Source organism: Astatotilapia calliptera, chromosome 3 (assembly GCF_900246225.1).
Source record: "Astatotilapia calliptera chromosome 3, fAstCal1.2, whole genome shotgun sequence".
Taxonomy (NCBI): domain Eukaryota; kingdom Metazoa; phylum Chordata; class Actinopteri; order Cichliformes; family Cichlidae; genus Astatotilapia; species Astatotilapia calliptera.
In genome coordinates this window covers 25924052-26068230 of record NC_039304.1, presented here as the reverse complement: position 1 = coordinate 26068230, position 144179 = coordinate 25924052, and the positions used below count along the sequence as shown (strand labels likewise).

Sequence of the window (144179 nt, the reverse complement as noted above, 5' to 3'; positions counted from 1 at the left end):
TAACATGGACGAGGTCCCGCTCACTTTTGACATCCCGGTGAGTCACACTGTGGAGAAGAAGGGGACCAGCACGGTAGCGATACGCACAACGGGGTATGAAAAGTCTTCTTTTACTGTTGTGCTTGGCTGCCATGCTAATGGACAGAAACTGCCGCCTATGGTGATTTTTAAGCGAAAGACTTTGCCTAAAGAGAAGTTTCCAGCAGGAATCATCATTAAGGCAAATGAAAAGGGCTGGATGGATGAGGAAATGATGAAAGAGTGGCTGAGGGAGGTGTATGTAAGGAGACCAGGTGGTTTTTTCCACGCATCACCATCGCTGTTGATCTGTGACTCTATGCATCTCACAGCCGATGTGAAAAAACTAGTGCAACAAATGCACTGTGAGCTTGCTGTCATTCCGGGAGGCCTGACAAAGGAACTCCAACCGCTGGACATCGGTGTGAACCGCCCGTTCAAAGTAAGGCTGCGAGCGGCCTGGGAGCGATGGATGACCGGTGGAGACCACAGTTTCACTAAGAGTGGAAGGCAGCGCCGGGCGAGTTACGCCACAATTTGCCAATGGATTGTAGATGCTTGGGCTAACATGTCTGCTGGCACTGTTGTTCGAGCTTTCGCAAAAGCCGGCATCGTTTCCGAGGAGCCGCACGGCACGGAAAGTGACTCTGACGGTGAAGACAGTGAACCTGGAATGTTTGATGGAGATTTAGCGCAGCTGTTCAATTCAGACACAGAGGATGAGGACTTCCATGGGTTTGATTGATGATAAAAATGTGAGTACCAAACTCAGTTTTGCTCCTGCTTTATTTTTAAATATGCACACTTGTATGCTTGTGTGTTGTTGATGATGACGATTACCGGCAATAGAAATGTGAGTAAGGTACCGAATTCAGGTTTGCTCCCGCTTTATTTTTAAATACGCATACGGTACTTGTATGCGCCCTATGATCCAGTGTGCCTTATGTGTGTGTTAAATACAGTAATGGCACACATAACTGAGACTGCGCCTTTTAGCACAGTGCGCCTTATGGTCGTGAAAATACGGTAAGTTACTTTTGGAAGGAGTAATCAGTAGTCCGTAATATATTACTTTTTCAAAGTAACTGTGGCAACACTGCAGATGACACACAAATATATATCACAATGTCACCAGGAGACCGAGGCCCTGTACAGGCTCTTGGTAAATGCATTGAGGAAATCAATGACTGGTTGTGCCACAATTTTCTCCAGCTAAACAAAAACAAAACTGAGGTAATAGTCTTTGGCGCTGGTGAAACTACGTCGGCGAGGATTCCGCATGGCACTCCCCTCCATTCACCTCGCGAATCTCCGCTCTCTTCCAAACAAAGTCGATGAATTACTGCTCTTAAACCGGACTAACAAGGACTTTGCACGCTCTGCTGCCCTCTGCTTCACTGAAACCTGGCTCAGTGAGCGAGTCCCAGACGCTGTCTTAAATCTGCCGGGCTTCCAACTTCACCGGGCGGACCGCGAAACAGAGCTCTCAGGGAAAACAAAGGGTGGTGGAGTCTGCTTCTACATTAATGAAGGTTGGTGTACTGATGTCACAGTGTTACAGAAACACTGCAGCCCACACTTGGAAAGTTTTTTCATCAACTGTAAACCTTTTTATTCACCGCGGGAGTTTTCTTCCTTCATGCTGGTCGGAGTTTACATCCCTCCACAGGCCAACGCGAACAACGCACTGTGCGAGCTGGCTGACCAGATTACTACCCTGGAGAGGAAATTCCCGGATTCCTTTACAATTATTCTTGGGGATTTTAACAGAGCAAACCTAAACTACGAACTCCCTAAATACAGACAGCATATAGACTGCCCCACCAGGGACAACATCATACTGGATCACTGCTACACCACTCTAAAAGATTCCTATCGCTCTGTGCCCCGGGCAGCTTTGGGACATTCTGATCACTGCATGGTCCATCTTATTCCAGTTTATAGGCAAAAACTCAAACGTGCCAAGCCTGTAGTCAAAACTGTGAAGTTTTGAACTAACGCAGCAAAGCAGGACTGTTTTGACTCCACTGATTGGACTGTTTTTGAAGCTGCATCTGAGAACCTAGATGAGCTCACGGACACTGTGACATCATACATCAGTTTCTGTGAAGACGGGTGTGTGCCAACAAAGACCTTTTGCAGATACAACAACAATAAACCATGGTTCACTCCTAAACTCCAACATCTTCGTAAGGCCAAGGAGGACGCCTACAGAAGTGGTGACAGGGTCCTGTACAAGCAAGCCAGGAACACACTGACCAAGGAGATCAAAGCAGCTAAAAGGATCTACTCCCAGAAGCTGGAAGAACAGCTCTCAGCCAACGACCCAGCGACAGTGTGGAGGGGCCTGCAGGAAATCACCAGCTACAGACGCCCCCCACCCACTATTGAAGCAAACAAAGACCTGGCCAACGAGTTAAACACTTTCTATTGCAGGTTTGAGACGGACAGACTCCCACGCCCCACCCTCCCCTCCCCAGGGACATTGCTTCAGACATTGACCCCCAACACACCTTCCACCTCTCCCCCCTTCACCCTGCCCCTCCCCAATCAAGACTCAACGACCACCCCCACCCTCCCCAATCCAGACTCAACGACCACCACCACCCTCTCCAATCCAGACTCAACGACCTCCACCACACCTCTCACCCCCCTTTCCTCCTCCCTGAAACTAAGAATACACACTCAGGATGTGAGCCGACTATTCCAGAAACAGAAGCCCAGGAAAGCCCCCGGACCAGATGGCATCTCACCCTCCTGCCTCAAAACCTGTGCTGAACAGCTGGCTCCCATCTTTACTCGCATCTTCAACAGATCCCTGGAGCTGTGTGAAGTTCCCTCCTGCTTCAAACGCTCCACCATCATCCCTGTTCCCAAGAAACCCACCATCACAGGACTGAATGACTACAGACAGGAAGCAGCAAGTGAGGCTGGGGGAGATCACCTCTGAAATCCGGTCCCTCAGTATTGGTGCCCCTCAAGGATGTGTCCTCTCACCACTACTGTTCTCCCTCTACACTAACGACTGCACCTCCAATAACTCGGCTGTCAAACTCCTAAAGTTTGCAGATGACACCACTGTCATTGGCCTCATTCAAGATGGTGATGAGTCTGCATACCGGCAGGAAGTTGAGCGGCTGGTACTCTGGTGCAGTCAGCACAATCTGGAGCTGAACACTCTTAAGACTGTAGAGATGACAGTGGACTTCAGGAGACATCCCTCAACTCTGCTCCCCCTCACCATATCAGACAGCCCTGTGTCGACTGTGAAGATCTTCAAGTTCCTGGGTACAACCATCTCCCAGGACCTGAAGTGGGAGACCAACATCAACTCCATCCTCAAAAAGACCCAGCAGAGGATGTACTTCCTGAGACAACTGGGGAAGTACAGTCTTCCACAGGAGCTGCTGATCCAGTTCTACACTGCGGTCATTGAGTCTGTCCTGTGCTCCTCCATCACAGTCTAGTATGGAGCAGCCACTAAACAGGACAGGAGCAGACTGCAGCGGACTGTACGGGCAGCAGAAAGGATCATCGGCACCCCCCTGCCCTCCATCCAGGATCTGTACCTCTCAAGAACCAGGAAACGGGCAGGGAAAATCATCGCAGACCCCTCACACCCTGCACACAGACTTTTTGATCTGCTGCCCTCTGGCAGACGGTACAGAAGCCTGCAGACCAGGACCACCCGACACAGGAACAGTTTCTTTCCCCTCGCCATCTCCCTTCTTAACAGTTGACCTGTCACACTGCTCCCACTGCCAGACTGCAGCTGCACCTTATGTACATTTTGTAGTATTCATTCCACCTCATTCATTTCTGTATTTTATGTATATAAGTTTAGATTCGTTATTTATAGTTGGTTTACATAGCTTTGTGTATGTATGTGTAATGTGTATATATAGACACTTGTGTGTGTGTGTGTGTGTGTGTGTGTGAGATTTACATTGCTGTGCTTGAGAGCCACCATCTACCGGAACCAAATTCCCTGTATGTGTCTGCACATATACTTGGCCAATAAACACGATTCTGAACAGCATCTTTACAGGTCTACCTAAAAAATCAGTCAGACAACTACAGCTCATTCAGAACTCTGCTGCTCGAGTCCTCACTAAGACCAAAAAAGTGGACCACATCAGTCCAGCTCTGAGGTCCTTACACTGGCTGCCTGTCCGTCAGAGGATAGACTTTAAAGTTCTGATGCTGGCCTATAAAGCTCTGAATGGTTTAGGACCAAAATACATCAATGACCTCCTGACCCAGTATGAACCTTCCAGATCCCTCAGGTCATCTGGATCCTGTTTTTTATCAGTTCCCAGAGTCAGAACCAGACACGGAGAAGCTGCATTCAGCTTTTATGCTCCTTATATCTGGAACAAACTCCCAGAAAGCCTCAGATCAGCTGAAACACTCAGTTTATTTAAATCCAGGTTGAAGACTCACCTGTTCTCAGCTGCGTTTGAATAAAACACCAAATCCACACTTTTAAGCTTAAATTTCAAAACTTACATTTTAACTACTGATTTTATCTACTGTTCTGATTTTATCTGTTTTGATTTTATATACTGTTTTGTTTGTTTGTTAATTAGTTAGTTTGTTTGTTTGCTTGTTTTAATCAATTTTAAATCATGCATTTTATTTGTTTTTGTTTCTAATGTCTCTGTAAAGCACTTTGAATAACCTTGTGGTTGAATTGTGCTATACAAATAAACTTGCCTTGCCTTGCTTTGTATACAGTTAAATGGATTCCTTGCTAAGTTGCCTGTTATGTGTAGTTCCCACCCTGGTTGATCCCTTGGACTTAAGTTTTTAGATGGAAATATAGTGGCTAGTCACCTTCTCAGCCCCTCTTTAGCATTCAAAGTCCTGATACATTTTGTGCTTGAAAGGCTTTCAGAATCATTCAGAATCAGCATACTTTATTAATCCCTGAGGAAATTATGTGGGTTACAGTCTGTTGCTGTTACAGTAAAATAACATAAACAAACTAGACTATTTAACAATACAATATGTTACAGATTTACAGATTTAAGAAATAGCACAATGTGTACAAATCACTCAATAATAAATATCAAGGATTGACAGAGGTGATAATAAATAAATATCAAGTATATTGACAGCAACATTATTGAGTAGAAAAGCGCGTGTGCAAAAAGGGTGTATTTATGAAACTCATTACATTGAAAAAAAATTGTTCTCAGTCTGCAGCCCCCCCTCCCTGGACACAAGCATTTCACTGTATGCTGTACTTATATGACTGTGTATGTGACGAATAAAATGTCAATTTGAATTTGAACTTGATGAACATGCTATCGTATAAACAGTGTGTTTTGAATGAAGAGATGAGAAAATCCAGAGGAAAAATGAACTGTTTAAAAGTGTCCAGAGTTTGAAATGTAAAACATTTATTCTGTAAAAAAATAATTTTCACTTTCTATTGAGCTTCTCTGAAACATTACTTTTCCTGGAGATATCAGGTCAGTATCAGGTTAAAAAAACAGGTCTAACAACAATTGCAACATTCCTCCTACTGTTTGTTTTCAGTTTCACCACAGTTTGTTTGGAACATTCACACAAAAAACACAGATACATTTTTCTACTAGGAAAAATGAAGGTTAACAAGAAATGTCAAGAAGTCCTTCTAGCTACCTCTGACTGGTATCAACAATGAAAAAAGAGCTTCTGGACCTGCTGCTGCACTACAACAAAGCATTGCAATGAAACATTGTGCCATAATAGATTACATAAAATTACCTAATGTCTAAATGACTGTTGTTTTTAAGATTCACTGTAGGCCTATAGCTTTCACAATAATATAATGAGCAAGTTAACAAGAATAACATCGTATATCAGTTTTAAAATAGCATTTGTCACACCCAAGAGAGTTATCTTCTTCACAGTTTGAAGATTTTATTTTTAATGTTTTACTTTTTACTGTCAATTCAATCAAGATTTTTGGATTCAGTCTTACATTTTTTGCAGAGGTCACACACACACACACACGATTAAGTTTAACAGGAAGAACAACGTTTCCACTATAAAACACTAACTTCATATTTTGAGTTGGCACTACTGCCTCACAGCAAGAAGGTCTCGAGTTAAAAACCACTCACTGGCAGTGGTCTTTCTGTGGAGTTTGTGTGGGTGCTCCAGGTTCTCCAGCTTCCTCCCACAGTCTAAACACCAGTGTAGTTGTTATGCCAAAATCAGGAACGCGTTAATCGTTACTGGGATTTAGATAGGGTCATTATTCGTTACTTCTGGCTATTGCGGAGCTTCCACAGATTCAGTAAGATTAGCAAGTGGTGGAGGCCAGCAGGTGGATGATGGAAAGTGGAGGCAGGAGGAGAGACCTGAGGCGGCCGCCGGACCGAGTGTCAGGTGAACTGAACTTCAGGTAAGAAGTTATGACCTGCAGTCTATCTGGGTCAGATATGAACCAAGTTTAGGTGGAGTTTATTTTTGTTATGCTGACTTTTTTGTACTGCGTGCTAGCTAGCATGACGGGGTTTCTATACACCTGGGTGGGTGCTATGTTACTGATGTTGAACTTTATTTTGTTCATAAGGTTAGTTAGTAGAGTTGCCAACCATCCTGTAAAAAACGGAATCGCCTCGTATTCAGAGAAAATATTACGCGTTTCGTATTGAGGTGAAAAGGAACAGTTTGTCCCGTACTTCAGCTACAATGAAAAAGACACAAAGCTGGAGTTATTCTGCGTCTTTGCTAAACAGCTGCCTCTTCTTCTCTCATTCTCTCCCTCCCTCTCCTGTTGCTACTTCAATCATGAAACTGATCAATGATCAGCTGATCGGCTTATCTGTCGCAAGTCCGGTCTCTCTTGTTTGTTTATCGCCCACATTGCACCAGAAAGAAGAAACCAGCCGAGGTCGCGTTAAACAACAGCAGCATGATTAAGCTTGGTCAGCTGGTGTTAGAATTTATTTAATATTAATTTCTAGTATCAGCTGATGTTTCCTGAAACCACAGCCATAAAAGCTGCGGGTCATGATTAGAGATGGACCGATCTGATATTACGTATCAGTATCGGTCCGATACTGATGTAAATTACTGGATCGGATATCGGAGAGAAATAAAAAAATTTAATCCGATCCATTAAATATCAAAAAAGCACCTCACAAAACTTGCGACATGGTGTAACTCGACTCATAACCGTAGCACGTCGGAGCAGTGTGGTCACGTGATAGAGCGGCTGTGTGTATTTGTAGCCTCGCTACCAAACCAGCATTTCATCTCTGAGGAAGTTATCCCAGAGAGAAGTAAAGCAAGTGTGTAAGTTCATCTCTGAATGTTTGTAAAGCATTCCCACGTTAAGCTTAACAACCAATATATGGAGCGACTGCCTCTCTCCCTCCCTCTCCTGCTGCTACTTCAATCATGAAACTGATTAATGATCAGCTGATCAGCTTTTCTGTCGTGAGTCCGTCTCTCTTGTTTGTTTTTCGCCCACTTTGCACCAAAAAGAGGAAACCAGCGGCTGAACAACAGCAGCACGTTTAATCTTGATGAGCTGTTGTTAGAATTTATTTAATATTAATTTCTACACCAGGATCTTTTTCTACGTAGCTGACGGCTGGTAACTGTGCAGGGGCGGATCTAGCAAAGTTTAGCCAGGGGGGCCGATAGGGCATTAACAGGGAAAAGGGGACACAAAGACATACTTTTCTTTCTTATTCTCATTTAAAATGTCTGGCTGTTATTAAATAATTATCTGAATCTTACACCCAAAGTTTTAATCTTATGTAAAATATATAGAAGTCCATTACTGTATATATTAACTGTTAAGTCTAATATACCCTAGTAAGTAGAGCAGGGAGATATGGCCAAAAATATTTATCATGATATATATTTGAAAATTTGCGATAACGATATAACTGACGATATAATTGATGCGAGACAAAATACAACTCCACAACATTACTAGCGCAAAAAGACAACCTTCCATTTATTTTCACTTAAAGAAGAAGCTGGTTTTTATGTACATTAAAGCTTTATAAAAATGCAAATTCCTTTAGTTTAACCAAAAGGCATTTCCAGTAGAAATGGGCTGACATATCCTGAGCATAACCATGTATAATATCCACTGAAGTTAAAAAGAGGTGCTTTGCAACATTAAACTGCAGTGTGCAGTACGTATTTTTCGGACCATAAGGTGCACGGGATTATAAGGCACATTAAGCGAAACAAAGCAGTCAGATAAATCAAACTTTATTAAACTCATTCTTCTTGCTTCCTCCACTTCTGTACCATTGATTCATTAATGAATGAATTCTGCTCTATTCCCATGTTGTTGCAGTATATTAATGACTAACCTCGTATTGTGGATGGATTATCTCAGTTGTTCTCCTGACTGAAGTTTGGTCCGTTTACAGCATCCTGCTGTGCGATTGCATTTGTCTCTAACCACGAGGAACCTTCACGTTAACTTTTATTAGTGGAAAAGTGTTAGTGTTCGTCCTCCAGCTTCACTGTTTATATTATGCTAACATAGCTGTGTCGCTAGCGATCAGGTAGCACATCATTATATACCAGCTAGCCCAACTTCAGTAACCCTACAAACGTCACTGCTGTTTAGTTTCCTGTCTTCATTTATGTTGGAAGTGATAACAGAGCTGTACGTTTGAATTTTTTCAGAAATCTCTCAGTCAGAACATGCTATATCATGCTTAGGTAACTAGCGAAACTAGTGAGCTAACTTCTGCTAGCTTCCCCATATGGAAAAGATATATATAAATCTTGTAAGGTTTTTATCTGTCTTGTGTGAAACTTGTATGAAAAATATACAAGAGTGAAAATACATATAAGATCCCTTAAAAAATTATATAAATGAAACTTGCATGTTTTGGATACTTCTTAAAAAAATATATGACATTAACCCGACATATATTATCCTAAGAAGAAAAATGTAATATCATACTTATATGAGTTAGACAATCATGAGTGAAACTAAACTATTGTAAGTTTTTCATAGAGAACAAAAGATTTACTTGTGTTATCACAAACAGGAAACAACTAACAATTAACATTGAATGACAAAAAGATGTGGGGGAAAGCCACAAATTTACGAGAAGTTTGCTTTGAACATGTGATTAAATAAAACCCTACATTAGAATTTCCCTCTGGGATTGATAAAAATGCTTTTCATTCATTTGTGTAAAGTTTATTTATTTCTTTGTTTAGCATTTTTGCAAAACTAGGCATCCTATTCCTGACTTTCAAATAATGTTTTTTCCCGTTATTGCATTGACATTTAAAGAACAAACTTTTACAATAAGTTTGACAAATGATTAAATCAACACAGTAAATATTCAAAATACATCTCAAATGTATTCTATATAGATGGAAAAGATATTAGACAATATTCATATTGTAGAAATATTTTTAATTTTGCACAGAATCAGCAGATTACACAAAGATGTAGATAAAATACATTTTATATATAATATATTTCTGTCTTTTTACATGACCCAGATTCATTATGACAGTGCTTTAAGGACCATTTAAACACCACACCACTAGCTTAATGGAATTACATTGAAATACATAAATGTTGTTGAACATGCATTGCAAAATGTTTTGACAGAATTATTTTTTTCCCCCAAGTCAGAAACCCATATTTCAATAAGAAATATGTTCAGAAATGACAGCGTGAATGCGCCACCTTTATGAACTGCTATGGCTTTAGACCTTGTTAGCTGCACATTTCACTCTTAATTAGAATGACATTTGACACAATTGAAAGCCTTTGAATCTCTCCCATAATCAACCCCATAATCAGTAGCTCCACCTTCACATTTGGATTAAATCATTTACAATAAGATTTAAGATTAAATTATTTACAATAGTACGTATTCAGTAGCTGACATACAATTGAGGTAGAGTCTGGACACTGTATGTACATACGTGGCCTAACTATCTGAGTAGCATTTATGGCTTTGTAAAAGCCTGTGGGAAAGTGAACAGTTGACATATAGCTCAGCTGAGTTCTTATAAGAGAACCTCTGGCTAACTTTTGCACTGTGCAATTACCATATTTTCCTATAGCATATAAACAATGACTATCCATTTCAACAAAGTGTGAGACAGCAAAAATACTTCCATTTTTTAAAAGCACCACATAATTGTTTCTTTGTTTTGTTTTGCTGTACGTGTAACCGTGAACAATGTCTCCATTCATAGAAATTCTCTTGTAGTAACTCACCACAGAGTTTGTGGGAACCTCTCTAACTGGGTGGAGAGCAGCTTGATCTCTCAGAGATATTTGTCTTACATTTGGTGAACCAAGGGCAGTCACCTGAGTAAACTTTTCATGCTTCTTGACATGCTGGGTTCCTTGTCCCATTTCATTGCAGAACTGTTTAACTTCTGCAGCTGCATTTGTTAAGAACTGCTTAGCTAAACGAGGAAAGGCACGGGAGACTGCCACTCGTTTGCATATTTGTTGTGGTACAGCTTGACTACTTTTTATTTGTTTCAAGAGGTACCCATTGAAACTTTCAAACATAAAGGCTGAGTGAGCCCATAAAGGACCCCATTGCACAACACTTTTACTCAAATGCAACAATGAATGAACATTGAATGTCATGTGCTGTTTTCCATACAGAGATTGTACACCTCCAACAAAGTACACTAATGCGTCGTGTGCGTGGCTTATCAGTTCAGTATTTAATTCGGACCCCAAGAGAATGCTTATCCCTTCTACCAGTAATGCCCAATGACAGTGATACTTCTGTGGAAGTATGCCTTTCAGAACTGGCAAGCTACAGTACAAAAGCCAATGCTACCACTCATGAGCTTTCCAGAATTTGCGTTCAATTAAAGATCTTGGAACTCGAGCGACGATACCTGGAGGTTTAATAGCCAAGAGGTGTTTGTCTATGCTTGCTGTTTGTACACCAATGTACCATGGCTCAGAAGTGTTTTTAGAATCCATCCATAAAGATGCCATGTATCTGCACACACCAAGCAGTACACAGTGCATGTAGTCAGGGACCATTCCATTGATAAGATCAAACAATGGCAAATCTGGAAGAGGAGATGAGCCCTTTATCCCCAAAATAGTCTTCCCTTGTCTTTCAGCTATTTGTCCTATTTCTACTGTGGTTTTATGATTTCTGTCACTTGGCTTTTCATCAGGACATGCGTAAACCCTTGTTTTTCCATTCCCTTTCCTTGTTTGCATCCCAGGATGAAGGCAAACTCCACAGCCATATTCACCATTAAATTGCTTGAAATTCTGTAACAATGGTCTTGCTACAGCATCACACACACAGCACAATGTCTGTACTTTCATGTGTCTCCGTGCCTGATTGTTAGGATCTTGCCACTCAAAACCAACTTGAGAAAGATTTGCACACTCCTCGACAAATGGTTTAAAGAAGCAGGACATGTCTGGCTTTTTGGATCCAAACCATAAAGCACATAGAAGTACATGTTTGTCTCTACTCTCCGGTGGTATCTCATTAATGCAACACAATATTGGCCAAATACTAAATTTGGAAGACTGAAAAACTGGTACACCATCACAATTAAAAGTGAGGGACAGAAAATCATCTTTACTGGTAGACTTTAAGGTCTGATACAAGCTGCCATCACAGATGTCCTTTATTACATGGCTACCACATGGGATCACCTCTGAAACATAGATCATGCACATTGTAGTTCTCAAGAATGTCTTTTAGCTGATCTTTTAATAGTATACTAATAAAAAAGTTACCTTCCTCTAAACTGGCTTTCACTGTTGTGAATGAAGAACATGACACACAATTAAGTGTTTCCTCCAAAGATTGTGAAGACCCAATGTACTTAGTACAAACTCTACAGTAATGATGTCGTTTAAACTGGTTTGTAATATCAGCGAAGGGTTTCTCCAGAAAATACCTGCTTGATGGAACTACAGTAGTCCCAGCAGAATGTAACTTGAGCAGTTTCAGCAAGTCTTCCATTAATACACCTGTAGTGTTGTGTCTCAAAGCAAAGGAGAGGATTGACATGATGCTTTGATTTTCTGTTAGTCCACTGGAGCAGTTCACATCAACTCCTGCTTCAGGGACGTTCTCCTGAATGGTTGAAAAAGAATTGTGTTATATTTGAGCAGGTTTCACTTGTTTTCATATGTAGCCTTGTTTTTTTTTTTTGCAAAACTGCATTTACAACATAAACAGCAGTCATAGCGACGTTTGTCATAGTTAAAAATGACATAAGATGATAGCAGCACTAAAGACATAAGAATGAAAGTAATGCTTTATTGTGGCCTTTTTTCTGTATGTTGCTTTTAAAAGGAGAGAGAAAGAGAGAGAGAAAGAGAGGGAGAGAGAGACTATAATAATGTATTTTTATTTACCATTGGAACTGTGAAAGTTCCTTCTCTCTGGCTGTCATCTTCACCATTGTCCTTGAAATGATACAAATGAACAACTTGTTTAAGATACATTTTTCACAGCTCCGCTGAAAACAGTCGGGATGAAATTTCCATGTTGTTATTATTGTGATTGTTATTATTCTTAATGTTTTTATTGACCTTTAAATAAACACAATGAAAGAGGTTGTCTTCTAAGTAAAAAACTACATTTTTTTTATTATATTTATCATCTCACAATTACTTAAGTAGCACTTCAGATTACTTTCAATGCAGAAACATTATGAATATAGTCTAGATTCTCAAATACTTTGCATTTTCTTATCATAACTAACCTAAACAGAATTTATCAGTCATTTGGCAAACACAATAAATTATGTTGCATAACTTATCATTGAAAATAAATATCTATGTAAGTGTATGGAATTATTCGTTTGTTAACCTACTTAGTACACACAAGACAAAAATATAAGCCAAGTTATGGGTGTCAAATTAGAACTGAAATGTTCCACTTAACCAAAGTATTAAAACCCAAACACTTTGTATCAAGTGCTACTATGGTAGCTGATAAGACATTAACGATATACATTCACTTACTTGTTGTTGTGTGTTGTGCTGTCCGATGTCAGTCAAAGCTCTGTCGCTTTTTCTAAAAAAGTAAATAAATTCTTGTAGCTTTCATAACAATGACAGAAACTGACAACTGTATTAACTTATTGGCAAAGGTGCACATACCGTTTTTTCCATCTGGTCAAAGTACGTGAAGGAACGTTTTTCCGCATCCAGTCTATTTCACTTGTGTCAGATCTATAATGTTTTCTTTTCGGCATCACTGTCTCTTAAGTTACAAAACTCAGTTGGAATGTCAGTATAGTCTATAATCTGTGAAAAACATATTCTACCGCCAAATAGAGAAAATACTGACGTAGAGCATGAACTCAAAAATTTGTTTTCAGCTGTGAGTGCCATGATTGGTTAAGTGTACGGTCAAATATGAGGATACACCAATCAAAGGCAAAGTAGGGCGGGCCATGCTGCAGCGTACAGGTGGCCAGCTTTCACCGCGAGACCTCACACGGTCCTCATCAGGTAACGGCTTCCTTACGTAATTTAACAACAAGCGGGAAATCGGTCTAATAAAGTGTGTCTTGCAAAGATGGAGACTACGGAGACGAATAAAACTAATATCAGAGGTAAGTCGCCTAAATGTTTTCGAATTTCAATGACTTAGCTTAAGCTAATAGCTTGCTAAAAGTGGTTTGATGTTTTACGGGTCACATAGAAACAAGTGACCAACGTGGAAATGCTCTTTTCAGAGAATTATGCATGCGACATAGCACTTGGCGGCATTAAAATGGTTCAAACGGTAAAAGTATGCCTATAGAAACCATGTCAAATAGAATATTTTTTGATAAGAAAAAGCCTTTATTAGCATATAGCCCGTAGCATTCTAGCTAGGAAATAGCAACTTTTTTTCCTCCCCCTTCATTTACTACAGAACACGAGGAGAGGAAGTTTGCAGTGGTGCTGTGGAGTGAAGGGGAGGACTATGGAAAGCTTAGTGAAGTAAAAACTGTTAACATATGGGGGTATGATGACTCCAAGATGGACCAGCATGGGAATCCCATTTCCACTTACTCGGCAGTTATTGAATGGCGCCATGGGAAGAAACAGCGAGGAGGGTGGCCACACTACAGGGGCACTGTTGTTTTTGTCTCTGGTAAGTAATTGTTAATGATTTGAAATGTAGAATGTCCTTCTCTACTTGAAAGTAGTTCTGTAAAGAAAAACTGAATTCACTCTTTTTTTTTTTTTTTTTTTTTTTTTTTTTTTTTTGTGTCCCGTTTGGATCTTTAGCCATCAGAATTGTTGTCTTAAGGCCAAGAAAGATGCCAAGCGGATTTATTTTACCAAGTGGATCATCATGGCCTTGCCATATTGGTCCATTTGATTGACCTTTATTATAATTATGAATTTATTTTATTTTCAGTTGCTACAAACGGGACAGACATAACTGGGGGATAGGACAGGGAGAAAGAATGAAAGAAAGAGAGGGAGAGAAAGAAAACCAAAGGGGAGAAGAGACGGTGAGAAGGGGGGGGGGGGGGGGGGGGGAAGAAAGAAAAAAAACAAAAAAAAAAAAAAAAAAAACACCTGGGTCACCTGTATGGAGAAAAAAAAACAGAAGAGAAAGCAAACAACAAAGAGCAACATAATAAAAAAACACGGCACCATCACAATAAACTAGCTAGCAGTAGATATCAGTAGATACTAAATAATAAATGATATTGTGCAGCACGCAAGATAGACAGCGCACAATGTGCTTTGAGGCAGCAGCCAAGAAAGCTGTAGTCCGCGTCTGTGAATACCCGTGTGTACACCTGTGTGCACACCTGTGTGGATCAGCATGCTTGTATTCCAAAGGTTTCTCCATGTAACGATCTGCTAGGGAGTGTGGGGAGCCACAGCCCCGTCCTCCAGGGTATGAAGCAGGTATGGAGGAGATCAAAACTCCAGACATCCAGAGGCCCCCAGAACACAAGAGACCAAGGAAGACCAACAGAGGGGCAGCCGCGCCACTGTCCCAGTAAGAGCTGAGGAGAGTCCCAGATGAGGGCTCACTCAGCAGCCGCGGAGCAGAAGTCAGGGGGAGTTGCAGTGACGCGCCCGTGAGCTCCGCCGGCAGCCAGCTGCGCCTGAGTGACCGAGCCCCAGGCCGAGAGGCCGGGGGCACCCCACCTCCGAAGTGGCCCGAGCGAGCCCCAGGCTCCAGGCCCCGATAAGCGGCCGCCAAGGAGTGAGCCGGTGTGTACCCGGACGCCCACCCCCAGACACAAAGAACCACCAACGCACCGACACTTGAGGGAGTCGGCCACTGGCAGGGGAAGTGTTACATTCCACTTCCCATAAACACATGGAGCAACACAACAAGAACAGAGAGAGAGGTGAAGTAGATCAGATTTTCACCATTGCTATGTGTGGTTGGAATAACAGGGAAACTAGTAGGGACAGTAGTGTTAAAAAGGGTAGGAACAGTGGGAGTAATAATGGTAGGGACAGTGGTAAATTTAAGGGGAGAGATGGTTGTAGGCAGTGGCGGAGCGGGGGGGTGGCTTACTGGGCTTAAGCCCGGGTTGTTTTTTCAGAAGTCCGGGGTCTTTTGGAGTGTAATTTTTTCATAGTTATAACTATAACCTCTGCAGAGAGGGAGAGAGAGGAACAGAGTGGGAGATGGAGAATGAGGACAGAACAGAGATGGAACAAGAGCAGGTGAGACACACGTGTTAGTCAAATGGTTGTTTACCAAAAGTATCACCATATCATAGGTACTCATGTATCTCGTACCTAGTGTTTCTTTTTAGGTTTGTTATTTTTCAAATTCTGTATTTATTAAGTTATGCAGGCTAAATAATTATATAAACTTTTCTGAATCTAAATAGGGGTGGCACGGTGGTTAGCACTGTTGCCGCACAGCAAGAAGGTCCTGAGTTCAATTCCACCATCAGGCCGGGGTCTTTCTGTGTGGAGTTTGCATGTTCTCCCCGTGTTTGCGTGGGTTCTCTCCGGGTACTCCGGCTTCCTCCCACCGTCCAAAGACATGCAACTTGTGGGGATAGGTTAATTGGATAATCCAAATTGCCACTAGGTGTGAATGTGCGAGTGAATGTGAATGTGAGTGTGAATGGTTGTCTGTCTGTGTGTTAGCCCTGCGACAGACTGGCGACCTGTCCAGGGTGTACCCTGCCTCTCGCCCTATGACAGCTGGGATAGGCTCCAGCGCCCCCCGCGACCCTGAAAAGGATAAGCGGAAGCGAATGGATGGATGAATCTAAATAGTGGACTTTGGTAGAATTAAAAAAATAAGTGTAGTGCAGGTCTATGATGATTTTTAGTGCTACTATCATCTAGTTCTGATTCTGGTTCTGTCTTGGTTAAATCCTAAGTAGTCCTGATTTTGAACTGTTGTAGTCCTGTTTTAATTCCGGATCAATTCTGGGTCTGGTTGAATTGGGGTTTAGTCCGCGTGTCTTGATACAGCCCCGACTTTGTTCTGCCTTGCTGCTTAATTAAAAAACTACTTTAAGGTGTCCTGCAGATGTGATATATATTTTTTTCCTATATGAAGTCATTCTTTTTTAAACAAAACTCAAAACAGAGCCTAATAATCTTTCATTCATTTCTACCCCTTCCAATCCCACATGCATACTACCCTTTAGGGCTAAGCCCTGGGTGTATCAAATGTCTGCCTCCACCTCTGGTTGTAGGTGGTGATGTTGGGCAGATAAAGTTTGAGTCACTGTCAGTTCCTGAGGAGGAGAATGTAACAAAGCCTAGTGGTGTCTCTGTGATGGTGTCACTGATCCATTTCTGGTATTGGGACAAACAAGTGTAGATTGAAGGTCCCCAACAAGTACTATAACTCGTAATTTCAAACTGGACCCAGACTGATTCTGCCTTTATCATGAGTGGTTCTCCTTGATCTACCTGTGAAAAGATATTCATAAAAACTGTGTAGACAGGTCAGTAACTTTTAGAAGAGGATGTGTCTAAGTAATATCTATCTTGCCGAAGCACTAGTCTTATCAACTTTAAACTAACTTGTTATTTTTATTTTCTGAATAGCAGGCGTGAGAAAATTTCTAAAAGTTTCATTTGACATCTGAGCTATTATTCTATTACTGGGTCTATTGTGTAACTGCAAGCAAGCTACTGACAAATGTATTAAAGAGTCATTTTACTAACAAGCTGCTTCCAGTGCTGAAAGTTTAAGCCAATCACTTAGCATTCCACCCTCTCATCCAATTATCCAATTATCAGAACTGGCACTAGTGTTAACTGAACTGGAGTTTTTTTCAGTTTCTTATTTTATCCAATGCTGGATATAAGCTACTGGCTTCATTCATCCCCCGCTGTCTTGTGCTAACATTGAGGTCATGAAATGTCCTTTGCAGTCAACTGTTTAGACAATCTTTAAATCTGGGACTCTCCACCATTGGACCCTAGAACTGAAGAAGCTTCTCGGATGAGAGGTGAAACGTCTTCAAGCAACTTAAAGAAATCCAGACGCTTTTCTCTCGAAGCTCCTTAGACTACGATGACCTGGATGACTGAGAACCTTCACAGACATATCTTTAATACAATTTCTACCAGAGGGCTGTGGACAAGGCCTTAAAAAGTCCAAATGGACATCTGGACTTGTTTCTTCGCTTCCTCCTTGGTCTTTCACTGCAGACCAATCACGATCTCCTACAAGGCCTGCTGACACAAACAGGAATCAGCTCACAGATAAATAAGAAGACAGTCCATTACAGTACATTAAAGAAAGGATGAATGGCACTCTCTCCAGAGAAGAGCATCAATCTGCTCCACTGTTTGATTGAACTGAACAATGACACTATAGTGAAGGAGGTCCAGCATCACCTGAGTTCAGGACAACTGTCTAAAGTTGATCTTTCTCCTGCTCAGTGGTCAGCTCTGGTCTTCATCATACTGTCATCAGAAACAGAACTGGATGACTTTGACTTGAGGAAATACTTAGCTTCAGAAGAGGCTCTTCTGCAGCTGCTGCCAGTGGTCAAAGCCTGTAAGAAAGCCCAGTAAGCATCCAGTTTGATCCTGGCAAGAGATTGCTTTAAAGCGTTTCTTTGAAGACTTTGGAGAGTTTACTAAAATGTATGTTTCTAGGCTGAGTGGCTGTAACCTCACAGAGAGAAGCTGTGAAGCTCTTTCCTCAATTCTAAGTTCCCAGTCCTCCAGACTGAGAGAGTTGGACATGAGTCAAAAGAACCTCTGCTTGATTACTTGACCAATGCAGGATGCCTGAGGCCTATGCGTTCACTAAGAGACAGGGATCTGCTGGTACATGACATTGTCATGTTTCAGGTCATCCACAGGGTTCAACGTCCATTTCAAAGGTATTTGGGTATTCTGTGTTTTTCAGATTAATTAAAATGGTGATAAAAATCTTACCTATTAATCAAAATGGCCAGTTAATAACCTAGTATAATTGATTGTGCCAAATTGATAATATACAATTAACTTAGAAGCATGAAATTGCAGAATTATTGAATAAAATTTCTTTGTGCTGTTTATCCAGATTTTGTGAAGGTCTGAAAACTCTTGGGGTTCTCGAGAAAATGAGGAGGCATCCAGACAGTTTTCACCCTCTGTTCTGCTATGAGCCACATATGCTGACTGCTGACCAGGTGGATGATCTTTTTAACATTCATCTATCTCCAGAAGGAAGCAACAGAAGAGCTGCTGAGGAGATGGTTGTTACCTTCTGGAGAGACTATCTCCAAGATGCAGAAGGTAATTGTCACTTTAATGCACAATAAATAGATGTAACGATTTATAGGTTAGCATTTCTGAAATCTTTATTTTAAATAACATACTCATATAACAATAACACCACATTACCCTCTTGGTTGTAGTAACATTTTTACATAGTTCTTTGAGACTATTGAAAGATGAAAAGCATGCTCTATAGTCATTGCAATAACAGTCATTAAAATTCTTGCTTTAGATTAGTACTCACTGACAATTTATGTTGGCCAAATGAAATAACCTTTTAACACTTTTTTCCTTCTCTGTTTTATGCAGAAGAAGAAGAACCTTCCAAATTACAGAAGATATTGGCCTTTGCAACTGGAGCAACTGCGGTGCCACCTATTGGCTTTTCCCCAGCACCCTCGATTGAGTTCATTCATAGAGGAGACGATGACTTCTCTTCTACACCAATTTTCCCTCTTGCCAACACGTGTGTTAACTGCATTAGGCTGCCACTGCATGTTTCATACCAGCTGTTCAAGGAGAAGTTTGATTTTGCATTAGGTAACACTTACGGCTTTGGCAGGGTATGAACACATTATGCTGGAGGAGTTTGCGTGTTTCTCTTTTGTATTGGTCTCTCTATTGATTCAAAGTGAGTATTGAGTATTAACTTGTTAAGGTTTTAATATTTCCAAATTTACCTGCCTCAGTCAAATTGATGTTTTAAGACATCAATTTGACAAGAAGTGATTGTTCTTCAGGATTCATACAGGTAGATACCAATTGTTTAACAGCACGTCAGAAGTTAATTTAGATTGTTGAGTTTGAATATATAAAATTTGTGTCACTTTACTCATTTCATGTGTATGTCCATCGGTTTTTGATTTGGTTGTCTTTGTGTTTGTTTATTCTTCTGCAGTTTCTGTTTGACAACAGAGCTGTCATTTTATCAGTTTAAAGAAAATGGTTTCAATATGTTAGTTTCGATCACATATGTTTTCTGAAATGTTTGTTGTATATTTTTATTTTTTATTTTTTGCAAAATATTTTATTTAATTCAGAAGGTGTAAAAGTGAAGAAAACACATCTATTCCATGATTTCCATCATTTTCTAATGGATTCACTTGTTGAATTATGTTCATTGCAGTCTCATTTATGTTGATGTCAATATCTGGAATATTGACATTATTGTTTGTTTGAAGTTCTGGTAATGGCCCTTCTTTATCAACGCCATAATAGTTATCAACATGAAAAATGTCATTTATAAACGACAGGATTCCCACATTGTTTGTGACACCTGTATGCCACAGCTGAAGAGGGGTCTGTCCTCCTTGTGTAGAGAGACCATGGTTGTTCCACTGATTGACAAATTCTGTTAATGCTCTTTCAATCCTTGGCAAATAAACATAATGCAGACAAAAAAGATGTAGCTCATTCAGTGAATCCAACATACCCTGTTCTTCCATAAAGTTAAAGATATTTATAAAGTGTCTTGATACAACTCTGTTGAGTTCTGCCCACAGTCTTTCAATTCTTTGGTTATGTACTGAAACACCTGTAATAACACTGCCTACTCCTATTCTCTGTAACATAAAACGAGCAACCTGTATATTTTCCATACCATGATCACACCTGACCCTTAAGGGCAAACCAAAGTTTTGTATTCCTTCCAAAAATAATGATAAGACACTTGAGGCTCTGTTATTGGATAAGCAACGTAAGTATATGATAGTTCGGCTGAAGCCATCAACACAGCCATGCAGGACCAAGCGCCACCTAATCAACTTGTGGTTGCCGTCAAAATGCCTGTTGAGAGATCAGAAAGCATTACTACAGTTCCACATGTTTGTTCATATTATTTAGTAGTGAATTCCTGACCCTGTACTTAAACAAAAACTAGAGGTTTCATTTTGTACATTTACTTCAACAACAGCACACCTCTCTCTCTCTCTCTCTCACACACACACACACACACGTGCTTACATGTGCACACACATACACACAGTGGCATAAAATGTCTTTTTCCACACTACGTTTACCTGGCACAATTGATGTTAGAGATTAAAATTGTGATGTAAAATAAAGGATTAAACAACTCAACAGTATATACATTAGACAACATCTAAATTGATGTACTATGAATCTCCCAAATATTTAACATACTTATATCAATTTCAGTTTTTTTGGTTATTGTTATTTTTTATTATTATTATCTTATGCTGATCATATAGATTAACTTCAGTAATGTTTTGAATGAAGGACCTTTAATTTTGATGTATTGTGTTAATACTTTTAAACAGAAGGCCTGGCCATTTGTTTCAAACCAGTGAACTTACCATAAGTGGTTGGGGGCATGAACACTATAGATCCTTCGCCTTATCGCATGACGACGTCTAAATGCACGTCCAATACGATCCACTTCCTGTAGACTTTGTCTGACCCTCCAACGTTGAACTCTTAAGCCACGAGATCTCAGACGTCCAAGAATGTATACTTCCCCTGCATTTGGAGTGTTCTGTAGGATATCCGTCACAAGGCCATTCAGTTCTTGATTTGAAATATCCACATAGCTTAATGGCTCAACTCCCAAAGTTTGTCTGTGTCTGTACAGGGTTGTTCGACTTATTCCAAAGCATGATGCAATTCTCTGCCATGTCATACCAATGGAAACAAAGTGAGAAATCTGTTCAGCAGATATAGTGTATCGTGGCCGACCTGGATGACCACTCAAGGTGGTTGGGGGTAACAATCTGTGGGTCACATAAGCAGATCTCTGTCTAGCATCATATTCATGTAGCAATCTGCAAAAGCATCTATACAAGGATCCTAGTAGGTTGGTGGCAACCCTATTATTGGGATCATATCGAGATACAGCAGCAAGAAATTCTGATAGAGTTCGTGTATGATCATCTAGCTCTCTATAAAGCTGCTCTTGTCTGATATTGTCCGAATTTTCATTTTGGAGCGCCCCTACATTGCAGAGCACAAGTAAAAAAATCTTTCAACATCTTCTTCATTGGTTCTCACTTCAAACAACAAAGAATGTATGTAAAAAATGACAAAGATCCGATGTAATTTCATTGTAGATGAGGTACTGTCAGACACAGTCTTTCCAGATTATACGGGCAGCTAGCATAGCCAGGATGCCCCGACTTGTTGCAATAGGCTGCTACCCTACAACAATGTTTGGATAGTCACTGATGAAAGCAAAAGATTTTTCAATTATACCTCTAACAGACTGTTGTAGACGCCACCGCGGTGTTAGCTGTGCATTAATGTGTTGTTTGTTTTTCCTTACCTTCCTGTGCTGCTAAAATACCTTCCTTTTCAATTGAAATCTTCTTGGTTTTCAGTAGCGTGTGTGAGAGCGTTTCAGTTGTGTGTGTGAGAGCATTTCAGTAGTGTGTGTGAGAGCGTTTCAGTAGTGTGTGTGAGAGCATTTCAGTAATGTGTGTGAGAGCGTTTCAGTAGTGTGTGTGAGAGCATTTCAGTAATGTGTGTGAGAGCGTTTCACTTGTGTGTGTGAGAGCGTTTCAGTAGTGTGTGTGAGAGCGTTTCAGTAATAATGTCCCTTACGGCACCTCATAATTAAGAGTCTCTGCTGGTCCCTGGTTGGATTGGGTGAGCTGTTTTGGACTTGTTTTGATATGACAGCTACTGATTTTAAATTTAAAAAAACTGCCTCCAGCAGCCATTCCTCTTGCAGCAACTGGCAGCAGCAGCAAACCCTTTGTTGTTTAACCCTGTGTGTGTGTGTGTGTGTGTGTGTGTCTGACGCACAAGGGGTAAACTGCCTATTCATCTTAGTATGAGGGTAGCGCTTGCCTTTTGTTTGGCTTTTGTTTCTCGTAGGGTTTAGGTAGCACTACTGTGGAATAACTTGTTTTGCTTGTTGTTTTGACCTTGTTTAACTCTGGAGGTTATGCTTTCAGTTTTGGTATGATTAGTGTATTCAACCTTCAACCCTATCACCCTTTTTTAACCCTTGCTCTCCTGTACCCCCAGTCTAGGGTGCAACATGAGGTGGGGGCTTGTATGCGTTTTTTCTGGGGGAGGTGGGGGTATTGCCATGCAGGGTTTTCTGGCGTATCAACCATTGGCCAATGGATTACTATAATTTCCTTATGTGTATTATCTTTGCTTATAGTGGTAAATAAACTGTAGTGAACAGGATTTATGAAGAGCTCATATATAAAATAGAGCAATTATGCATTTGCAAGTGTCTTTTATGACTCCACCCAGTCATTTTTGGCCATATAAAGTATCTTTGCAAAACTGTTATAATTGTTGCTTATATTTCTGCTGCCCTCATGACCAGAGTGCTCTTAAAAGACATTTTAATGTCATGTTTTAATGTCAGTGACACTCTTTCATCCTCTTTTCATCATCCAGTCCTTAAGTGGCTGGAAAAACTAGAAGCTCTAGCAGCAGGCGGGTGCATGCAGCAAGAACAGTCGTCTGCCAGAAAGTAATTGCAAAAACACCGGTCCATCACAGGGAACGGTGGTTTGAGTCCACCGTTGATAATCACGTCTGCACAATACAGTGTGTGGAGTGATGGTATTTTAGCACTTTTCTGCCGAGAAGGGAAGAAGGCCATTGCAGGGGACGCTCTGAATGTAAATATGGGATCTAGATCCAGTAGCAGCGGACGTTTCACCCAGCGGCCAGATATAAAACTCAATATCTGACTGTATGGTAAAAACTGAGTAAATGTGTGGTGTGTAAGATTGCAGAGAATGGTTGTGTGGGAAAAGTTGATGTGTGTGTAAAAACAGAAAAAATGGGGTTAAAAAATGTTGAAAATGGGGAACAAAAAGAAGAGAGAAGTGTAGAAATGTGTGTAAAAGTTGTTTCCAACTAGAGGGAGAGGGTGGTACTGCAGGCCACCAGCTCCCCTAGGAGCTCCCCTACACACATGAAAAGGTCTTTTTTAGCAGACTTGTTGATGAAAATAAGCAAAAAAGAAAAAAAATAGGAAGAGGGTTTGGTGTTTTTCAATGTAGAACAACTACAATCTCTCTGGGTTTTTAAGAAAGGGGAGTTCAGAATCAGAGAGAGGAGATGTGTTGTTTTAAGCAGTGATAAGAATGATCAAAATGTCTCAGTGTGTCACAGGTGAAGAGCAGACCCGGATCAATTTTCCACGTGCCGCAGTCAGAAGAAAATTATAGCTTAACTTCCATGTGTTTGTCACCTTGAGAACACAAGCTCCAAGAATCTCTCCCTGAAGACAAGAAATGCAGTTCCAGAACAACGAGATGGATATCAAGAGCTTACAGCAGCATCCTGAGTAGTGAAGAAAAGGTCCAGCAGCAACTGTGCAAGACAGCGGCAGCAAGGAGAAAAATGGCATCATCATGACTGGATGGATGGATGTGCATTTCCAACGAGCTGCAACTTCACTGTGTGTGAATGGACTTTGAAAGGACTGCCTGAGTTGCACATTTGCCACTTTTGGAGCAAAATGGCAAGATGAGACAGTGGAAAACAGGACAAAGCTGAAAGACAACTGACTCTCACTGGACCGCCTTAAGGGGGGGGGAGATGAGATGAGACCACAGTGGAAGGAGCAGGGCAGGACATGGAGGAAGGCTGTTTTAGTGTGGGAATGAAATTTGAGTTTAGGAAACTGGGAAGAAAAAATGACTGCCTTGTGTGGAGAATTGAAAAGTGTCTGGAGCACCGCAAAGAGGAGAGGTACACAAAAATTACACAAACAGAAAAATGCATTAATCCTACTAACACAAACACACATGCAATGAAGCTCATGAAGATCAAACAGTATTAAGCATGCATTTCTGTTACCATCATTTTGTCCGGTTCACTTAGCAGGTTAAGAAGTGATACATAGACTAGTGAACTAGTATTATTTTTTAGGAAGGATGATTGAATCATAGCAGGGGTGAACAGAATGCTGCAGGGGGTCAGATGAGTGGAGACTAATAGTTTCTTGTTTCTGATGTGTGGGGGAGGTTTTATCATGACACACATCTGGGTACATGGGGGAAAACAAAAACTCTGATAGAAAATCTGATAGAATATTGTCGTTGTGTGAGGTGTGTGACTGGTGGATGAAAGTTTTGGAGATTTACTGATGCATTTTCCTTTGGTACCACTTTGAACCTGCCAGTTTTGATCTATCATTCTAAGAGAGTATGCTTAGACAACTTCTAAAAAGAGGCCTTCATATTTTTTGATTTTTAACAGTGCACTGAGATTTTTTGTTTGGCAATTTTCTCTTTTTCAAGCAGGCTGCAAGATCGGAATCGAAAGCGCTACACAACATGTAGCAAGTGAGCTTCTCCAAAATGAAAATGGGCTCGGGAGAAAGCCACTTATTTGGGACAATCAGAAAACAAGTCCCTGTCAAAAAGGATTCAGCGAGGTAATCCAGTCTAAATTCTTTTTTTGTTTTTTGAAATGACGTCATTGCTGGCAGTAGAAACTTATTGCGTCACGAGAGGTTCTACTGTCAGCAAATAAAAAATGGGGACTGACTGGACTGACAAAAAGCTTGACTGACTGCACCTCCACCCAGAGTGACAAAAGGGTGGATGTATGTATGTATGTTTCTTTTTATAGGAGCAGAAAGGTGACAGCAACAGGTTGCATGAGCTTTTGGGCCGTGCTGACTTAACCTTTTAATTGCCACTTTCAGTGTCTTTGTGAATTTACCAGCAGTGTGTTATTCATGACCTTGTATTGTTTACAGTGCAGAGTTCACTGTGAGAAAGTGTGCATACAGATGCGCTGCGCTAACATCTATATCACTTTTTCCACAGCAGAGGGTTAATCGTCGGATCTAATCACATGATTTACAGCAGGACACACTGCTGGCTAATGTTTCACCCCCAACTTCCTAATAAGCTGACATAGGGCAAAAGAGGGTTTTCCGGGGAGCTTTCATTTTTAAATTGCAGGGACCGTGACATGAGGGATACGGAAGGATTGACTGAGGTGCAAATGCAGACCATGACTGGGAGAGAAGGCTTCAAGAGGACCAGTGAGAAGCAGGAACCATCTCCAGGACAACTGACAAACGACAGTGGGCTGCACCACTGGGCTTCCAAAAGATTGTCATGAGGAGAACAGCAAAATCTTAAAATAAAATGAAAGAGTTTCTACGTTGATGTTGAGGAAGACTACAGGAGTGTACAAAATGCTCTGCTCCTCATCTACAGCCGCGTTGGAATAGAAATGTGAAGAGAGCGTGCCAAGCTCCAAAGGTGACAGCACAGAGGGAGACCAGCATTGGAATTATGACTCTGTAGATGGCACAGACACCAGGAGCCATGACTGTGACTGAGAATGACCACCTAATGCTGTTTCACTTTGCCATGCAAAGTATTTTGACACTCTGGAGAAGGCCTTTCCTCTGTGTCATTGTTGTTTCCATTTGCATGTGACAGCTTAGATTGTGGGGGTGATTAAAGATGAACAAAGGGTGGTGAGAGAACAGTGAAGTGAGGATACACAGTGTGAAACTCCTTTAAGTGAACAATAATGTTGATGTGATATACAGAATGTCAGGAAAGAAATTCTGGTATTAATGTGATTCTTGATTTAAGAATCAAAGGGTGGGATTGTATAGGAATGTGAGGACTCAGGGCTGTGTGTCGGACAGGGTCGTCTGCAGTACGGGGGCCCCACAGGGAACGGTTCTGGCTCCGTTCCTCTTCACCATCTACACTGCAGACTTCTCCCACAATTCCACCCAGTGCTTCCTGCAGAAGTTCTCTGATGACTCTGCAATAGTCGGCCTCATCACTGATGGGGACGACAAGGAGTACAGAGGTCTGACCCAAGACTTTGTGGACTGGTGCCAGCTGAACTACCTCCAGATCAACGCCAGTAAAACCAAGGAACTGGTGGTAGACTTCCGCAGGCACAAGCATTCTCCACTGCAACTACTGAACATCCAAGGTATGGACATTGAGGCTGTGGACAGCTACAGGTACCTTGGTGTTCATCTGAACAATAGACTGGACTGGACTCATAACTCAGACGCCCTCTACAGGAAAGGGCAGAGCAGGCTGTACTTGCTGCGGAGACTCAGGTCGTTTGGAGTGGAGGGCCCACTCCTGAAGACCTTCTATGACTCTGTTGTGGCTTCTGCTATCTTTTATGGTGTGGTCTGCTGGGGCGGCAGCATCTCTGCTGGGGACAGGAAGAGACTGAACAGGGTGATCCGAAGGGCCAGCTCTGTTCTAGGATGCCCTCTGGACCCAGTGGAGGTGGTGAGTGACAGGAGAACGGCGGCTAAGCTGTCATCCCTGATGGACAACATCTCCCACCCCATGCAGCAGACTGTGACAGCACTGAGCAGCTCCTTCAGTGGGAGACTGCGGCACCCACGGTGTGGGACGGAGAGATTTCGCAGGTCTTTCCTCCCCACTGCTGTCAGACTCCATAATAAAGACTTTAACTGATCAAGCACACACATCCATACATATGCAATAATACTAAGTGCAATAATCCTTCTGTCATCGTTGTATTTTTACTCAGTTGTGTATAGTATTTGTATTTGTATTCTATTTTTATCTTATTGTATATTTATTTTATTCTACTGTATATAGTATTTTATTCTATTCTGTACAGTTGTGTACTGTATTTATTCTTATTGTATTCTAATTTTTGCCTCATAACTTTTGCACTGTCCACTTCCTGCTGTGACAAAACAAATTTCCCACGTGTGGGACTAATAAAGGTTATCTTATCTTATCTTAATTTATTTTACTTATGTATTAATCACATTATTTTATTGTATGATACCTTGGTGCCACTGGATTTTAACAAGTCTCACACTCATACAGTAAGATAAATGGTGGGGGTGTAGTAAGGAAGTTGGGGGAAGCAGACAACTCCACAGGAAGAAACTTTTGTCTCTTCGAGGACTCTGGGAGGAAGCAAGGGAGTGTGAACCTTAAGGTGTGAAACAGCTGTGTACTGCCTTTTGTTCCTGAAGAAGGTATTTAACTGAGAGCCATGCTAGGCTCAGGGAGACTCTGTTGACCGTCTGCCCCACGGTCATGTAGGCTCTCCACAAGCTTGGTTGTCTGTTGTTTGTGTGTTTTGATTAAAAAATGTTAGCTACCGCTCACCGTTCGTCTGCAGGCTTTATTTAAATGGAAAACTTCCACAACAATCTCATGAAGCTACAAATGGTTTACGAGTCATGCACATGGAGTGCCTTCAGTCACGAAGTGTACATTATCAATATCACATGAACGTTTATGAGTATCTGCTGATCCAGTCCTTAATTAGCTGGAAAAACTAGAAGCTCTAGCAGCAGGCGGGTGCATGCAGCAAGAACAGCCAGCTCACAAGTACCTGGGAAGAGAGAGAGCAATACACAAAACTAAGATTGGGGAGTGGACCCCAGGAAGTGCTGGGACCATGACTATCCAATACAAGTTGCCAATACTACTAACAATAAAACAAAAACAAACCTGCATAAAAAACAACAGCAACAATAGTAAAAACAATCATTGCTGAATCGTAGCTTTAAACACTACAGTTCGTTGAGGAACTTTGTGTAGAAATGTGGTCCAACTGGCTACACAACATCACAGTGAATGCATTCTTTCAGCAGACCAAGTGATAGTATCAAGACCATTATGTTTGATCTTTATCTCATGAAGCTACAAATGGTTTACGAGTCATGCACATGATGTGCCTTCAATCACAAAGTGTACATTATCAATATCACATGAACGTTTATGAGTATCTGCTTTGAACTACGATATTAAGCAACATTTTTTTTTAATTTAGTAACCTGACCTGGGCTGCTACAGCGGGTCAAATATAAGCTCTAACAAAGTGTCTCAGACAGTGGAAGATTTAATCTGGCATCCTGCATTCAACAACATCACGTACGAGAATGACATTTGTCTTGTGAAGCTGTCAGCTCCTGTGACTTTCACAGACTACTTTCAGCCAATCTGCTTAGCCTGAGAAAGCAGCACTTTCCACAGTGGGACAAGCAGCTGGGTCACTGATTTTGGTGAAACTTGTAACTTACAAAATATTAATTTTATTTAATAGGAATATGCAGGATTTTTTAAAGCTGCTGACTATTTTTTATTTTTTACAATTAGGTAATGGTCCGTTCCCAAACATGTGAAAATGTGAGAATTCTGTATTACTTTATATATTACTTTCACACTGAATTGTTGGGGTGTGTTATTGTTTCAGTTTCACTGATATTATACACTGTTAGCTTTCATGACTTGCCCAAGATGATTTATTACTCATTCATTTGAGTTTCAGCAGAGTTGGATACATCTGTAGCATGTAAAATACCTTCCAATAACTTCCGGGGAAAATGAGCTCCTTAGTTCAACATGTCAATCAGATAAAGTGGCTTTAAAAGTATGTCTCTATTGAGACTGTTCAGTGTCTGCTTAGTTTTTCAGCACTGGAAGCAGCCTCTTGGTCAAAAGTAACCAAATCTTCAATATATCTTCAATATATTTATGATTAGCGTGCTAGCTATTAAGGTACAGCTCTGCCCTGTGAGCTCACTGCACCACCCCTCCTCTGCAGCAGGCCAAAGACCACACCTCCACCACACCAAAGCCCCCCAAAAAGGTAGGAAAAGCCCTGTAACTTACTTTCAAATGAAATATGTTCCCTAAAACAGTGGACAGAGCTACAGTGGCATGAGGCAGTTACTTACCCAGTTAGTTAGCAGCTACGACCCAGCACTACTTGTGCAGTTAAAAGAACAGGTAACGTTTTGTCGCGCTGTTGCACACACAGCATGCTAATTTCTTTCATTTCATCAGCTGCAACAGGACAACTCACCAATGTGTAAGTAATAACCTAATACTCCTTTGTGCTATAGACTACAGTATATGCTTATATAGATACCTTGTCACGGTACTGGGTCTCCGAACCAGTATATGTGTTTCAGCCCTTGTAATTATATTTCTTGACTATTGTTGTCCGTAGTTTTTGGTTTTCATTAGTTCTTAGTGATTTCTTCCTCCCTTAGTATTTATCTTAGCCTGTGTTTAGTCTCTGTTCCCATGTGTACTCTGTACTTTTCCTGTGTCACTCTTGTCTCTATCTTCCCTGCTTCCAAGTCAGCCATGTGTCTGTGTGAAGCCCGTGTCTCTGAGTCTGTGTCTGTGAGTTCAGTTGGTGTGTTTCCTGTCTTACTCTGAACGTCCGTGTCTTACGTCAGTGTAATCGGTTTTGCTTCTCCTGCCCAATTACTCCCAGCTGTGCTCTTCTCCTGTGCCTGATTTCCCTTGTTATCCCTCAGCGTATTTAAGCCCGCACGCACAAACACATCCTCCAACCACACACACCCATATTTTGCTCCATTGCGGGTTTTTTTTAACACCTCAAACATTTAGTAAACAATTAAGCAAATACAAGTAATCTGCAATAAATTACAGGTAGTAATAAAATAAACTACTAACTCTTATACGCTATGTCCACACCTACACGGGTATTTTTGAAAACGCAGCTGTTTCGTCCACACGTAAACGGCGTTTCGAATCACCAAAAACTGAGATTTTTAAAACTCATTTTTCGCGTTTACGTGTGCACGAGGAATACAGAGTTCGTCATGCAACGTCAAAAGTATGTGCCTTTTTTCACGTCACGCTGTGCTTTGTTTTTTTACTTTTACTACGTGCTGAATTGCAGAATGGCAGATAGAGATGAAATACTGTTAATCTGACTATCTGCAGGTTTTACACGCTTATATAGACACGCAGTTAATGTCCCTCCATTTACAAATGCAGAGGCGTCACAGTGTGATTATTTTACGTGTAGTTGTTTTTTGTCCTGTGTAATAATATTCAACATTGCTGTCAATAAATTTTTCAAAAAATGCCTCTCTGTGCAAAATGGGTTTAAAAACATAAACAACTGTGGGATCCTGTTTGTCCGTGATTTGAACCGAGGGAACAAATCGTGGCAGAATCCGCCTGATGTTATTTGTATCCAGCTGTAACTTTACTGTATAAAGAGCTAACATCTCCAAAATGTCAGGAGTAGTTAGTTATTATAACAAGCGTTTGTGAACTAAAAATCAAGAATGTGGGATACTGTTTGTCCGTGATTTAAACAGCCCAGCGGTGTTCCCAACGAAGGGAAAACCAATTCTGCAGGGGAGACCGACCTTGACACTTGTGCAGGTGAAACCAAAGGGCAGATATGCTTCACCATATTTTTTAGTCTTCGGCTTAGAATGAATTTGGTTTGGAAACATGTTCAGCGATGCTTCATCTCCTGCTTTGCGTTTCTGTGGGCGCCCCGTGCTAGCAGTGTCCAAGCGTTTTGTTTTTTTCCCTTTTCATACCGCACCCCCCCTGCCATGGCTCTGCGCTCCCCCTAGGGGGCGGGCCCCACACTTTGGGAAGGTCCACTCTAGCAGATCATTACATGAAGGAACCTTTTAAATACAAGCGCGCTCATGCTCACAGGTGTACACACGGGTGCTCACACATACAAACTACATCCTTTTTGGCTCCTACCTCAAAGCACACTGTGCGCTGTCGATCTTACAATAATATTCAATATTTAGTATTTACTGTTATATTCACATAGATTCAATTCAATTTTATTTATATGACGCCAAATCACAACAAAAGTCATCTCAAGGCGCTTTATATTGTACAGTAGATACAGAGAAAAACCCAACAATCATATGACCCCCTATGAGCAAGCACTTTGGCGACAGTGGGAAGGAAAAACTCCCTTTTAACAGGAAGAAAGCTCCGGTAGAACCAGGCTCAGGGAGGGGCGGCCATCTGCTGCGACCGGTTGGGGTGAGAGAAGGAAGACAGGATAAAAGACATGCTGTGGAAGAGAGACAGAGGTTAATAACAGATATGATTCAATGCAGAGAGGTCTGTTAATACATAGTGAGTGAGAAAGGTGACTGGAAAGGAAAAACTCAATGCATCATGGAAATCCCCCGGCAGCCTATGTCTATTGCAGCATAACTAAGGGAGGATTCAGGGTCACCTGGTCCAGCCCTAACTATATGCTTTAGCAAAAAGGAAAGTTTTAAGCCTAATCTTGAAAGTAGAGATAGTGTCTGTCTCCCGAATCCAAACTGGAAGCTGGTTTCACAAAAGAGGGGCCTGAAAACTGAAGGATCTCCCTCCCATTCTACTTTTAAATACTCTAAGAACAACAAGTAGGCCTGCAGAGCGAGAGCGAAGTGCTCTAATAGGGTGATATGGTACTACAAGCTCATTAAGATAAGATGGGGCCTGATTAGTGAAGACCTTGAATGTGAGGAATCAGGATTTTGAATTCAATTCTGGATTTAACAGGAAGCCAATGAAGGGAGGCCAAAACAGGAGAAATATGCTCTCTCTTTCTAGTCCCTGTCAGGACTCTTGCTGCAGCATTTTGGATTAGCTGAAGGCTTTACAGCGAGTTTTTAGGACATCCTGATAATAATGAATTGCAGTAGTCCAGCCTGGAAGTAATAAATGCATGAACTAGTTTTTCAGCGTCACTCTGAGACAGGATATTTCTAATTTTAGAGATGTTGCGTAAATGGAGGAAAGCAGTCTTAGATATTTGTTTAATATGTGCGTTGAAGGACATGTCCTGGTCAAAAATGACTCCAATGTTCCTCACAGCATTACTGGAGGCCAAGGTAATGCCATCCAGAGTAAGAATCTGGTTAGATACCATATTTCTAAGATTTTCAGGGCCGAGTACAATAACCTCAGTTTGATCTGAATTAAGAAGCAGTAAGTTAGCGGCCATCCAGGTCTTTATGTCTTTAAGACATTCCTGCAGTTTAACTAATTGGTGTGTGTTATCTGGCTTCATGGATAGATAGAGCTGGGTGTCATCTGCATAGCAGTGAAAATGTATGCTATGTCTTCTAATGATGCTGCCTAAGGGAAGCATGTATAATGTAAACAGAATTGGTCCTAGCACTGAACCCTGTGGAACTCCATAATTAACCTCAGTGTGTGAAGAGGACTCTCCATTTACATGCACAAACTGGAGTCTATTAGATAGATATGATACAAGCCACTGCAGTGCAGTACCTGTAATACCTACAGCATGTTCTAATCGCTCTAATAGGATATTATGGTCGACAGTATCGAACGCTGCACTAAGGTCTAGCAGGACAAGCACAGAGATGAGTCCACTGTCAGAGGCCATAAGAAGATTATTTGTAACCATAGATCATCGCGATGATGTTGTTTATTATATTGCTCTCTATTTTTTGTTTGTTTTCTCTTTTTTCTTTCTCAACAGGTGATCCAGGTGATTGATGTATGTATTTTTTGTCTGTTTGTTTTGTTGGTTTTTGTTTTTTGCCCTTTATCACTGTTCCTCTTCCACCCTGTTTTTCTTTCCCTCTTTCTTTCTCTCTTTTCTTTTCCCCGGTCAAGTCTGTCCCGTGTTTAGCAAGTGAAAATAAAATAAAATAAACATTAACAGCAAAGGTGAATCAAATAGACCAATACGGAAAGGCTGACGGTCCGTTTGGTAAAGCAAATCCATTGGGCATCTTTCTTTGCCTTTAGACAATAATTCTGATGGCAAAAGAACCAAACAGGACAGGTGAAAAAAAATGGTGGTAGTCCGACGTAATGTTCCTCGCACAGCGTAATCCCAAACTCAGAAGGTCCTGACGTAAGTGGACTCTACTCAATGTATAATAATAAAAGACACATACTGTCACGGTTCTGGGTTATTTTGACCCAGCATTTTCAGTTCTTATATTACTTTGTATTATGGTTTGTATCCTGATGCTTTTGTTATGCTTTGTTTATTAGTATTCTATGTTTCTGTTATTCTTAGTGAGGGATTAGTTCTTAGGTTGTGTCTCGTGTTTAGTATAGGTTCAGTGTCAAGTCTGCATCTGTTTCTTGTTTCCTGTTTTATTGTGAAGGGTTGTCTCATGTCAGTGTGTCTAGCTTTGCTCCCAGTGTCTCGTTAGCCCTAACTCTCCCAGCTGTGTCTCCCTCCTGTTTCTCATTCCCTGTTCACTTCCCTGTGCCCTGCGTTTTCCTGTGCTCTCTGTCGCGTCGTACCCTCAACAGGCTATGTGTTTTGCCTACATGGTCCCAGTCTTATGTCTTCCGGTTCCAAGTGTTTGTTAGTAGCTTTGTATTTTCAGTTTAGGGTTGTTATTTGGTGGTCACGTCGTTCTGTCATGGTGTGCTCTGTGAGGGCAGGAGAAGAAGACCCAAACCAGGAGACATAAGACTGGGAACACGCAGACTTGACGCTGTAATCTTGACAAAGTAATATAAGAACTGAAAATGCTGGGTCAAAATGACCCAGAACCGTGGCACATGCAGCCACACATATGCACGTAGAAAAAGTAAAAAACAAAGTACACTATATGCAGAGCAGTGAGCCGCTGCATCTGTGCACGCTGCCATCTTGCTTGGTTACCGAACACTTACTTACTTACTTACTACCAAGTAAGAAAGGAGTGTGCGCAAAAGGATGTAACTATTGCAGCGTTTACAATGTATTAGATGGATGAGTTGTACAGAGAGATGCCACAGCCAGGAATGATTTCCTGTGTATGGGGATAGTGCTTGTCTTTTGCTTGTCTTTGTTTTGACATAGGGTTTAGGTAGCACTTCTTTTGAATAGCTTTTTTTGTTTGTTGTTTTGACTTTGGTTCACCCTGGAGATTATGCTTTCAGTTTTGGTATAAATAGTGTACTAATCAACATCACCTCTATCTGTGAATGGGCTTTTAAGTTTCTGGCTTTGGGGACCGAAGTGGAGGCACTTTTTTAAACTCTTATGTTGCTCTCCTGTCTCCCTAGACTGGGCATAACATAAAGTGGGGGCTGGTATGTTTGTCTTTTTTGTGGTTTTTTTTGTTTTTTTTACATGCAGGGTTTTCTGGCGTATCAAACTTTGGCCAATAAGTTACTATAATTTCCTTATGTGTCATATCTTTCCTTATATTGGTAAGTAGACTGTAGTGAACAGAATTTTTGAAGAGTTTATATATAAAATAAAGGAATAATGCATTTGCAAGTGTCTTTTTGCTTCTGCCTTTTGTATGACTCCACCCAGTCGTTTTTGGCCACTGAAAATATCTTTATATAACTGTTATAATTGTTGCTTATTTCTGCTGCTCTCATGACCAGGGCGCTCTTAAAAGACATTTTAATCATATAATGAGAGATATGTTTGGTATATGTTTCACAGATCATAGTCCAATAAGTCACAATAGTTTTATATACCGGAAAAACAACACCTGCTGTTGCTGGTCTGTCTTGGTTTCTGTCAAAAATATGTATAGACTATGTTCTATGGACTTTTTAAACCGTGTCTCATATTTTTATTTAGAAAAAGTTCTTTCTGGAATATTATCTTTATTGTTTTATCATCCAGTCCTAAGGAGGCAAGAAACAGGTATAACAGCTATAGGCTGGAAAAACTAGAATCTCTAGCAGCAGGCAGCTCCATGCAGCGAGAACAGCCAGCCCATAACTACCCCAGAAAAGAGAGAGCAATACACGAAATTAAGATTGGGGAGTGGACCCCAGGAAGTGCTGGGACCATGACTATCAAATACAAGTTGGCAATACTACTGACAATAAAACAAAAGCAAACCTGCTTTAAAAAACAAAACAACATCAACAATAGTAAAAACAATCATTTCTGAATCATAGTTTTAAAGACTAAAGTCCGTTGAGGAGCTTTGTGTAGAAATGTGGTCCAACTGGCTACACAACATCACAGTGAAAGCATTTTTTCACCAGACTATACAGGTACCAAGACCATTGTGTTTGACCTTTTTCTCATGACGCTAATAATGGTTTAGGAGTAAAGAATGTCGCCATGGGCGGAGCAAGTTTTCTAGGGATTTAAAGTCTAAGACAATGTGAAAGAGATGTAGTCGGCAATGGCTCTGCAACAGCTTGTGTGCTGGTTTAATTTGATGATCATACTCTTTTGCAAAGGTGAGGATTTTTCTTCACTTATTTTTTTCTCATTAACTAGTTTAATTAGAATTAATTAAAAGCATAAATGTTAACTATTCTAAACTATTCTAACTATTCTAATACCGTCATAATAATAATAATAATAATCATCATCATCATCGTCTAACATTATAATGTTATAAAAGTAAATTAGTTAAACTCATTGACTGTTTAAAATCTGAAACCATACGCAAATGTTCACACTGAGAAGACATCTGAGAATATAATATGTGTTTGACTCAGTTTAGCCAGTTTCTTCTTTACTAGTTTAGGATTTCAGGTTAGTATGTTTTGTTAGCTGTGCAGGTTATATTTTGCAGTGTTCATACTGACAAGTGATCACTAGCAGTGCAGATTTAATGAATTCAAAATCGAAATAACTTTTTCTCTTTGTAAAGGCTGCTGTAAATATCTCCATGAGATATGTTAGTGATCAGACAAGTCTCACCTTTGGAGTGTCACAGTACCAAGGACAAAGCACACTTTGTCTGTGAAACACTTTGACAAGAGAGTGAAAATGAGCTCACTGTAAATCTGTCACAATTACAAGTTTTTATTAACAAATGCATAATATATAAAATAAAATAACTGTCGACCTGAGGCCATCAGAATATTATTAAGATAATTATTATTACAATACTGGACAGACTGACCTAAAACAACCATAAATTATAACTTAAGTGATAATTATTATTGAATTATTAAAATGTTTGTACATATATACACAAATGTCACGTGAGCGATGTCAAACGTTTTCTTCACTGTAGCATTTGGCATCTCCCAACAATACAATTTGATACCCAAATCAAAACACAGCCAATAAAACACAGTTCTCTTCATGTAAAAATCAGTAACTCAAAATTAGCAGCCAAAGGGTTAAGTCTGCAGTTCCACACACTCACGAGAAGCTACAGTTATCCCCTGGTCTCTCGTCCTCCTGCTCCTACTGAAAACACACCTAAATACACTCTTTTTACCACTAGGGTGAATTAGGCATTGGAAATTACTAATCCTAAAATAAGTCCAGTCTTTAATCTCAATTTTCAAGTCTGTCAAAACTTTAGTTCACATCTTCAGACTAGTCACACGTATTCATTGACACGCATCCATACCAGGTATTGCTGATAATGGAGTCTCACGCACAAAATATTCGCGTATCCATTAACAGCAAGATGATGTCATCAGTTTTAAAAGAAAAAAACAATTCTTTATGATTTTGGACTGGACTGACTCGCTGCAATCCTTTTAGGCAGGGACTTACCATCTAATCGTGTCCCACATAGATAAGCTCACCTTATATTTGCTCTCAAGAAAATGTTTTACAGCACTGTTAATTCCAATCTTGCAAGCCTGCTTAAAAGAGAAAGAGAGAGAGAAAGAGAAAGAGAGATGATTATTCAATTATCAACAAGACATCACCACCGGAGAATGATGCCTGACAGGTCCTTCTAAGTGCACTGTTATATATAAACTATTAAGCCTATTTCAGGACACGCCCAAACGTAAACTATTTTCCTCTCACCAAATGAACCATAAAACCTTCCACTCCTAATAAGACAATATGATGTAGGGTCTAGAACTCTCGCTACCATAACAGGCAGTGCTATTGTCACTGCTCCTTGCTTTATTTAAATGCTGATGCTTAACTGGTCTGAACTGAGACTTGAGAGTCACTACCTCTGTTCATTTTCCCCACATCATATTTACTGGTTGCCCACAAGTGCTCCACAATTCTGGAGAGTATGGGGTCAGCTGGCATAGTTCCACCCAGGGCTGGACTGGGACAAAAAACCGGGCATTTTGACTAGAGACCGGCCCACCATGTATTATAGGAAAAGCCATAAAGCCTTTGAATGAAAACAAACGCTGTTGTGACAGTGATGTACAGTCTTGTTGGTATATGTATGATTTCTATACATTTTATATCAGATAAAAATCAGCCAGAGTTTCGGGTGTGTTCATTGTGAAACCTGGCCCCACCTTAGAGGAGTGAAAGAAGCCATCTATGTCCACTGTGAGCGACCATCTTTGAACAGAGGCGGGGGTTTACGACACCAGCTGTCTGCCATCTATAATCCAGTTTTGAGATCCCTTCCCAGACGCCTTAACGCCCACTCACATCCTGGACCATCTGACCTCAGGAATTCGCATGATAAGGTGGGGCCAGGTTTCACAATGAACACACCCAAAACTCTGGCTGATTGGGACCCACACCCAGTTTCACACCTTGGCTCAGGCGATTAGAGGATCATCAGGGGGTCCTTTTGTCCCTCTGTGGGGGGTTACTCCCACTAGGTTTAAATCTGGGACTCTCCACCATTTGACCTTAGAACTGAAGAAGCTTCTCGGATGAGAGGTGAAACGTCTTCAAGCAACTTAAAGAAGTCCAGACGCTTTTCTTTGCAAGCTCCTTTGACTACGATGACCTGGATGACTGAGAACCTTCACAGACATCCAGCTTTGTGTCTTTTTCCATTCTAGCTGAAGTACGGGACAATATTTGTTCGTTTTCACCTCAATAAGAAATACGTAATATTTTCTCTGAATACAGGACAATTTCGTTTTTTACGGGACGGTTGGCAACTCTACTAACTAACCTTATGAATAAAATAAAGTTCACTATCAGTAACATCATAGCACCCACCCAGCTGTATAGAAACTCTGTCATGCTAGCTAGTACGCAGTACATGTTACTGTAACTGACTGTAAAAAGTCAGCACAACGAAAATAAACTCCACCTAAACTTGGTGTCTAGCCGTACCTCTTCAGCTTTGTCTTATGTCTTTCACTATTTTCTTCCTTAGCCATTTCAAATGTGAGACTCAGAGCGCACACTCAGACTCATCATTCACACACAATGATGTTGCAGGTGATCCTCTCAGCCTGTGATCAAGAACGCATGCTTCCATCTGCAATAGTATTTGTACATTCTGCTGAACCCTTTGAAATTTATGGCTCCGATAATGGATAACATACATTTTCAAATGAAAAGATCAAAAGAAACTATTTTATAATGTAGTATTGTGTAAATAAAGGCGTAAACAAATACTCTCTTTTTCAACCCTGTTCCACAGTGAGTAATAAAACCTATGTGTCACCATAATTGAATCCTGCAATGACTTTCTTCATAATAGATTATGTAAGAAATAGATTACGTGAGAAATAACCATTTATTAATGCAGCATCAGCCACCAACTATGAAACCAATTTATCTAGATTTTTCTGGAATTTAGCATTTGAGAATGTACTGGTTATAGTGACAAACTAATGATGTACCATAATATGGCTATGCATTTTTAGAGCCACGCTGAAGGATGGCAATGCCAATTGGTCATATTTGTGCATTTTGAGCTACTATCATTGCATGAATATTAGTACTTTGTACATCTAGGTAAACAGCTGGTGGTATGAATTCTCCACTCAAGTGTCATTAAGCTATTGCAGAGGAGGAGGTCACAATGAGGTAATGAATGTACTCAGGGAAAAAGAAGAGAAAAAAAAAAAAAAAAAGAAATTTAGGGCAGCGTTGTTATCTGTTCACTTGGTGTTGACTCTTGACGTTGATGCTTTTGCTCTGAAGCTCCCCTTTGTTTTCAGGGCAGCTTCAGATTGACCGTCCTTGAAGCTTCTTTTCAGAATAACATATACATGAAGGTGAAGCTGTGAATTTTCAGCCAAAACATGGCCTCGTTGTGGTTCCAATTATTATATCTATCATTATGTTCTGGCCGATGTGCTCGTGGAGGGGGTTGATCCAGGTCCGTAGTCACCTGTATTAACACACTAAGAGATTTATTTAATATTTCATCCCTCGTTATTTGACACTCTTGAAACACATTTCTCTTTGTTGCTAATTTAAATATTTTTCCAATTCATCCTGTTCTGCTTCAGCTTTTGTGCATAATTCATAATAATCCCCCCCCCCCCCCTTTTTTTGCTCTTGACTCTCTGTTTTAGGCACTTTTCCCCCGCTGTCACACAGACTGCTTCTCCTAGCTCCTCCTTGGTTCCACCTCACACTCAGCTCCTCCCCTCTGAGTTGGGCCGTTTGCTCTTCCTCCTTCTGTCAGTCTGGCTCACTCCACTCTGAGAAACACTTCTCCTCTCCTAGAATGTGACATGATACCTGTCACATTCTATTCCACACACACACACACAGCTGCGGAGATCTACTATGCCAATCCAACCCGCCTCTTTTTTCAGCTGCTATTTAACAACACAAAATAACTCACTTTCCTGTGAGACAGGTCACAACATATGAGACTCTTAAAGTCCTTTTAATCTAAACAGTCACAGTCAATTTTACACTTTATGGCCAGCAGACATCAACCTGCAGTTGTTAACAAAATTCTCTTGCTCCGCACTATTGTAGTGCTCACACACTATTGTAGAGCGCGTCTCACTCTGCACACACCCAAACACACGGTTTTAGACGCAAGGTTCAACTTTAAGCCTAATTTACTAACCCAAAATTGACCCACACAGTCTCTAGGCACTACAATGAGCTATCTCAGCTCGGAATCCAACTAGCAAAAGAACTCGGGCCCACTCTCATACAGGCTGATTTCAATCGAGAATCTACCCCCTAAGGACACGTAGTCTAATGCCTTTATTTTTCAGGGCTGTGTCCACTTAATACTACACTATATGGTTATATGGAATTTTAGTTAATCCAAAGTATAGAATTGAGGTACTTCAAATAATTTAATCTCAACAGTATTCAAGAGTTTAATCAGTTATTAAATAATATATTATTAAGTACAATTCTTTTGTGCTGGGTGGTGAGAAAAACTATGGGTGCCAAATTCCTATCAGATATGACAGGGTAGCAGTTTAAAATTAAATGGAGTTTGTCGGATTTTGATTTTTTGTGAAAAATATTTTAATTTAAGAATTATGAAGAAAAGACTTTAATGTTAAGTTTCACCTATTTTCTTTCTCACAAGTGCAAAACATCTTCTGCTCTAAACTGGGTTTGTCTTTTTCCACTTTTCAGGTTGTCACGCACAGCTGCCAGGTGAGCAAAAAAAAAGCATTTTGTTACAATTTACAAAATCATCAAGTTTCATGTTTGATTGTTTTTTTTTTTTACATATTTGATAACAAGACAGAAATGCCACCATCAGTTACATTTTCTAATACAGCCCGTGACTTAGTGTGCAATCTTCTAAATTTAACCTTTTTTGGTGCTACGGTGTAATTTTAGTTTCCTTAAAAAATAATGAGTTCAGAAAGTTAAAAAAAACTCGATGAACAGAAAGACACAGAGGGAAACTCAAACATGCAGACACAGACTTACACAGAACAGAGGGGACACAGAGAGACATGAAGGGCAAGGGATCAAAACTAGAAACCCTAGAATAAATCACACACAAGTACAATAATACAAAAATCACAAAGAACTAAAAACGCTGGGTCAGGAGACCCAGGACTCTGACACTGACAAAACATGATGACTGAGGAACGACAGCGGGCAGGGAAAAACACAGGGCTGGTGTAATCAGAGTATCAGAGATAGGAGGGAATCATAGCTGGGATAACAGAACTGCAGAACTGAAACCATAAACATGGGACAAGGACTACCAAAGTAAAAAAGGAAACTCAGACAAAGTACTAAGTTGCAGACTAGACACTAAGATGTGGAAACATAGGAACCTGAAGCACAGAGATGATAAAAAACAGAAACCACAATCCAGGGACTGGATGTACCATAACCAGAGAACCATAAATCCTAATAATAATCTGAACTGTCAGTTCACCAATGAACACAAAGCACGGGTTCCGCGACCCAGTACCATGACACATCTGCTGTGATGTTTACACCTCTGACGAAGTTTCATGCGTGTCAGCTTTATTTTTATACATAGATATAAAAATATGGTTGTGTACTGATAAATGATCATGATAATTATAATATTTCTGACTATATGAGTCAAAATTGAATCGAATCGGTATCGAATGAATTGTAGAAATCAATTGTAATACCAAGCCCTAATACTGCATGTCACTGTGTTTTTGACTGTTATGCATCTATATTTTCTTTAAGGGATGTATATTGAAATATAGTTTGTGTTATATCTTTTACATACAAGGTGTGATCAGATTAATTGCAAGTAAGCCTTTTTTGTTTGTGTACTGCATTTTTGAAGAATACATTAATGTATTTTTCATGTTCTTTGCCTTTTAGATCTGATCAGGTTGGCCGGTTCTGGATCGAGCCGATGTTCTGGCAGAGTTGAAATCTTTCACAATAACATCTGGGGAACAGTCTCTGATTATAACTGGGACCTAAATGATGCTGAGGTGGTTTGCAGACAGTTAAACTGTGGGTCTGCACTACAAGCTCCTCGAACAGCTTATTTTGGTGCAGGAACTGGACAGATTTGGCTCAGTGGTGTGAGCTGTTCAGGAAATGAAAGTTCTCTAACTGAATGTCAACACTCTGGATGGGGAAACTCCTACTACTACAACAACTACTACAACTACTACTACAACATTGGACATTATTATGATGCTGGTGTCATCTGTTCAGGTGAAATCACTTTTTGACATGGAACATACTGCATGTTAATGTATTTTTGTGTGATATGTATCTTTGTTTTCTTTAAGGGACATATATTAAAACATATTTTGTGTCACGTGTTTTTCATTAAAAGGTCCGATCGGATTAACTGGATCTGGATCAAGTCAATGTTCTGGGAGAGTTGAAGTTTATCACAATAACAGCTGGGGAACAGTCTGTAATGATGGCTGGGACTTAAATGATGCTGAGGTGGTTTGCAGACAGATAAACTGTGGGTCGGCACTGGAAGTTCCTCAATCAGCTCACTTTGGTGCAGGAACTGGACAGATCTGGCTTGACAATGTGACCTGTTCAGGAAGTGAAAGTTCTCTAACTGAGTGTCAACACAGTGGATTTGGTTCAAACACATGTGAACATGGTCAGGATGCTGCTGTCATCTGTTCAGGTGAAATATTCTTTTGATCATCAGATGAATGTTAATCACTGTAAAAATAACTTTTTTTAGACTTCCGTCTTCCACTTATTAGTGTGTTTTCTAATGAAATTCAGTGTGAACAGTTAAAGTCATCTGTGCAAGAACCACACTGTTGAGTATTTGAGTGGTAAAACGTTTGCATCTTTCTCTATAAACGCAGCTCAGATCCAGAGAGCTATACATTACTCTTTAAATAACTTACAAGATGACAGATTTCATTTTAAATATCTTAAAGGAACATTTTAATAGTTTTAAATGAACATTTATGAGCGGGACATGGACGATATTTTCAGAGGGAAAGTCAACCTGACATCTGCGTGTGTGTGTGTTTAAGGGAGACCATACCCCTGAAAGATTTGATAAAGTCTGCAACTTGAAGTTTTCTTAGTTCTTTTCAGGTCTTGTAATTGAAACAATTCAAACAAAGTCTCCTGCTTCAACTTTCTTAATGTGGATGTTCTGCAGTCCTCACAAACTTTGTCATAATACAAATTTGGGAGCTGAATGTCTTTGTAGGTCAGGAGTGAATCCATTGGACTTTTTATAGACTGTTTTATTAGGGTTCAAGCTGTGTGGACTGACAGAATTACACCTTTCAGTTTACTGTTCTGCTATAACTTGGAATCTATGGCTGGAAACAGAATGTATTCTTGGTTTGGTCCCCTTCATATCATCTCTGTGTTTTGTTTTCAGCTGTGTCCATCATTTTAACTGGATCTGGATCGACTCGATGTTCTGGAAGAGTTGAAGTTTATCACAGTAACAGCTGGGGAACAGTCTGTGATGATGGCTGGGACTTAAATGATGCTGAGGTGGTTTGCAGACAGTTAAACTGTGGGTCGGCACTGGAAGTCCCTCAATCAGCTCACTTTGGTGCAGGAACTGGACAGATCTGGCTTGATAATGTGACCTGTTCAGGAAATGAAAGTTCTCTAACTGAGTGTCAACACAGTGGATTTGGATCAAACAGATGTGAACATGGTCAGGATGTTGCTGTCATCTGTTCAGGTGAGAAAACTGTCAGTTAGTCTGTTCATTTGTGTCTTCTATTAAATCTTTTTGATGTAAGGATTTACTATATCATTTTTCATGTTCTTTGCCTTTTAGATCTGATTAGATTAGCTGGTTCTGGATCATCTCGATGCTCTGGCAGAATTGAAGTTTATCATGATAATGTCTGGGGAACAGTTTCTGATAATAACTGGGACTTAAACGATGCTGAGGTGGTTTGCAGAGAGATAAACTGTGGGTCTGCACTAGAAGCTACTCCATCATCTAAATTTGGTGCAGGAACTGGACAGGTCTGGCTCAGTGGTGTGAGCTGTTCAGGAAATGAAAGTTCTTTAACTGAATGTCAACACACTGGATGGGGAAACTACTACAACTACTACTACAGTTTACATTCTGATGATGTTGGTGTCATTTGTTCAGGTGATAACACTTTTTGATATGAATAATCTGCATGCTTATATTTTTTACAGTCATGCATCTGTATTTTCTTTAAGATATGCATTGAAATATAGTTTGTGTTATGTCTTTTACATAAAAGGTGTGATCAGATTAACTGGATATGGATCGACTCGATGTTCTGGCAGAGTTGAAGTTTATCACAGTAACAGCTGGGGAACAGTCTGTGATGATGGCTGGGACTTAAATGATGCTGAGGTGGTTTGCAGACAAATAAACTGTGGGACAGCACTGGAAGTTCCTCAATCAGCTCACTTTGTTGCAGGAACTGGACAGATTTGGCTCAGTGATGTGACCTGTTCAGGAAATGAAAGTTCTCTAACTGAGTGTCAACACAGTGGATTTGGATCAAACAGATGTGAACATGGTCAGGATGCTGCTGTCATCTGTTCAGGTGTGAAAACTGCTGGATCAACATGATATTGCAAGATAGTCATTTTTGAGGTAAGGCTGTATTTAAATGTTTTTCATGTTCTTTGCCTTTTAGATCTGATCAGGTTGGCTGGTTCTGGATCGAGCCGATGTTCTGGCAGAGTTGAAATCTTTCGCAATAACATCTGGGGAACAGTCTCTGATTATAACTGGGACCTAAATGATGCTGAGGTGGTTTGCAGACAGTTAAACTGTGGGACTGCACTACAAGCTCCTCGAACAGCTTACTTTGGTGCAGGAACTGGACAGATTTGGCTCAGTGGTGTGAGCTGTTCAGGAAATGAAAGTTCTCTAACTGAATGTCAACACTCTGGATGGGGAAACTACTACTACTACTACTACGATAGACATTATTATGATGCTGGTGTCATCTGTTCAGGTGATATCACTTTTCGACATGGAACATACTGCATGTTAATTTATGTTTGTGTCATATGTATCTTTGTTTTCTTTAAGGGACATATATTAAAACATCGTTTGTGTTACGTGTTTTTCATTAAAAGGCCCAATCAGATTAACCGGATCTGGATCAAGTCAATGTTCTGGGAGAGTTGAAGTTTATCACAGTAACAGCTGGGGAACAGTCTGTGATGATGGCTGGGACTTAAATGATGCTCAGGTGGTTTGCAGACAGATAAACTGTGGGTCGGCACTGGAAGTTCCTCAATCAGCTCACTTTGGTGCAGGAACTGGACAGATCTGGCTTGACAATGTGACCTGTTCAGGAAATGAAAGTTCTCTAACTGAGTGTCAACACAGTGGATTTGGATCAAACACATGTGAACATGGTCAGGATGCTGCTGTCATCTGTTCAGGTGAGATATTCTTTTGATCATCTGATGAATGTTAATCACTATAAAAATAACTTTTTTTTAGAATTACATTTTCCACTTATTAGTGTGTTTCATAATGAAATTCAGTGTGAACAGTTAAAGTCACCTGTGCAAGAACCACACTGTAGAATATTTGAGTGGTAAAATGTTTGCATCTTTCTCTTTAAACGCAGCTCAGATCCAGAGAGCTATACATTACTTTTTAAATAACATATAAGATTAGAGATTTCATTTTAAATACCTTAAAGGAACATTTTAATAGTTTCAAATGAACATTTATGAGTGGGACATGGAAGATAATTTCAGAGAGGGAAAGTCAGCCTGACATCTGTATGTGCGTGGAAGTGTGTGTGTGTTTAAGGGACACCATACCCCTGAAAGATTTGATATAGTCTGCAACTTGAAGTTTTCTTAGTTCTTTTCAGGTCTTGTAATTGAAACAATTCAAACAAAGTCTCCTGCTTCAACTTTCTTAATGTGGATGTTCTGGAGTCCTCACAAACTCTGTCATAATACAAATTTGGGAGCTGAATGTCTTTGTAGGTCAGGACTGAATCCATTGTACTTTTTATAGACTGTTTTATTAGGGTTCAAGCTGTGTGGACTGACAGAATTACACCTTTCAGTTTACCGTTCTGCTATACCTTGGAATCTATGGCTGGAAACTGAAAGTATTCTTTGTTTGGTCCCCTTCATATCTTCTCTGTGTTTTGTTTTCAGCTGTGTCCATCATTTTAACTGGATCTGGATCGACTCGATGTTCTGGCAGAGTTGAAGTTTATCACAGTAACAGCTGGGGAACAGTCTGTCTTGATGGCTGGGACTTAAATGATGCTCAGGTGGTTTGCAGAGAGTTAAACTGTGGGTCGGCACTGAAAGTTCCTGAATCAGCTCACTTTGGTGCAGGAACTGGACAGATTTGGCTTGACAATGTGACCTGTTCAGGAAATGAAAGTTCTCTAACTGAGTGTCAACACAGTGGATTTGGATCAAACACATGTGAACATAGTCAGGATGCTGCTGTCATCTGTTCAGGTGAGAAAACTGTCAGTTAGTCTGTTCATTTGTGTCTTCCATTAAGTCTTTTTTGATGTAAGGATTTATTAAAAATGTTTTTCATGTTCTTTCCCTTTTAGATCTGATTAGATTAGCTGGTTCTGGATCATCTCGATGCTCTGGCAGAGTTGAAGTTTATCATGACAATGTCTGGGGAACAGTTTCTGATAATAACTGGGACTTAAACGATGCTGAGGTGGTTTGCAGAGAGATAAACTGTGGGTCTGCACTAGAAGCTACTCCGTCATCTAAATTTGGTGCAGGAACTGGACAGGTCTGGCTCAGTGGTGTGAGCTGTTCAGGAAATGAAAGTTCTGTAACTGAATGTCAACACTCAGGATGGGGAAACTACTACAACAACTACTACAGTTTACATTCTGATGATGTTGGTGTCATGTGTTCAGGTGATAACACTTTTTGATATGAAAAAACTGCATGTTAATGTATTTTTGAGTGTTATGCATCTGTATTTTCTTTTAGATATGTATTGAAATGTAGTTTGTGTTATGTCTTTTACATAAAAGGTGTGATCAGATTAACTGGATCTGGATCGACTCGATGTTCTGGTAGGGTTGAAGTTTATCACAGTAACAGCTGGGGAACAGTCTGTGATGATGGCTGGGACTTAAATGACGCTCAGGTGGTTTGCAGACAGATAAACTGTGGGTCGGCACAGGAAGTTCCTCAATCAGCTCACTTTGGTGCAGGAACTGGACAGATTTGGCTCGGTGATGTGACCTGTTCAGGAAATGAAAGTTCTCTAACTGAGTGTCAACACAGTGGATTTGGATCAAACAGATGTGAACATGGTCAGGATGCTGCTGTCATCTGTTCAGGTGTGAAAACTGCTGGATCAACATGATATTGCAAGATAGTCATTTTTGAGGTAAGGCTGTATTTAAATGTTTTTCGTGTTCTTTGCCTTTTAGATCTGATCAGGTTGGCTGGTTCTGGATCGAGCCGATGTTCTGGCAGAGTTGAAATCTTTCACAATAACGTCTGGGGAACAGTCTCTGATTATAACTGGGACCTAAATGATGCTGAGGTGGTTTGCAGACAGTTAAACTGTGGGTCTGCACTACAAGCTCCTCGAACAGCTTACTTTGGTGCAGGAACTGGACAGGTTTGGCTCAGTGGTGTGAGCTGTTCAGGAAATGAAAGTTCTCTAACTGAATGTCAACACTCTGCATGGGGAAACTCCTACTACAACAACTACTACTACTACTATAGACATTATTATGATGCTGGTGTCATCTGTTCAGGTGACATCACTTTTTGACATGGAACATACTGCATGTTAATGTATTTTTGTGTGATATGTATCTTTGTTTTCTTTAAGGGACATATATTAAAACATTATTTGTGTCATATGTTTTTCATTAAAAGGTCCAATCAGATTAACTGGATCTGGATCGACTCGATGTTCTGGAAGAGTTGAAGTTTATCACAATAACAGCTGGGGAACAGTCTGTGATGATGGCTGGGACTTAAATGATGCTGAGGTGGTTTGCAGACAGTTAAACTGTGGGTCGGCACTGGAAGTTCCTCAATCAGCTCACTTTGGTGCAGGAACTGGACAGATCTGGCTTGACAATGTGACCTGTTCAGGAAATGAAAGTTCTCTAACTGAGTGTCAACACAGTGGATTTGGATCAAATGGATGTGAACATGGTCAGGATGCTGCTGTCATCTGTTCAGGTGAGATATTCTTTTGATCATCTGATGAATGTTAATCACTGTAAAAATAACTTTGTTTTAGACTTCCATTTATTTCATATTCTGTATAGTTTTTCATATTTATATCCTGTTCATATCCTGTATATAGCTTGTACTCACTACAGCCTGTACATACTTACAGTTATAGAATATTCACAACATACTTCATACCGTGTACATTATAACATGCCATAATAGACCCATTTCTGTAATATATTCACATATCTATATTATTGCTAATATATATTGTAATATATAGGGATGGGTATCGTTTAGGTTTTATCCGATATCGATGCCAAATCGGTACTTTTGAAATGGTGCCAATGCTCAAACGGTGCTCAAACCGGTGCTTAAAGAATGGAGAACACAAAATTGGTCCAAAAACCTCTCATGTTCAGCTGTTTTTTGTAAAAAGATAACAATGTTAGCCTTTTCTGCAGCTATGGGGCATATATGGTATCACTCTTGGCTGGAAGCAGTGCTTAATCAATGGAAAAAACACAAACTTTGTCCAAAACCTCTCATGTTTAACTGTTTTCCACATTTTCTTTGGTCATTTTAGCCTTTTTGGCCAGGGTGAAGGGAGTATCTGCCATCAACCAAGAAGACAGCCGCATGTAGCTATGATGATGTTTGCTAGTTCACCTTACATGCATTAATGTAATAACGTGGTTAGCCTACTCAACGTAAATTACACACGAACAACATTAAGCTACTCACGCAGAGAAGAACGGCTGCTGCTGCCATCATCATCATCATCCTCATCATTTCTGCTACACTGGCAGGGCTAGGGGCCAGGACTCTCCTCTTCGTGTTTTTTGGGGATGTTGCTAACTCCAGGTCCGATAACAGGCACCACACCCGCAGTAGATGTGCTCGGTGTGAGGTCTCGCAGCAAGCTATCAAATACGGCGCATTTCTCGGCTTTTAAAAAAAACGCTATACGTTGCCAGGTGTTTCATAAGATTTGAGGTGTTTCCTCCTTTGACAGTATCACAGTATCAGCTTAAAGCACTTGTTGCAAGCTGCTGAGTTTGCATATTTTGCTGTGAAGTACAGCCAGACTTTTGACCGCTTCGCCTTGGACATTTTTATCTGTAGCTCTGCTCTAAAAAAAACGTACGTACCTGGACCTGCCTACTATCCTCGGAAACGCAAAATGATTGGCTAGAAGTGTATTACAGCTCAGGAAAAAAAAGCACCGAAATAAAGTACCGAAATGTGCGCTGCTTTTCGGTCTGGTTACTACCGTTTATGTCAGAACCGGTGCCATGATGGCACTGGACACCGGCACCCATCCCTAGTAATATATCTATATCACTAAAGCACTTCTGGATGGATGCAAACTGCATTTTGTTGCCTTGTACCTGTGCATGTGCAATGACAATAAAGTTGAATTCTATTCATCTTCCACTTATTAGTGTGTTTCATAATGAAATTCAGTGTGAACAGTCAAAGTAATCTGTGCAAGAACCACACTGTAGAATATTTGAGTGGTAAAATGTTTGCATCTTTCTCTTTAAACGCAGCTCAGATCCAGAGAGCTATACATTACTTTTAAAATAACATATAAGATTAGAGATTTCATTTTAAATACCTTAAAGGAACATTTTAATAGTTTCAAATGAACATTTATGAGTGGGACATGGAAGATAATTTCAGAGAGGGAAAGTCAGCCTGACATCTGTATGTGCGTGGAAGTGTGTGTGTGTTTAAGGGAGACCATACCCCTGAAAGATTTGATATAGTCTGCAACTTGAAGTTTTCTTAGTTCTTTTCAGGTCTTGTAATTGAAACAATTCAAACAAAGTCTCCTGCTTCAACTTTCTTAATGTGGATGTTCTGCAGTCCTCACAAACTTTGTCATAATACAAATTTGGGAGCTGAATGTCTTTGTAGGTCAGGAGTGAATCCATTTGACTTTTTATAGACTGTTTTATTAGGGTTCAAGCTGTGTGGACTGACAGAATTACACCTTTCAGTTTACCGTTCTGCTATACCTTGGAATCTATGGCTGTAAACTAAAAGTATTCTTTGTTTGGTCCCCTTCATATCATCTCTGTGTTTTGTTTTCAGCTGTGTCCATCATTTTAACTGGATCTGGATCGACTCGATGTTCTGGAAGAGTTGAAGTTTATCACAATAACAGCTGGGGAACAGTCTGTGATGATGGCTGGGACTTAAATGATGCTCAGGTGGTTTGCAGACAGTTAAACTGTGGGTCGGCACTGGAAGTTCCTCAATCAGCTCACTTTGGTGCAGGAACTGGACAGATCTGGCTTGACAATGTGACCTGTTCAGGAAATGAAAGTTCTCTAACTGAGTGTCAACACAGTGGATTTGGATCAAACACATGTGAACATAGTCAGGATGCTGCTGTCATCTGTTCAGGTGTGAAAACTGTCAGTTAGTCTGTTCATTTGTGTCTTCCATTAAGTCTTTTTTGATGTAAGGATTTATTATAATGTTTTTCATGTTCTTTCCCTTTTAGATCTGATTAGATTAGCTGGTTCTGGATCATCTCGATGCTCTGGCAGAGTTGAAGTTTATCATGATAATGTCTGGGGAACAGTTTCTGATAATAACTGGGACTTAAACGATGCTGAGGTGGTTTGCAGAGAGATAAACTGTGGGTCTGCACTTGAAGCTTCTCCATCATCTAAATTTGGTGCAGGAACTGGACAGGTCTGGCTCAGTGGTGTGAGCTGTTCAGGAAATGAAAGTTCTGTAACTGAATGTCAACACACTGGATGGGGAAACTACTACAACGACTACTACAGTTTACATTCTGATGATGTTGGTGTCATGTGTTCAGGTGATAACACTTTTTGATATGAAAAAACTGCATGTTAATGTTTTTTTGAGTGTTATGCATCTGCATTTTCTTTTAGATATGTATTGAAATATAGTTTGTGTTATGTCTTTTACATAAAAGGTGTGATCAGATTAACTGGATCTGGATCGACTCGATGTTCTGGTAGGGTTGAAGTTTATCACAGTAACAGCTGGGGAACAGTCTGTGATGATGGCTGGGACTTAAATGATGCTGAGGTGGTTTGCAGACAGATAAACTGTGGGACGGCACTGGAAGTTCCTCAATCAGCTCACTTTGGTGCAGGAACTGGACAGATTTGGCTCGATGATGTGACCTGTTCAGGAAATGAAAGTTCTCTAACTGAGTGTCAACACAGTGGATTTGGATCAAACAGATGTGGACATGGTCAGGATGCTGCTGTCATCTGTTCAGGTGTGAAAACTGCTGGATCAACATGATATTGCAAGATAGTCATTTTTGAGGTAAGGCTGTATTTAAATGTTTTTCATGTTCTTTGCCTTTTAGATCTGATCAGGTTGGCTGGTTCTGGATCGAGCCGATGTTCTGGCAGAGTTGAAATCTTTCACAATAACATCTGGGGAACAGTCTCTGATTATAACTGGGACCTAAATGATGCTGAGGTGGTTTGCAGACAGTTAAACTGTGGGTCTGCACTACAAGCTCCTCGAACAGCTTACTTTGGTGCAGGAACTGGACAGATTTGGCTCAGTGGTGTGAGCTGTTCAGGAAATGAAAGTTCTCTAACTGAATGTCAACACTATGCATGGGGAAACTCCTACTACAACTACTACTACTACTACGACTACTACTACTATAGACATTATTATGATGCTGGTGTCATCTGTTCAGGTGACATCACTTTTCGACATGGAACATACTGCATGTTAATGTATTTTTGTGTGATATATATCTTTGTTTTCTTTAAGGGACATACATTAAAACATCGTTTGTGTCACGTGTTTTTCATTAAAAGGTCCAATCAGATTAACTGGATCTGGATCAAGTCAATGTTCGGGGAGAGTTGAAGTTTACCACAATAACAGCTGGGGAACAGTCTGTGATGATGGCTGGGACTTAAATGATGCTCAGGTGGTTTGCAAACAGATAAACTGTGGGTCGGCACTGGAAGTTCCTCAATCAGCTCACTTTGGTGCAGGAACTGGACAGATCTGGCTTGACAATGTGACCTGTTCAGGAAATGAAAGTTCTCTAACTAAGTGTCAACACAGTGGATTTGGATCAAACACATGTGAACATGTTCAGGATGCTGCTGTCATCTGTTCAGGTGAGATATTCTTTTGATCATCTGATGAATGTTAATCACTGTAAAAATAACTTTTTTTAGACTTCCATCTTCCACTTATTAGTGTGTTTCATAATGAAATTCAGTGTGAACAGTCAAAGTCACCTGTGCAAGAACCAAACTGTAGAATATTTGAGTGGTAAAATGTTTGCATCTTTCTCTTTAAACACAGCTCAGATCCAGAGAGCTATACATTACTTTTTAAATAACTTATAAGATTAGAGATTTCATTTAAATACCTTAAAGGAACATTTTAATAGTTTCAAATGAACATTTATGAGTGGGACATGGAAGATAATTTCAGAGAGGGAAAGTCAGCCTGACATCTGTATGTGCGTGGAAGTGTGTGTGTGTTTAAGGGACACCATACCCCTGAAAGATTTGATAAAGTCTACAACTTGAAGTTTTCTTAGTTCTTTTCAGGTCTTGTAATTGAAACAATTCAAACAAAGTCTCCTGCTTCAACTTTCTTAATGTGGATGTTCTGCAGTCCTCACAAACTCTGTCATAATAGAAATTTGGGAGCTGAATGTCTTTGTAGGTCAGGAGTGAATCCATTGGACTTTTTATAGACTGTTTTATTAGGGTTCAAGCTGTGTGGACTGACAGAATTACACCTTTCAGTTTACCGTTCTGCTATAACTTGGAATCTATGGCTGGAAACTGAAAGTATTCTATTTTTGGTCCCCTTCATATCTTCTCTGTGTTTTGTTTTCAGCTGTGTCCATCATTTTAACTGGATCTGGATCGACTCGATGTTCTGGAAGAGTTGAAGTTTATCACAATAACAGCTGGGGAACAGTCTGTGATGATGGCTGGGACTTAAATGATGCTGAGGTGGTTTGCAGACAGTTAAACTGTGGGTCGGCACTGGAAGTTCCTCAATCAGCTCACTTTGGTGCAGGAACTGGACAGATCTGGCTTGATAATGTGACCTGTTCAGGAAATGAAAGTTCTCTAACTGAGTGTCAACACAGTGGATTTGGATCAAACAGATGTGAACATAGTCAGGATGCTGCTGTCATCTGTTCAGGTGTGAAAACTGTCAGTTAGTCTGTTCATTTGTGTCTTCCATTAACTCTTTTTTGATGTAAGGATTTATTATAATATTTTGCATGTTCTTTCCCTTTTAGATCTGATTAGATTAGCTGGTTCTGGATCATCTCGATGCTCTGGCAGAGTTGAAGTTTATCATGATAATGTCTGGGGAACAGTTTCTGATAATAACTGGGACTTAAACGATGCTGAGGTGGTTTGCAGAGAGATAAACTGTGGGTCTGCACTAGAAGCTACTCCATCATCTAAATTTGGTGCAGGAACTGGACAGGTCTGGCTCAGTGGTGTGAGCTGTTCAGGAAATGAAAGTTCTGTAACTGAATGTCGACACACTGGATGGGGAAAGTACTACAACTACTACTACAGTTTACATTCTGATGATGTTGGTGTCATGTGTTCAGGTGATAACACTTTTTGATGTGAAAAAACTGCATGTTAATGTATTTTTGAGTGTTATGCATCTGCATTTTCTTTAAGATATGTATTGAAATGTAGTTTCTGTTATGTCTTTTACATAAAAGGTGTGATCAGATTAACTGGATCTGGATCGACTCGATGTTCTGGTAGGGTTGAAGTTTATCACAGTAACAGCTGGGGAACAGTCTGTGATGATGGCTGGGACTTAAATGACGCTGAGGTGGTTTGCAGACAGATAAACTGTGGGACAGCACAGGAAGTTCCTCAATCAGCTCACTTTGGTGCAGGAACTGGACAGATTTGGCTCGGTGATGTGAGCTGTTCAGGAAATGAAAGTTCTCTAACTGAGTGTCAACACAGTGGATTTGGATCAAACAGATGTGAACATGGTCAGGATGCTGCTGTTATCTGTTCAGGTGTGAAAACTGCTGGATCAACATGATATTGCAAGATAGTCTTTTTTGAGGTAAGGCTGTATTTAAATGTTTTTCATGTTCTTTGCCTTTTAGATCTGATCAGGTTGGCTGGTTCTGGATCGAGCCGATGTTCTGGCAGAGTTGAAATCTTTCACAATAACATCTGGGGAACAGTCTCTGATTATAACTGGGACCTAAATGATGCTGAGGTGGTTTGCAGACAGTTAAACTGTGGGTCTGCACTACAAGCTCCTCGAACAGCTTACTTTGGTGCAGGAACTGGACAGATTTGGCTCAGTGGTGTGAGCTGTTCAGGAAATGAAAGTTCTCTAACTGAATGTCAACACTCTGGATGGGGAAACTCCTACTACTACTACTACTACTACTACTACTACTACTACGACTACTACTATATACATTATTATGATGCTGGTGTCATCTGTTCAGGTGACATCACTTTTTGACATGGAACATACTGCATGTTAATGTATTTTTGTGTGATATGTATCTTTGTTTTCTTTAAGGGACATACATTAAAACATCGTTTGTGTCACGTGTTTTTCATTAAAAGGTCCAATCAGATTAACTGGATCTGGATCAAGTCAATGTTCGGGGAGAGTTGAAGTTTACCACAATAACAGCTGGGGAACAGTCTGTGATGATGGCTGGGACTTAAATGATGCTGAGGTGGTTTGCAGACAGATAAACTGTGGGTCGGCACTGGAAGTTCCTCAATCAGCTCACTTTGGTGCAGGAACTGGACAGATCTGGCTTGACAATGTGACCTGTTCAGGAAATGAAAGTTCTCTAACTAAGTGTCAACACAGTGGATTTGGATCAAACACATGTGAACATGGTCAGGATGCTGCTGTCATCTGTTCAGGTGAGATATTCTTTTGATCATCTGATGAATGTTAATCACTGTAAAAATAACTTTTTTTAGACTTCCATCTTCCACTTATTAGTGTGTTTTATAATGAAATTCAGTGTGAACAGTCAAAGTAATCTGTGCAAGAACCACACTGTAGAATATTTGAGTGGTAAAATGTTTGCATCTTTCTCTTTAAACGCAGCTCAGATCCAGAGAGCTATACATTACTTTTTAAATAACTTATAAGATTAGAGATTTCATTTAAATACCTTAAAGGAACATTTTAATAGTTTCAAATGAACATTTATGAGCAGGACATGGAAGATAATTTCAGAGAGGGAAAGTCAGCCTGACATCTGTATGTGCGTGGAAGTGTGTGTGTGTTTAAGGGACACCATACCCCTGAAAGATTTGATATAGTCTGCAACTTGAAGTTTTCTTAGTTCTTTTCAGGTCTTGTAATTGAAACAATTCAAACAAAGTCTCCTGCTTCAACTTTCTTAATGTGGATGTTCTGCAGTCCTCACAAACTCTGTCATAATAGAAATTTGGGAGCTGAATGTCTTTGTAGGTCAGGACTGAATCCACTGTACTTTTTATAGACTGTTTTATTAGGGTTCAAGCTGTGTGGACTGACAGAAATACACCTTTCAGTTTACCGTTCTGCTATAACTTGGAATCTATGGCTGGAAACAGAATGTATTCTTGGTTTGGTCCCCTTCATATCTTCTCTGTGTTTTGTTTTCAGCTGTGTCCATCATTTTAACTGGATCTGGATCGACTCGATGTTCTGGAAGAGTTGAAGTTTATCACAATAACAGCTGGGGAACAGTCTGTGATGATGGCTGGGACTTAAATGATGCTCAGGTGGTTTGCAGACAGTTAAACTGTGGGTCGGCAATGGAAGTTCCTCAATCAGCTCACTTTGGTGCAGGAACTGGACAGATCTGGCTTGACAATGTGACCTGTTCAGGAAATGAAAGTTCTCTAACTGAGTGTCAACACAGTGGATTTGGATCAAACAGATGTGAACATGGTCAGGATGCTGCTGTCATCTGTTCAGGTAAGAAGACTGTCAGTTAGTCTGTTCATTTGTGTCTTCCATTAAGTCTTTTTTGATGTAAGGGTTTATTAAAATGTTTTTTATGTTCTTTCCCTTTTAGATCTGATTAGATTAGCTGGTTCTGGATCATCTCGATGCTCTGGCAGAGTTGAAGTTTATCATGATAATGTCTGGGGAACAGTTTCTGATTATAGCTGGGACTTAAACGATGCTGAGGTGGTTTGCAGAGAGATAAACTGTGGGTCTGCACTAGAAGCTACTCCATCATCTAAATTTGGTGCAGGAACTGGACAGGTCTGGCTCAGTGGTGTGAGCTGTTCAGGAAGTGAAAGTTCTTTAACTGAATGTCAACACTCAGGATGGGGAAAGTACTACAACTACTACTACAGTTTACATTCTGATGATGTTGGTGTCATGTGTTCAGGTGATAACACTTTTTGATATGAAAAAACTGCATGTTAATGTATTTTTGAGTGTTATGCACCTGTATTTTCTTTAAGATATGTATTGAAATATAGTTTGTGTTATGTCTTTTACATAAAAGGTGTGATCAGATTAACTGGATCTGGATCGACTCGATGTTCTGGCAGAGTTGAAGTTTATCACAATAACAGCTGGGGAACGGTCTGTGATGATGGCTGGGACTTAAATGATGCTCAGGTGGTTTGCAGACAGATAAACTGTGGGACGGCACTGGAAGTTCCTCAATCAGCTCACTTTGGTGCAGGAACTGGACAGATTTGGCTCGGTGATGTGACCTGTTCAGGAAATGAAAGTTCTCTAACTGAGTGTCAACACAGTGGATTTGGATCAAACAGATGTGAACATGGTCAGGATGCTGCTGTTATCTGTTCAGGTGTGAAAACTGCTGGATCAACATGATATTGCAAGATAGTCTTTTTTGAGGTAAGGCTGTATTTAAATGTTTTTCATGTTCTTTGCCTTTTAGATCTGATCAGGTTGGCCGGTTCTGGATCGAGCCGATGTTCTGGGAGAGTTGAAATTTTTCACAATAACGTCTGGGGAACAGTCTCTGATTATAACTGGGACCTAAATGATGCTGAGGTGGTTTGCAGACAGTTAAACTGTGGGACTGCACTACAAGCTCCTCGAACAGCTTACTTTGGTGCAGGAACTGGACAGGTCTGGCTCAGTGGTGTGAGCTGTTCAGGAAATGAAAGTTCTCTAACTGAATGTCAACACTCAGGATGGGGAAACTCCTACTACAACTACTACTACTACTATAGACATTATTATGATGCTGGTGTCATCTGTTCAGGTGACATCACTTTTTGACATGGAACATACTGCATGTTAATGTATTTTTTTGTGATATGTATCTTTGTTTTCTTTAAGAGACATATATTAAAATATCGTTTGTGTCACGTGGTTTTCATTAAAAGGTCCAATCAGATTAACTGGATCTGGATCAAGTCAATGTTCTGGGAGAGTTGAAGTTTATCACAATAACAGCTGGGGAACAGTCTGTGATGATGGCTGGGACTTAAATGATGCTGAGGTGGTTTGCAGACAGATAAACTGTGGGTCGGCACTGGAAGTTCCTCAATCAGCTCACTTTGGTGCAGGAACTGGACAGATCTGGCTTGACAATGTGACCTGTTCAGGAAATGAAAGTTCTCTAACCGAGTGTCAACACAGTGGATTTGGATCAAACACATGTGAACATGGTCAGGATGCTGCTGTCATCTGTTCAGGTGAGATATTCTTTTGATCATCTGATGAATGTTAATCACTGTAAAAATAAAAATTTTTTAGAATTACATTTTCCACTTATTAGTGTGTTTCATAATGAAATTCAGTGTGAACAGTTAAAGTCATCTGTGCAAGAACCACACTGTAGAATATTTGAGTGGTAAAATGTTTGCATCTTTCTCTTTAAACGCAGCTCAGATCCAGAGAGCTATACATTACTTTTTAAATAACTTATAAGATTAGAGATTTCATTTAAATACCTTAAAGGAACATTTTAATAGTTTCAAATGAACATTTATGAGCAGCACATTGAAGATAATTTCAGAGAGGGAAAGTCAGCCTGACATCTGCGTGTGTGTGTTCCTGTCTAGCTATCTTTGTGAGGACCGACATCTTCATTCTACTACACTTGTGAGAACCAATAGTCACTTGTGAGGACACACAAACCGGTCCTCAGAAGTAGAAGGCTTGTAAAGGCGTTCTTGATGCTCAAAATGTGGTTTTAGTGTCAGGGTTACAATAAGGTTATGGTTATGTTTATGTTAAGGGCTAGGGTTAGGCCATCAGTCAGCAACCTGTGGCTCCGGAGCCTCATGCGGCTCTTTAGTCTTTATTTTGCGGCTCCGGGTTGTTTGGGAAAATAAATTAGAAGTATTTAGCTGAAGTGTATTTTATTTGTGTTTAGTTCTTTTTTTTAAACTTATAGTTCTAAATTGGTGATTATTGTGATTTTGAAATATAAAAATAAAATTATATCTTATTATTTTTTTCATCGCTCAAAATAAGCGTCAGAGTCGCGGAAGCTGGTATACCCGCCGAAATGCTGTGCATTTATCGAGACTTTCGACCCCAGGTTGCCCAATTATGGATCTTCTAATCCTTATAATATCGTTAGGTGTTCTCCACCGTGAACTATGTTAAAAACAAACACCGCTCATGCCTCACAGATGACAGCTGACAGTCCTGCGTGAAGATGAAAGTGACTTCATACAGCCCCGATTTGCAGACGCTGTGCGCAGAGGTTCGGGACCATAAGTCTTATTGTATACATATAGTATCACAGCAGACCCGACGATGTTTCCCTGAACACGCTTTTCAGCATCTCTTTATCGACCGCTTTTCACACACGGTTGTTGTACGCATACAGCCGGCTGTAGCTTTTCAGCTCACAGCCCGACAACACAACAGCAGAAAGAGCACAGACTTTAAGGTGGCGAAGCGTGACTGCGGGTGCCGCTCAGTTGCGTCTGACTCCCATGCGCGGCGCTGCAGACCACGGCAATCTATTGCTGGAAACTAAAAGTAGTCTTGGTTTGGTCCGCTTCATATCTTCTCTGTGTTTTTTTTTTCAGCTGTGTCCATCATTTTAACTGGATCTGGATCGACTAGATGTTCTGGAAGAGTTGAAGTTTATCACAATAACAGCTGGGGAACAGTCTGTGATGATGGCTGGGACTTAAATGATGCTCAGGTGGTTTGCAGACAGTTAAACTGTGGGTCGGCACTGGAAGTTCCTCAATCAGCTCACTTTGGTGCAGGAACTGGACAGATCTGGCTTGATAATGTGACCTGTTCAGGAAATGAAAGTTCTCTAACTGAGTGTCAACACAGTGGATTTGGATCAAACAGATGTGAACATGGTCAGGATGCTGCTGTCATCTGTTCAGGTGAGAAAACTGTCAGTTAGTCTGTTCATTTGTGTCTTCCATTAAGTCTTTTTTGATGTAAGGATTTATTATAATATTTTGCATGTTCTTTCCCTTTTAGATCTGATTAGATTAGCTGGTTCTGGATCATCTCGATGCTCTGGCAGAGTTGAAGTTCATCATGATAACGTCTGGGGAACAGTCTCTGATTATAGCTGGGACTTAAACGATGCTGAGGTGGTTTGCAGAGAGATAAACTGTGGGTCTGCACTAGAAGCTACTCCGTCATCTAAATTTGGTGCAGGAACTGGACAGGTCTGGCTCAGTGGTGTGAGCTGTTCAGGAAATGAAAGTTCTGTAACTGAATGTCAACACTCAGGATGGGGAAACTACTACAACTACTACTACAGCAGTTTACATTCTGATGATGTTGGTGTCATGTGTTCAGGTGATAACACTTTTTGATATGAAAAAAACTGCATGTTTTGAGTGTTATGCATCTGTATTTTCTTTAAGATATGTATTGGAATATAGTTTGTGTTATGTCTTTTACATAAAAGGTGTGATCAGATTAACTGGATCTGGATCGACTCGATGTTCTGGTAGGGTTGAAGTTTATCACAGTAACAGCTGGGGAACAGTCTGTGATGATGGCTGGGACTTAAATGATGCTGAGGTGGTTTGCAGACAGATAAACTGTGGGACGGCACTGGAAGTTCCTCAATCAGCTCACTTTGGTGCAGGAACTGGACAGATTTGGCTCGGCGATGTGAGCTGTTCAGGAAATGAAAGTTCTCTAACTGAGTGTCAACACAGTGGATTTGGATCAAACAGATGTGGACATGGTCAGGATGCTGCTGTCATCTGTTCAGGTGTGAAAACTGCTGGATCAACATGATATTGCAAGATAGTCTTTTTTGAGGTAAGGCTGTATTTAAATGTTTTTCATGTTCTTTCCCTTTTAGATCTGATCAGGTTGGCTGGTTCTGGATCGAGCCGATGTTCTGGCAGAGTAGAAATCTTTCACAATAACGTCTGGGGAACAGTCTCTGATTATAACTGGGACCTAAATGATGCTGAGGTGGTTTGCAGACAGTTAAACTGTGGGTCTGCACTACAAGCTCCTCGAACAGCTTACTTTGGTGCAGGAACTGGACAGGTTTGGCTCAGTGGTGTGAGCTGTTCAGGAAATGAAAGTTCTCTAACTGAATGTCAACACTCTGGATGGGGAAACTCCTACTACTACTACTACTACTACTACTACGATAGACATTATTATGATGCTGGTGTCATCTGTTCAGGTGACATCACTTTTTGACATGGAACATACTGCATGTTAATGTATTTTTGTGTGATATGTATCTTTGTTTTCTTTAAGGGACATATATTAAAACATTATTTGTGTCACGTGGTTTTCATTAAAAGGTCCAATCAGATTAACTGGATCTGGATCAAGTCAATGTTCTGGGAGAGTTGAAGTTTATCACAGTAACAGCTGGGGAACAGTCTGTGATGATGGCTGGGACTTAAATGATGCTGAGGTGGTTTGCAGACAGTTAAACTGTGGGTCGGCACTGGAAGTTCCTCAATCAGCTCACTTTGGTGCAGGAACTGGACAGATCTGGCTTGATAATGTGACCTGTTCAGGAAATGAAAGTTCTCTAACTGAGTGTCAACACAGTGGATTTGGATCAAACACATGTGAACATGTTCAGGATGCTGCTGTCATCTGTTCAGGTGAGATATTCTTTTGATCATCTGATGAATGTTAATCACTGTAAAAATAACTTTTTTTAGACTTCCATCTTACACTTATTAGTGTGTTTCATAATGAAATTCAGTGTGAACAGTTAAAGTCATCTGTGCAAGAACCACACTGTAGAATATTTGAGTGGTAAAATGTTTGCATCTTTCTCTTTAAACACAGCTCAGATCCAGAGAGCTATACATTACTTTTTAAATAACATATAAGATTAGAGATTTCATTTAAATACCTTAAAGGAACATTTTAATAGTTTCAAATGAACATTTATGAGCAGGACATGGAAGATAATTTCAGAGAGGGAAAGTCAGCCTGACATCTGTATGTGCGTGGAAGTGTGTGTGTGTTTAAGGGACACCATACCCCTGAAAGATTTGATATAGTCTGCAACTTGAAGTTTTCTTAGTTCTTTTCAGGTCTTGTAATTGAAATGTGGATGTTCTGCAGTCCTCACAAACTCTGTCATAATACAAATTTGGGAGCTGAATGTCTTTGTAGGTCAGGACTGAATCCATTGTACTTTTTATAGACTGTTTTATTAGGGTTCAAGCTGTGTGGACTGACAGAATTACACCTTTCAGTTTACCGTTCTGCTATACCTTGGAATCTTTGGCTGGAAACTAAAAGTATTCTTTGTTTGGTCCACTTCATATCTTCTCTGTGTTTTGTTTTCAGCTGTGTCCATCATTTTAACTGGATCTGAATCAACTCGATGTTCTGGAAGAGTTGAAGTTTATCACAGTAACAGCTGGGGAACAGTCTGTGATGATGGCTGGGGCTTAAATGATGCTCAGGTGGTTTGCAGACAGTTAAACTGTGGGTCGGCACTGGAAGTTCCTCAATCAGCTCACTTTGGTGCAGGAACTGGACTGATCTGGCTTGATCATGTGACCTGTTCAGGAAGTGAAAGTTCTCTAACTGAGTGTCAACACAGTGGATTTGGATCAAACACATGTGAACATGGTCAGGATGCTGTTGTCATCTGTTCAGGTGTGAAAACTGCTGGATAAAGGTAATATTGCAAGATAGTCTTTTTTGATGTAAGGGTGTATTAAAATGTTTTTCATGTTCTTTCCCTTTTAGATCTGATTAGATTAGCTGGTTCTGGATCGAGCCGATGTTCTGGTAGAGTAGAAATCTTTCACAGTAATGTCTGGGGAACAGTTTCTGATAATAACTGGGACTTAAACGATGCTGAGGTGGTTTGCAGACAGTTAAACTGTGGGACTGCACTAGAAGCTACTCCATCATCTAAATTTGGTGCAGGAACTGGACAGGTCTGGCTCAGTGGTGTGAGCTGTTCAGGAAATGAAAGTTCTCTAACTGAATGTCGACACACTGGATGGGGAAACTTCTACAACAATTACTACAGTTTACATTCATATGATGTTGGTGTCATGTGTTCAGGTGATAACACTTTTTGATATGAAAAAACTGCATGTTAATGTATTTTTGAGTGTTATGCATCTGTATTTTCTTTAAGATATGCATTGAAATATAGTTTGTGTTATGTCTTTTACATAAAAGGTGTGATCAGATTAAATGGATCTGGATCGACTCGATGTTCTGGCAGAGTTGAAGTTTATCACAATAACAGCTGGGGAACAGTCTGTGATGATGACTGGGACTTAAATGATGCTGAGGTGGTTTGCAGACAGCTAGACTGTGGGACGGCACTGGAAGTTCCTCAATCAGCTCACTTTGGTGCAGGAACTGGACAGATTTGGCTCGGTGATGTGACCTGTTCAGGAAATGAAAGTTCTCTAACTAAGTGTCAACACAGTGGATTTGGATCAAACAGATGTGAACATGGTCAGGATGCTGCTGTCATCTGTTCAGGTTTGAAAACTGCTGGATCAACATGATATTGCAAGATAGTCTTTTTTGAGGTAAGGCTGTATTTAAATGTTTTTCATGTTCTTTGCCTTCTAGATCTGATCAGGTTGGCTGGATTTGGATCGAGCCGATGTTCTGGCAGAGTTGAAATCTTTCGCAATAACATCTGGGGAACAGTCTCTGATTACAACTGGGACCTAAATGATGCTGAGGTGGTTTGCAGACAGATAAACTGTGGGACTGCACTACAAGCTCCTCGAACAGCTTACTTTGGTGCAGGAACTGGACAGATTTGGCTCAGTGGTGTGAGCTGTTCAGGAAACGAGAGTTCTCTAACCGAGTGTCCAAACTTTGGATGGGGAAACTACTACAATGGACATTATTCTGATGCTGGTGTCATCTGTTCAGGTGACATCACTTTTTGACATTTAACATATTGCACATTAATGTGTTTTTGTGTGATATGCATCTTTGTTTTCTTTAAGGCATGTATAATAAAATATAATTTTTTTTGTCTTTTTCATTAAAAGGTCTGATCAGATTAGTTGGATCTGGATCGACTCGATGTTCTGGAAGAGTTGAAGTTTATCACAATAACAGCTGGGGAACAGTCTGTGATGATGGCTGGGACTTAAATGATGCTGAGGTGGTTTGCAGACAGTTAAACTGTGGGTCGGCACTGGAAGTCCCTCAATCAGCTCACTTTGGTCCAGGAACTGGACAGATTTGGCTTGATAATGTGACCTGTTCAGGAAATGAAAGTTCTCTAACTAAGTGTCAACACAGTGGATTTGGATCAAACACATGTGAACATGTTCAGGATGCTGCTGTCATCTGTTCAGGTGAGATATTCTTTTGATTAATAACCTGTTAATATAAACTTTAATCGCCTCCGCCTCTCATTCATGTGCTTGCTAAGGCTCTGCAAATGTGTGAGACAATGAGAAACCCTGGGCACAAAACCTTAGACCACAAAACACACAATCTTGACTTTTTTTCACAGATCATATCTGCGCTTATGTGTAGCACAAATTATTTTGTGTGCGATGTATGTGGGAAGACTCTTGCTCTTGACGAAGGCGGTCGCATTTTTCTCCTCCTCCTCCTCTCCCTTAGCGTCCCTTCTTAGCCTCTTATGTCCTTGTCTAGTCTCGTGTTTTTTGTATTACTTTTCCCTGGAACATTCTCTCACAGTCTGTTCTCTAAAACCTAAAAGAGGAATTATGGATTTGATCAACTGGTCCCTGAATGCAATTGACACCCTTTTCTCAACAAGAAGTCTATGCTTGGGTGAGCCTGAGTGCTGAAGATATCTATCTATTCGGAACCATGATAACAGGGTTCTGGCTGATCGGAGCTAGTTTGGCCCTGGCTTATCGAAGAATTAAGAAAGCGGAACCGGCTGTTCAAATTCCCACAAGGCTGCCCGCTGGGATTGAAATGAAACAAGTTTCTCAAAATGGGCTTATCGAGTGCAGCACGGATAAGATCTTGGAGAAGCTTATGGCTGCTGTGAATACTCAGAACAAGACCTCTGAGTGTACATTGGATTAAATCTTGGAGAAGCTCACTGCGGTTGTGAGTTCTCAGAATCGGCTCTTTGAGCACAAGAATGACAACATCACAGAGCATAAGTTTGATAACATCATGGAGAAGCTCACGGCTCTCCAACGGGAGATTGAGAGACCAGTGTCGAACTGTTAGAACAGCTTTGAAATTCATATGAGTTGTTTGCACTAAAGTAAAAAACACCATCACTTCATGTGGATACCCTTTCGGCGCCAGCTGCGGTCTCAAGGCTGGAGCTGAACAAAGAACACCCTGATAACGACTGTGTTTAGACTGTTCACCCATTCTATGCAAGGCCACCTGGGTTGGCTGGAAGACTGTTTACTTAGCCTGGCAGGGCGAAGGACACTGTCTCAGCTGAACTCTGGACACATACACGCACATGCCTCCGTCGCGCTGCCCAGGTTGCCTAGCAACCATGATACTAACAACTGGAAACGTTTCATACAGCTTTGTTTGACAGAAATGAAGGAGAACATATTTTTTTCATTTGTTTCTACATGAGCTCTGTGTGATTTGATAAGTATCTGAGGCTGAGACCACAGGACTGTAAAACATGATTGTTAGGCTTAATTTCTGTACTGAACAGTCATTTAAGATTAGCTAATAAATAACAATTAGCTAATGTTGTTCATGAGACTAAAGTCATCTCACTTTGGTAATGTAAATATAATATGGCCAATATTATAGTTATTATATTAATCATTATTAGTTATTACAGCAGTGAGTTTGAACTCCGTGTCAAATACTGAGCTTCAGTAAAGATTCAAGTTGCAGTTATTTATATGTCCTATCGCCTTAAATCTTCACTCAAAGACAAGTTTATTTGACAGTGTATCTATAGATGTATCATATATAAGAGACAAATATTGTTCTTTTAATATGTTGGCATTACTAAATTTGGCTCAATTCTTACGTATATGTGGAAAAAGCAAATGTACAAGCTGTGATAACTGTTGCTGATAGAATGAAGAGTAGACTGATATATTAAATATTCCTTTATTGGGTGAGAAAATCAGACCATGTCATAACTGCTTTAAGTCATACAGAATAGATATCAGAGCCATAAACAGGCTGACTTCTGTAATATAAACAATTACAGCAATATGATGCAACAAACACAGCAGTGCTACTAATGCAAAATACTCAAAGCTTCATAGAACTGAAACAAACATTTATTTTTAGGTCCATTCTGCTGCTGATACATACTTTAGGTTTCTGAATATTAAACTTGTTGCTGCCTTTCATAGTGTGTAACTTGAAGGCCCTGAGTACTTTCTCCCACACTGAAAACACTGGGAGGATAAATTATTTGAACATTACCTAATAAGACTGATTCAGGACAGACAATTAGTTATTTAAACTTTTCTAGCAGTCCTTCACAAACAGGGAACAGTCTGTCTATTCTCTCCACCTGTCAGCAGCTGCTGGCTCTTCCTCCTCCTCTTCCTCACACACTGCTGAGTTTGTCCTGGTGGATCATCAGGGGTGCAAAGCCTCACAGATGATGTGCAGCAGTGGGTCCCTCAGTCTGTCCTCACTCTGGACACTTGCAGTTGTCACACATGGAAATCAAATGTGTGATAAGCTGCAGGATTCAAACACAAGTGTAACTTATAGATACATGTTCATACTTTTATTCCACAATCAGAGAGAAAGAAACAGAGAGAGAGTGCAGGACAGACAGGTGACAGTCTCAGGTGTATACACTGCTACAAACAGGAGGATTCAGTGTTTGTGTTATTACGAAACAAGAAGAGTTCCCAGATGGTGCAGTGGACACATGTGTGACTGCTGTGATTAAAGCATCTTTCTTTCAGCTTAATGAGTGAACCGTCAGCTCGTTCAAACACACGTTAAAGTCCGTTTGGCTCGACACCACTGAACAGAGGCAGCAATATAACATAGCTAACATTAACAGTGCAGTGAATCCTGCTTGTGCCGTGATATTCAGGACTGCAAACCGAGCAGCATCACTGACTTTCAGCCTGTTGTGTTTGTGGATATATGACTGACTTTAATTATCCACAAAATCATTACAATCTCTGTAAGATTAAGGTCGACTATCGAACGGCGTATATTTGAAAGTAAAGGCTTTAAAACCAAGTAAACATACAAACGTCACTAATGTCACACAACTTTGCCGGCATGTGGCCAACAGTAATGTTTTAATGTTCTTCATTATTAACCGTTTGCACATAAATAAGTGACATAATATTCAGTACTTACTTTTAAAAGTTTACTTTTACTTTTACTCTCCTTTTACTCCCCTTTCCCTGGTGGGTCGCGGAGTATGGGAGTGCCTACTGGGGTCAGTGGGGGAGCTGGCCCCAGGGAGGGGTCACTTGCCCCTCCCTTCCTTCCCTCCCCATCTCCAGCTACCCCCCCTCTCTGTCCCCTTCTGGCTGCCTCTGCCTCAATTTTATCCCACAACTTAGACATTCACATTACTCACACTCTCATTACACATACATATAGGATCTTGGGGGTGGGCACGATAAACAAACACACGTTAAAGTCCGTTTGGCTCGACACCACTGAACAGAGGCAGCAATATAACATAGCTAACATTAACAGTGCAGTGAATCCTGCTTGTGCCGTGATATTCAGGACTGCAAACCGAGCAGCATCACTGACTTTCAGCCTGTTGTGTTTGTGGATATATGACTGACTTTAATTATCCACAAAATCATTACAATCTCTGTAAGATTAAGGTCGACTATCGAACGGCGTATATTTGAAAGTAAAGGCTTTAAAACCAAGTAAACATACAAACGTCACTAATGTCACACAACTTTGCCGGCATGTGGCCAACAGTAATGTTTTAATGTTCTTCATTATTAACCGTTTGCACATAAATAAGTGACATAATATTCAGTACTTACTTTTAAAAGTTTACTTTTACTTTTACTCTCCTTTTACTCCCCTTTCCCTGGTGGGTCGCGGAGTATGGGAGTGCCTACTGGGGTCAGTGGGGGAGCTGGCCCCAGGGAGGGGTCACTTGCCCCTCCCTTCCTTCCCTCCCCATCTCCAGCTACCCCCCCTCTCTGTCCCCTTCTGGCTGCCTCTGCCTCAATTTTATCCCACAACTTAGACATTCACATTACTCACACTCTCATTACACATACATATAGGATCTTGGGGGTGGGCACGATAAACAAACACACGTTAAAGTCCGTTTGGCTCGACACCACTGAACAGAGGCAGCAATATAACATAGCTAACATTAACAGTGCAGTGAATCCTGCTTGTGCCGTGATATTCAGGACTGCAAACCGAGCAGCATCACTGACTTTCAGCCTGTTGTGTTTGTGGATATATGACTGACTTTAATTATCCACAAAATCATTACAATCTCTGTAAGATTAAGGTCGACTATCGAACGGCGTATATTTGAAAGTAAAGGCTTTAAAACCAAGTAAACATACAAACGTCACTAATGTCACACAACTTTGCCGGCATGTGGCCAACAGTAATGTTTTAATGTTCTTCATTATTAACCGTTTGCACATAAATAAGTGACATAATATTCAGTACTTTTAAAAGTTTACTTTTACTTTTACTCTCCTTTTACTCCCCTTTCCCTGGTGGGTCGCGGAGTATGGGAGTGCCTACTGGGGTCAGTGGGGGAGCTGGCCCCAGGGAGGGGTCACTTGCCCCTCCCTTCCTTCCCTCCCCATCTCCAGCTACCCCCCCTCTCTGTCCCCTTCTGGCTGCCTCTGCCTCAATTTTATCCCACAACTTAGACATTCACATTACTCACACTCTCATTACACATACATATAGGATCTTGGGGGTGGGCACGATACATGGAATCCAAATTACCATCAGGGTGTATACCTCACCCCTGGCGTCGTTGCCCACCTCTCAATTTTAAATACACGTAGACATTGAGGGCTATCAGGAGGGACCATGCGCTTACCTGCTGCTCTCTGGCAGGTAGCTCCATGCCCTCCTGGGTTTTAAATCAGAATCAGAATCAGAATCAGAATACTTTATTGATCCCTGGGGGAAATTATTTTTTGTTACAGTGCTCCATTTTAAACCAACATTAAGACAAGACAGACAATACGCTAACTAAGAATAGTACAATATATACATATATATACATACATACATACATAAGTCACTTATAAATAAATATTTGGAAAAGAAACATGTGTAGTTGTAGCAGCAAACAGTGTGTTAAGTGGATGCGTTGTACAGGGAGATGGCCACAGGCAGGAATGATTTCCTGTGTCGTTCAGTGGTGCTTTTCGGTAATCTCAGTCTCTCACTGAACGAGCTCCTGTGACTGACCAACATGTCATGGAGTGGGTGGGAGGTGTTATCCAACATTGTCTTTATCTTGGACAGCATCCGCCTCTCCGACACCACCTTGAGGGAGTCCATCTCCATCCCCACAACATTGCTGGCCTTACGGATCAGTTTATTAAGTCTGTTGGCATCTGCGACCCTCAGCCTGCTCCCCCAGCATGCAACAGCATAGAGGATCGCACTGGCCACCACAGACTCATAGAAAATCCTCAGCATTTTCTGGCAGATGTTGAAGGACCTCAGTCGCCTCAAAAAATAGAGACGACTCTGGCCCTTCCTGTAAAGTGCTGTGGTGTTTTTAGCCCAGTCCAGTTTATTGTCAATGTGTACTCCAAGGTATTTATAGTCCTCCACAATGTCAACACTGACCCCCTGGATTGAAACAGGGGTCAAGTGTTTCCTGGTCTTCCTGAAGTCCACGATCAGTTCCTTGGTCTTTGCCACGTTGAGCTGCAGATGATTCTGCTCACACCATGTGACAAAGGAGTCGACCACAGCCCGGTACTCTGTCTCATCATCCCTGCTGATGCATCCAACCACCGCAGAGTCATCAGAAAACTTCTGAAGATGGCAGGTCTCTGTGCAGTGGCTGAAGTCTGTGGTGTAGAGGGTGAAGAGGAAGGGGGAGAGGACAGTCCCCTGTGGTGCCCCTGTGTTGCTGATCACCTTGTCAGACACACACTGTGGGAGACGTACATATTGTGGTCTTCCTGTCAGGTAATCAACAATCCAGGACACCAGAGAAGCATCCACCTGCATCGCTGCTAACTTATCACCCAGGAGGGTCGGCCTGATGGTGTTGAAAGCACTGGAAAAGTCAAAAAACATGACCCTCACAGTGCTCGCCGGCTGGTCCAGATGGGTGTAGACACGATTGAGCAGGTAGATGATGGCGTCCTCTGTTCCGAGACGAGGCTGATAAGCGAACTGAAGGGGATCCAGATGTGGTCTTACTATGGGTCGCAGCTGGTCCAGGATGAGCCTTTCCAGGGTCTTCATGATGTGGGAGGTCAATGCCACGGGCCTGTAATCCTGGGGGCCACTGGGACGAGGCGTCTTTGGTACAGGGACGAGGCATGATGTCTTCCACATCACCGGGACCCTCTGCAGACTCAGACTCAGCATAAACAGTTTATGAAAGACTCCACACAGCTGGGGGGCACAGGCCTTGAGGACAAGGGGACTCACTCCGTCTGGTCCAGCAGACTTGCCTGAGTGAAGTCTCCTCATTTGCATCTCAACCTGGTATTGAGTGAAGGTGATGGGTGGGGGAGGGGTGTCAGGAATCTCACAGGAGGCAACATGTGAAGAGAGAGGCTGGCACAGTGGTGTGGCTCTGGATTCCAGGCTGACTGCAGGTGAGGTTGTGGGGGTGGGAGCAGACACTGTGGTGTCGAATCTATTGAAAAACAGATTCAACTCGTCGGCTTTATTCTCACCTCCCTCAGCTCCCCTGCTGTTGGTTGGCCTGAATCCAGTGATGGTCTTCATGCCCCTCCACACCTCTCTCATGCTGTTCTGCTGGAGTTTCCACTCCAGCTTCCTCCTGTAATTGTCCTTAGCCTCTCTGATCTTGTCCTTTAGTAACACCTGGACCTTCCTCACCTCCTCTTTGTTGCCCCCTCTGAAAGCCCTCTTCTTGTTGTTGAGGAGGGCTTTGATGTCCTTAGTCACCCACGGCTTGTTATTTGGGCACCTTAGAACACACATGCACCTTAGAACACACATGCATCAACATTACAATGAGCGGGTGGAGGGAGGTTTGGAGTCTTCTCTCACCCCCGTTCTCTGCGACCTGCTGGAGCGGGGGGGCTAGGAGGAGTTGGCCGTCCGACTGCGGTCTGGAGTGTGGGGCCTCCCTGCTGCTGCGGAGTCGGGGCGGTCTGCCTCTCCCCACCGCAGGGAAAAGGGTAACACCACCTGGGTCTGGGTGCAGTTCCCCCCTCCAGGGGCAAGGGTACCTAGACCCGGTTTGTAGAGTACGCTTGGGGAGTGTGATCGTGTGTACAGCGTCTCTTTATGTCTGTCTCCACGTTGGTTGAGTGTGGAGTAAGTGCATATGAGATCATGAGGGTGGGAATGGATGTTTGTATCTGTGTGTGCCTGTATGTCTGTGTCTATATGTCAGGTTGGGTATCAAACGCCACCTCTCTGGGGACACCTCAGACCCTCCAAGGTTTGGAGGCCTATCTCCCCCCACCACCACTTCCCCTGCCGGTGGCGGACTCCCTCAGACATCGGTGCGTTGGTGGTTCTTTGTGTCCGGGGGTGGGCGTCCGGGTACACACCGGCTCACTCCTTGGCGGCCGCTTATCGGGGCCTGGAGCCTGGGGCTCGCTCGGGCCACTTCGGAGGTGGGGTGCCCCCAGCCTCTCGGCCTGGGGCTCGGTCACTCAGGCACAGCTGGCTGCCGGCGGAGCTCACGGGTGCGTCGCTGCAACTCCCCCCTGGCTTCTGCTCCGCGGCTGCTGAGTGAGCCCTCATCTGGGACTCTCCTCAGCTCTTTCTGGGACAGTGGCGCGGCTGCCCCTCTGTTGGTCTTCCTTGGTCTCTTGTGTTCTGGGGGCCTCTGGATGTCTGGAGTTTTGATCTCCTCCATACCTGCTTCATGCCCTGGAGGACGGGGCTGTGGCCCCCCCACACCCTCTAGCAGATCATTACATGAAGGAACCTTTTAAAAAAACAAGCGCGTCCATGCTCACAGGTGTACACACGGGTGATCACACCCACAAACTACACCCTTTTTGGCTCCTACCTCAAAGCACACTGTGTTCTGTTGATCTTATGTGCTGCACAATAATGTTTAATATTTAGTATTTACTGTCATATTCCCATATATCATTGTGATGTTGTTTATTCTATTACTCTTGCTTTATTCTGCTTGTTTTCTTTTTTCTTTCACAACAGGTGATCCAGGTGATCTATATATGTATTTTTTTTTCTTTTTCTGCCTGTTCTGTTGGTTTTTGTTTTTTGCCCTTCTCCCCTGTCCCTCTTCTCAGCTGTTTCTCTTTCTTTCTCCCCTTCTTTCCCCCAGTCAAGTAAAAAAAAAAAAAGTTTACTCTTTGGCCGCTCTGCTTCAGCCATTGCCGTTTTTTTTGTCAAAATTATCCACACCCACCGCCGCGCTATGAAGTCTAGGATATGTTGGGCCACGAAGTCTACACCGCCACATCCTTAAAATTCAGGGAAATGAAGGACGCATTTCAGGGCCGCATTTCGAGCAGCTTTTGAATTGGGACAGCCTTCGTCGCGTCGCTGTGACGTAATCGGCCTTAAAATGTGGCCTTTAAGGCTGCAGACCCTGATTCGGGATACAGCCCATGTTTCCTCCGCGTTCCTTCCTGTGTTCCTTCCTTTTTTCCTTTGCATGTCATCCCGTCAGTTTTGGCTTCAGTTTCATTTGTTAGGTTTTCCAGTTTAGGTTATTTCTTAGTTCCTTTCCTCACCACCTCTACTTTTGTCTGTAGTTTGTCCACTCATAAATAAGAGCTCACTCATCTCATCAAAGTCAGTGCCTGTATCTTGGGTCCTAACTTCCACACCCCACACGGCTTGCCCTGGCAAACCATGACAGATATGGCCCCTCATCAGCAAGCACCTTTTAATAGAAAGAAACCAGTGCAGTGCAAGAGCGAAGTGCTCTAATAGGGTGATATGGTACTACAAGGTCATTAAGATAAGATGGGGCCTGATTATTTAAGACCTTGAGAGAAGCTAATTGAGTCTAATAACAGATTAAATCTGCGCTGAGGCTGTCATTTTTAGCATCTACATGGATAAATACATTTTTTTTTTGTCTGAGCTGAGACAGGAACACTTACACAGAGTTCCTGTCTCAGAGAGACCTAACATTTAACTGTTTTACTCTTTGGTGATGTTGAGAATACTGTATTGAAAGCCAAACAGCATTTCAGCACAAACACTCAATAAGAAATGTCAAGTACAACTGTGGAAGGGAGATTATTTGGGCTTGTGTTGCAGCTCCAGGACTTGGGCACCTCGCAGTCATTAAATCAATAATGAGCTCCTCTATTACCAAAATCAAATGTAAAGCCATCTGTCTGATAGCTAAAGCTTGGTACAGACTCTGTTGCGCAGCTCTCATGATTCAGTTTAATCCAATTATTCAATTATTTATATTAGCAAGCACTTTTAAAACAAGTTTGGAAATTTTTTTTACAACACTAAGAAACCTCCAGCTAAACCAGGCTCTGGCAGGGGCAGCCATTTCCACTGACTGGTTTAGGGTGAGGGTAGGTGACTAACTGCAGAGGTGTGTATAAACATATACAGAGAGACAAGAGGTGAGGGAATCATGGGAAGCCCCCAGCAGCCTAGACATTACAGCCTGACTAAGGGGAGGGTTTAGGATCTATTCATTCACACTGGGAGCTGCTTCCACAGAGGAAGTGGTCTGAAGGCTGAAGGCTGTTCCTCATATTCTACTTTTAAATACTTTGCATATGGTGCATGCAGCAATGTCACATTAAAAACCTTTGGGGCTTCTTCTTAGTGGAGAGCTCTGTAAACCAATCACAAGTAAGCAATTTGTAGCTGAAAAAATAGAAGAATTTTCAATTTGTTTGACCAAAACATTCCAGTAATGAGAAAACATTTGTGTGGTAACTTGGATTTAGCTTTAAACATTATTTGCATTATTTAAAAAACACACAAAATCATTACATTGTATGAGACCTTAGAAACAGTGGCTCAGTGTTATCATAACAACCAGCATTGTTAATAACCCTATATTAATGACAACTGGAATATTAATGTTTTAAAGGTTGATCCCCACAATATAACACAAGACGAAAAATGAGGAAGTATAAGTGAACAGTCATCTTTAACCTAGGTCAGTCACTCTGAGGGAAACACAAGCTCAAGCAGCTCTGGGTTTAGGAAACAAACCACATTTACTCATCTTGTGCACAATATCGCGCCGATGTGACATTATATAGAGCGGCACCTGCCCAAGTTAAAGTGTGACTATCACCAGATAACATGGGCCTGTTTCCTGAATCAGCAGCAGGTGCTTAACAGCTGACAGGCGAGTAGGATGTATGCAAGTAAACTGAGGGTCCGTCGAGCTGATCGCTGATGTCGTAAGAAAAATGCCGGCTTGTTATTTATGTTACAGAGACATAAAACCAGGCAGAAATCTTCAAGAACATCGGAGCACTTTAGCAAAGATGTTCTATGCTGACAACCTGACCTGATATGTGAAGATTATGCCACTACATTCGCAGCTAAAACATTAAAAGTATAGTTTGTGACAGAAAAAAGTGGTATGTGAAAATGTTTAAAACTGTTTAGAGCGTTACCTACATTGCTGCTTGTGATTTGAAATGCATTCTGGGATACCTGGCTGCCCCAAGACCACACTACAACCAGTTCATAGCAATCGATGATCTAGGATCGACCTGTCTTGGCTTACTTTGCATGGTAACCAATCAGATATTAGACAAACTGCAGTGGCCTCATTAAGCCCGCCCCCTGAGTTTGATGAGTTAGGTTGACAGATAAAACGAATTTAAACGGGGCTAATTAAATATAATTTCAAATAAATAAATAAACAGTTTATTAAATGTTTTAAATGAAATTAATGGGCATTTAATGGGTATTAGACACCAAAACTTAAAATGACAAAACTTTTTTGTCAATTTATGCTCCTTTCATTTCAATAAATGATCATTAAAGGCACCAAAAACAAATAATAATATCTTAGTACCGTATTTTCCGGACTACAAAGCGCACCTGAATATTAGCCGCACAAGCTAAAATCAGGGGAAAATCCTGTTTTGTACATACATTAGCCGCAACTGACTAAAAGCTGCAGGTGTTTCAATGTTGACTTATCATATGTAAGAGAATATGCACAAAGGGAATTGTCAGGAAAGAGATGGCTGTTTGGAGACACACCCCTTTTATTAATATTTTGAAAAACAAATTATGAGTACATATTTGCATAACTTTTTAGGTATATGTACAAGTAGCGGTAATTACAAGTACGAAACGTGTGCTGTGCTTCATAAACGAGTAACAAATGTAGTACATAACAATAACCTACAGCACACCAGAAAAATAGATTCAGACTACCTTTTAGGCTCAGGTGCAGCGACACGGCTTTAACAAGAAGAAAAGTCAGTCATTCACCACCATCTTCCTGCCCACTAAAACCACCAAAGTCCTCTTCTCCAATGTCGGAAACGAACAGGCTCAGGGTGGCTTCGTCATCCACTCTCCGCTTCTCTCGTTGTCACTTTCAAAACCAAACAATTACTCGTTGTCAGTGTCAGAGTCGAACACCCTCAGAAGGGCCGTGGCGGTGTCTTCCTCTCCATCATGCAGCAGTCCAGCCCTTCGAAATCCGTTGGTGATCGTGGATGTTTTCACACTTTTACACGCTGTCAGAATCCACCGGTGGAGTTGAGCATAACTTGCTTTTCGCAAGTTTATCGCCGCTCGTGATCCACGCCTCCCACTGAACACTTAGCGCTACTTTGAAGTTTGTTTTTCGCGCTACTTCGTACAGCACTACGTTGCCTGGTGGACGGACATGTGACCAACATACCACTCTTGAACCCCAATACTGTGTGTCTGATCACATGCCCTTCCGCCAGGCAACGTAGTGCCGTACAACAGCGGAACAAACAAAACAAATCGTCTTACGATATGACAAAAATCACGGACAATCCACAGAAAAGCCGCACCTGACTAAAAGCCGCAGGGTTCAAAGCTTGTGGAAAAAGTAGCGGCTTATAGCCCGACAATTACGGTGTATATTTTCCCAAAAATATTGTCTACAGTACTGATAGACCTACATTTCCTTACACTGAAAATCTTTCTGTACACCACCACCATAAAACATCACACCAATTTCTTTGTTCTATAAAAGAGTCATAATTCCTAACAAAAAAATCTGCATTTTCTATTTGTTACTAAAGGCTCACTCATGGCTATCACTTCAAACTGATGAGTTAATGTTTTTAAATAATTTTCAGTTTTAACAACAATAATAATACTTCTACTATTTAAATGCAAGATATAAATAGCCTCCAAATTTATATTGTTAAATTGATTGTTGGAATAAGGTTTGGAATTATCATTATAATAACATTATAATAACAATTTGCATCAAAATCACTGTTGTTTTTTAAAATGAACTAATTTATGTTCAATTGGATCAGCTGCAGCTGCCCAGCCAAGGAAACTCATGTCTTTAAGCTCATGCCAGAGAAGGTTTGGACCTCTGTAGTTAGTGAGTTAGTGAGCTCTTTAGAAAGATCCATTCTTTCATAGATGCTATTTTTTAACAATTTTAACAATAGATGCTATATGCTATTTTTTTTTCTTGAATCAAGAGATATGGGCCTGTACTTCTGTCTAAATAGCAAATTCTTAAGATGATGTATGTAAACCGTTATTGTGTTGTTTTCCTGGGTATTAAAAATAAATAATTAAATGTTTTATCTTGGTTTACAGGTATTTCTCCAAGTCCAACAAACCCTCCCGGTATGAAAAAAATCCATTTTCTTCTAATTATTGCTTTTACTTTAAATTTAACAGGGTGGGATAATTGTATGGCACCAATCTTCATTCACTTTAGAAAAAACAAGAAGTGTTTGCATATGTTTGATTTTTTTTTTAATTTGCCTAATACAGAAGTTTGCTATGAAATATGTTTCAAAAATTCTATAGTTGTAGTGACAAATATGTTGTGTATGAGAGACATCACCATATGTTATAACACATTTAATTTAACCTCCTAGGACCTGGTGTCCGCAAATGACTAAATTTTGCTCTTCAAGGGCCTGATATCCACTTACAAGGACGTTATACTGCCACTGTTCTATCGAAATTTAAACCGAATGTCCTCATATGTGGATCTCATTTTTCTCAGAAACAAAAATCAGGTTAAAAAAAAATCACATAGTTCTTTGTTTTTAAATTCATCAGGTGCCAATCAGCCCAAATAGCAAAGAGAAATTAAAATGCATGCCACGAAAGAGTTCGGGTCTTGGGAGGTTAAAGCACGAATGTCTATTTACCACAGATTACTGTAACATGACAGCTTTTTCAATAGTCGTTAACATGTAAAGTCACAATAGAAGTAGAGACATGTTAGATAAATGTGATATAAAAATAAAAAAAAATTATGTGAAATTGTTTCTCGTAATTGTGAAAGAGTTTTGTGATTTTCTCCTTGTCTCCTCTACAGAGCCAGTGAAGTTTATTATAGACTTGAACTTGCTCTTCCCAAGATCCAGTCTACCCCCAAATTTCATTGATCTATTCAGAGGCTATGTGAGAAATGTGTCCTTCCCCCAAACCATCACTGAGTCTTTAATACTAGAAGACTTGAACTTCACCACATGTAAGAATTTTGTGCTCAGTCACATTTAAATGTGTTCATACTCTGGTGCATGATTTATGAGCTGTGTTTGGTGATTGTCTTAAATGTCTTTATCAGGGTGCTATCCAAACTCCACTGGAGGACAGCAGTGTCAATGTGAGGACCAGTTTGCCTGGTCATGTGAGAAATGTGGCCTATACGGTGCATGCGATAATGTCACCTCCCAAACCTGTGAATGCATCAAAGGGCTACCTCCTGGTGGAGAGTTCTGTCAACCAATCACAAGTAAGAACTGATATCATCTTGCTGTTGCTACAGAAAAGTGCTTTCACCAAAGACCTTGTTGAATGTATCTGGCCAGCATGTGTTCATCAACATATAGCATTGGTTATGGTCATTATGGTCATGTATTAAACATATGCTTCACTGTAAACTTTCTGTTGTTAGAAACAATGCTGTGTTCTTGTTCTTGTTTCCTTTTTTGTCTCTTTGTCATTTGTGTTTTTGGTTTTCTTTTTTGCTGTTAATCACTTTTGTCATTGACTAGAAAATGAACAGTTTAAAACCATAATTGTCCTCCACAGATATTGCTCCATGTCCACCATCAACTCCTGGTATGTAAACATTCTTCTTGCTTCATTGTTCCTTCTTTAAAGTATTGTTCTGCAGTAAATGTCATTACAAAAAGATGTGTAGTCACTGTATTTTACAAACCTAAAAAAATCTTTCAACAGTTCAAATTGTGTTAATAATTTCTAAATGTTCAAATATAATTTTAAACTTCCTTTTATGACCAAAGCCTATACAGTGATAATATATAACCACGGCACATTAAGTGTTCTGCTTCATGTCCTTAAAACAAACACTTGATATTAAAGACATAATATGTAATGTTGCAAGGATGATGTACATTAGATTTTGTGGCTGCATTTGAAAATATTAATTTGAAATATCAAAAAGTATGCTATAATCTAACTGCTGGTTTTTTTTTCCTGTTTCCATAGCCACAACACCATCAACAACATCACCTACACCAACACACTGTAAGAAGTTTGTAATGTATAGTGAAGAATGAAGGTCTTTGTGTGAGCTCCAGATTATTACAATACAGCTCTTTAAATCATCTGGGATGACATCTGTTTGGCTTGTGAATCAATTAGCTGGGAGTATTTAAATTTCAGTTTAAGTGGTGGTAGTCAACAAGGTTTGACAGTACCAGATTAGAACAGTGTGGACTAGGGCCGGGTATCGTCACTGATTTGTAGAATCTATTCGATTCTGATTCACAAGGTCCTGATTCAATTTGATCCCCGATTTGATTAGATTAGATTTGAATCAGAGAAATTTTTCCTCTGTCAGAAATACTTATAATTTTGATAATTTATCAGTACTGACACTTGTGAGACTTGATCAGATGTGTAAGTGTCCCAACATTACCCGATGCTGCTGAAGTAAAGCAGAGCAAAGTTACAGAGGTTTTATTAGATACACAGCTAAGTGTTTTGCAGTTCTGCATAAATTTTAAAAAGTTTACATTTCTTCAGTTTTGAACAACAAAAATTAAGTTTCCTTGTCGGATTCCATTTTTGAAAAAACAACAACAACAACAAAACAGCAGCTGACAGCACTGAACACAAACGGTAAACTGATGCATAATAAGCAAGTGAACAATGCAGAATATAGATTTGAGATGGGAATCTGTTCTTGAAGTACAAGGAGAGAGAGAGAGCTCTGCAGGAAGTGTGATTATTCTTTTTTTTATCGTGGTTTAAGCAAAACAGCAAAAGTAAGAGGGAACTCATGACAATGTTTATCAAATGTGAAGTGTAGTTCTGATCTTCTTTTGCTGTTGGTTCAGTGAAATTTGGTTGGAGAGTGACGAACCGTGCACCATCAGAGTCTGCGAGATGTGGACTTTTAGCCCTGACGGAGTGTCTGTGTATGCCGTCGAGTGAGAAAGGCAACACCTCACAGATTCTGATGTGACGTGGCCGGGCCTTGTGTGGAATCTGTTTATCTGCTCTCGATTGCTCTTTTAGCTGTTTGGCAGTTGTTGAAATGAAAGCTTTAACCTGAAATTCTGTTTTTTCTGGAAAAATGCATTTATATTTAAAAATCGATTCAGGATTTAATGAATCGATATTGCGTTATTCAAACTAAATTCGATTTTAATCGGAAAATCGATAATTGAAACCCATCCCTAGTGCGGACGTGGGGAGCAGATGCATCATCAAAATTTTGACCGTGTGGAAACAGGGGGCATTAAAGTGACAGCTTTTGTTAGCATTTTCTTGTATATATCATCTTCCATCATTGTGTTATGTATATGTGATGGATTGTGCCCTTTTTTTCCTTCACAGCACCAGTGGACTTTGATATAGACCTTGAACTGCACATCCCAGCATCTAGTGTGCCCCAGAATTTCAGTGTTGTGCTCAGAAATATTCTGAGAAATTTCTCCCTAAACCAAATCATCACTGGGTCTTTAACACTGAAAGACTTGAACTTCACCACATGTAAGGACCTGATCTTATTTGACTTTTGTACTCAGTCATATGTAATAGTGTTCATGTGATCCTGCATGACTTATGAACTGTGTGTGTTGTCTTGAAAAGGGTGCTATCCAAACTCCACTGGAGGACTCCAGTGTCAGTGTGAAGACCAGTTTGCTTGGTCATGTGGCAAGTGTGGCCGTTACGGTGCCTGTAGTGATGTCATCTCCCCAATATGTGGGTGCATAAAAGGACTTCCTTCTACTGGAGAGTTCTGTGAGCCAATCACAGGTAAGCACTGATATCATCTAGCTGTTGCTACAGAAAACTGCTTTCACCAAAGACCTTAATGAATGTATCTGACCAGTGTGTGTTCATCAACATATAGCTATGGTTACTTAGAATCATTTATTAAACATATGCTTCACTGTAAACTCTCTATAGTTAGAAATAATGGTGTGTTCTTGTTTCCTTTGTCTCTTTTTCATGTGTTTTTGGTTTTTCTTCTTTGCTGTTAATTATTTTTTGTCATTCACTAGAAAATGAACATTTTAAAAGTATAATTTCCCTCTACAGATGTTTCTTCATGTCCAACAACAACTCCTGGTATGTGAACATTCTTCTTGTGTCATTGTTCCTTCTTTGAAGTATTGTTTTGCCGTAAATATCATTACAAAAAAAATGTGTAGTCACTGTATTTTACGGAAGTGTAGAGCTGCCACCCAGGGAAAAGAAAAATAGAGCCTATATCACGTTATAACGTGAAAAGTTTACTGTTGTAACATTACACTCTTCATGTCTGAACAATATACTATCATGCAAATACAATATACATAATTATCATGTTTGTGCAATATAATATTTATATTGTATGAACATAAAAGTTTTTTGTTATAACGTGATAGTAGTGATAGTATTGTACAACCATGAAAAGTATATTGTTAGAATAATAAACTTTTCACGTTATAATGTGATATACCTCTATTTTTCTTTTGCCTGGGTGGCAGCTCTACACTTCCGTAATATATAACAACAACACTTTCAGTGTTCTTAGTTTGAAATGTAAAACAGTATGCTGAAATCTAAACTGCTGCTTTTTTCCTGTTTTTATAGTCATAACACCATCAACGACATTAACTACAGCAACAACCGGTATGGCGTTTGAAATATAAAGTAAAGAATGAATGTCTGTGTGCGAGCTCCAGATCATCAGTTGCTCTGTAAAATCTAAGACATGAATCACTTTTGTTGTACCAACACAGCTATTTATTTGGCTGCATTAGAAAAGAGAAATTTGAAATATAAGAAAGGTATGCTGAAATCTGAACTACTGCTTTGTTTTTCTGAGTTTTTCAGTCCCAACCAGTGTTGGGCAAGTTACTTTAAAAAAGTAATTAATCATAGTTACTAGTTACTTCTTTAAAAAGTAACTGAGTTACAAGATTCTAAAATAAATTAATTACTTGAAAAGTAACTATTGTTTTACTTAAAAAAAAAAAGTTTAACCCTCTGGGGTCCAGGGTATAATTGGACATTTTTAACAACTTTTGATTTTACCTCTACAGTTCACTTTTAAAAACGATTTACTTTGCCTTGTTTGGTATCATCCTTTTCAGCACAACCTCACGTGTCTGAATTTACAGTTTTGTTTTCATTTTGACATACTGTATTAACACAATTGATCTAAAATCAGACAAAAAACATAACATCCAAGTAGAAAAAGTTATATTTTTTACTGTAACAACCACAAACATTTTTAATGAATCATATTTCATAACTTTAAATGCAAATATAAATTGTCAATTTTAAAATCATATGTACAAGTTTTGCAAACAACAAAGTTATTTGCAGCCATTCAACTTTCACCCTTTAAAAAAAAAAACATTTAAAGCTATTTACATAACAAGCAGGTGTTCTGCATTCAATAAGATGCCACACAAAATATTTGTGCGACTCCCAAAAAATAATTTCTGTCGACTATAAAGGAGAACATCACAGCCTGATACCTGGAGGTCTGACAGCAGCAGGTGTATCACTCCTGTTTCTACCTGGAGACAGCAGTCACCTCATTGTTCTGACACACAACACCAACCTATCCACAACACTACACACTAAATACACTAGACAACACATTAACTACACACCCCAAACACGCTAAACGTCACACATCTCTCACATCTCAAAACTCTCTCTTTCTCTCTCACTGTCACTCCTAAAACCTCCCCCTCTTCCTAAACAACCAAATGTCATGTTTTCATATCATTTTTTGATTGGTCGACATGGTGCATTTTTTCACCAACATGAAAGGTCTCTTTTTTGTTTAGTTTTTTTATTTTTTGCTCATAAGCAGAGAGTGCTTGCTGCGCTGTCCTTGGACAGTAAACATGTTGAAGCTATTGAGGAAAAAACTCTGCGTATATATTGTTTATCATGACTCTGGTTTTACGTGGCCTCTCAACACAATTTAAAAACTGGTATATATCACCATTTTGCTTTGTCATCTTAAAGTGGTCATGTGATTGGCTTACCATGACTACCTTATTCTTCCTCAGTCAAACAGCAGCACTCATGTGATTATTTTGCCCCCTTTGCTTCAGGTGTTGTGCCAAAAAGCAATTGTCTGCCAGAAAGTGATTGCCGTCCGCGGGAACGCGCGCAGCTGCTTAAAGCTGTAGCACGTAGATTAGAGCATTTTCAGATGAAAACACAGTTTTCAAACCTGTCCGGGCTAGTGCGGACGTACCCTTAGTGAGCTCTTTAGAAAGATCCATCCTTTCATAAATGTTTGGAAAAAGGTGGACTGCATGGCTAGGTGCTCTTTTATACACCTGTCACAATGGAGCTGAAAAAAATCCAAAAAAAAAATTTAAGAGGTGTGGCCCTTCACTTCTGTACTTCTTCTAGTCCTGTACGTCTCAAAAGAAGTAGAAACATGTTAGATCAATGGGATGTTTGTTCATAAACAATTTATGTAAATGTTGTTTCTCATAATTGTGAAAGAGTTTTGTGACGATTTTCTCCTTGTCTCCTCTACAGAGCCAGTGGAGTTTATTATAGACTTGAACTTGCTCTTCCCAATATCCAGTCTGCCCCCAAATTTCATTGATCTATTCAGAGGCTATGTGAGAAATGTGTCCTTTCCCCAAAACATCACTGGGTCTTTAATAATAGAAGACTTGAACTTCACCACATGTAAGAATTTTGTGCTCAGTCACATTTAAATGTGTTCATACTCTGGTGCATGATTTATGAGCTGTGTTTGGTGATTGTCTTAAATGTCTTTATCAGGGTGCTATCCAAACTCCACTGGAGGACAGCAGTGTCAATGTGAGGACCAGTTTGCCTGGTCATGTGAGAAGTGTGGCCGATACGGTGCATGCAATAATGTCACCTCTCACACCTGTGAATGCATCAAAGGGCTTCCTCCTGGTGGAGAGTTCTGTGAACCAATCGCAAGTAAGCCTCTGTCACAGCCAGTTTCTAACTCCTTGCTCTGCAGCACAGACACCCCCAATAATGCAAACCAACCAAAAATAATTATTATCCTGTTTTGTTTTTTAAACTCTTTTTACAGTATGGCAAAAAAAACAAAACTTCAGCTTCAACTTCTCTCCAGTCCTCTCTATCTTATGTTTTTCTCTATATTGTTTATTGCATATTAAGGTTCCTGTTTACTCTCCATAGAAAATAGAGTAACGGTACATTTGCAATAGCAAGATACATAAAATTCGATGATATTTCCGTCCTTCTAATGGAGAGTTTTGTAAACTAATCACAAGTAAGCACTGAAATCTTCTCGGTGTTGCCACAGAAAAGTGCTGTCACCAAAGACCTTATTGAATGTATCAGGCCAGGATGTGCTCATCAATATATAGCTACGGTTACTTAGAATCATCTATTAAACTTCAGTGTAAAACTTTCTGTTTTTAAAAATAATGGCGCGTTCTTGATCTTTTTTCCTTTTTTCTCCGTTTTTCATTTTTGATTTGTGGTCTTCTTTGCTGTTAATCATTTTTGTCATATACTAAAAAAATAAACATTTTCAAACCCTGAATTTCTTCCACAGATATTTCTCCATGTCCAACACCAACTCCAGGTATGTGAACAATTCTTGCTTTCCTTGTTCCTTCTTTAAAGTATTGTTTTGCAGTAAATATCATTAAAAAGTTGTAGTCACTGTATTTACTAACCTAAAGTCTTTCAACAATGTCATTTGTGTTAATAATTAATTAACACAAATTATTATTATAAATAATTACTTATAATTATACATTATTATAAATAATTAACACTAATTGTTAATAATTTATATAGTCAAAATATAAATATCACCAAAGCTTATGTGGTGATAATATATAACCACAGCACTTGTTGTGTTCTGCTTCCTGTCCTTAAAGCAAACACTTGATATTAAAGACATAATATGTACATTGCAAGGGTAATTTAAATTAGATTCTGTGGCTGCATTTAAAAATATTAATCTACAGCACAAATAAAGTATGCTGAAATCTAAACTGCTGCTTTTTTTCCTGTTTTATAGCCATAACACCATCAACACCAGAAACTACAGCAACAAACGGTATGGTGTTTGAAATGTAAAGTGAAGAATGAATGTTTGTATGTGAGCTCCAGATTATCACTTGCACTGTAAAATCTAAAACGTGAATCACTTTTGTTGTACCAACACAGCTGTTTATATGGCTGCATTTAGAAAAGAGAAATTTGAAATATAAGAAAAGTGTGCTGAAATCTGAACTGCTGCTTTTTTCTGTTTTCACAGTCACAACACCAGTAATAACAGTGCCTACTACAACATATGGTATGACGTATGAAATGTAAAGTATAAATATTTTTGTGAGCGCCTGATCATCACTTGCACTTTAAATTCTGAAAAACTGCATGACTGTTGTTGTAACTACATCCGTATTTAAATGATCTGCAACTACACCCTATTTATGTGATTTTGTTAATAACTTTAATCTCTGTTAATACTTTATATATTCATATGCAGTCCCAATCAAAAGTTTAAGACCACCTGCAAAAAGTCAAAAAATCATATTTTGCATGGATGGATATTAACAAGGTTCCAAGTGGAGCTTCAAAATGCAACAAGACAGAATGGGAGTGTAATGGATGTTTTCATTTAATAAAGCCTGGACACAAACAGTGAGCGGTCGCTGGACAGAACCCCAGGATTTTCCCTCTGGAGACTCGAACTCCTTTATAGGAATAAGATAAATCATTTTTTGAGCATGCAATTTATTGAAAAAAACTGAAACGGGCTGTTTTACTGCTGGATTCATTGTCATTTTCTGTCAGGTAGTCACACTGTAATTCCGATGGCCAAAGACAAAAAAGGTTTCTTTTGTTTAACGTAGTCGGGTTGTTTAACTGCATAAGCAGGATCTCTCACAGCGCACCATCGCTGCTGAGGTGGGCCGTAGTAAGACAGTCATTTGAAATTTCTTAAATGATCCTGAGGGTTATGGAACAAAAAATTCAAAGCTGTTTTGGTTGTCGCCATTACATATTCAGTTTACCATTCTGCTATCCCTGAGTATCTATGGCCGGACACTAAAACTACTCTGTGTTCTGTCCCCTTCATATCTTCTCTGTCTTTTGTTTTCAGCTGTGCCCATCATTTTAAGTGGATCTGGATCAACTCTGATGTTCTTGTAGAGTTGACGTTTTTTTAGGAATTGCTACCTGATGTGGTCAAAGCATTTGTTCCATTCGATCCAGGTTTTAACCATGAGTTGTTGTCATGAACTCTGTGTAGTGACTGAACAAATTAGATTGTGGATATTAGCAGAAATAAGCTTATTATTTTAGTGTGTCAGTAGAGTCTCTCTTTTAGCAAAATAGTGAGGATTTTGGAAATTACTCACCAAGCTCTACTTGGTGTAGAGCTGCTGCACCAAGTTCTTAAATCAACTGCAGCAGGACTATATTATTATTATTATTATTATTATTATTATTATTATTATTGAGCAAGTAAATCTGAGCTGTCCACTTTGTACTTATTCTTACAAAAGATTTTTTGATATCTTCAAGACTTTTTAATATTCAATACTCTGACATTCTCACTATTTTAAAAAATAGTTTAAAATTTTTTTTTCTTTCAACCAGCATTTCCTAATTATACATTGTATGCTTGACGTGGGTCATCAATATGGATACATCATTCTAAATTTCATTTATTTGATCAGTCTTCAATGCCATAATTCTTTCTTGTGACTCATTTTTAAGGTGGTTCACTCACATTAAATGAACACTTGACATCTGAATCATGTATAATCCAAAAAACAAGAATATGATAACTTCCATCACTTAAAATTAATCCACTTGTTATTGAAAAATGAGCATTTGGAAAAACCATTTTGTTAATAAGGGTTATACTTTCTTTGGTAATCTGACTAGGTTTACTAGGTCAATTGAAACCGATGACTTAATGTTTTTAAATAATTTACATTTTCAACAAGATTTATATAAATGCTTCTACTATTTAAATGCAATATGCAAATACTATTGCATTTCTTCTTGAATAACATTTAGAATATTATTCATCATTATAATAAACAGTTGCATCAAAATCAATGTTGTTTTTAAAATTAAATAATTTATGTTCGATTGGAGCAGCTGCAGTTGCCCAGCCAAGGAAACTCATGTCTTTAAGCTCATGCCAGAGGAGGTTTGGACCTCTGTAGTTAGTGAGTTAGTGAGCTCTTTAGAAAGATCCATCCTTTCATAAATGTTTGAAAAAGGTGGACTGCATGGCTAGGTGCTCTTTTGTTTTGTTTTTTTTACACCTGTCACAATGGAGCTGAAAAAAATGTGAATTAAAAAGTGTGGCCCTTCACTTCTGTACTTCTTCTGATCCTGTACATCTCAAAAGAAGTAGAAACATGTTAGATCAATGGGATGTTTGTTCATAAACAATTTATGTAAATGTTGTTTCTCATAATTGTGAAAGAGTTTTGTGACGATTTTCTCCTTGTCTCCTCTACAGAGCCAGTGGAGTTTATTATAGACTTGAACTTGCTCTTCCCAATATCCAGTCTGCCCCCAAATTTCATTGATCTATTCAGAGGCTATGTGAGAAATGTGTCCTTTCCCCAAAACATCACTGGGTCTTTAATAATAGAAGACTTGAACTTCACCACATGTAAGAATTTTGTGCTCAGTCACATTTAAATGTGTTCATACTCTGGTGCATGATTTATGAGCTGTGTTTGGTGATTGTCTTAAATGTCTTTATCAGGGTGCTATCCAAACTCCACTGGAGGACTGCAGTGTCAATGTGAGGACCAGTTTGCCTGGTCATGTGAGAAGTGTGGCCGATACGGTGCATGCAGTAATGTCACCTCTCACACCTGTGAATGCATCAAAGGGCTTCCTCCTGGTGGAGAGTTCTGTGAACCAATCGCAAGTAAGCCTCTGTCACAGCCAGTTTCTAACTCCTTGCTCTGCAGCACAGACACCCCCAATAATGCAAACCAACCAAAAATAATTATTATCCTGTTTTGTTTTTTAAACTCTTTTTACAGTATGGCAAAAAAACAAAACTTCAGCTTCAACTTCTTCTCTGCAGTCCTCTCTATCTTATGTTTTTCTCTATATTGTTTATTGCATATTAAGGTTCCTGTTTACTCTCCATAGAAAATAGAGTAACGGTACATTTGCAATAGCAAGATACCCTATGATCCAAACTGCACAGACAAAATTTGTGTTTGCTTATATTTGTTGAGCTTACTTAAAATTCGCAAGTAAGCTGCTGTTAATAAAATATTACTGCTTCTATGGGAATTAAGATGATAAGAGCAGTGTTGCTGATTAAATAAATACCTTAAATACCTTTTGTGGAAATGCACAAAAAGGTCCATCATGGTCCGTGGTGAATTTCACTTATTGCAAAGTGGAATGCATCCAATTTCTTATTAAATAGACTCACCCAATGTCAAGCCACACCACATTATTCTATCTATATCTATCCCTACTCGCCCACTCTAAACTCTAAAATCCCTTCATTACATCTTCATGTTATTCTTCACATAAAATTCAATGATATTTCCGTCCTTCTAATGGAGAGTTTCGTAAACCAATCACAAGTAAGCACTGAAATCTTCTCGCGGTTGCTACAGAAAAGTGCTGTCACCAAAGACCTTATTGAATGTATCAGGCCAGGATGTGCTCATCAATATATAGCTACGGTTACTTAGAATCATCTATTAAACTTCAGTGTAAACTTTCTGTTTTTAAAAATAACGGTGTTCTTGTATTTGGTTTTTTTTGTCTCTCTTTTCTTGATTGTGTTTTTTTTTTGTCTTCTTTGCTGTTAATCATTTTTGTCATATACTAAAAAAATAAACATTTTCAAACCCTGAATTTCTTCCACAGATATTTCTCCATGTCCAACACCAACTCCAGGTATGTGAACAATTCTTGCTTTCCTTGTTCCTTCTTTAAAGTATTGTTTTGCAGTAAATATCATTAAAAAGTTGTAGTCACTGTATTTACTAACCTAAAGTCTTTCAACAATTTCACCAAGGCTTATAAGGTGATGATATGTAAGCACAGCACTCCTGTCCTTAAAGCAAACACTTGATATTAAAGACATAATATGTACATTGCAAGGGTAATTTAAATTAGATTCTGTGGCTGCATTTAAAAATATTAATCTACAGCACAAATAAAGTATGCTGAAATCTAAACTGCTGCTTTTTTCTGTTTTCACAGTCACAACACCAGTAATAACAGTGCCTACTACAACATATGGTATGACGTATGAAATGTAAAGTATAAATATTTTTGTGAGCGCCTGATCATCACTTGCATTTTATTTGATTTTGTTTTTTTTTTTTTTATATATATATTCATGTACAGTCCCAATCAAAAGTTTAGGACCACTTGAAAAATCTCAGAAAATCATATTTTGCATGTTTGGATCATAACAAGATTTCAGGTAGATCTTCAACACGCAACAAGAAGAAACGGGAGTGACACAAAACATTTTTTGAACGTGAATTTATTGAAAACAACGCTTAAACTGAAACAGGCTGTTTTACAACTTAAGAAAAGTTTAGGACCACTTGCCTTTTAAATGCCTTTGCAAAAATGTGGATTCACTGTCATTTTCTGTCAGGTAGTCACACTGTCATTAAGTTCTGATGGAAAAGGCAAAAAATGTTTCCCTTTTTCAACATGCTCGGGTTGCTAAACACTATAAGCAGGGTCTCTGGCAGTGCACCATCACTGCTGAGGTGGGACAGTCATTTGGAATTTCTTAAATGATTCTGAGGGTTATGGAACAAAAAAGTCGAGTGGAAGAAACAAACAATTTCTCCTGCAGTGAGCCACAGGATCCAATTGGCTGTCCCTCAAGACACTGGACGATCCGCGACCCAAATTAAAGCCGTTACTGGTGCCAACTGCAAACCCATAACCATCAGATGGCATCTGAGACTGAAGGGCTTCAAATATAAAAAAACATCTTCAAAGGCCTTGTGTCCTGGAACGCCACAGAACTGACTGTTTGGACTTTGCAAGAGAGCACCAAACACTGGACATTGAAAGGTGGAAGAAAGTTTTATTCTCTGAAGAGAAAAAATCCAAGCAGATGCCACTTCAGATGTTTTCTATGCACCACAGTGGTGGCACCATAATAGTCTGGGGTGCTCTTTTTCTTCAGTGGAACAATGGAGCCTCAGGAGGTGCAGGGGTGTCAAACAGCCCCTGGCTATGTCCAGATGTTGCAGAGAGCATCCCTGATGACTGAGGCCCTCGTCTGTGTGGTAACAACTGGGATTTTCAACAGGACAACGCTACAGTACATAAGGGCAAGGGACTTCTTTCCGGAGAATAACATCAGTCTTTTTTGGACCATCCTACGTGATCCCCTGATCTAGATCCAATTGAGAACCTTTGGGCATGGATGGCAAGGGAAGTTTAAAAGATGGACAACAATTCCAGACAGTAGATGTCCATTGAGCGGCTGTCTTCACCACTTGGAGAAATGTTTCCACTCACCTCCTGGAAATGCTTGCATCAAGGATTCTGCAATAAAGTTTTGAAGTGATCGACAATAACAGTGGAGCTACTCATTACTGAGATCATGTTTGAAACTCTGATTTTTGTTCTTTTGATCAGCTGTTAAACAGCCTGTTTCAGTGTAAGCATTGTTTTCAATAAATTGCATGCTCAAAAAGTGAATTGTCTCATTTCCATTTCTTCTTGTTGCACGTTGAAGAACATTGTTAAGACCCAACCATGCAAAATATGATTTTTTGCCATTTTTAAAGTGGTCTTAAAATTTTGATCAGGACTGTATAAATTTAAAATGCTTTTGTGTCAAAGCTCACACAGTGTTAATATCAGACCAAATCACTTCAACTGTCAATAAATATGTGTGTCAACATATCTGCTCATATGTTGATTGAAAAGATTTTAAGTGTTCTGTTTCATGTCCATAAAGCAAACACTTGGGTTTAAGATATAATATGTAGTGTTGCAGCATGTACGTTAGATTCTCAGGCTGAGTGGGAAAAGAAAAAATATACAATTTTAAAAGTATGCTGAAACCTCAACTGCTGCTTTTTTTTCTTCTTTTTTTACAGTCACAACACCATCAACAACAACACCTACATCAACAAATGGTATGATATTTGAAATGTACAATGCTCCAGATTATCACTTGCATTGTAAAATCTAAATAAATCGAATCTCTTTTGTTGTAACAATACAGCTATTTAAATTATCTAAAAATGAATCTGTTTGCCAAGTGACTCATGTAACTGAGAGCTGGGGTAAATTTAATTGTAGATTGCTGCCAACAGGATTTTGACCATGTGGAAATTGCTTTTTTTTTTTTTGATATGGGAGCTTGTTGTCAACATTTTATTGTGTCCCATCATTGTGACAGGTTCATGTGATGCATTCACTCATTTTCTCCTTCACAGCACCAGTGGTCTTCTATATAGCAGTTGAATTGCACATCTCAGCAACCAATGTGCCCCCAAATATCACTGTTGTACTCAGAGACGTTATGAAAAATGTCATCTCTCCTCAAATTGAGTTTTTAACAGTAAAAGACTTGAACTTCACCACATGTAAGGACCTGATCTTATTTATGTGATTTTTGCGCTATTTTTATATAGTGCTATATGAATGAGCTTTGTTTTGTTATTCTTTTAAATGTCTTGAAAAGGGTGCTCTCCAGTCTCTACGGGAGGGCAGCAGTGTCAGTGTGAAGACCAGTTTGCTTGGTCATGTGGCAAGTGTGATGAGTACAGCACATGCAGTAATGTCACCTCACAAACCTGTGGGTGCATCAACAAGCTTCCTCCTGGTGGAGAAATTTGTGAACCAATCTCAAGTAAGAATTTAGTAAATAATTTTTATGTGACCTGAATATGATGTATTCAAATATATCTTTAATACATTTATTTCTGTTGGAATTCTCTGGTGTTAATTTCCTTCTTTTTTCTTGGATCTTAATTTATTCTCCACAGCTTTCAATCCATGTATAACACCAAATACAACTACATTACCATCAGTGACAACTACAACAATGCCAACACCAACAACAACAACAACAATGCCAAACATAACAACAACACCAATGCCAAACACAACAACAACAACAACAACAACCACAACAACAACAACCACAACAACTACACCAATGACACAGACATTTGAAATAACTATGGATGTTGAATTCAAGGAAGAATACAATCAAGAAACCAATGACTTTCACAAAAATGTTAGCAACACCGTAAGTCTTTGCCTTTTTTTCTTTGTTATTTAGTTTTCTCTTTTTCTCCTTCTACTAATATTTATTCCCTGTTTTTGCCACTGTCTCAAACAGATCACAGAAGAAGGACTGAATCAAGGAATACAAGCAAAATTAATTAAATTCCGGTAACTCACAATGTCTTTTTTTATTACTACACAATTCCTAACAAGGTTTTTTCTTCACTCCTTTTATGGTATGGTTATTGAAACATTCCACTTGTTTTTGCAAAGTCCGTTCACAAAAACGGACTTTGCAAAAACGTTATGCAAAAGTGTTATGGGGGGAATATCATCATCCCCACCCTATGAGATTAGTTACCAACCTCCAAGAACAACTGATGTGTTGAAGGCACTGAATGAATTGAATTGAAGAAAGAAGTACACAAAAGAGTAAAGAAGTAGAACAACCTTTACATGCCTGGGGCCTTAGAAACTGCCATTTTTTATTCCAAATGCACCCTGAGATAACTTCCTCCATTATGAGTAAAGTCACCCTATCCATCTTAACCATGTGTGGCTCCACACACAAATGTGAGTTTTCTGCACAGTGAACTTAATCAAAACTAAATATCGGTCCAGGCTTGAAATAGGCAAATGAGAATGTGCCCGACTCCATTCAAGCCCAGGTTTAAAATCCTGGCAGCAAAAGCGAGAGCTTAGTTAGTAGGGAAGTTGATTAAAAGAGGGGGGAGAAAGTGAGCCCCTGCTACTCTATAGTTATTATCAGAATCAGAATCAGAATACTTTATTGATCCCTGGGGGAAATTATTTTTTGTTACAGTGCTCCATTTTAAACCAACATTAAGACAAGACAGACAATACACTAACTAAGAATAGTACAATATATACATATACATACATACATACATACATAAGTCACTCATAAATAAATAGCTGGAAAAGAAACATGTGTAGTTGTAGCAGCAAACAGTGTGTTAAGTGGATGCGTTGTACAGGGAGATGGCCACAGGCAGGAATGATTTCCTGTGTCGTTCAGTGGTGCTTTTCGGTAATCTCAGTCTCTCACTGAACGAGCTCCTGTGACTGACCAACATGTCATGGAGTGGGTGGGAGGTGTTATCCAACATTGTCTTTATCTTGGACAGCATCCACCTCTCCGACACCACCTTGAGGGAGTCCAGCTCCATCCCCACAACATTGCTGGTCTTACGGATTAAGACTTAAGATGAGATTTATTATCTGCAAAACTGGTTGAGACTGTTTAGTCAGGATGTGAAACACAAAAGGGGAAATTTAAATTCTTTCCCAATTCATTTAATTTTTCTGAGGTTAGCCACTTAATTTGAAGGACAAAATTTTCAAATTTTATTATTTTCTTTTGTTTTAAAATGGAGCCTTACTTTAAATAAGAATGTTGTGGAATCTAAATGCAACATGGGTCCCAGTGGTAATCACAGCACCCGGGGCAGTGATTCCTAAAATGGGGAAAAGGGTCCAGCAGATCCCAGGAAAAACATCTGACATCTATATCCAGAAGTGCGCAGTCCTAGCAACAGCAAAGATACTGTGCATGGCCCTCAAGCTGCCAGGATCTGAGCTTGAAGGATAAAGACTGCTCGCAGGTCGAGTGAGGAATTTATATGTTCAACATTTCAGGACCTAGAGAAGGCCTTTAACTGCAGTCCTCAGGGTGTTCTGTGGCCCATTGTTGGCCATTGTGGCTCATGAATATGGACCCATTGTTGCAAGATATCTGGCCTCACAAGCAATCATGGTTGGTTTGCATTGCCGGCAAGATGTCAAATTCATTCCTGGCGGGTTCTGGACTTTGCAAAGGCTGCAGTTTGTCAATGATTCTGTTTATTAATTTCATCACAATTAAGACATTACTGTAAACATTTCCATCTGTTAAGTTGTAAATTAATGTGACTGAGGGAAAACTCAACATGCAGTAAAACTGTCTCTACTACTCATTCTAAAAACATATAATCTGGAAATAGTCTGACATTTAGCCTTTACCCAGTAGAGGAAAAAATTAATTGTTAATTATTTGCAATTTACTGTAATGTATTTATTTTATGTTATTTGCCATAACTAAAGGCATTTGATGTTTTTGTTATTTGAGATGAAACTTGTTTGGCCTGTGTGAGTGAACATAGCATGTGAGAACTTAAGAGTTGGCAACTCTTTTGTGGTTACGTTTTTTTAAAGGAACTCTGTTCTCTGTTGCAGGAGTGGAAGTACCATTGCCCAATATGAAGTCAGTGGTCCCTCTTCTATTACACCAGACTTTCAGGCACTAAAGTTAAAAATATCTAACAACCTGGCAAAATTATACCCTGTAATATTTGAGGGTAAGGTAGTTTTTTACATTTATGCTCTTAAATGTTGTGAATATCTGTTGGTACAGATAGTTGTTTAGTAATTGTGCGACATTTTTGTCCTTAAAGCCTCGGGTCCCCTGACATTTTCGCCAAATGATGGATTTTATGAGCAACCAGTGACTGTAACATGTGGCCCTCAACCAGGGGATCTCAATTTTGGCACTGTCTCAGCAGCAGAGTGGAGACGTAATACGGTGCTCATATCTGAAGATGGAGAACACAGAATTTCAATTAAGGATGGAAAATCAACCTTAACTGTGTCCAGGTTTATTAGCGCTGACGATGGTAAGAAATGGGTTGGTGCATTTAATAGGAATACATTTTAATAGAATTGCTTTAATTAAAATTAAAATTCTGCATCACAGTTTTCTCTTAGTACTCAGGCCAGAGCAACAGCAAAATTCTGATTGGCTGGGTAAAATTCATCTTACAGTGCAACGCAAGCATTGTCAGTGCATCAATCAGTGTGACCTGGTTTTGAAAAGAACAAATTGCAGAGAAAGTTTCACCCAAAAATAATTATAGTGCAGTCTGTCTTAGTGTAGTAAATATACCACTACAATTATTTTATGTATTGAAGAGGTATCCAATGGTTGGGCCTAAGTCTCTCACAGAAATACAGTGCAGAAGAATTCTGCCATGTTACTGAACCACCGCAATAAACTCTGATGAGAGCAAAATGTCTGGTGCGGAGGACTCTGTATACAGTATATATGTTCAGTGCAGATAGATATATAGTGTATAGGTATACATGTCATCCAAAAAATCCACAACACAGATCATACAAAAGAAATATGGTACAAAAGCCCAAAAATGTTTTCCTTTGCTGAGCTGTTACACTTCATGTGAGCAGTATATGCATTTTAACCAGTGATTTAAGGACCACAATAGCATCTAAACAAAGGGACGTGACATTTATAGGTACACTAATATTCTGATATACAGTTTTTCCCAGTTTCTATGGCTCACTTCTCAAATAATAGTTTAGTGATGCAAAAGAGTACCGCCATTGGTTGGGGGCAGACAAACAGTTTCCCCTCTTGGGTTTGCAAGCACATTATAACGGGTGTGCAGTTTATGACAATTTGTGGCCAAACAGAGTATTAGGGTTTTTTTTTTTACTGTACTATTTTATTATTAATGAGCTGATATTCTACTTTTTAGTTCTGTGCAGTCCAGTTTTTTTCCCCTCACAATACATTGTAAAGAGTCCTTTCATTTCAATGCAGAATGTAATATGTTCTGCTTTTAAGCATTTAAGCTATATTTTTACACAATCGCAGTTGGTTATTCCCAGAAAAATTAGGGTTGGATTGCTAAAAAGTAAAGTTTCAGTGTATGAGGGCGGAAAACCAGGAGTATTCCAAAAATGTTATTGTTGTTGTTATTACAAATATTTTATACCTCTTTTGTTGGTTTAATTTGAAATTTTCACTTTTAATTACAGGAGTTTATGAATGTCGGCTGATGCGCACAAATGACAAAGCATTTTTTCGTCAGAAATCTGAAACATCATTCAGTCTGAAAACAAAACCCACAATCACAGTCTCACCAATCAGACAGTATGTGCAATGTTCTGGAGGAAGTGTGGCTCTGAAGTGCAGTGTGAATGATGGGTATGAGGTTCAGTTTCAGGACATTTCTGCAGCAGGTAAGCCTGACACAAAAACACAAAAATCAACAAAAGGCAAATCTGTTACTGAGAAACATTTTATATTACAGCATTTTTCACAAAAGCATATTTAATGCAATTAATATTATTTTGTAACTTTTTGGTCTTGCTATTGTTCTGCTCTCTAGGATATTTTTAACTTACCTTTATTGTTGTTGTTTAGGCACTGGTACTTCGATTACCTATAATTATCCTACACCTCAAGGTTGTCAAGAAGGGGAAAAGACAGTCATCTGTCAGTTAAAAAACCAAAATTTATTTAAAAATACAATAACACTGCAGTTGTCCTCACAGAGTGAGTATTACTTAATACATTCAGATATTCACAAGTATGATCATGAACATGCATTCATACATACAAAATGAAAAATACATATTAAAACTGATGATGTATTTGTTCTCTCTCTGCATAGGTGCTTACTGTACAAATGACACATTTGGCCAAGGAGATATAGGTTACAAAGCTGCAGTGCCCTGTGATCCAAAATTTGTGGGACCAAACAAGGTGGGAGAAATAACTGCAGTGTGCAAGGAAAATAGGAAATTTGACGATGTTGAATACAACTGCATCCTGTTGCCAGTTCAGGAGCTGCTTGACCAGTCCCAGGTAACCTAGCGCTCTGGTTGTTTCCAACAACAGATAATGAATCATTGATTCAATTAAGGCAACACAATGCAAGTCAAATCAAATTACTTTTATTGTCACATCACAATATACTGGTACACTGGTACAGCACATGCGAGTGAAATTCTTGTGTGCAAGCTTCAAGCAACAGTCTTGTGCAAAATGCAAGAAACAAGAGAATTACAAGAATAGGAACTATAATAATGTATGCACATCATTAAGTGTGTGTGTGTGTACATATGTATAAAATACACAGAGTTCAGATGTAGTAATGGTCTGAGCCAAACCCTAATTTGGCAACTGTGATGGAGTTGGTGGGAGGTATTGGCCTGTATTGAACTTATCTTAGATACCATCCTACTCCCCAACACCACCTAAAATGGGTACAGCATGCAACATCACAGAGGAAAGCACTGCCCACAACAGATTCATAGAGTATTATCCAACAGATGTTAAAAGACCTCATCTGCCTCAGAAAATAGAGAAAACTCTGGCCCTTCCTGTAAAGTGCAGTTGTGTTTTTAACCCACTCCACTTTATTGTCAGTGTTTTCTCTGAGGTATTTATGTTGTGGTGGTTTCATGGTCCTCCTAAAGTCCACAGTCAGCCACGAAATAGTAAAATCATATGGTCACTGGACACCTCTGCACATAGTGTGCCAGACACAGCCTGCAAAAGAGACATGGGCTCATCCTCCTGTAGGCCCACAGTCCTGTAGGAGGTACCATTGGGGGTCAGCTGCAATGGGTGTCGCACGTCAAATGGGAGCAGAGGCCCTGGCAGACTGATTCCCGGGTACCAAGACTAGCAAATAATTATGTGTAATAATAATTCTATATCAGTATATTGGCTGTATGTAATGAATGAATATCTGTACTGTTGATGCACAGTGGTCCTGTGTGTGTGGTCCAGTGTTCTCCTTAAAAAGGGAATGAGAAAAATGCATCAGAAGCCTCATATGTGATTTTAAAGCAAGTGCATCACTTGTGCTTAAACCTGCAGGAAAACTAGAAGAAAGTAAAATAAGTAGAATATATAAAATTATTAAGTGGAGTTAACATGCCTCTGTTCAAATCTCACAGTTCTTGACTGCCGCTACATTGCCAGTATTTTTGGAAGAGCTCAAGAACGTCACTGTCAATTTTACTGAAGAAGTGATTACATCTCCTCCAAACATTAAAGCTATTGTGAGAATACTCAGCAATGTCGCCAACAAATCTTCATCCCTCGATATCTCAATTAGCAGAGATTCAATGGAGGTATGTTGATTAGATTGCAGACGTTTTCACATTCTGAACAGTTAGTTTTTTTAATCTAAAATCATTCTTTTCTCTTTACTATAGAATGTCTTGATAACAGCAGGGGTTCTCACCATCAATGGAACAAAGCAAACATGGAACTTTCTCAATAACAATGACACCAAAAGCATCTCAAACAACACTGATGTTAAAAGTGTTAGCTCATCATTTTTGGACTCCCTTGAAATAATAACATCTCGTCTTGTCAATGCAACTTTTGACATTATGACAGGCTTTATTCAGTTAAACAAAACTACATTCACAGACACTTTCAATGCTGAATTTAATTCTTCAGTGACAATACAAATACCAGAGTCTAATGGAGATAACAAAACAATCACTATGATAGTATTTAACTCCTTAGATAACGTACTACTTGCAAGAGATGAGGCCAATTCATCGCTCAAGTCCATAAATGGCAGGGTTGTACTTGTTCAGTCCAGTGGCCAAATCAATAATATCTCTTTGACATTTGATATTTTAAATGATACACTGGAAAACCCTGAATGTGTCTTCTGGAACTTCAGTCTCCTTAATGGTCTGGGAGGATGGGACGGCAAGGGCTGCGAGTTAGTGTTAAACATAAATGAAACAGAAACTGTCACCTGCAACTGCAACCACCTGACCTCATTCTCCATCCTCATGTCACCGAACAGTCCGAAGAAACTCTATTTGGACATTATAACCTACATTGGAGTTGGCATTTCGATGGGATCCTTGGTCATATGTCTCATCATTGAAGGCCTCATTTGGAGAAAAATAAGAAAGAATGAAACCTCTTACTTGCGTCATGTTGCCATTGTTAACATCGCCGTTTCCCTCCTGATTGCAAACATTTGGTTTATCATTGGAGCGGCCATTTCAGATGCAGAAGTTAAAAACCCCCCAGCATGCACTGCAGCTACCTTTTTTATCCATTTTTTCTACCTAGCCCTGTTCTTCTGGATGCTGGCCTCAGCTATGCTGCTGCTCTACCGTACAACTAATGTCTTTGGTGGGGGTTTGTCTAAAGCATCTATGCTGGCCATTGGATTTTTTCTAGGCTACGGAGCTCCTCTCATCATTGCAACAGTAACTATAGCTGCAACTGCACCTGACAACGGATACATTCGAGAAAATACCATATGCTGGCTCAACTGGGATGAGTCCAAAGCTCTACTGGCGTTTGTGATTCCTGCACTTTCAATAGTGCTGATAAATCTCATTATCCTGGTTGTGGTTTTGTACAAAATTATAAGGAGAAGGGTTGGAACAACTGCTGCACAAGCAGGTGAAAAGAGCGTTTTACTGGTTATTGTCAAGAGCTTGGCTGTGCTTACACCATTTTTTGGAATAACTTGGGGTTTGGGAGCTGGACTTCTGGTGCATCCAAGAGACATAGGAATCAATATTGCATTCGCACTCTTCAATTCGCTACAGGTACAAATTCATTTTTCCCCTATCTGTATACCATGATAGTAGCATCTTTAATCACTAAATCCTTGATAACTCATGTTACTCTGTTTTTAAAAAGGGTTTCTTTATTTTGGTATTTGGAACACTGCTGGACGGAAAGGTACGTACAGCTCAATTTTAGTGCAGGTTATTTCAAGGAAAAATAATAATTTATATATGAATGATGTTTACGAATGAATATATGATTATTCCTGAATTACTTAAAAATTAAAGGTAAATGATATCAATTTGGTTTAACAACCAAGTGTGTACTGGAAAGAAATGTAGTATTTGTCTCCTGATCTTTACTGACAAAAGACTATAAATTGTAATAATATTACACTAAAATCGTCCTTTGTCAAGTCAAACTTCCGCCTTTACATTTCTTGAGACTTCTTGGTTTCTCTGTAAGTCCATTCAAATGACTACTCAGACTTGAGCATGAAAGTAGGAGACAGGCCCACACTTCAATAACTAACAGTTATGTGTATGTGGTCGCATTCCACACAAGCACACAAAACAGCACAATGAACATCTTCACAGAAGTGCAAAAATAGAAGATGGTTTGCTTGTAGTGTTTGGCTTGGCCACATGAATAAATTAAATTTTAAGAACAAATTTATGTGACTTCCATTTTAGTAATCTAACATTTGACATTTCATTTATCAGGTGCGGTCAGCAATAGCATCATGGTCACAATCCTCCAGAAGTGGGACAGGGGTAAGAACAGGTTTCCTAGTCATGGGCTTCATGTTCCTTGTTTTTTTCCTTTCTTATGAATCACTGATAATTTGCTTCTTGTTAATATTGTATGATTTATTTTTATTTTGTTTTTTTTAGAGCACAAGTGCTGGAAACTCATCGTCAAGTGGACTTCGATTTTTAAGGAACTGGAGACGTGGAAGAGGTAAAGAACCATCAAGGAAATTAATCAATTAAGGTTCCATATAAAAATGAAGTGAAAACTGTGTGTTTTTAGGTGTGCTTGTACTTTGATCAGGCAGTCCAACCGGGAAAATAATAATTAGATGGGTGGCGCATCAACAGATACAAAATGTCATTTTTTAAACATTTTTATTCATACAATTATTTTAACTGCCACCGAAACTACAGCTTCCTGGTGTAGTACTGTTCCTACTGTTGTATTTTATTTTTTTAATTCACACAACACAGAATAACTGTTCTATTATTGTTTTGCTTTTTTTTGTTTGTTTGGTTTTTTTTAGATGGCTACAACATGACATCCAGTGGATCCAGTGATTTACATTCAGCTAGCAACACATAATGAATGCAGAAATCTGTGGTTATTCAGATAACCAACAAGAAGTCAGCCCCCCTCTCACCTTTTTCCCTATTTGCAATAAATTAAACTTTGATGGGTTTTATTTATATCTTACATAATATTGAATCCTAGAAGAATCTGGCTTGATTTAAAAAACAAAAAAAACAAAATAAATAAATATGTGATTGCTACACTAGTTTTTGAATGGCGTGATAAATGTTGGAATCATAATTATAACGTTTTAAATTTTTTATTCATCTTTGATTTTGATTTGAATGTATGATTATCACATGTCAAATAGTACATATTTGTAGTTACTAATACATTCTGAATGTATGTTTGAACTGTTTTAGAAGAAAAGTGTTAAGTTTACTTATTCTAAAGAGTGAGCAGATTTGATTTCTGATGTAAACATGAGTTAAACATTGCACTTGCAACATCAGTGCATCAGCGAATCTTGGTTGCTAAAAAAATATTTAACATTTTCTACATGTAGTCATTATAAGCTAATTTTAAATATCAAACAACTTTTGTTAAAGAAAGTTTTGGTGTTAACCACTTTATAAGCTTGGCTACCACTTAGTTGTAGAAGGAAATCTGTCTCTAAATCTTGCGGTATTAATTCCATCTGAATGTATTATAGTGCATGATCCCAAAATTAATCTCATGAAAATAATTAATTTAGCTTTAATAATATCATTAATTCTTACCAATCGCTGGTATTTTTTTAATTCTGTATATTTTATGCTGTATAATAATAATTTCTTAATAATTTCTCATACATCTTACTTTTACCCAATCCTTTTTTCTTTCCTGACCAAAAAATAGTTATACTAACTAGCACTTTCATGTTATAGTCACTCTCTTCTGGCTTCTCAAAATAAATTAAATATGCTTTTATCTTTTTTTGCGCACTTATTGTTGTATATTCTTGCATAATTTTGCCATGCCTTAACACCTGACACTCGGACCGGCGGCCGCCTCGGGTCTCTCCTCCTCCCCTTTCCCTCATCCACCTGCTGGCCTCCAACACTTGCTAATGTTACTGAATCTGTGGAAGCTCCGCGATAGCCACCACACGAAGTAACGAATAACGACCCTCTCTAAATCCCAGTAACGATTAATGTGTTCCTGATTTTGGCATAATAACTAGTTACCATGCTCGTTACCACAATAATAACGTAGTTACTGTAACGTGTTACTTAATAAAGCGTTAGTCCCAACACTGACAGTAAAGCAGTCGTTTCCATTTAATTATATGTCATTTGTGATATTTGGGTTTTCTACACACATGGAGCAACACAACGTTGAAGTCACTATCAGTTCCTGGGGAGGAGTAGGTAACAAAGCCAGGTGGTGTCCCTGTGAAGGTGTCCAGTGTTGGGAAGGTTACTTTTAAAATGTATTCCATTACAGAATACAGAATACATTCCTAAAATGTATTCTGTAACGTATTCCGTTACGTTACTCAATGAGAGTAACGTATTCTGAATACTTTGGATTACTTAATATATTATCATGCTTTTTACAACAACGTGAATGTACTATTGCTGTGTGATTTATTACTATTACTGAAGGTCCGCGACTCCGAACTGTAGTAAAGGGACCTCTGACTAATACGGCGGGGTCCCTGTCGGCTTGTAGATGAAAAATAGCTTTACTTTGTTGTGTGGGTCAATTTTTCTTGTGAGAGACAGAGAGAGGCGTTGAAAGGCTGCTCCAACGGAACTTATTGTTTTCGGAGGAAAACACGAACAGTCGAGTCTTAATAGCTTACTTACAACTGGGCTCGTCAGGCACTCTTCTTGGCTGCAGTGGTTATTATTATATTTACATGCTTCCAGCTCCCATTTTTCCTCGATGACAACTGGTACCTTTCCACTCCCCTTTTTCCCCCTCCTCGCTCACAGACACATAACGTGTATGGCAGTCCATTCTCCCTGCAACACGGACTACACTGCCCATGATGCTACATTCTTTAGAGCTATGCTTGTAGCATTCTGCCTGTTAGCTTAGCACAACAACAACTACGAAAAGGCGCTCTCTCACCCAGGAAACACACAGTCGCAGAGAGAGAGAGAGAGCGTCGCCCTGTAACCATGGCAACCGTAACGCTGCCGCCTGGAACAACAGAACGTAGCTGTCAAACAAAACCCAAACAGTCCTGACCCGCGACAATATGAAACAGGAAAGTACCGCAGTGTAATCCATTTATTTCAACAAAGTAACTGTATTCTGAATACCACCTTTTTAAACGGTAACTGTAACGGAATACAGTTACTCATATTTTGTATCCTAAATACGTAACGGCGGTACATGTATTCCGTTACTCCCCAACACTGAAGGTGTCACTGATCCAATTCTGGTATTGGGACCAGAGGTGGGCAGTAAATGCGTTACTGTAATCTGATTACTTTTTTCAAGTAACAAGTAATGTTACTTGATTACTATTGCAAAAAATGTAATTAGATTACTGTTACTTTCCCGTAAGCATGCTGCATTACTAAACTGTGATTTTGTTTGAGTATACAAATACCTAATACTATCCTATTAGGTATTTGTGTGATTCTCAAATTACAGTAAATGAATCTCAAGAAAGCAAGTGAAACCTTGAACCGATCCGTCCATCCGCTTATCCTATATAAGGATATATATAAGGAATACTTAGCAACTATCCATCCATCCATTCGCTTCCGCTTATCCTTTTCAGGGTCGCGGGGCGCGCTGGACCCTATCCCAGCTGTCATAGGGCGAGAGGTACAGGACACCCTGGACAGGTCGCCAGTCTGTCGCAGGGCTAACAAATAGAGACACAGACAACCATTCACACTCACATTCACTCACAGATTTAGATTAAGGTACCCTTTAATCTAAATTAAGGGTACCCCTTAGCAAGGTACCGCCCCTACACACTGCTCCCAGGGGCGCCCAATGGCTGCCCAATGCTTCACTGAGTGAATGGGTTAAATGCAGAGAGGAATTTCCCCAAGGGGATCAATAAAGTATAAAGTAAGTTAAGTATATATATCATGTTCTACCTGAGTAGCGAAAGACCGCGGTGGCCTGAAAATGATGTGCCGGAGGTTTGCCATTCTCGCTGGCTCAAGTCACCATTGAACCCCCCGGCTAGCTATCGAGCTGGTGGGTGACTGATGTCTCCGAAAATGTTGGAGCACTTTTGCAAATATGTGATGTCTTGATAAACTGAGCAGATATTTGAAGTTTACATACCCACACCTCGCCTGGAAATATGTTAAAAGTTTATTTTGTGACCCAGAAAGTAATAAGAGTAATATTAAAACTGAGTAGCGGCCACCATTGTTGGAAACTGGAGTTTGGCTGGGCCGTGCTATGAATTCTGGAATATGGTAGGCCACGAAGGACACACCCGACCCATCCTTCAAATTCGGGGAAAAGGAGGACGCGTTTGTCGGCTGCATTCGGAGGACGCTACGAATTTGGACAGCCTTCGTTGTGTCGCTGTGACGTAATTGGCCTACCAATGCAGCCTCAGGAGGCTGCAGCCCATGAACTTGGACACCCCCTGCATGTTATTCTGTAAAACACAAAGAGAGCCACGCGCTCACACGATGCTCCCAATAGCTGCAGATCCTGATGCTGTGGTGAATATTTGACACACTTTTTGTTGTAATTTTTTTTTTTGCCTGTTCCATTCGGTACTTTAGCAATCAAAATTGTTTTCTGAAAGCCAGGAAAGATGCTCAACGGATTTATTTTTTCAAGTGGAGAAAATATGCAAATGCCTTATTGTTCCACTTGAATGTTCCACTACTATTAATGCTATATGTGACACAGCTCCTGTAATCACAAAGAGAACAGAATAATCACAAACTGTGAAATATAAATTTTATTAGCTATTTATTAAGAAAAAGAAAAGCCTAATATACTAGCAAGTTTCCAATATAATATTTACCTTTGAGTTGTTGGTGCTTTTTAAATGGAGATCTCCAAAGCTGAGACGATGGAATGGGTCCTGGTTCAGTCTGCTCCTGCGTGGTGGTATTCAACAACATATGGAGATATTATCAGCATTGTTTGAGCTGCTGCCCAAGTATTGGACAACAAATATTATTAAAATTATTACTCTCACAGGATTGTACAGAATACTGCATATGTAACTTTTGAACAATACCGCATTAAAAATCATTCTGACAGTTTTTTTTAAAATCTGAATACATGAAACAAACTCAGTAAAAAAGACAATTGTACAGAGTCAGTGCTAAAAATTAAACATACATTTTTGCTTACCTGCCAAGTGGCAGTAGTTGGTTTCAGTGAATAAATATTGGGCTGTGTTATTTTAATATTGATTAATAAGGGGTTACTAAATTGAAAACTTTTATTTAAGTTGGTGTTACTGTCGTTACAGATGTGGCAAGAGATATAGAAAATGCTGCTGTTTGCACATATTTAATAATTACTTATGCGCAAGAGCTGAAGGGGTGTCTAGCCTGTTGCTCTTACAGCATAATACTCGTAATAAAAGTACGGTAACTGTAGTTAGTTAGTGACTGAGCAGCCCGGTGCATTTCTCCTGATTTCTTTAGTCTGGATAAATTGATTCACCTCCACAGATTAGCTAAACGAACTTCACAAAACGAGTTTCCCCACAGCTGAGTCCTCATCTTAGATAGCTAGCTAAGGATGTTAGTTACAGGTTAGCTTACAAGCACATTTAACTTACAGCAAAAATTGCAGCAGGACCTTGGGTCCTTCTGGTCTGGCTCTTCATTAAATTGGTAGTCCACTTCAATGAAGAACTCCTCGTGCTGTCAGTTTAAAACAGTCAGTAACGTAAATGCTGGACCTCTTTTCTGCGTCTCCTCTATTTGCCACGATCTTGAGTATCTGGCCATGTTTTGTGTTTATTAATTTCCAGTGTTTTAGTGCTCTATGTGTTATGAGTAGCTGTGTGCAGACAGGAATAGGACCCAAGGTGCAGACTCCGGAGACAGTCGTGAACTCAAAACAGCTTTAATGTAAAACTCAAAACATAACATAACTGGAAAAAATCAAAATAAACTTAAACCGGAGGACTGACAGAACACACAGCTAGGTAAACGGTAGATCGCGACCCAGACACAAAGAAACACAGGGCTTAAATACACAGAGGGAGCAATCAGGGAATGGGTAACAGGAGGAAAACACAGCTGGGGCAAATCAGGCCTAACGAGACAAGGGGAAGCAAAACCAAACACATTAACATCAGACATGGACTTTCAAAGTAAAACAGGAAACATAACACAGACTGAACAAAGACACAGACTCACATGCAGGCACTACAACAGAGGGAACAGAGACGTGGGACCAGGGCAGACACAGACACTGACTGGATACGGGGATATAGGAACTAAGGATACACAGAGACGCGAACTAGACAAGGGGATACAGCTGACAGGGGAGACAGAGCAACTAGAGAAGACAGAGACATAAACCATAAGACAGAACTCAAAGAAACCAAAGACTGGAAATAATAAATAATAAACTCAAAAACCTTGGGTCAACGACCCAGGCATCCTAACACTATGTGCCTGCCTTGTGTTCCTTGTGTTGTGTCTAGTGTTTTTGGTTCTATGTTCATGTTTTCTGTTTTGCTTCCTCCCAGTCTCGCCTGATTAGCGTCAGCTGTGTTCCCTGCCTGTCTGCCATTTCGTCATGTGGGTATATATAGTCTGTGGTTCCCTTTATTCCTTGTCGGGTCGTCTGCATTACTTTGGCGTCTCTCCGGTGTGTCATTCCCTCTATGTCTCAGGCTTTCTAGCTTCAGGTTAGTTTTCACAGTATAGGTTACTTTTACAAAATAACTTGTATGGCATTGACCAATATATACCATATTTTGCAGACAAAGAGTTACAGGACTCTCTTCCAGATCATAGTCAGGAGCTCAGTGCACAGCAGGAACTTAACACAGACTTATACTCATAACACAAGTCAGCAGTCCAAGAGACCGCTCAGGGAGTTTGTGTGTTTGCTCAGACACATGAAAAATTAGAGGGAGCATTGGTCATGTGTCATATAAGGTCAGTTGCATGACCAAAAATAGTTTATAAATTATTTGTCAAATTACTTGTCAAAATGTTTGTTTACACATATATCACACTAAATAATTCAACATTATGATCATCAGAACCTTTGCTTTGATACATTTTCTCTAACTGGACCTCTTTACATTTTTGTAGAATACTTCTCCTTTACACTGTTAATTAGAGGCTTGCATGGAGTCATTTTGGCATTGGTAATGTTTAATCAATATTGTTATATAGTATTTTGTAATAGTTATTAGAGATGGACCGATCCGATATTACGTATCGGTATCGGTCCGATACTGACCTAAATTACTGGATCGGATATCGGAGAAAAATAAAAAATGTAATCCGATCCATTAAATATCACGAAAGCACCTCATAAAACTTGCAACACGCCGTAACTCACCTCAGAACGTATGCATCACGTGATAGAGCAGCTGTGGCATGCAGGACCTGTCGGTGGTCTGGATAGCATTTGGAGCTTCGCTGGCAACCCGGCATTTCATCTCCGACAAAGTTATCCCGAGAGAAGTAAAGCAAGTGTGTAAGTCCATCTCTGAATGTTTGTAAAGCATTCCTGCGTTAAGCTTAACAAGCGACTGCCTCTTCTTGCTGCTACTTCAATCGTCAAACTGCTTAATGATCAGCTGATCGGCTTTTCTGTCGCGAGTCCGTGTCTCTAGTTTGCTTTTGGCCCACTTTGCACCAGAAAGAGGAAACCAGCGGCTGAACAACAGCAGCACGTTTAAGCTTGATCAGCTGTTGTTAGAATGTATTTAATATTACTTTCTACTCGAGGATCTTTTTCTACGTAGCTGACGCTGGTAACTGTGCAGGGGCGGATCTAGCAAAGTTTAGCCAGGGGGGCCGATAGGGCATTAACAGGGAAAAGGGGGCACAAAGACATACTTTTCTTTCTTATTCTCATTTAAAATGTCGAGCTTTTAATAAATAATTATCTGACACCCAAAGTTTTAATTTGATGTAAAATGAATAGAAGTCCATTACTGTATATAGTAACTATTAAGTCTAATATACCCTAGTAAGCTATAGTACTTTTTCCTTTGGGAAGGTACCATCTGTGCAGTCTGCAATTTTGTTGAAGAAAGATGTTGAATCTATTTAATATTTCTTGAAAAATAATTGATTTCTGTGCATTTTTTTTCACACTGCATCAAATTAAGGTTGATTACGTCGATTAAGCATCATGAGGTGGCGCGTGAGGGGTGGTTCCCTATTTTTTATTTATTTATTTTTGTTGTTGCTGGGAGTTGGAACCCTATTAGTTAGGTTGCTTAATATTTATGCTAAGTACTCTTTAAAATACCAGAATAGGGAGGATGGTGTAGGTTTAAGTTTATTAGATTGATCAGTATTGCTGAACTATGAAATATTTTTTTTGCATACAGGTATAACAGAATAGCTTTAGTGTTGTTGTTGTTTTAAACTTGAGTATGAACTTATACAAAATGCAGCAAGATATTTAAAAAACAGTTTTGTTGATTAAAAAACACTATATCGGATTCATATCGGTATCGACAGATATCCAAATTTATGATATCGATATCGGTATCGGACATAAAAAAGTGGTATCGTGCCATCTCTAATAGTTATACTATTATTGGCCAAAGACATATTGGAAAACAAAATGATAGTTTGTCGACTAAAATGTTTCATCCCAAATATGATTTCTGCGTGTGTTCTCTCTTTTAAGACTCTGCTGGTCCCTGGTCTCCTGGTCGCTGCTCATTGGCCATTGAAAAAACTTCCTCCAGCATCAGTCATTACTAGTGATGGTAAATTCTATTCTTTTCTTAATCAAGCTTGAATGAGTCACTCACCAAAATGAATCGTGTTATTTGAGTCACTGAGTCAGTTGCCCAGAGAGTGCAAAAAAATTTAATAAACATAATTTTAAGCTAGACATATTTCTACTAATGAAATTAGTTTGCTAACAGTAACAGGGATGAGTCAGTGAATGAGTCAGTTGGGCTTGTGAATAATGATTCATTAGTCAGTAAAGTGATTCTCGAGTATTGAACGATTCGTTCTTGATTCGCACATCACTAGTCATTACTCTTGCAGCAACTGGCAGCAAACCCTGTGTGTGTGTGTGTGTGTGTGTGTGTGTGTGTGTGTGTGTGTGTGTGTGTGTGTGTGTGTGTGTGTGTGTGTGTGTGTGTGTGCACACGCATCTGTGTGTCTTCTGTAGTGTTCGTTTGTAAATAGCACTGAGGCAGAAGGGGTAAACTGCCTATTTATTTTGTATGACGGTAGTGCTTGTTAGCAATGGCAATTCTGGTTCTTTTTAGAGAACCAGCTCCTTTGGCTCTTCAGGTTGTTTTGTTGCTTTAATTAATTTATTATCAACAACAATATAAAATTATGCACAAAAGAAATTACTAATGTAAAAAAACCCTGTGGTTTTATTTATATATGTTTATATATAAATATATAAGCGTTAACTAAACTTCCAAAACAGAGATACCTAGATCACTTAAATATAGAATTGAAAGCATATGTGTATTGTTTGTGTATTTATACACAAGCACTCATGTATATTCAAGTAATTAAAAAGAAATGTTCATTTACCTCTTACTACCACACACCAAATCTGGTCGTTGGTACTTCCTGGCTTGTGTAGCCACTAGCTAACAAAAGCTCAACACTGAAGCGGGAAAAAAAGAAAAAAGAGAGAGGGTGGCAGAAAGAAAAAAACCCCATGGCTCCCAACAAGGAAATGGAGGCAAGAAATGTCATGTTTTAAGAATGATTATGTCTAAGCTTATGTTGTTCAGCAGGTTTCCAAAAACACTGATGTAAAACAAAAACTAGTCATTGGCAGATCTGCCAACTTAGCTGGCAGAAAAACAAACGTCAAGTTCTGTCAACCTCTGAATGATGACTGGTTAATCAATAACGACTTTTGATTACATGACTCCTTTCTCGCTGACAGCTCCTAGGCAACTATCCCAAAAGTCTTTCAAGTTCAAACATTTTTCTACTTGTTTTAATAAAGTAGGCATTTAAGGTTTTGAGAGAATATGTCCATTTGAACAGAAAGCTTTTATATTATAAATGTTCAAAGTTTCAATCAAAATGAATCATAATGACTTTATTTATCTTATCTTTTGTCACTATGAATATTTTAACGTAACGAATTTAGCACCTCGCTCATTAAAACAAAACCACAAACCTGTGGCTGCACACATTTGGTTACTACTTATAATTCAGGTGGGAGGATGGAAGGCCAGCAGTTGTAAGTTAGTCAGCCATGAGACCATTGTTCACTATTTTTTCACTTGTTGTACTTCTTTGTGTATCTTCTACTTTGTTCATGTCTTCGATTTTAATTCCAGTTATGTTTGGACATAAACTACTTTGTTTAGGTCAAAGAAAAGATTGTGGGTTTGGTTTAAATGTGCCCCTTCACAACACACATCTGAGGCTAAACTTGTTTATGTGTTACTTGATGGAAGTTTCCATTAGCATATACTTCATGGTGTTTGTGCCCAAGGACATTTTGTGCATGTCTCTGAGACACCTGTGGCTTTGATGAGAGAGCAGAATATGATCGTGCCATGAAAAAGTGAACTGACACAGTGCTGATCAGCTGTTTTTTGAAATTCTATTTTATAAATTGTCAAAATAAATCATCATCAGCTAGTCATGACAAGAAGATTTCAGAACCACAGTAATAACCCAAAGGGTTCAGAAAGATCCCTGTGTTAGATGCTGAGGAAGACAACAAGGGTGTACGACGTGCTCTGCCCTTTCATCCTACAGCTGCTTTGGAACAAGAGAATGAGGGGTGAAAAGCGCCCTCCTCCAACAAGAGCATGCCAAGTTTCAACATGCAGAGCGAAACTGTGTCACCCATGAGGGATTAACAAAGAAACACAAACAACGCCTGATTAAACAGTCAGGCTATTTTTGCCTGAAAAGTTCAGTGTGTTTTAGGTTAAGGTGGTCATTGATGTGACTTTTCTAATCATTTTTACAAATGATAAAAATGTACATGTCTTCCCAAACATCACAAACAAAGGAAAAGTGTATATGAATTCCTGAGTTTCTAACTTTTCTCTAGTCCTGATATGATTAAATGTAACTAGTGTAAATATAATATGCAAATTTCACAGCTACTTGACTAACAATTATTTGTGCACGCTCTGCATGGGCTAGACTGTTTCGTAGGGTGATACCAGTTCCTGACACGTAAGAAAGCTGTGCATTGGATCTTAAATACCATAGTGAATATATCAACAGTTTGTTAAACAGTTTCTTTGACATATCTAATGAGTCCTGACACATTATCTGACACCCTAAAAATGATTTTGGGGACATCCCATTTCATTGAGGGATTTTACTAGGCCTCAAGCATGCTTTAAAAGTCATGTTTGGCTTTATATTCTTTTCTGTATATTTCCTGGGATGCTTAGAACTCAAATTGCACTGCTGGAAATAGTTTATTTTGATGCACATGCTGTGTTTTTTTGAAAATTTGCATTACAACATTTATTTTCATTTTTCCTGCAGTATATAAAATTGGTGTATCTCAAAAATGAAACTATGAAGACACTCAAAATAAATTTCCTTTTGTTGGAAACTATTTTGTACAACTTTTTTGTATTTACAGTTTTGAGCAATAAACCTCTTAAATTTCTCCAAGTAGAAATATATCTAAATAAAACCAAAAACGATTTTCAATTTTTTTGTAGTTTATTGCACTTTATGCAATTTATGTAGTTTCTATGGATTTAATGCATACATATTACTAAAATTTGGGCTATAATGGTTGTATTGATGTATAGCAACTTGAAATGCTCCCAAAAATGGCACTACAGCATGTAAAAATATAAAGATAAGTGCTGGCGGACTTGGGTTAATGTCATGCTCTACCTGCTCAAGAATAGATCTTATACAAGTCAGCTCAGCCACCACACTGTCTTGGGATGAGCTCCTAATGTCAGCTCCATCAGGTGCCTTGGGTGCCACTGATTCTTATATAGCACTTTTATACTCTAGAGGAGTATTCAAAGCACTGTATACAACATGCCTCACTCACCCATTCACACACACTCACACTCCGATGAAAGCATCGGCAATTTGGGGTTAGTATCTTGCCCAAGGATATTTGGCATGCAGACTGGGGGAGCCAGGAATTGAACCACCAATCAGTAGCCGATCTGCTTCACCACCTGAGCCACAGCCACCCACAGTTGGCTGGTTTCGTGTCAAATAATGACTCTTCTGACTGCACTTGCAAACTCTAGACCTAAGGAAAACAAGTCCATCTGGCATACCAAACACTGGCCAATAGGTTACTATAATGTTCTTATGTATAATATCTATAGTTGGCCTCTAAAATATCTAAAATATCTTTGCAAAACTGTTATATTTGTTGTTTATATTTCTGCTGTCCTCATGACCAGAGTGCTCTTAAAAGACATGTTAATGTCACTGACACTCTTTAGATGGATACATGAAGGATATACTGTATAAAAGTCACTTTGCCAATAACTGATTGCAGCTTGTGACAGGAATAATGTTTGTGGCTCAAAATTGCTTCATATCATTCCTGATAGATATGTTTGGCATATGTTTCACAGATTATAGTCCAACAAGGAAATCAACTATTGGCACAAGACCTGTTGTCACTGCACACCAGCCCTACAAACACTGATGCTGGCACCGGCCTTTCTTGGTTTCTGTCAAAATATGCATAGACTGTGTGCTATTGACTTTGTATTGACCATGTCTCATATTTATATTCAGAAAAAAGTTGTTTCTGGAATATTATCTTTATAGTTCTATCATTAAGCCATTAGAAGGCAAGAAACAGGTATAACAACTACAGCCTGGAAAAACCCAAAGCTTTACCTGCTGGCGGTGGTATGTAGTGAGAACAGCCAGCCAGCAACTACCCGAGCAGAGAGAGAGAGCAATGCGTGAAACTAAGATTGGAGGTGGACCCCAGGAATTGCTGGGACCATGACTATCCAATACAAGTTGCCAAAACCACTGACAATAAAACTAAACTAAACCTGCATAATAATAACAAAACAACAGAAACACAAATAATAACAAAAAAATCATAGCTGAATCATAGCTTAACAGATTACAGTCTGTCAGGGAGCCATGTGGAGAAATGTGGTCCAACTGCCTTCACAACATTACAGTGAATGCATTCTTTAACCACACTAAGAGACAGCAGGAAGAGCATTGTGTATGACTTGGTTCTTTTACTCATAAAGCTGATAATCATTATGGTGAAGAACGTCATGCGAGGAGCATATTTTTTAGGAAAGTCTAAGAAAGCGTGAAAGAGGTGTAGTCAGCAATGGCTCTCCAACAACTTGTGTGCTGGTTCAATGTGATTATCATACTTTTTTGCAAAGGTGAGAAACAAAGATTTTTCTTCAGTTATTTTTTTCTCATTAGCTAGTTTAATTAAGATTAATTAGAGCTATAAATGTAAACTATTTGAAACATTTTTCTGTCAATACTGTGATAAATATCTAATATCGTATTTATAAAAGTACATTTAAACAGTTTAAAATCTGAAATCATTGGAAATGTTCACAGTGTGAAGACATCTGGGAATATTAATGTTTTTGAATCTGTTTGGGGTAAATATGCAGTTTATCATTAATAAAATAATAAAACACTAAGTTTTTGTACAAAGTATTGGTATCGGATCAGTATTGTCGATACCACGCTGCTAATATGATACAACAGTGAACCTGGAGGTGGTACAAATACTTTTGAGCTTACAATTCAAAATTATAAATAATAACTTTTTCTCTTTATAAATGATGTTGACTGTTTGACACCAAAGCATATTTAGATTAGGTTTAGGAAACATTTGGTTTATGATCCTTTACTATATTAACCCGTTACACTGATACACTATTGGGGTGTGACACTACCAAGGACAAAGCACACATCATCTGTGAATTGCTTTGAGAAGAGAGCTCTGTTTGATTACCTGAGTGTGTAAATCTCGCTGTAAATCTGTGACAATAACACTTTTTTATTAACAAATCTATAATATAAAACATAAAATAATTGTTCAGCTGAGGTTATCAGAATATGATTAACATAATTATTACTACAATACTGAACAGAGTGAACTAAAACAACCATAAATGATTGTAGCGTTGGACCGCCAAGGTGGAGCACATAAACTCGACGCAGCAGTTGCCAGAGCACAGACGCTTTATTGTGTGACAAATAATACTGTGGTTTCGACCCTAGGCTCCGGACAAAGGCACTGTGTCTCGCTGCCACACCTTCCCAGCCAGCTGTCACTGTCAGAAAGCAGACACAGTCAATTTATGTACCTGTTCTCCCCGCCTCCGTGCCGCCCCATGAGCTCGCTGTGACGCTTTCTCCCCCGCAGCAGGCCAAATACCACACCCCCGCCACAATGATATTATTTTTTATGGAATAATTATTAACAAAGATCAGCATTTTTTGTCAAAAATGTTTTGATTTAAGAATTCACTGCAACGTTTCATATGTTTGCTTTCTCACAAGCACAAGATATCTTCTCTAAACTGGTTTTGTCTTTTTCCACTTTTAGGTTGCCACTCACAGTTGCCTGGTGAGCAAATGAAGGCATTTTGTTAAAAATTCTTCAAGTTTCATGTTTGTTTTTTTAACATGTTTGATAACAAGACAAAAACACCATCATCAGTTACATTTTATAATATAGCCTCTGACTAAAAATTCTCTTAACTTTACCATGCATTTTTCATATAATTATGTGGCGCTATGGTGTAATTTTAATTTCCTGAAAATACTTAGCAGAACTTAGTTGTAAGGATTTCATTTTATTAGGAAAAAACAAAGTATACAAAGTATTTTTTTTTAGTATCATCTTTTTAGGTTACAAAACTGCTCAATATGGAAAAACCTGCATGTTAATGTGGTTTTGTATCATATGCATCTGTATTTTCTTTAAGTGACATATATTAAAGAATAGTTTTTCATTAAAAGGTCTGATCAGATTAACTGGATAGTACAGGAAAGTACTGTCTTTGGTAATCTGACTAGGTTTACTAGGTCACTTGAAACCGATGATTTAATGTTTTTAAATAATTTCCAATTTCAACAAGATTTATATGAATGCTTCTACTATTTAAATGCAATATGTAAATACTATTAAATTTCTTCTTGAATAACATTTAGAATATTATTCATCATTATAATAAACATTTGCATCAAAATCAATGTGTTTTTCAAAATTTAATAATTTATGTTTGATTGGAGCAGCTGCAGCTGCCCAGCCAAGGTCACTCATGTATTTAAGCTGATGCCAGAGGAGGTTTGGACCTCAGTAGTTAGTGAGTTAGTGAGCTCGTTAGAAAGATCCATCCTTTCATAAATGTTTGAAAAAGGTGGACTGCATGGCTAGATACTGTTTTTACACCTGTGAAAATGGAGCTGAAAAAAAATCTAAATTAAAAAATTAAGAGGTGTGGCCCTTTACTTCCCTACTACTTCTGGTCTTGTATGTCTCAATAGAAGCAAAAACATACATGTTAGATAAATGTTGTGCTTGTTCATAAACAATTTATGTAAATGTTGTTTCTCATAATTGTGAAAGAGTTTTGTGATGATTTTCTTCTTGTCTCCACTACAGAGCCAGTGGAGTTTTATATAGACTTGAACTTGCTCTTCCCAATATCCAGTCTGCCCTCAAATTTCATTGATCTGTTTAGAGGCTATGTGGAAAATGTGACTTTCCCCCAAAACATCACTGAGTCTTTAATACTAGAAGACTTGAACTTCACCACATGTAAGAATTTTGTGCTCAGTCACATTTAAATGTGTTCATACTCTGGTGCATGATTTATGAGCTGTGTTTGGTGATTGTCTTAAATGTGTTTATCAGGGTGCTATCCAAACTCCACTGGAGGACTGCAGTGTCAATGTGAGGACCAGTTTGCCTGGTCATGTGACAAGTGTGGCCGATACGGTGCATGCAGTAATGTCACCTCACAAGCCTGTGGATGCATCAAAGGGCTTCCTCCTGATGGAGAGTTCTGTGAACCAATCGCAAGTAAGCTTCTGTCACGGGCCAGTTTCTAACTCCTTGCTCTGCAGCACACGCACCGCAAAAGTGCAAATTAACCAACCAAAAATAATGATTAAACTTTGGTTTGTTTGTCTTTTGTCTTTTGTCATTGTTAGAAATGAGGGTGTGTTCTTTTTTCTTTTGTCTGTCTTTCATTTGTTTTTTTCTTCTTTGCCATTAATCATTTTTATCATTCACTAGAAAATGAACATTTTAAAGTCATAATTTTCCTCCATAGATGTTGCTTCATGTCCAACAACAACTCCTGGTATGTGAACATCCTTCTTGCTTCTTTGTTCATTCTTTAAAGTATTTTTTTCCCCAGTAAATTTCATTACAAAGATGTGTAGTCATTTTACTTACAAACTGTACTTAAACAATCTTTCAACAATTCAATTTGTGTTAATAATTTATATAGCTTCAAATATAAATTTAAGCTACCTTTATTGACCAAAGCTTATATGGGGATAACATATAACCCCAGCACTTGAAGTGTTTGCTTCATCTCTTTAAAGCAAATACTTGATATTAAAGACATAATATGTAATTTTGCAAGGATGATGTAAATTACATATTATGGTTGCATTTGAAAAAAATAATTTGAAGAATAGAAATAGCTTCGTTCCCTGTTTCCATAGTCACAACACCATCAACAACATCACCTACACCAACATACAGTAAGACATTGGAAATGTATAGTGAAGAATGAAGGTCTTTGTGTGAGCTCCAGATTATGACTTGCACTATTAAATCTAAAAAAAAAAAAAAAAATCACTTTTGTTTCAACAATACAGCTCTTTAAATGATCTAGAAGCACATGTGACTTGTGACTCAATTAGCTGTATTTCAACTTTCAGTTTAAGTGGTAGTAAATAAGGTTTGACAGTGCCAGATTAGAACAGTGTGGAAGTGGGGAGCAGATGCATCATCAAAATTGTGTCTATGTAATAAACAGGGGCCATATAAGTGACAGCTTTTGTCAGCATTTTCTTGTAAATATCATCTCCTATCATTGTGTTATGTATATGTGATGGATTCCCCCCTTTTTCTGCTTCACAGCACCAATAGACTTTGATATAGTCCTTGAACTGCACATCCCAGCATCCAGTGTGGCCCCAGATTTCAGTGATGTACTCAGACACATTGTGAGAAATGTCTCCCTAACCCCAATCATCACTGAGTCTTTAACACTGAAAAACCTGACCTTCACCACATGTAAGGACTTGATGTTAATTTAAACTTTGTAATCAGTCATGTGTAATAGTGTTCATGTGATCCTGTATGCCTTATGAATTGTGTTTTGTGTTGTCTTAAAAAGGGTGCTATCCAAACTCCACTGGAGGACTGCAGTGTCAGTGTGAGGACCAGTTTGCCTGGTCATGTGAGAAGTGTGGCCGATACGGTGCATGCAGTAATGTCACCTCCCAAACCTGTGAATGCATCAAAGGGCTTCCTCCTGGTGGAGAGTTCTGTGAACCAATCGAAAGTAAGCTTCTGTCATGGCGAGTTTCTAACTCCTTGCTCTGCAGCACACGCACCGCAAAAGTGCAAATTAACCAACCAAAAATAATGATTAAACTTTGGTTTGTTTGTTTTTGTCTTTTTACAGTATGACAAAAGGACTTTAGCTTTAACTTCTCCGTTCCAGTCCTCTCTATCTTAGGTCTTTCTCTCTATTTTTTGCATATTAAGGTTTTTTTTCTCGTCATAGGAAACAGAGAAATGGTATATTTACCGTAGCAAGATACCCTACGATCCAAACTGCACAGACAAATTTTGTATTTGCTTACATTTGTTGAGCTTATTTTTAAATCTCATGACACCTGAAAAAGGTTACTCTATTGATTCTCACTTTCCTTGAGCAGTTCTGCTAAATGCATAGTGTTGACTCCAACTTTATTAATTTCCACCATGACCACATAGTCATGATGAGAAGGGCAAAAGGGTTGTTTTGAGGGTGTACACAGGAATGTGGGATGGCATTACTTTCTTATTAGGCAAGTATCTCCAAGCTGTCCACTAAAAGCAAAACCAGACTGCAGACAACAAAGAGTTAAATAATAGTGCAATTAATTGATCTTGCACAAATTTTATTTAATAAACTCCGTGCCCAAGCTTCATTACTGATTGTTCCCATCCAATTATAATTATAGGTCTGAGATTATTTCAAAACATTAAGACATGAGTGTATTTTTTTTTTATTCAAAAAGTGAGCTGGTTCCATGGTTTCCCCGAGGAGGAGTCTGAAAACTGAAGGCTCTGCCTCCTATTCTACTTTTAAATATCTTGCACTCTGCAGTAATATCACCTCACAAACCTGTAGGTACATAAAAGGGCTTCTTCTCACTGGAGAGCTCTTTTTTTTTTTTTTTTTGCTTGTTTCACTAAAGAATAATAAAACCACTCCCAGATTTCATAAAACATAGAGAAAAGTAACAATTTCTTTAAAAAAAACTTGTTTATTGCTATCACAATACCAGCCTTTTCAGAATTCATTGAGTTTTTCAGAATGACTTTTTTGATCCAGTTTTGAGATCCCTTCCCAGACGCCTTAACGCCCACTCACATCCTGGGCCATCTGATCTCAGGAATTCGCATGATAAGGTGGGGCCAGGTTTCACAATGAACACACCCGAAACTCTGGCTGATTGGGACCCACACCCAGTTTCACACCTTGGCTCAGGCGATTAGAGGATCATCAGTGGGTCCTTTTGTCCCTCTGTGGGGGGTCACTCCCACTAGGTTTATATCTGGGACTCTCCACCATTTGACCTTAGAACTGAAGAAGCTTCTCGGATGAGAGGTGAAACGTCTTCAAGCAACTTAAAGAAGTCCAGATGCTTTTCTTTGCAAACTCATTTGACTACGATGACCTGGATGACTGAGAACCTTCACAGACCTAAACCTATATAATAATTTCATAAGCTTAAATCAGAGGTATAACATGGGCTAAGACAGTGTATAAATCTCACATAATACAATCAGGTTTCTATGATATCTACTTTGGTATTTATTTTTCTGTTTTACTAAATTTTTTACCAACATATTTTCACTTTGTGTGCTCCCTGGGGAGTGTTTTTCCATAAATTTCTCATCCCCCCCTGAGGCAGTCTTACTCGCCTGATTTTGCATTTTGACAATAATTGGTGCCACAGACAATGTGCCTGTTTCACACTCACTCACATGAGCACACACAACGTTATTCACTTTTATTTCACTTTCCCTGACGTCCCAGACGATGGCCGCACAGAGTCCCGGACCTCACAATCCCGGCTCGTGGCTTTCTCTGAAAGACTTCTAGTCATCCGTGACGACAGCCAGGTGGTGTCCCGGACACCGGGCTTCACGGTCGCGGCTTTACCTTACAAAGCAACAAACACTTCTTTCGTTGGCTCTCCCAGAGAGACGTACAGTAGTTCCAAACTACTCTGCATATACGGAACACGGTTTACAGGGCTGTCCCCTTTGTACTTACGTGAAGTTGTTACCGCGTGGTCTCAGTCTTGAATCCATACATCCGTGCCCGCTGGGGGGAAGGCAGATGCTATTCAACCGGCCTGGCAGAAAATCTTGTGCCCTAGGTCTTTTGATAAGTATTCCTGGCTGACGTGAGACTTCAGCCCATCGTTCTCCTCCCCGATGAACTAGAATCCGGCTCGAAGGACCAATTTAATGTCACAGTTTTACCCCTGATACTGCTGGATAAAAAGAAACTCACCCAGGAACGAGGTCACACAGAGCTCAAATTTTCACTCACCGCAAGGGAAGCCGTTGTCTCCAAACCACTTCAACTTGCTTCCCTCTGCAAGCTGCTTTTATTGTTTATACTCATGAATATTCATGAAGCTTGTTGCTATGTTAGCTAAGACACAATATATGGTTACAAAGCATGTTGTGCAAGCGTTGTCATACGATGTGAATGCAGCCTCCCATGATGTTGTCGTTATCTTGTGACGCCAGGTGGCTTCCTTTATTGAGTGCAGTCTGTTCTTCTCAAGGCTGCTTGTTCCCTTTATGAAGTTCATGCACGTGCTCATATGCGTAGGTTACATAGGGAGCAAGCCAAGCCATTTTAGCTTTTGAAATGGTAACCTATAACATTTTAACTCTAATATAAACCTGTTGTTAGAAATAAGGGTGTATTTGTGTTCTTGTTTCCTTTTTTTTTATTGTCTATTTCTGGTTTTCATCTTTGCTGTTATTCATTTTTGTCATTCACTAGAAAATGAAAATTTTAAAACCATAATTTTCCTCCACAGATGTTTCTTCATGTCCAACAACAACTCCTGGTATGAGAACATTCTTCTTGCTTCTTTAAAGTATTTTTTTGCAGTAAACGTCATTAACAAATGTGTAGTCACTGTACTTATTAACCTAAAATCTGTCAACAATTCTATTTGTGTTAATCATTTATCTATTCAAATATAAATTTAAGCTACCTTTACTGACCAAAGCTTATACGGGGATAATATGTAACCACAACACTTGAAGTGTTCTGCTGCATGTCCTTAAAGCAAACACCTGATATTCAAAACATAATATATAAGTTGCAACAGACATAATATGTAATGTTGCACAGATGATGTACATTAGATTTTGTGGCTGCATTGGAAAATATGATTTTGAAAGATAAAAAAATATGCTAAAATCTAAATTGCTGCTGTTTCCATAGTTATAACACCATCAACCCCACCCTTTACTACAGCAACAACCGGTAAGGCCTTTGAAATGTAACGTGAAGAATAAATGTCCTTGTGTGAGCTCCAGATTATCAGTTGCACTGTAAAATCTAAAACATGAATGACTTTTGTTGTACCAACACAGCTACAGTGGGGCAAAAAAGTATTTAGTCAGCCACCGATTGTGCAAGTTCCCCCACTTAAAATGATGACAGAGGTCAGTAATTTGCACCAGAGGTACACTTCAACTGTGAGAGACAGAATGTGAAAAAAAAATCCATGAATCCACATGGTAGGATTTGTAAAGAATTTATTCGTAAATTAGGGTGGAAAATAAGTATTTGGTCACCTCAAACAAGGAAAATCTCTGGCTCTCACAGACCTGTAACGTCTTCTGTAAGAAGCTTTTCTGTCCCCCACTCGTTACCTGTATGAATGGCACCTGTTTGAACTCATCATCTGTATAAAAGACACCTGTCCACAGCCTCAAACAGTCAGACTCCAAACTCTGCCATGGCCAAGACCAAAGAGCTTTCGAAGGACACCAGGAAAAGTATTGTAGACCTGCACCAGACTGGGAAGAGTGAATCTACAATAGGCAAGCAGCTTGGTGTGAAAAAATCAACTGTGGGAGCAATCATCAGAAAATGGAAGACATACAAGACCACTGACAATCTCCCTCGATCTGGGGCTCCACGCAAGATCTCATCCCGTGGGGTCAAAATGATCATGAGAACGGTGAGCAAAGATCCCAGAACCACACGGGGGGACCTGGTGAATGACCTGCAGAGAGCTGGGACCAAAGTAACAAAGGTCACCATCAGTAACACACTACAACGGCAGGGAATCAAATCCCGCAGTGCCAGACGTGTTCCGCTGCTGAAGCCAGTGCATGTCCAGGCCCGTCTGAAGTTTGCCAGAGAGCACATGGATGATACAGCAGAGGATTGGGAGAATGTCATGTGGTCAGATGAAACCAAAGTAGAACTTTTTGGTATAAACTCAACTCGTCGTGTTTGGAGGACGAAGAATACTGAGTTGCATCCCAAGAACACCATACCTACTGTGAAGCATGGGGGTGGAAACATCATGCTATGGGGCTGTTTTTCTGCCAAGGGGACAGGACGACTGATCCGTGTTAAGGACAGAATGAATGGGGCCATGTATCGTGAGATTTTGAGCCAAAACCTCCTTCCATCAGTGAGAACTTTGAAGATGAAACGAGGCTGGGTCTTCCAACATGACAATGATCCAAAACACACCGCCCGGGCAACAAAGGAGTGGCTCCGTAAGAAGCATTTGAAAGTCCTGGAGTGGCCTAGCCAGTCTCCAGACCTCAACCCCATAGAAAATCTGTGGCGGGAGTTGAAAGTCCGTGTTGCTCGGCGACAGCCCCAAAACATCACTGCTCTCGAGAAGATCTGCATGGAGGAATGGGCCAAAATACCAGCTACTGTGTGTGCAAACCTGGTAAAGACCTATAGTAAACGTTTGACCTCTGTTATTGCCAACAAAGGTTATGTTACAAAGTATTGAGTTGTATTTTCGTTATTGACCAAATACTTATTTTCCACCCTGATTTACGAATAAATTCTTTACAAATCCTACCATGTGAATTCATGGATTTTTTTTTCACATTCTGTCTCTCACAGTTGAAGTGTACCTCTGGTGCAAATTACTGACCTCTGTCATCATTTTAGGTGGGGGAACTTGCACAATCGGTGGCTGACTAAATACTTTTTTGCCCCACTGTATTTAAGCTGATGCCAGAGGAGGTTTGGACCTCAGTAGTTAGTGAGTTAGTGAGCTCGTTAGAAAGATCCATCCTTTCATAAATGTTTGAAATAGGTGGACTGCATGGCTAGATACTGTTTTTACACCTGTGAAAATGGAGCTGAAAAAAAATCTAAATTAAAAAATTAAGAGGTGTGGCCCTTTACTTCCCTACTACTTCTGGTCTTGCATGTCTCAATAGAAGCAAAAACATACATGTTAGATAAATGTTGTGCTTGTTCATAAACAATTTATGTAAATGTTGTTTCTCATAATTGTGAAAGAGTTTTGTGATGATTTTCTTCTTGTCTCCTCTACAGAGCCAGTGGAGTTTAATATAGACTTGAACTTGCTCTTCCCAATATCCAGTCTGCCCTCAAATTTCATTGATCTGTTTAGAGGCTATGTGGAAAATGTGTCCTTCCCCCAAAACATCACCGAGTCTTTAATACTAGAAGACTTGAACTTCACCACATGTAAGAATTTTGTGCTCAGTCACATTTAAATGTGTTCATACTCTGGTGCATGATTTGTGAGCTGTGTTTGGTGATTGTCTTAAATGTGTTTATCAGGGTGCTATCCAAACTCCACTGGAGGACAGCAGTGTCAATGTGAGGACCAGTTTGCCTGGTCATGTGACAAGTGTGGCCGATACGGTGCATGCAATAATGTCACCTCCCAAACCTGTGAATGCATCAAAGGGCTTCCTCCTGGTGGAGAGTTCTGTGAACCAATCGCAAGTAAGCTTCTGTCACGGGCCAATTTCTAACTCATTGCTCTGCAGCACACGCACCGCAAAAGTGCAAATTAACCAACCAAAAATAATGATTAAACTTTGGTTTGTTTGTTTTTGTCTTTTTACAGTATGACAAAAGGACTTTAGCTTTAACTTCTCCGTTCCAGTCCTCTCTTAGGTCTTTCTCTCTATTTTTTGCATATTAAGGTTTTTTTTCTCGTCATAGGAAACAGAGAAATGGTATATTTACCGTAGCAAGATACCCTACTATCCAAACTGCACAGACAAATTTTGTATTTGCTTACATTTGTTGAGCTTACTTTTAAATCTCATGACACCTGAAAAAGGTTACTCTATTGATTCTCACTTCTCTTGAGCAGTACTGCTAAATGCATAGTGTTGACTCCAACTTTATTAATTTTCACCATGACCACATAGCCATGATGAGAAGGGCAAAAGGGTTGTTTTGAGGGTGTACACAGGACTGTGGGATGGCATTACTTTCTTATTAGGCAAGTATCTCCAAGCTGTCCACTAAAAGCAAAACCAGACTGCAGACAACAAAGAGTTAAATAATAGTGCAATTAATTGATCTTGCACAAATTTTATTTAATAAACTCCGTGCCCAAGCTTCATTACTGATTGTTCCCATCCAATTGTAATTATAGGTCTGAGGTTATTTCAGAACATTAAGACATGAGTGTCTTAATGGATGGCTGGCTGGCTGGCTGGCTGGCTGGCTGGCTGGCTGGCTGGCTGGCTGGCTGAACACACAGCAAGATGAGAGTAGATAAGGGAGATCGCGACACAGACAGATGAAAACACAGGGCTTAAATACACAGAGGGAGCAATCAGGGAATGGGAAACAGGAGGGAAACACAGCTGCGGCAAATCAGGGCTAACGAGACAAGGGAAGCAGACATGGACCTTCAAAGTAAAACAGGAAACATAACACAGAGACGCACGGGGATCACAGATCACAAACCAGAACACTAAAACTCTAACAAAACCCACACAAAGAACCTAAACTAAGAATAATCCTTTAACCCATAAGGAAAAGCTAGAATATAATGAAATAAACAAAATCAAATTCATTATATTCTAGCTTTTCCTTAAACAAAATCAAAGAACCAAAACTACAAACCACTGGATCGATGACCCAGGCACTCTAACAAATAGTTGAACCTGAGGAGCCTGGCAGGTTAAGTCCTGCCATCCACAGCTGTTAATGGAAGCTCCAACCTAGATCCATACATTTGTTTATATAACTGTGTCAGTTTTAGTTGCCTGGAAAGGAGTTACACCAATACAGATCTACATATTAAATGATGTTGTTTACATTAAATCATCCAATGTCGAAGCACAACCTATCATTCTCTCAACCCTCCCAGTCTAAACTCTAAAATCACTTTAATACATTTTCTATTTTATTCTTAACATAGAAATCCCTTCACATTTCCTTCCTTCTAAGGGAGAGTTCTGTAAACTAATCACAAGTAAGCACTGAAATCTTCCAGCTGTTGCAAAAGATAAGTGCTTTCACCAAAAACATTAATAAATGTGTCTGACCAGCACAACATAGAATTATGGTTACTTAGAATCATTTATTAAACATCTGCTTCAGCGTGAACCTTTTGTTGTTAGAAATGAGGGCGTGTTCTTTTTTCTTTTGTCTGTCTTTCATTTGTTTTTTTCTTCTTTGCCATTAATCATTTTTATCATTCACTAGAAAATGAACATTTTAAAGTCATAATTTTCCTCCATAGATGTTGCTTCATGTCCAACAACAACTCCTGGTATGTGAACATCCTTCTTGCTTCTTTGTTCATTCTTTAAAGTATTTTTTTCCCCAGTAAATTTCATTACAAAGATGTGTAGTCATTTTACTTACAAACTGTACTTAAACAATCTTTCAACAATTCAATTTGTGTTAATAATTTATATAGCTTCAAATATAAATTTAAGCTACCTTTACTGACCAAAGCTTATACGGGGATAATATGTAACCACAACAATTGAAGTGTTCTGCTGCATGTCCTTAAAGCAAACACCTGATATTCAAAACATAATATATAAGTTGCAACAGACATAATATGTAATGTTGCACGGATGATGTACATTAGATTTTGTGGCTGCATTGGAAAATATGATTTTGAAAGATAAAAAAGTATGCTAAAATCTAAATTGCTGCTGTTTCCATAGTTATAACTCCATCAACCCCACCCTTTACTACAGCAACAACCGGTATGGCTTTCGAAATGTAACATGAAGAATAAATGTCCTTGTGTGAGCTCCAGATTATCAGTTGCACTGTAAAATCTAAAACATGAATGACTTTTGTTGTACCAACACAGCTATTTATTTGGCTGCATTAGAAAAGTATACTGAAATCTGAACTACTGCTTTTTTCTGTTTTCACAGTCACAACAACAGAAGCAACAATTCCTACTTCACCATATGGTATGACATATCAAATGAAAAGTATAAATGTCTTTGAGCTCTTGATCATCACTTGCACTTTAAAATGTAAAAAACTGCATCACCGCTGTTGTAACTACACCGCTATTTAACCGTCCGGTTTTGTGCACCCCATCCCCTTACTTTAGTGTCCCCGGTCAAAACTGACCAGTCAGTGTTAACAGCTCTTAAATTAACATAACAAACATTTTTCACCACCAAATTCAGTTCAGTGGGCCGTCAGTGGGTCTTTCATTTGGTCATTCAGTGGGCCATTCAGGGGCTCACAGGCCAAAAATCTGTGCAAAAATGTGGATTCATTGTCATTTGTATTTGTCTGTTTAAGGGAAACCACATTCCTGAAATATCTGATTAACACTGCAACTTGAAGTTTTCTTAGTTCTTTCCAAGTCTTGTAATTCTAACAGAGTCCCATCCTTCAAATCTCTAAATACTGTACTGTATGTTCTGTTGTTTTCATAAACTAGTAAACTAGTCCTAGTTAATGTCTTTCTGAGTCAGGAGCAAATCCTTTGGAATTCTTATAGTGTTTTTATGGTGAAGCTCTTTTGACTGTCACTACTACATCTTTCAGTTCTGCTATACCTGGGTATCTATGACCTTAAATATTCTCCATGTTCTGTCCCCTTTATATCTTCTCTGTCTTTTTTTTTTTTTTTTTTTTTTTAGCTGTGCCGATCTTTTTAACAAGGTCTGGATCAACTCGATGTTCTTGTAGAGTTGAACTTTTTCAGCTACCTGCTGTGGTTAAAAGAGCTGATCTTTAAGCATTCGAATCAGGTTCTAACCGTGACACTGTCATGATCTCTGTGTAGTGACTGAACAAATTAGATTGCAGATATAAGCAGAAATAAGCTTATTGTTTTAGCGTGTCTGAAGTGTCTCTCCCTTAGCAAAATAGTGAGGATTTTGGTCATCTGGGAGGCACTCTCAAATGACCTGTAGAGCTGCTGCACCAAGTTCTGAAATCGACTGCAGCAGGACTATATTATTATTAGTTGTAGTAGTAGTAGTAGTAGTGTTAATTAATGCTGCAACTGATCAAAAATGTCACGGTTTGGATTGGATCACGGTTTTAAGTCACGGATTGGATCAATTTTCGCATCAGTAAAAACAAAAAAATTAAAAAAATTAACATTTACTTATTGAAGTCTTTTTTGCCTGTTCAAAACATTCAACTCAACACTCATTCCATGCAATTATTTTAAAAAAGCAATTATGGTTCAATATAGGACAGTATAAGGCTTTGTATCTACCACTCAATTCAATTCAATTTTATTTATAAATCGCCAAATCACAACAACAGTCGCCTCAAGGCACTTTATATTGTAAGGTAGACCCTACAATAATACACACTGCTCATTATATTGCACTCCGCTGTGATATAATGAGCAGTCACGGTCACGTAGCTTTCCGTTGCTACACCTATTTGTAGTAGTTAGGGCAATAGAAGATGCCTGGGACAGTTCAGCCACAACTTAAATCTCTTCCTGCTCATACATGCTTGAAACGATCTTGCCACTAAAGTGGACGCAAACAGGATATCATAGCGTGGCTCAAGCATGTTCATCATAGTTTAAACCCCTTGTTTTGCACAATGAAATATGGCCTCCCGTCTGCAGCTAAACACCCCAATAGCTTTTGTAATAGCTTTTGCCTGGTCGAATGGGCAGCAAAGGGCTGCTTAAATACCGCAAACTCCTCTGCTCCTCCACTTAGACCGCTAGCGCTGGCCATATCTATCACTTGGCAGACCCACCAAACCCACCATACACATACTTTTTTTCTTCTTTTTCGAATCTTCGGATCACGTGCGTGCCAAACTGTAGAGTGGGATCGGTTCGGATTACGGATCAACCGTGATCTGTTGCACCACTAGTATTAATGTTAAGCAATTATCTTCAAGCTGTTCACTGAAAGCAATTCCAGGGTGCAGCAGACAGAAAAAAGATCATAGTTTTACCAGCCAACTTTGGAGTTATTCTTACAAAATATTTATTGATATCTTCAAGAAAACTTTTTCACATTTTCATTTTATGTTTGACTTGGGTCATCAATATATACGTCATCCCAATTTTGATTTATTTATATGTCTTCAATGCCGTAATTCTTTCTTGTGTTCTTAGCCTTACTATTTTTAAGGTGGTTCACTCACACTAAATGAACACTTAACATCTGAATCATGTATAATCCAAAAAATAGGGAGATGATAACTTCAATAAGTCAAAAGAAATCCACTTGTTATTGAAAAATGAGCATTCGGAAAATCAATTTTGTCAATAAGGATAGTACTGTCTTTGGTAATCTGACTAGGTTTACTAGGTCACTTGAAACCAATGATTTAATGTTTTTAAATAATTTCCAATTTCAACAAGATTTATATAAATGCTTCTACTATTTAAATGCAATATGCAAATACTATTAAATTTCTTATTGAATAACATTTAGAATATTATTCATCATTATAATAAACATTTGCATCAAAATCAATGTTGTTTTTCAAAATTTAATAATTTATGTTTGATTGGATCAGCTGCAGCTGCCCAGCCAAGAAAACTCATGTATTTAAGCTGATGCCAGAGGAGGTTTGGACCTCAGTAGTTAGTGAGTTAGTGAGCTCGTTAGAAAGATCCATCCTTTCATAAATGTTTGAAAAAGGTGGACTGCATGGCTAGATAATGTTTTTACACCTGTGAAAATGGAGCTGAAAAAAATCGAAATTAAAAAATTAAGAGGTGTGGCCCTTTACTTCCCTACTACTTCTGGTCTTGCATGTCTCAATAGAAGCAAAAACATACATGTTAGATAAATGTTGTGCTTGTTCATAAACAATTTATGTAAATGTTGTTTCTCATAATTGTGAAAGAGTTTTGTGATGATTTTCTTCTTGTCTCCTCTACAGAGCCAGTGGAGTTTTATATAGACTTGAACTTGCTCTTCCCAATATCCAGTCTGCCCTCAAATTTCATTGATCTGTTTAGAGGCTATGTGGAAAATGTGTCCTTCCCCCAAAACATCACTGGGTCTTTAATACTAGAAGACTTGAACTTCACCACATGTAAGAATTTTGTGCTCAGTCACATTTAAATGTGTTCATACTCTGGTGCATGATTTATGAGCTGTGTTTGGTGATTGTCTTAAATGTGTTTATCAGGGTGCTATCCAAACTCCACTGGAGGACTGCAGTGTCAATGTGAGGACCAGTTTGCCTGGTCATGTGAGAAGTGTGGCCAATACGGTGCATGCAGTAATGTCACCTCCCAAACCTGTGAATGCATCAAAGGGCTTCCTCCTGGTGGAGAGTTCTGTGAACCAATTTCAAGTAAGGATTTAGCAAATAATTTTTACGTGACCAGAGTGTGGTTATATACTCACAGAATGTATTCAAATATGTCTTGAATAAATTAATTTCTTTTGGACTAATTTCCTTCTTTTTCCATGGATTTTAATTTATTCTTCACAGCTTTTAATCCATGTCCAACTATTACAACTACATCATCAATACCAACAATTACAAACACAACAACAAACACAACATCGACGACAACACCAACAACAAGCACAACATCGATGACAACACCAACAACAAACACAACATCAGCGACAACACCAACAACAAACACAACATCGACGACAACAACAACAACAACAAACACAACATCGACAACAAGCACAATATCAGCAACAACACCAACAACAAACACAACATCGACGACAACAACAACATCAACAACAACATCAGCGAAAACACCAGCAACAAACACATCATCAGCGACAACACCAACAACAAACACAACATCGACAACAAGCTCAATAGCAGCGACAACACAAACAACAAGCACAATAGCACCGCCAATACCAACAGCAAACATAACATCGACGACAACTCCAACATCAACAACAACAACAACATCGACGACAACAACATCGACCACAACAACATCAACGACAAAAACAACTACACTGATAACAAAGACATTTAACATAACTATGGATGTTGAATTCAAGGAAGAATACAATCAGGAAACCAATGAATTTCACCAAAACTGTTAAAGAAACTGTAAGTCTTTATTTGCTGTTTTTCTGTGTCATTTAGTTTTCTTGTGTTCTCAATCTACTAACTGTATGGGATATTAATTCTTGTGTTTTGTCATTGTCTCAAACAGATCAGACTTGAAGGAACAAACCAAGGAATAGAAACAAAATTAATTAATTTCCGGTAACTCACAATGTCTTTGTTTTATTAACTTAACTATTCCTAACAAGGTTTTTTTTTTCTTCGTCTTCCACTCCTTTTATAGTATGGTTATTGAAACATTCCACCTGTTTTTGCAAAGTCCTTTCACAAAACTGATATTTTAGTGTTAACTAGTTATGGGGGGATATTATCATCCTAACCCAATGAGATTAGTTAACAACCTCCAAGAACAACTGGTGTGTTGAAGGCACTGAATTCGAAAGCAGGTGACCTGAAAGAAAGGATTATGCCTAAGTTGAAAACCTACACCCTCTGTGGCTGAATTTTAGGACTACATGAAGGGAAAGTCTCCTACATCATTACGTATAATCCCTAGTGTGACAATCACTAAAAACTTACCAGCTGATCTATAGTGGTCCTTGAGTGACCTTTTGAGATACTTGGCTACAATACGCAGAACACTCCATGGAGAGGAAGAGACTAAGATCAAAGCAGACTAGAGAGAAGTCAGCTAGGGGCGATCGTGGCTCAAGAGTTGGGAGTTCGCCTTGTAATCGGAAGGTTGCTGGTTCGAGCCCCGGCTTGGACAGTCTCGGTCGTTGTGTCCTTGGGCAAGACACTTCACCCGTTGCCTACTGGTGGTGGTCAGAGGGCCCGGTGGCGCCAGTGAACGGCAGCCTCGCCTCTGTCAGTGTGCCCCAGGGTGGCTGTGGCTACAATGTAGCTTGCCATCACCAGTGTGTGAATGGGTGGACGACTGGATATGTAAAGCGCTTTGGGGTCCTTAGGGACTAGTAAAGCGCTATATAATACAGGCCATTTAGCTATTGAAATTACAGAAAGGTATGATGACGAAAGAAGTACAACAAGCTTTATATACCTGGGCCCTTAGAAACTGTCATGGTGCATTTTTTTTTATTCCAAAAGCACCCTGAGATAACTTTCTCCAGTGTGAGTAAAGTAGCCCTATGCATCCTGGAGAGCACCTGAAGTTACACAGAGGACTCCCACCTGAAGCGGGCGAGCCTTGGGTGCAGGCGGAGCAACAGGTGGGTGCTTTTGTCAGCTCCGGGGACCTCCGAGAGCCAGCTGGGTCCCACGGACAATGCACTTGTAGTTGGCAGCATGCCACGACTTCCAGTGGAGCTCTTCCTCCAGCTGAGTGAAAGCTGCCTCCCGTCTGCTGAGTCCATTATATGGTCAGGTCATTCTGTCACAGTCTGACTGAGGCAGACTGCATGTATTGTGAAGAAGGACTCAAAAGCAGACCAAAACAGAATGTGCAACGTGACGTGGAATAACAAAAAATGAGCCGTTTATAAATGCTCAAAATAAACTAAAACTCAAAATGCTGGGTCAAAAGATCCTACTGACACTACTCTTCAGTTGTTAAGATTTCAGATGAGATTTATTATCTGCGAAAGTGTCCCCATTCATTTTAAAATAATTTTTTTATTGAATTTTTCTGAAGTTAGGCACTTCATTTGAAGGCCACAATTTTCACATTTTATTTTCTGTTATTTTTAAATGGAGCCTTACTTTTAATGAGAATGCTGTGGAGGGTGAATGCAACATGGGTCCCAGCGATAATCAGAGCACTCGGGGCAGCGATTCCTAAACTGAGCAAAAGGGTACAGCTGAGCCCAGCAACGACATCTGAGGTCTACATCTAGAAGTGGGCAGTCCTTGGAACATCAAAGATCCTGCAAAGGACCCTCAAGCCTGCAGGCATCTGGCAGAGGACCTGAGCTTGAAGGGTCAAGACTGCCCACAGGGCGAGTCGGAAACTGATCATGTTAAACATTTCATAACCTACAAAAAGCCTTTAAATGAAGTCCTCGGGGTGTTCTTTTGTCACGTCGGCTATGACAGACGTGTGGAGTGGAGAGAGTGTGGACCCAAATGCAGACACTGACAACAAACTTAAACTGAAAACATTCCTTTAACTGGAGCAGAGCGAATAAAAATACAGGAATGCAATGACTAAACTAATATGACCTAAACAGAGAGGAAACTAGAAACAAGTAAAACGAAACTAAACAACTGAAACTCAAACTATGGACCATGGGACCCTTAGACCTGCAGTGAGTAATACACAGACAACCCACCAGCAAACAGCAGAAGATAAAGGGCGTAAATACACAGAGGGATAATGAGGGAATTAGACACAGGAGGAGAGCACAGCTGGGAGTAATCACACATAACGAGACAGGGAGGAAGCAAAACTGAAAACACTAGCATAGGACATGAGACCATCAAAGTAAGAGGAAACACGAGAGAGGCACAGAAATACGGATTTGACAGTGAAACAAGGAGAAACACAGACATGAAAACATAACTTGACTAGATGTGACACAAGGAAGACAGGAGTGGCACAGAGACAGAAACCTAAACATTACAAACTATAAATAACATAAGCAGGAAACAAGAGCGACAATCAAAACCACGAAAAACAACAAAACCAAGAACTAAATAAAAAAACAGAAAACATTGGGTCCCAGACCCAGTACCGTGACATCTTTGGCCCACTGTTGGCCATTGTGGCCCATGAATATCGACCTGTTGATGCAAGATATCTGGCTTCACTAACAAATGGACTGAATGCTTGGTTTGCTTTGGCAGCAAGATGAAGAGTGCTGGCTAAAGGCTGCGCTTTGTTACTGATTCTGTTTATTACCTTCAGCCATGAAGTGTACAATATATTTTATTTAATAAACTAGGAGGAAAGAATAAAAAGATATTAAAGCAGTAAACGTAGGTTACTTTTATGTGATGAAATGTCTTAGTCTATCCTGCCTCATCACAACGAAGACTTCACTGTAAACATTTCCATCTGTTAAGTTGTAAATTAATGTGACTGAGGGAAAACTCAACATGCAGTAAAACTGTCTCTACTACTCATTCTAAAAACATATAATCTGGAAATAGTCTGACATTTAGCCTTTACCCAGTAGAGAAAAAAATAATTGTTAATTATTTGCAATTTACTGTAATTTCTTTTTTTTGTTGTTGCCATAACTAAAGGCATTTGATGTTTTTGTTATTTGAGATGAAACTTGTTTGGCCTGTGTGAGTGAACACATAGCATGTGAGAACTTAAGAGTTGGCAACTCTTTTGTGGTTACATTCTTTTAAAGGAATTCTGTTCTCTGTTGCAGGAGTGGAAGTACCATTGCCCAATATCAAGTCAGTGCTCCCTCTTCTATTACACCAGACTTTCAGACAACAAATTTAAACATATCCAACAACCTGGCAAAATTATACCCTGTAATATTTGAGGGTAAGGTAGTTTTTTTACATTTATGCTTTCAAATGTTGTGAATATTTGTTGGTCCAGATAGTTGTTTAATAATTGTGTGACATTTTTGTCCTTAAAGCCTCGGGTCCCCTGACATTTTCGCCAAATGATGGATTTTATGAGCAAACAGTGACTGTAACATGTGGCCCTCCACCAGTGGATCTCAATTTTGGCAATGTCTCAGCAGCAGAGTGGAGACGTAATACGGTGCTCATATCTGAAGATGAAGAACACAGCATTAATTCAATTAAGGATGGAAAATCAACCTTAACTGTGTCCAGGTTTATTAGCGCTGACAATGGTAAGAAATGGGTTGGTGCATTTAATAGGAATACATTTTAATAGAATTTGTTTAATTAAAATTTAAATTAAAGTTCTGCATCACAGTTTTCTCTTAGTACTCAGGCCAGAGCAACAGCAAAATTCTGATTGGCTGGGTAAAATTCATCTTACAGTGCAACGCAAGCATTGTCAGTGCATCAATCAGTCTGACCCGCTTTTGAAAAGAACAAATTGCAGAGAAAGTTTCACCCAAAAATAATTATAGTGCAGTCTGTCTTAGTGTAGTAAATATACCACTACAATTATTTTATGTATTGAAGAGGTATCCAATGGTTGGGCCTAAGTCTCTCACAGAAATACAGTGCAGAAGAATTCTGCCATGTTACTGAACCACCGCAATAAACTCTGATGAGAGCAAAATGTCTGGTGCGGAAGACTCTGTATACAGTATATATGTTCAGTGCAGATAGATATATAGTGTATAGGTATACATGTCATCCAAAAAATCCACAACACAGATCATACAAAAGAAATATGGTACAAAAGCCAAAAAATGTTTTCCTTTGCTGAGCTGTTACACTTCATGTGAGCAGTATATGCATTTTAACCAGTGATTTAAGGACCACAATAGCATCTAAACAAAGGGACGTGACATTTATAGGTACACTAATATTCTGATATACAGTTTTTCCCAGTTTCTATGGCTCACTTCTCAAATAATAGTTTAGTGATGCAAAAGAGTACCGCCATTGGTTGGGGGCAGACAAACAGTTTCCCCTCTTGGGTTTGCAAGCACATTATAACGGGTGTGCAGTTTATGACAATTTGTGGCCAAACAGAATATTAGGTTGTTTTTTTTTTACTGTACTATTTTATTATTAATGAGCTGATATTCTACTTTTTAGTTCTGTGCAGTCCAGTTTTTTTTTCCTCACAATACATTGTAAAGAGTCCTTTCATTTCAATGCAGAATGTAATATGTTCTGCTTTTAAGCATTTCAGCTATATTTTTACACAATCGCAGTTGGTTATTCCCAGAAAAATTAGGGTTGGATTGCTAAAAAGTAAAGTTTCAGTGTATGAGGGCGGAAAACCAGGAGTATTCCAAAAATGTTATTGTTGTTGTTATTACAAATATTTTATACCTCTTTTGTTGGTTTAATTTGAAATTTTCACTTTTAATTACAGGAGTTTATGAATGTCGGCTGATGCGCACAAATGACAAAGCATTTTTTCGTCAGAAATCTGCAACATCATTCAGTCTGAAAACAAAACCCACAATCACAGTCTCACCAATCAGACAGTATGTGCAATGTTCTGGAGGAAGTGTGGCTCTGAATTGCAGTGTGAGTGCTGGGTATGAGGTTCAGTTTCAGGACATTTCTGCAGCAGGTAAGCCTGACACAAAAACACAAAAATCAACAAAAGGCAAATCTGTTACTGAGAAACATTTTATATTACAGCATTTTTCACAAAAGCATATTTAATGCAATTAATATTATTTTGTAACTTTTTGGTCTTGCTATTGTTCTGCTCTCTAGGATATTTTTAACTTACCTTTATTGTTGTTGTTTAGGCACTGGTACTTCGATTACCTATAATTATCCTACACCTCAAGGTTGTCAAGAAGGGGAAAAGACAGTCATCTGTCAGTTAAAAAACCAAACTGTATTTGCAAATACAATAACACTACAGTTATCCTCACAGAGTGAGTATTACTTAATACATTCAGATATTCACAAGTATGATCATGAACATGCATTCATACATACAAAATGAAAAATACATATTAAAACTGATGATGTATTTGTTCTCTCTCTGCATAGGTGCTTACTGTACAAATGACACATTTGGCCAAGGAGATATAGGTTACAAAGCTGCAGTGCCCTGTTCACAACCAAATAAGGTGGGAGAAATAACTGCAGTGTGTAAGGAAAATAGGAAATTTGACGATGTTGAATACAACTGCATCCTGTTGCCAGTTCAGGAGCTGCTTGACCAGTCCCAGGTAACCTAGCGCTCTGGTTGTTTCCAACAACAGATAATGAATCATTGATTCAATTAAGGCAACACAATGCAAGTCAAATCAAATTACTTTTATTGTCACATCACAATATACTGGTACACTGGTACAGCACATGCGAGTGAAATTCTTGTGTGCAAGCTTCAAGCAACAGTCTTGTGCAAAATGCAAGAAACAAGAGAATTACAAGAATAGGAATATGAGAATTATAAGAATAAATATATGTACAACTATAATAATGTATGCACATCATTAAGTGTGTGTGTGTGTACATATGTATAAAATATACAGAGGTCAGATGTAGTAATGGTCTGAGCCAAACCCTAATTTGGCAACTGTGATGGAGTTGGTGGAAGGTATTGGCCTGTATTGAACTTATCTTAGATACCATCCTACTCCCCAACACCACCTAAAATGGGTACAGCATGCAACATCACAGAGGAAAGCACTGCCCACAACAGATTCATAGAGTATTATCCAACAGATGTTAAAAGACCTCATCTGCCTCAGAAAATAGAGAAAACTCTGGCCCTTCCTGTAAAGTGCAGTTGTGTTTTTAACCCACTCCACTTTATTGTCAGTGTTTTCTCTGAGGTATTTATGTTGTGGTGGTTTCATGGTCCTCCTAAAGTCCACAGTCAGCCACGAAATAGTAAAATCATATGGTCACTGGACACCTCTGCACATAGTGTGCCAGACACAGCCTGCAAAAGAGACATGGGCTCATCCTCCTGTAGGCCCACAGTCCTGTAGGAGGTGCCATTGGGGGTCAGCTGCAATGGGTGTCGCACGTCAAATGGGAGCAGAGGCCCTGGCAGACTGATTCCCGGGTACCAAGACTAGCAAATAATTATGTGTAATAATAATTCTATATCAGTATATTGGCTGTATGTAATGAATGAATATCTGTACTGTTGATGCACAGTGGTCCTGTGTGTGTGGTCCAGTGTTCTCCTTAAAAAGGGAATGAGAAAAATGCATCAGAAGCCTCATATGTGATTTTAAAGCAAGTGCATCACTTATGCTTAAACCTGCAGGAAAACTAGAAGAAAGTAAAATAAGTAGAATATATAAAATTATTAAGTGGAGTTAACATGTAACATTGTTCTTTCCTCTGTTCAAATCTCACAGTTCTTGACTGCCGCTACATTGCCAGTATTTTTGGAACAGCTCAAGAACGTCACTGTCAATTTTACTGAAGAAGTGATTACATCTCCTGCCAACGTTAAAGCTATTGTGAGAATACTCAGCAATGTCGCCAACAAATCTTCATCCCTCAATATCTCAATTAGCAGAGATTCAATGGAGGTATGTTGATTAGATTGCAGACGTTTTCACATTCTGAACAGTTAGTTTTTTTAATCTAAAATCATTCTTTTCTCTTTACTATAGAATGTCTTGATAACAGCAGGGTTTCTCACCATCAATGGAACAAAGAAAACATGGAACATTCTCAATAACAATGACAACAAAAGGATCTCAAACAACACTGATGTTAAAAGTGTTAGCTCATCATTTTTGGACTCCCTTGAAATAATAACATCTCGTCTTGTCAATGCAACTTTTGACATTATGACAGGCTTTATTCAGTTAAACAGAACTACATTCACAGACACTTTCAATGCTGAATTTAATTCTTCAGTGACAATACAAATACCAGAGTCTAATGGAGATAACAAAACAATCACTATGATAGTATTTAACTCCTTAGATAACGTACTACCTGCAAGAGATGAGGCCAATTCATCGCTCAAGTCCATAAATGGCAGGGTTGTACTTGTTCAGTCCAGTGGCCAAATCAATAATATCTCTTTCACATATGACATTTTAAATGATACACTGGAAAACCCTGAATGTGTCTTCTGGAACTTCAGCCTCTTTGATGGTCTGGGAGGATGGGACGGCAAGGGCTGCGAGTTAGTGTTAAACATAAATGAAACAGAAACTGTCACCTGCAACTGCAACCACCTGACCTCATTCTCTATCCTGATGTCACCAAACAGTCCGAAGAAACTCTATTTGGACATTATAACCTACATCGGAGTTGGCATTTCCATGGGTTCCTTGGTCATATGTCTCATCATTGAAGGCCTCATATGGAGAAAAATAAGAACGAATGAAACCTCTTACCTGCGTCATGTTTCCATAGTTAACATTGCTGTGTCCCTCCTGATTGCAGATATTTGGTTTATAATTGGAGCAGCCATTTCAGATGCAAATCATAAAAACCACTCAGCATGCACTGCAACTACCTTTTTTATCCATTTGTTCTACCTAGCTCTGTTCTTCTGGATGTTTGCCTCAGCTTTGTTGCTGCTCTACCGTACAACTAATGTCTTTGGTGGGGGTTTGTCTAAAGCATCTATGCTGGCCATTGGATTTTCTCTAGGCTACGGAGCTCCTCTCATCATTGCAACAATAACTATAGCTGCAACTGCACCTGACAACGGATACATTCGAGAAGATACCATATGCTGGCTCAACTGGGAAAAGTCCAAAGCTCTGCTGGCATTTGTGATTCCTGCACTTTTAATAGTGGTGATAAACCTCATTATCCTGGTTGTGGTTTTGTACAAAATTATAAGGAGAAGGGTTGGAACAACTGCTGCACAAGCAGGTGAAAAGAGCGTTTTACTGGTTATTGTCAAAAGCTTGGCTGTGCTTACACCATTTTTTGGAATAACTTGGGGTTTGGGAATTGGAATTCTGGCTGATCCACCAAATGAAGGAATCCATATTGCATTTGCATTCTTCAATTCACTACAGGTACAAATTCATTTTTTCCCCTATCTGTATACCATAATAGCAGAATCTTTAATCACTGAATCCTTGATAACGGACATTACTCTGTCTTTAAAAAAAGGGCTTCTTTATTTTGGTGTTTGGAACACTGCTGGATGGTAAGGTATGTACAGCTCAATTTTAAGAACAGAAATATAAATTCTAATAATACTGCACTAAAATCCACTTCCACTTTCAGTGCCATGTCATGGTTTCTCTGTAAGCCCGTTTAAATGGCTACTCAGACTTGAGGATAGAAGTAGACAAGTAGCAGACGGGACCATTTAATAAATAACAGTTATGTGCATATGCTCATATTCCACACAAGAACACACACAAAAAAATATGATGAACATCACCATAGTGCAAAAACAATACAAGATAGTTTGCTTATAGTGTTTGGCTTGGCAATAAGAACAAATTTATCAAATTTCTGTGAATTCTATTTTAGTGTTCTAACATTTGACATTTCATTTATCAGGTGCGGTCAGCAATGGCATCATGGTCACAACCTTCCAGAAGTAGGACAGGGGTAAGAACAAGATTCCCTGTCATGGGCTTCATGTTCCTTTTTTCTTTCCTTTCTTGTTAATCACAGCTAATTTGCTTCTTGTTAATATTGTTTGATTTGCTTTTTGTTTTGTTTTTTTAGAGCACAAGTGCTGGAAACTCATCGTCAAGTGGACTTCGATTTTTAAGGAACTGGAGACGTGGAAGACGTGGAAGAGGTAAAGAACCATCAAGGAAACCATCAACTTAATTTCTCTGTAAAAATGAAGTGAAAGCTGTGTGTTGTTAGGTGTGCTTGTACCTTAATCAGGCAGTCCAACATGGAAAATAATAATTGGATGCGTTTTGCATCAACACATACAAAATGTCATTTAAAAAAATGTTATTTATACAATTATTTAATCTGCCAACAAAACTACAGCTTCCTGGTGTAGTACTGTTCCTACTGTTGTATTTTTTATTTTTTTTGAATACACAACACAGAATAACTTCACTCTTTTTTTTTTAGATGGCTATAACATGACATCCAGTGGATCCAGTGATCTACATTCAGCTAGCAACACATAATGAATGCAGGAATCTGTGGTTATTCAGATAACCAACAAGTCGGCTTCCCCCCCCCCCCCCCCTCCCCTCTTTTTTGCCATATTTACAATAAGTTAATCTGTGATGGTTTTATTTATATATTAAATAATATTGAATCCTACAAGAATCTGGCTTGATTTTGAAGAAAATTTAATTAAGAAAAACGTATGTGATTGCTACAATATTTTTGAATGGCATAATAAATTTTGGAATTGTAATTATAACTTGTTATTTATCTTTGATTTTGATTTGAATGCATGATTATCACATGTCACAGAGTACATATTTGCGATTAGTAATACATTTTTATTCATCTGTTTTAGAGGAAGAGTTAAGTTTACTTATTCTAAAGAGTGAGTATATCCATGTAAAATAAAATGCTTAAGTTTCCAGAAGGTTCTCAATTATATATATATATATATATATATATATATATATATATATATATATATATATATATATATACATATATACACGTGTGTGTGTGTGTGTGTACATATATGTGAAATAAAGAATATACAGAGGTTAGCAATTGGATATTGTGCAAAAGAAATGGCATTTATGTACACTATGGAGTGTAGAACCTGTGACTCTGTGTCTGAGGCAAAATTTCCCAGATTTTAATCGAATCGAATCTAGAAATCAGTGACGATACCCAGCCCTAATGGCCTTACAAACCCAACAGTGAGATCTTAAGAGATCCGCAGTCTACGGGTTTTCAATGGGGTGTCTCAGGGTCCCCAGGAAAAAAAAATGTAAATGTAAAATAATAAGATAAATATTCTTCTGTAGCAATAACAAAGTATAACATAAATTATTCTGTAGCAATTACACAAGAATATCCAGTAATGTCCTGCCTACAATTAAACACATTCACTTTAAATCGGGGGCATCTGCTGTGGCAAATGGGTGCAAGCCTTTGACCACAAACTTAGTCACTGCTCGGTAACATTCGTCTATCCTGGCCTGAAAGGAGATGCTGACGGTAGACTGCAGCGAGAACTGCCAGCATCTGAGACTCTGTCTGTCTGTCTCATCACGGTCACCTAAATGCACAGTAATGGCAGGTTTTGTAATAAGGCAGATCGTGCTAACATAATATGCACTGTTAGTTGATTACCGTATTTCCCGGACTACAAAGCGCACCTGAATATTAGCCGCACAAGCTAAAATCACGGTAAAATCCTGTTTTGTACATACATTAGCCGCACCTGACTAAAGGCCGCAGGTGTTTCAATGTTGACTTATCATATGTAAGAGAATATGCACATAGGGAATGGTCAGGAAAGAGATGGCTGTTTGGAGACACACCCCTTTTATTAATATTTTGAAAAACAAGTTATGGGTACATATTTGCATAACTTTTTAGGTATATGTACAAGTAGCGGTAATTACAAGTACGAAACATGTACTGTGCTTCATAAATGAGTAACAAATGTAGTACATAACAATAACCTACAGCACACCAGAAAAATAGATTCAGACTACCTTTTAGGCTCAGGTGCAGTGACACGGCTTTAACAAGAAGAAAAGTCAGTCATTCACCACCATTTTCCTGCGCACTAAAACCACCAAAGTCCTCTTCTCCAGTGTCGGAAACGAACAGGCTCAGAGTGGCTTCGTCATCCACTCTCAGCTTCTTTCCTTCGTTGTCACTTACAAAACCAAAGAAATCCTCGTTGTCAGTGTCAGAGTCGAACACCCTCTGAAGGGCCGTGGCAGCAGCAGTCCAGCCCTTCGAAATCCGTTGGTGATCGTGGATGTTTTCACATTTTTCCACGCTGTCAGATTCCACCGGTGGAGTTGAGCATAACTTGCTTTTCGCAAGTTTATCATCCACGACTCCCACTGAACGCGTAGCGCTACTTTGAAGTTTGTTTTTCGCGCTACTTGTACGGCACTATGTTGCCTGGCGGATGGACACGTGGCCAACATACCACTCTTGAACCCCGATACTGTGTGTCTGATCACATGCCCTTCCACCAGGCAACGTAGTGCCATACAACAGCGGAACAAACAAAACAAATCGTCTTACGATATGACAAAAATCATGGACAATCCACAGAAAAGCCGCACTTGACTAAAAGCCGCAGGGTTCAAAGCTTGTGGAAAAAGTAGCGGCTTATAGCCCGACAATTACGGTATTTACCTGCCGCATTAACGGGAGAGGACGTGCAAACGTTACCGCTGCTGCTGGGCTGAGATTCACGAGTCCGGAGCGAAATTAAAAACACGACATTCATTTAAGGATATCGCGTGTTTGATGAGCAAATGCTTTTGCATATTCGTAATGTTTCCTCCCTTAAATTAAATATCTACTTTGCAAGTATTGCAAGTTGCCCTGTTGTCATCCATTCTCATAAAGCATAACCAAACTTTTGAGCGTTTGAGCCGCCGTGTTTCCTGCCAGGTAAATGACGCTCCGCAACGTGGTGACGTCATTCCGGGTGACTGGAATCGATCGAATTAATCAACTAAATTTCTATATAAAAATGAAGTGAAAGCTGTGTGTTTTTAGGTGTGCTTGTACTGTAATCAGGCAGTCCAACAGGGAAAATAATAATTGGATGCATTTCGCATCAACACACACAAAATGTCATTTAAAAAAAAATTATACAATTATTTTATCTGCCAACAAAACTACAGATTCCCGGTGTAGTATGTATCTACTGTTGTATTTCTTTTGAATACACAACCCAGAATAACTTCACTTTTCTTTTTTTAGATGGCTACCACATGACATCCACTAATTTCCATTCCGCTAGCAACACATAATGCGTGCAGAAAATATATATATATGTATGCCAAGAGTGAACGAGACATCGATTCACTGATCCACACCACCAGGCTATACAGCAATGACATTGGAATGTCGTTCGGACTGCAGAAGTGTAGGCAGATGGTAACAAAGAGAACTGAGGGGATTGAACTACCAGAAGGCAACATTGCAGACATAGAGGACAGTTACAAGTACCTGGGGATCCCGCAGGCGAATGGGAACCATGAAGAGGCCGCTAGAAAAGCTGCAACCACCAAGTACCTGCAGAGGGTCAGGCAAGTCCTGAGGAGTCAGCTGAATGGTAAGAACAAGATCCGGGCCATCAACACGTACGCCCTGCCCGTGATCAGGTACCCTGCTGGGGTAATAGGCTGGCCAAAGGAGGAGATAGAAGCCACTGACATAAAGACAAGAAAGCTCCTTACCATGCATGGAGGGTTTCACCCCAAGTCCAGCACCCTGAGGCTGTACGCTAAGCGGAAGGAAGGGGGCCGGGGACTGGTGAGTGTCAGCACCACAGTCCAGGATGAGACAACGAACATCCAAGAATACATTGGGAGGATGGCCCCAACTGACCGAGTGCTCAGTGAATACCTCAGGCAGCAGAAACCCAAGAAAGAGGAGGGAGACGAGGAACCATCATGGAAGGACAGGCCCCTGCACGGTATGTACCACCGGCAGATAGAGGAGGTGGCTGATATCCAGAAATCCTACCAGTGGCTGAGTTAAAGAGTTGAAGCTCGGTCAAGTTAATTAATGGTTTGAAGCTACGGCTGACGCAATGTTTGACCGATCAATTGTGCAAAGTGACCCACAGCTATTGAAAGAATTGCATACATGCTTACAGTACAATTTACCACATATTAAAGGCCTGTGTGTGCCCTCAGCAGCCTGCTGCATTGGAGTTTGCCTGGTAACAGATGACTCAAACGGAGTCAGGACGTATATTTCTAAAATGTCTTTGTTTGTCGAGTGAGGTCATGCACTGAGGTAAAGACACACGGGCTGCCTGCACACATGCACAGTATATAGACTTGTTTTGCTTGTAAACGGCATGCTCATGTTCTGTTCTGAAGTGCAGTAAGTGAAATAACAGGAAGCATCTGGCGGTGGCGGAGGAACAGAGGAAGGAACTGTTCTTTTTTAGAATATGTCCGAGTTGGAATTACTGGAATTGATGCATGTTTATTTATCTGCTTTGACGCATAATGTTCGTCATCAACTATGTTATATATATGACACCCCATTTATTGTTCTGGGAAGATCGGTGCTGTTTGAGTGATCGTGCTCGACTTCCCACATATATGTGCTTTAATAAAATCATTGTTTTGACGCACAATGGACCCCCAGTCGTATGTCTCTTCCCTCAAATACAGATCAGGACAGGAGCATGAAGCTGCCATGCTATAACGGGGAGGCACCTCCAGAGACCTATCTAATCCAGGTACAGCTGGCTGCTCAGCTAAACCAACACGTTCTCACTCCCAACTCGTCAAATGTGTGACGCATGGTCAGGCTGCTTCACTTATGGACGCGCAGGGTACCCCCCTCGTGTCGGGAATTGACGTGAAGGGTCCTCCGATTGAAGAGATTGCCGCGGAAGTGCCTGTTGTCAGTATATTTAGACATTTTCCAAACCACATTGTAGTGACGTATACAGAACACAATAAATTATATAATGTAAACAACTACCTGAAAAACAGGTAGAACAATACTTTTGTATCGTTTATTGCATTTATGGAGGGAGTGGTGTATGCTGGGTAATGGCACAGCTAGCGACTGGGTGACTTTATTCACCCGCTTCGGCTGTTATCAGTCCATACAATGGGCGTTATTAGCACAAATCAGTCCCATAGATATGGACCATCTCCTGCTAGATTGTTCAGACGGTTGTTCTCATCCATCCAGATGGAGGATCACTAACAGGAGCGTGGGAAGACTCCAGAATCCACTCTGGCTGGATATGCAGTGGATATTACCAACAGGTAAGACCATTTAAACGGACAGCATTTATAGAATGACTATTAAAAGTCAGCGAGTGTCAGTAATGTTAATGTGGTTATCTTAGTAATACACAGAGTGCTAATATAACAGCTTTAAGATGCATTTGTAGATGTTATTACGTGTTTTACCGTCTTTATGGTGCTAGCTTAAAGTTACGGTGTAAACGTTAGCTTATATTAGTAAAGCTGTTACTGGTTAAACGATGTTAGCACAGAGATATTAGCTTCTGTCATGACTGATGAAGTTACTAGTTAATAAACTTTTCAGTAAAGTGTTTAATCGCAGCCACAGATTGACAGCAAATATCTCGATTAGCTTCAGTGCATCTATAATAAATATGTGCAAGTTTCAGTGCTTCGTTTAAACTGTATGATACTTATACTGACCCAGGGTCAGTGTAAAATACAATCCCAGCTGTGTGAACAAAGCCTGGCTCCTTTAATCCTGCATGAAAAACCTCAGGATGCAGGTTATTATTACTCTTTCCTGCTGGCACACCTGTCACACCTGAGAGTCAGCTAGAAACTTACAGTGACGTGGACATCATGCAAAGACTGCCAGACTCTGTAATACTGCAAATGATCAGTGACTCAGGTTAACACTAAACTTTAAACGGCACCTCTGTGTCTCTGTGTGCTGAACATTTAGGATTGAGTCAGGCTGCATCAGCTGAAACTGTTATTTGTATATATCAG

At 39.5% G+C, this 144179-nt stretch overlaps 1 protein-coding gene and 2 long non-coding RNA genes across 3 annotated transcripts; all 3 read left to right on the top strand.

Moving 5' to 3' along the window:
• Nucleotides 1–35549: 35549 nt before the first annotated feature.
• Nucleotides 35550–129240, top strand: LOC113019084 (uncharacterized). Its single transcript, XM_026162596.1, has 56 exons — nt 35550–35604; nt 40622–40642; nt 41813–42157; nt 42282–42593; nt 43317–43631; nt 43731–44054; nt 44173–44484; nt 46076–46390; nt 46492–46815; nt 46936–47247; nt 47341–47673; nt 47798–48109; nt 50204–50518; nt 50619–50942; nt 51063–51374; nt 51468–51812; nt 51937–52248; nt 54249–54602; nt 54727–55038; nt 55775–56089; nt 56190–56513; nt 56634–56945; nt 57039–57368; nt 57493–57804; nt 59155–59469; nt 59570–59896; nt 60009–60320; nt 60414–60749; nt 60874–61185; nt 61886–62200; nt 62294–62617; nt 62738–63049; nt 63143–63454; nt 63577–63888; nt 76418–76447; nt 77154–77309; nt 79904–80071; nt 80357–80386; nt 80894–80932; nt 82817–82972; nt 83069–83236; nt 83847–83876; nt 84321–84359; nt 84561–84599; nt 86790–86945; nt 87042–87209; nt 115597–115626; nt 116418–116573; nt 116677–116844; nt 119618–119647; nt 120031–120072; nt 124968–125006; nt 127927–128082; nt 128179–128346; nt 128488–129084; nt 129191–129240. Exons 1-55 carry the CDS (start codon nt 35583–35585, stop codon nt 129075–129077), a joined length of 12849 nt encoding a protein of 4282 aa, XP_026018381.1. The 5' UTR covers nt 35550–35582; the 3' UTR covers nt 129078–129084; nt 129191–129240.
• LOC113019087 (uncharacterized) lies at nt 90403–91384 on the top strand. The gene is made up of 4 exons (XR_003271938.1): nt 90403–90432; nt 90736–90885; nt 90984–91151; nt 91288–91384. It is a non-coding gene; the product is annotated as an uncharacterized LOC113019087 (long non-coding RNA).
• LOC113019085 (uncharacterized) lies at nt 98950–100433 on the top strand. Its single transcript, XR_003271937.1, has 4 exons — nt 98950–99068; nt 99617–99667; nt 99788–99854; nt 100174–100433. It is a non-coding gene; the product is annotated as an uncharacterized LOC113019085 (long non-coding RNA).
• Nucleotides 129241–144179: the final 14939 nt, after the last annotated feature.

What these genes read in the sequence shown, in the direction of transcription:
- LOC113019084 (XM_026162596.1), top strand. Translation starts at nt 35,583, where the DNA reads ATGATCATACTCTTTTGCAAAG. An exon ending in TGCTGGTGTCATCTGTTCAG is followed by an intron (nt 47,674 to 47,797) that starts GTGACATCACTT and finishes TTTCATTAAAAG; the next exon opens with GTCCAATCAGATTAACTGGA. An exon ending in TGTTGGTGTCATGTGTTCAG is followed by an intron (nt 56,514 to 56,633) that starts GTGATAACACTT and finishes TTTACATAAAAG; the next exon opens with GTGTGATCAGATTAACTGGA.